Genomic DNA, 144,179 nt, shown 5'->3' with positions numbered 1-144,179 from the left:
CCTTTCCACCAACCCCCATTTTTCTCCAATTCCTGTGGAGACTCAGGTCGGAAGTTGCAGAGGTGATAGCCATACCTTACTGGCCCAACAGACCTTGGTTTCCCCTTCTAATGCTCCTCAGTGTCTGGGATCCGATCCCCTTGCCACCCAGACCAGATCTTCTATCTCAGGGCTCGAGACTACATCCCTGCCTGGCTCACTTGCGCCTAAGGGTCTGGTTTTTGAGAGGGGAAGGTTAGAGGCACACCACAGACGATGATAAATAAATCTTTGTTCAGCATGTTTGCCCAACCGGGTGTGTATGGTGAGTTATTTCTCACACGTTGCTGCCATGGAGTCTGTCAGGAAAATGGAAAATTCCTATCAAAATACCGTAATTTTTCTTTCCTGATGGATTCCATGGCAGCAGGAGTTCCCTCCCAAATGGCTGGAGTAGGCTAGTTATCGAACACGGCCACTGGCAGGGAGCAAAGATTTATGGGAGTAGTGTCCTATAGGGTAGTATAGGTCGGACTTAACCCACATGTTGCTGCCATGGAGTCCATCAGGAAAAGAAAATTACGGTAAGGATTTTGATAGGAATTTTCAGTTTTTTGTGAAAAGCATTATTATATTCTGTACTTTTTTTCTTTGAGGATAGCTGCAGCTACTCCCTATTCCGAGTAACCCCTTACCTCTACACCCACCACCTCCTTTGGTTCCACCTCCTACCCACCTCCCAGTACCGCCATTTGATGCTTAGTAATTTGTATATATATAGTATCTCACAAAAGTTAGTACACCCATCACATTTTTGTGACAACACTGAAGAAATTACACTTTGCTATAATGTAAAGTAGTAAGTGTACAGCTTGTATAACAGTGTAAATGTGCTGTCACCTCAAAACAACTCAACATACAGTCATTAATGTCTAAACCGCTGGTAACAAAAGTGAAATGTCCAAAATTGGGCCTAAAGTGTCAATATTTTCTGTGGCCACCAACATTTTCCACCACTGCCTTAACCCTCTTGGGTATATAACCCTCGGTTAGGATGCTCTGAAGAGGTCATTCCAACTCCCCTGAGTGCGAGAAGAAGTACCAATCGGGTATATGAAAGGATTTGGGTATAAATTCACAAGCCACATGTCCTCCAGGTCCAACTCTTGTAGTGATCTGGCAGTTCAGGACATCTTAAGTTTCCTGCAAACGGGACTAGATATTTTTTTGCCTGTTAGTTCTCTCCGTATTCAAGTGTCAGCAATTTCAGCTTTCTCTGGGGTTTCATGGGCCACACATCCTCTGGCTCCACAATTCTTCAAGGGGGCAGTCAGGCTCACACCACAGAGGAAACCTAGGTTCTCCAAATGGGATCTTCCACTTGTCCTTGATTTTTTTTATCACAACTTGACAAACCACTCTTGGTCAGAGAGATTAACCTCAAGACTTCTTTTATGATAGCCATAACTTCAGCCAAGAGAATTTCTGAAATTCAGTCTTTAGGTTCAAAGGAGCCCTTTCTCACTTTTTTCCAGACAGAGTGGTTTTAATTCCAATGCTAGGGGCAAATCCCAAAGTCACCTCAATCTTTCATGAGAACCAGGAAATATCGCTTCCTACCTTCAATTCCTTCGGAAGTCTGGAGCTACACCCCCTCGATATGGGAGTTACATTGAAGTGATAACTGGAGACTACAGCTTCTTTTCGACAATTTGATTATCTTTTTTCTGTTCCATGGAAAAAACAAGGACCTTAGGGCTTCCATCAGATCCATTGCTGAATGGGTTGTTTAAGATATCCAATGGGCTTATAAAGAGAAGGGCTTGGCTCCTCCTGAGGCGGTTACAGCACACTCAACCAGAAGTCTCTCAACTTCATGGGTGGCCTCACGTCATGTTGCACCTGAAGTGATCTGCAGAGCAGCTTCCTGGTCATCAGTTCATACTTTTATGTCACATTATTGTGTTGAGCCAGCTTCTTTATCTTCTGTTAATTTTGGTTTGAAAGTACTGTTGGTTGACAATGATAAATGATAATGATCTTTGTTCAGCATGTTTGCCCAACCGGGTGTGTATGGTGAGTTATTTCTCACACGTTGCTGCCATGGAGTCTGTCAGGAAAATGGAAAATTCCTATCAAAATACCGTAATTTTCCTTTCCTGATGGATTCAATGGCAGCAGGAGTTCCCTCCCAAATGGCTGGAGTAGGCTAGTTATCGAACACGGCCACTGGCAGGGAGCAAAGATTTATGGGAGTAGTGTCCTATAGGGTAGTAGAGGTCGGACTTAACCCACACGTTGCTGCCATGGAGTCCATCAGGAAAGGAAAATTACGGTAAGGATTTTGATAGGAATTTTCTGTTCTTTGTGAAAAGCATTATTATATTCTGTACTTTTTTTCTTTGAGGATAGCTGCAGCTACTCCCTATCCCGAGTAACCCCTTACCTCTACACCCACCACCTCCTTTGGTTCCACCTCCTACCCACCTCCCAGTACCGGCATTTGATGCTTAGTAAGTTGTATATATATATATATATATATATATATATATAGTATCTCACAAAAGTTAGTAAACCCCTCACATTTTTGTGACAACACTGAAGAAATTACACTTTGCTACAATGTAAAGTAGTGAGTGTACAGCTTGTATAACAGTGTAAATGTGCTGTCCACTCAAAACAACTCAACACACAGTCATTAATGTCTAAACCGCTGGTAACAAAAGTGAAATGTCCAAAATTGGGCCTAAAGTGTCAATATTTTCTGTGGCCACCAACATTTTCCACCACTGCCTTAACCCTCTTGGGTATATAACCCTCTTGGAATTCATGGATCCCTCAATGAACTGTAGCTCCTCAGTGCCGGCAGCACTCATGCAGCCCCGGACCATGACACCTCCACCACCATGCTTGACTGTAGGCAAGACACACTTGTGTCTGTACTCCTCACCTGGTTGCCACCACACACGCTTGACACCGTCTAAACCAAATAAGTTTATCTTGGTCTCATCAGACCAAAGGACATGGTTCCAGTAATCCGTGTCCTTAGTCTACTTGTCTTCAGCAAACTGTTTGCGGGCTTTCTTGTGCATCATCTTTAGAAGAGGCTTCCTTCTTGGACAACAGCCATGCAGACCAAATTGATGCAGTGTGTGGAGTATGGTCTGAGCACTGACAGGCTGACCCCCCACCCCTTCAACCTCTGCAGCAATGCTGGCAGCACTCATACGTCTATTTCCCAAAGACAACCTCTGGATATGGACCTGTGGAGCACGTGCACTCAACTTCTTTGGTCGCCCATGAGGAGGCCTGTTCAGAGTGGAACCTGTCCTGTTAAACCACTGTATGGTCTTAGCCACTGTGCTGCAGCTCAGTTTCAGGCTTTTGGCAATCTTCTTATAGCCTAGACCATCTTTATGTAGAGAAAAAAAATGTTTTAAATCCTCATAGAGTTCTTTGCCATGAGGTGCAATGTTGATCTTTCAGTGGCCAATATGAGAGAATGAGAGCGATAACACCAAATTTAACACACCTGCTCCTCATTCACACCTGATATCTTGTAACACTAGTGAGTTACATGACACTGGGAGGGAAAATGGCTAATTTGTCCAAATTTGGACATTTTCACTTAGGGGTGTATTCACTTATGTTGCCAGCGGTTTAGACATTAATGGCTGTGTGTTGAGTTACTTTTAGGGGGCAGCAAAATTAAACTGTTATACAAGCTGTACACTCACTAATTTACATTGTAGCAAAGTGTAATTTCTTCGGTGTTGTCACTTGAAAAGATTTAATAAAATATTTACAAAAATGTGAGGGTTGTACTCACTTTTGTGAGATACAGGGGGTTATTTATGAAAGGTAAATCCACTTTGCACTGCAAGTGCACTTGGAAGTGCAGTCACTCTAAATCTAAGGGGTAGATCTGAAATGAGTGCAAGCTCTGCTGATTTTATCATCCAATCATGTGCAAGATAAAATGCTGTTTTTTGTATTTCCTTTGCATATCCCCCTCGGATCTACAGTAACTTTACTTCCAAGTGCACTTGCAGTGCAAAGTGGATTTGCCTTTAGTAAATAAATCCCACTGTGTGTATGTATGTGTATATATATATATATATATATATATATATATACGCACACACACTTGTAAAATGTAGGGGTGTACTCACTTGTGTGTGTGTGTGTGTGTGTGTATATATATATATATATATATATATATATATATATATATATATATATATATATATATATATATACCGTATTTGCCGGCGTATAAGACGACCCGGCATATAAGACGACCCCCTAACTGTGCAGGTTTTTAAAATGTTTTGCCCGTACTCACCGTTTAAGATGACCCCCCATTCCGAGGCTTCCGGCGCTTCATATCCCTCTTCTTCGTTCTTGCTGGAGCCATTTCCTTCTTCCTTCTTGCTGGTGCTGGAGCCAATCACGGCGAGAAATGTATTCTATTAATGAATACAAAGCCTGCTGGGATTGGCGGAGGCTGTTACATCATCAGCCCGCGCCTCACTCTCAAAGCCAATCGGAGCAGGCTACTGTGTGTAGCCTGCTCGGATTGGCAGAGATTGCTACTCCAATCCGAGCAGGCTCTGTATTCATTTGAATACATCGCTCACTGGGATTGGTTCAGTGGTATATACTGTATGTAGCCGAAGCTACATACAGTATTACCGGACATCCAGAAGGCATCCCAGCAGCTGACCCGGCGTATAAGACGACCCCTCCTTTTTGCTCAGTTTTTTTAAGTGTAAAAGGTCTTCTTATACGCCGGAAAATACGGTATATATATATATATATATATATATATATATATATATATATATATATATATACACTTGTAAAATGTAGGGGTGTACTCACTTTTGTGAGATACTGTATTTATTTTTAATGTGCTTCAGTCAGGTCATGTGATCATGCAGTTTTGGCTTCCCATGTCAGTGGGCAGCTACTGTGGGGGAAACTGCAGGATGATGTGACCATACTAGAGTGTATTGAAAATGAATAAGTACTTTTTTTTGTTGTTATACAGGATAGGCAGGATAGGTAGGAGGAGGGGGAGAGAACATTTTTAAGAATGGATAGTTACACTTTTCTTTCACTTTAACAAAACGAATAAAGGGGTAAAGCCCACCAGCAGGGTCACAGGTAGCAATAAAACATAACAGGGAGTTTAATACTTCCCTACTCTATCCACAGCTAAAAAATGTTTTGTCCTTACATACACTTTAAATACAGCTTTACCTAAAAGTATATTTCATTTTTGTAGTCAAATTGGCATGACATACCTTTGCCATACCAATAAGTATTTAATGAGGGTTATTAGTGTTATTACAATATAGGAATGTGTAATACTTATAATGAGTTGAATGGTACGTTGCCATGGAATGAAAACATACAGCCATGTATCTTTACAAGCAAAACAACTCAATTGTATAAGCAGCATTAAGACATAAATACATAGTTTTTGCTACCAGTAGTTGAGTTTAACACACAGAGGCCTTCAGTCATGTAAGGAAACAGTAATTTACTCAAATATTAAAGTGGTTCTGCACCTAAAAAAAAAAAATATTAAAAGCCAGCAACTACTAATTTTGCAGCTGCTGACTTTTAATAAAATCACACTTACCTGTCCCAGGGTCCAGCGATGTCGGCGGCAGATGACGAGCGATCGCTCGTCTCGCTGCTGCCACCACCGCCCATCCTCTGTCAGGGAATCGGGAAGTGAAGCATGGCGGCTTCACTGCCCGGTTCCCTACTGTGCTCCTCTTCAGATCCCCCGCTGAGTCCTGGGAACTGTGTGTTTCCCAGAACACAACGGGGGGGGGCGTCTGCGGGGGTCTGCGGCGGTCTGCCCAGAAGTGGGTGCAGATACACTGCCTTGCGAAAGTATTCGGCCCCCTTGAACTTTTCAACCTTTTGCCACATTTCAGGCTTCAAACATGAAGATATAAAAATTTTATTTTTTGTGAAGAATCACCAACAAGTGGGACACAATTGTGAAGTGGAACGAAATCTATTGGATTTTTGAAACTTTTTTAACTAATAAAAAAATGAAAAGTGGGGTGTGCAAAATTATTCGGCCCCCTTGCGTTAATACTTTGTAGAGCCACCTTTTGCTGTGATTACAGCTGCAAGTCGCTTGGGGTATGTCTCTATCAGTTTTGCACATCGAGAGACTGAAATTCTTGCCCATTCTTCCTTGCAAAACAGCTCGAGCTCAGTGAGGTTGGATGGAGAGCGTTTGTGAACAGCAGTTTTCAGCTCTTTCCACAGATTCTCGATTGGATTCAGGTCTGGACTTTGACTTGGCCATTCTAACACCTGGATACGTTTATTTGTGAACCATTCCTTTGTAGATTTTGCTGTATGTTTGGGATCATTGTCTTGTTGGAAGATAAATCTCCGTCCCAGTTTCAGGTCTTTTGTAGACTCCAACAGGTTTTTATCCAGAATGGTCCTGTATTTGGCTGCATCCATCTTCCCCTTAATTTTAACCATCTTCCCTGTCCCTGCTGAAGAAAAGCAGGCCCAACCCATGATGCTGCCACCACCATGTTTGACAGTGGGGATGGTGTGTTGAGGGTGATGAGCTGTGTTGCTTTTACGCCAAACATATCGTTTTGCATTGTGGGCAAAAAGTTGGATTTTGGTTTCATCTGACCAGAGCACCTTCTTCCACATGTTTGGTGTGTCTCCCATGTGGCTTGTGGCAAACTTTAAACAAGACTTTTTATGGATATTTTTGAGAAATGGCTTTCTTCTTGCCACTCTTCCATAAAGGCCAGATTTGTGCAGTGTACGACTGATTGTTGTCCTATGGACAGACTCTCCCACCTCAGCTGTAGTTCTCTGCAGTTCATCCAGAGTGATCATGGGCCTCTTGGCTGCATCTCTGATCAGTCTGCTCCTTGTCTGAGCTGAAAGTTTAGAGGGACGGCCAGGTCTTGGTAGATTTGCAGTGGTCTGATATTCCTTCCATTTCAAAATGATCGCTTGCACAGTGCTCCTTGGGATGTTTAAAGCTTGGGAAATCTTTTTGTATCCAAATCCGGCTTTAAACTTCTCCACAACAGTATTACGGACCTGCCTGGTGTGTTCCTTGGTCTTCATGATGCTCTCTGCGCTTTCAACAGAACCCTGAGACTATCACAGAGCAGGTGCATTTATACAGAGACTTGATTACACACAGGTGGATTCTATTTATCACCATCAGTCATTTAGGACAACATTGGATCATTCAGAGATCCTCGCTGAACTTCTGGAGTGAGTTTGCTGCACTGAAAGTAAAGGGGCCGAATAATTTTGCACGCATCACTTTTCATTTTTTTATTTGCTAAAAAAAGTTTAAAATATCCAATAGATTTCGTTCCACTTCACAATTGTGTCCCACTTGTTGGTGATTCTTCCCAAAAAATAAAAATGTTATATCTTTATGTTTGAAGCCTGAAATGTGGCAAAAGGTTGAAAAGTTTAAGGGGGCTGAATACTTTCGCAAGGCACTGTACCTGGATTATCCAGGTAACTGCACCCCCCCTCCCCCCTGAAAGGTGCCGATTGTGGCACCGGAGGGGGGGAGGGATCAGATTAGTGGAACTTCCCCTTTAGGGTGAAGAACCGCTTTAAGTTGGGTTTGGTTCTGTTTAGTATCCTAGTGAACAGGAACAGAAAGAGGAGAAATTGTGAGTTTGTGCATTCTGATGGCTTCAAGTTCAACAATGCTTCGTTAGGTGATTTTTGTATACTCTTGCCCAGTATTGTGTATTATAACTGCTACACACTGATCGAGAATCTCTTGATCTTGGGGCATTCCGCCCATATGCATAAGAGGGTGCCTAGCGGCTGGCATCCCTGGAGGCACTTGTCATAAGCATTGAGTATGAATTTTGCTAGGTATTGTAGGACCATATACCATCGCATAACAATTTGCAATTGGATTCTATGGCCAATGCATTAATGGAGCAGTGGACAATGGTCTGCCATATTTGTTTCCAGTCCTCTAGGTGCATGCTGCCTCCTAGGTGTCTCTCCCATTTTGGCAGAATTTCTAAAATTGAGGCATAAATATTTGTAAAAATTCCCTTAGATCCCAGTAGGGCATCTTCTGCTAATGTCGTGTTTGGTGAGCATTGCTTCTGAGCATGCGTGTTTGTACTTTGGACTTTTGTGTAACAGACTTATGTACACATGAGAAGAAAATATGACAACAGACCGGAGTCCGGTGTTACTAGCCTGCCATCCAACATTTGTTGGCGGAAAGTTGGCCAACAGTTGTCTGATGGAGCGTTCTAACGGTCGAATTTTAGGCAGTCTGTCATCACACAATTCCCTGCCGAAAATCCAATTGTGTGTACGAGGCTTAAGTATCAAGTAATGATAAGTAATAGTTTCTAACATGGAGGCATTCGTTTGCCAGACAATTGTCCAAGATCTGTAGAGAATGGGATTCTTTTTTGTAGTTGTGGCGGGAACTATAGAAGTGTGTCCACTAATATGATGTCTGTTTCCAAAATGTATATAGAAACCCAAAGGGCAAGGTCAGAGGCATTGTGCTACGCTGTTCATTGGTCTATCTGGACTGCAGATTTGTAATGGGCCACATGTGGGGCAGAACGGCTTTGTTGAGGTCTTAGTTGAAAGAGTCCTGTTGTTTATACAAGGCTTGTCTTTGCTTCAAAGAAAGGATATAAACTGGTTTTGCACTATAGTATACAGAGTATATGAAAATGTATTTTATTGGAAGCACATTTAATAGATGAAGCAATTTTGAGAAGAAGGTCATTTGGACCTCTACTATGCTCTCTAGCCAGAATATCTGATATTTTTTCCATGACAAGACTGTTACAGTACGCAGGGATAGCTGGCTACAGAGGCAGCTCTTTAATTAGGCAAATTAGGTGGTCGCCTAAGGCCCCGCTCTCCCAGTGGCCTCGCAGCTTTCTAATTTGGCTGACGGAGGAAGGGGAGAGGAGAGCCCAGCATTGGGAAGAATGATGGCACTGCCTGCGGATGTGCGGGATCAAAATTCTCATGGCAGGACTCTGCACTAACACCAGCGGGACTGCCTCCCCCTCTCATCTTTATCCCGGCTGTAGGGAGGAAGAATGGTGAGTCACTGCTCCTCGGGCAGTCTGTAATGCCCGTATAAAGGTCCGCAGCAGCGATGACGGGAGGAAAACATCTCACTGCTTGGTCCAGAGGCCAATGAGTTGCAGACTGCCAGGTTGACTGGTCGATGAAGCCCCGCTCTGCACGTGTGTTGTGGTTTCACCCAGAGGCAATGTATAGCTGCTTGTAGCGACGGCGGTCTGATGAGCTTGAGGATTGGGGTGAGTCCAGTGACAGAATCTGTTTTATTGCACAGTGACACATAACTGCTCTGTCCACCACCCAGCCCCTGTATGCAAACAACTCCTCTTCCATGGGACCAGACCGCAGACATCACAGGTTATCCTGGATCTCACACAGGAGCACAGAACAAAACGCCTCCTTCTCCTCTCTCTCTCTCTCTCCCCCTCTACTTCTCCCCATCCCCAACTTCCCCTCTCTCTCCCCCCCATCCATACCCTGTCTCCCTCCCCTCTCTCTCTCCTCCCACCGTTCTCTCCCTCCCACCCCTTTCTCTCTTCCCCCCTTCTCTTCCTCCCACCCCTCTCTCTCCCTCCCACCCCTCTCTCCCCTCCCCCTTCTCTCCCTCCCACCCATCTCTCCCCTCCCCCTACTCTCTCTCCCCTCCCCCTCTCTCTCCTATCTCTCCCCTCCCTCTCTCCCCTCTCTCTCTCTCTCTCTCTCTCCCCCTCCCTCTCTCTCCCCCTCTCTCTCTCTCTCTCTCCCTCTCTCTCCCCCTCCCTCTCTCCCCTCCCCCTTTCTCCATCTCTCTCTCCCCCTCTTCTCTCTTACCCCTACTCTCTCTCACTCTCTCTCGCCCTCTCCCCTCTCGCTCCCTCTATCTCTCCCTCCCTCTTTCCCTCCCACCCCCTCTCTCTCTCGCTCTCTCCCTCCTACTCTTCTCTCTCCCCCCCCCCCTCTATGTCTCTCCTCATCTCTCCACCCAATTCTCTGGAGAGAAGGGGGGAAGAGAGAAAGGGGTGGGAGGAAGAGAAGGGTGGGAGGAGAGAGAGGGGAGGGAGACAGGGTACGGATGGGGGGGAGAGAGAGGGAGAGTGGGAGATGGGGAGAAGTAGAGGGGAGAGACAGAGAGACAACGACAAGCATTCTTTTTTTATCTGTGAAATTTTGACAATTCAGGAGCGCATGAAGGCCATGGAGGAGAGGCAAGGTCAGGGCAGGCTATGAAGGGGGTGCAGGAGATGATCAGTGCCACAGTCAGGGCAGCGCAGTCCTGTGCCAGTGTCCCAGTGTGTCAACCTGTGCTTGAGCCCCTCCCTCTGCCCGGCCCTTAGCCCCATCTATACTGCGGTGGTCCGGAGGTGCAAGTCCAGTGCTGATCCTCAGCCATGGTACTGGCACTGCCCGCTGATTGGCTTCTCCGCTGCTATCTCCCTCACTGTCTGAAACCAGCACCGCGATAGAGAGCACTGACACCAGCACCATGAAAGCACTGACACCAGCACCATGATAGAGAGCACTGAGACCACACACCAGCACCGAGATAGAGAGCACTGACACCAGCACCGAGATAGAGAGCACTGACACCAGCACCAAGATAGAGAGCACTGACACCAGCATCATGATAGAGAGCACTGACACCAGCATCATGATAGAGAGCACTGACACCAGCATCATGATAGAGAGCACTGACACCAGCACCGTGATAGAGAGCATTGAGACCACACCAGCACCGAGATAGAGAGCACTGACACCAGCACCGAGATAGAGAGCACTGACACCAGCACCGAGATAGAGAGCACTGACACCAACACTGACACCAGCAACTCGCTGCGGGACACAAAAATATGACACCGCTCAACCTCTTCAAACAGGAGGGTACGGGCATATAGTACGGTGTGCTTTTTTTGCACAAGGAAGTGAGCCAAAGGTAGAAAAAAGGTCTGTGTGCTAGATTAAATAGTTTATAGAGTTATGCATATACATGGTCTACTGGTCACATGTGTTGAATTCCTCCAAGATCCATGCCTCATTCATTTTTATAAATGTGAGGTAGTCCACACTGTCGTGAGCTAGGTGAGTGTGCTTATCGGTCACAATCCCCCCTGCTGCGCTGAACGTCCTTTCGGACAGGACACTGGACGAGGGGCAAGCCAACAGTTCCATTGCAAATTGGGCAAGCTCTGGCCAGAGGTCAAGCCTGCCCGCCCAGTAGTCCAGGGGTTCATCAGTCCTCAGAGTGTCCACATCAGGCGTTAGCCCGATGTAGTCGGAAACCTGTCTGTCTAGACGTTCCCTGATGCTGGATCCGGATGACACCTGTCGATGGGTCGGCTGAAAGAATGACCTCATATCAGAAGTCACCAACACATCTTCAATCCGTCCTCTACTTGCAGGCGCTGTTGGATTGGTACCTGCAACTCTTTCTCTGGGAGTGGGAATTCCTCCTCTGCCAGTGCATGCAAAAGCAGAATGCAGCATTTCTCGAAGCAAGGCCTGTAAGTGCTCCATTCTGACAGCCCCCTGTGACAGTGGTAACATTTCTGCCATTTTGTGTTTGTACCGGGGTCTAAGTACGTTGCCACCCAGTACTGGTCCTTGACCTTTATGCTTTTTATACGGGGGTCCCTGTTAAAACACTGGAGCATGAAGGCCCCCATTTGCACTAAACTGGAAGCAGTGTGGTGGCCTGGCTCCTGCTTATCATCCAGGATAATGTCATTCTCCTCGTTCTCCTCTCCCTATCCATGGACAACAACAGGGATCCTAGAAAGGTTTAAAGCATGCTCTTCTTGCTCCTCCTCATCCGCCCTGGCACCATCCTCCTCTGACTCCTCTTCAGACTCCTGTAGTTGACTTGTCTCAGATAGAGTAGCCCCCCCTGGGAATTCATCCAGCATTGCGACTTCCTCATCTTCCTGCTCCTCCACGGCTTGATCAATGACACGACGCAATGCATGCTCCATAAAGAAGGCATAAGGTACGATGTCACTGATGGCGCCTTGGCTGCGACTGACCAGTTTGGTGATCTCATCAAATGGCTGCAGAAGTCTGCCTGCGTCGCGCATGAGCAGCCACAGAACTTGTTCTGCCACAGAGTTCGTACAGGTAGTCGTTAACTGCACATTTCTGCTGGAGCAGCCTATCAAGCATATAGAAGGTTGAGTTCCATTGCGTCGGGCAATCGCAAATAAGACGTCTGACCGGCAGATTGTGTGGCCGCTGAATGTCAGCAAGGCGAGCCATGGCCGTGTAAGATCTTCTGAAATGGCTCGAGATTTTCCTTGCCTGCCGCAAGATGTCCTGGACCCCAGGGGATTTGACAACGAATCGCTGCACGACCAAGTTTAAGGTGTGTGCCATGCATGGCACGTGTGTAATTTTGCCCTGTTTCAATGCACTAAGCAGATTGGCACCATTGTCACACACCACTTTACCAACTGTGAAATTGAGCGGTGTTAGCCACTAATCTGCCTGTGAACGCAAAGCTGAAAGGAGTGCAGGGCCAGTGTGGCTCTTGGCTTCCAGGCACAACAGACGCAGCACAGCATGGCAACATCTCACCTGGCATGTCGAATAGGTTCTGGGGAGTCAGCTGAGGAGGAGAGGGAGGAGGATCGCGCAGGAGGAGGAGAAGAAGAGCCAGGCCTGCGTACAATCCGTGAAGGTAAAACCAAATCTACACAGGTGCCACGGGTTACATGCTTGACGGCCGTCAGAAGGTTCACCCAGTGGGCGTAAAAGTTATGTACCTTCCCTGCCCGTGTTTGCCAGACCCTGTGTCTGTGGTCAGATGTATCTTGGCACCGACACTGTGTGTCAGAGATATATTCACTTGCCATTGAACATGGCTATATAGCTCTGGGATGCCCTTCTTTGAGAAATACTTCCTTCCTGGGACCTTCCATTGTGGTGTTCCAATGGCCACAAATTTTCGAAAGGCCTCCGAGTCCATCAGTTTATATGGCAGTAGTTGGCGGGCTATCAGTTCTGACAAGCCAGCGTCAACCATTGGGCAAGAGGGTTATCCGGCGTCAGAATTTTTATACACTCGAACATTTGGGCCACGGAAGCCTGCCTTTTTCCAGAAAAACGTGAGGATGGCATGATGGAAGGTGGAGTAGAGGACAATTGTGAGGAGAAGGAGAAGTAAAAGACGAGGCTGGACAGTGAGAGCCTGGAGTGTGGCTTTGTGGGTTCCATTGCTCCCACTGGGCTCGGTGATGGCAGCTCATGTGCCTTCTTAAGGAGGTCGTCCCTAGATGAGTGTTGGGCTTACCGCGACTTATGCGTTGACTGCAAAGATTGCAGATGGCAACACTATTGTCAGCAGTGGACACGTTAAAAAAAGCCCACACTGTGGAGCCATGTGCCAGCATCCTGGGAGCTCCAGATGTGACCGTGCATGGTTGATGCCTCGCTCCTGATACATTAGCAGTTTGGTTTGTCCCTCCTGTGCAATCTAAATTCCGCCTGCTTCTCCTCCCTATCTGCTGGTCCAGATCTCCCTCTGAACTCCCCTCTTCTTCCTCTCTTGTGGGCACCCACGTGACATCACTAGACACGTCATCACCGATGTCACCTTCCCCACCGCTATAATTAGAGATCTCGGAGAAGGCAGCAACACTGGGGACCAACCTCCTCCTTGGGCTGATCTGGGTACTGTCGTCAGACTGCTGAGTGGTGGTTGTTGCTACCTCCTCTTCCTGATCCAATGCCAAGAGTGGCTGCGCATTGGCAATGTCTTGTGATGGATCAGAAAATAATTCCTGTGACTCAAGCGGAGGGTATATGGTGGTGGTGTTGGTGGTAGTGTCTTTGGGGGTTCACATAGCAGAGAGTGAAGAAGAGGGTGCAGATCGAGAGGATGAGGAAGATGCAGAAGAGCAAGGCTGAGTGAGCCACTCAACCAAGTCTGGTGCGTCCTTTGACGTAATTGAACGCACCTTCTGCAATTTCCCACTTTGGCTCAAGCCTGTTGCTCCTGCCCTACCCCTACCACCCCTGCGGAAGGGCCTGCCTCTTCCTCTGCCTGTCATTTTTTAAATGACCCTGTGACAAAAGTCTTTAGAGAAGTGCAGTATGTATGTGGAAGAAGGTATATAACACCCCGCTTCAATCGGTCGTTTTTGGGGGCCACTGGTCTCTCACACCAGTTATAATACTTTTTTTTTTATTGCGTTTGTCACGCTTTGTAGCATCGCTGCAGAACTGCTCAGCAGTCACAATGCTGCACAGCGGAAATGCACTATACTATGCTTTCTATATTTACAAGTATTTTATACGTGTATTACACCCCTATGTACTGCACACCAAATAGTACACCTATACCAGTCCTTAAAAGGACCTTTGTGGACCTAATAGTAGCTAGCTAGTAGCTAGTGAATTGCAGACTGTCCCTGCTCCAAACACCAAACTGTCCCTCCCTACACTGAGAAACGACAGCTGCAGAATCGGTCAGCAGCAGTGCAGTGCACTAGATTATGCTTTCTATATTTGAAAGAAAGTATATTATATGTGTACAACCCTATATAATGTACACCTATATCAGTCCTTAAAAGGACCTTTGTGGACCTAGTAGCTAGTGATTTTGTCAGGTCACCTTGAGGCGAGGTGACAGGTGCACACCGCAGGGATCAGAAGTGCACCGCAAGGTTGTGGACCCTACGGCTGACTGCTGCAGACAGGGGACAGATCCCACTGGGGTTAGAGCGTAAGATTCCCTGGGGCGCGGAGTCTAAGAGCCAGCAGGTGTTCACCAGCACCTCTAGTGGTGAGGATGGACTTGGCTGCAACTGGCTCCAGGTCGCGACCCCCAGCTCACACCCACAGTAGGCAACAGGAGGATAGGGATGATGAGGGACAAAGCCAAGGTCGGGGCCACAAGCAGACAAGAATAGTCGGGGACACGCCAAAAGGTCAGGATCACAGGCAAACAGGGATAGTCAAAGACACACCAAAGTCGGTAACGGAACAACAGAAGAGCACACGGCAGGTAACAGGAAGCCAAACACACAAAGGAATACACAATGGTTGATCAGCACTGATGGCCTGCAGTGCACAGGTTAATATAGGGCTCCCTGATAGGGCCTGGGGTGGAGCCATGCTTAGAGGAGAGGTTATAAAAACCACCAGGTGGAAGTGGCTGGCCTCTTAGTCTGAACACATGAGGGGAAGTAAGCAAACACAGGAAGATCACTGCATAACCATGACAGATTTGCAGACTGTCCCTGCTCCAAAACACCAAACTGTCCCTCAGTCCCTACACTGATAAAAGACAGCTGCAGAATCGGTCAGCATTCAGCAGCACAGCAGTCAGAAGTGCACCATAATATACTTTCTATATTTGAAAGAAAGTATATTATACATGTACAACCCTATATATTGTACACCTATTCCAGTCCTTAAAAGGACCTTTGTGGAACTAATAGTAATAGCTAGTGATTAAACTGACTGTCCCTGCTCCACACAGCGTCCTTTCCCTACACTGACAAAAGACAGCTGCAGAATCGGTCAGCAGTGCACTCAGCAGCACAGCAGTCAGCAACAGTGCACCAGAATATACTTTGTATCTTTGAAAGAAAGTATATTCTAAGTGTATTACAACCCTATATACTGTGCACCTATACCAGTCCTTTAAATAACTTTTGTGGACCTAATAGTAATAGCTAGTGATTAAACTGACTGTCCCTGCTCCACACAGCATCCTGTCCCTACACTGACAAAAGAAAGAATATAAAATGGCCGACAGATCCGGTATTCTTATAAGGTAGGGGGTATGTCCAATTGTCCATGTGCTAAAATGTCTCAATTGGCTGTCCTGTACCCCATGATGACTGTGTCATCATGGGTCAAAGTTCTTTCACAATGTAAACGCATATGTCCGCCAAGCGAACAGCACCAGAAGTCCGCCGGTTTGGCGAACCGCGAACGAGCAAAATTTGCCACAAACCGACCGCCGGGCGAACCGCAAGGCCATCTCTACTAAGTATAAGGTATCTTAGGAGGGATAATGAAGTTCCCCAAATATGACACATGATTAGATTACCAAGAAAAGAGAAAGGAATCTTTAACTTGGGACTCTTGGGGTCTCTTGGGAGATAGTAATGTTGTATTGCCTCATAGGACGTGTAGTTCTGCAACAGCTGAAGGGCCGTAGTTTGGAGATCCCTGGTTTAGAGACCTGGATCAACTGTGGAATCCTACAAACATTATTGCTCACTTGTCACTTCAGTATGAGCCCTACCTGGTCATTACACCCTAAGTTGGATATGGATATCATACAGATGAAAGCTACCAAATTGTCATCTTTTAAGTAGACCCTACAAAGATATTGTTATATTAAGGAACCAGCTGTGGGGCTAGTATTTCCATATACTATTTGTAATATAGAGGTGTCAACCCATCTGTGTCCAGTTGTCTTTGTAGCTTTGAGGATTTCATAGCCAATTTTACATCCTGGAAGGAGATGGGTGCTTTAAAAAGTTAAAGGAGGTCATCTGGGATGCGGGGTAGTGTTATGTCAGATAATAGTCTTTCTTCTTGGGCTAGATTTGTGGGGTTTGATATATTTTAGAATAACATCTATTATTTGTTACGTATTTCCATTAACATAGCATAACTTAAACAAAAAAAAATTGCTGCTAACCTTTTTACCGCAGCCCTGCAACTGAATGGACACGGAACTATGGGTTGGTTTGGGTGCCCCTATAGCAAGCTGCTTGCTGGGGGAGACACTGGCCAAGAGGGAGGGACCAGGAGCTCTGCGAGGGACCCAAGAAGAGGAGGATCTGGGCTGCTCTGTGCAAAACAATCACACAGAGCAGGTAAGTATAATGTATTATAAAGTATAATTTAAAGTGGTGTTTCCCCCCCCCCCCCCCAAAAAAATTCTAAAATAAGTAAAATTCCAATTTAAAAAAAAAAATGGGGAAAAAAAAGCATTTACCTCACCTCTAAATGCCTGTTGCTAGGGGGTCCCTCGTAGTCTGCCTCCTTCAGTGCCCGGGCACCTGACGTCACTTCCCCTAAGCGCAGTCAGTCATCTGGGACACGTGACAGGTCCCAGATGACTGCACAGCGTTTCACTGCTCACGGCGCTGCTCGCGCATGTGCAGTGGGTGCCCGGCTGATGAAGCCACAGCCGAGTGCCCACAGTAAGAATGCCGGCGTTGCCAAGCAGGGGGGGAGCAGAGCTTGGTTCCCCCGCATCACTGGACACTGGGACAGGTAAGTGTCCGATTATTAAAAGTCAGCAGCTGCAGTATTTGTAGCTGCTGACTTTTAATTTATTTTTTTAAGGGGCACCCCACTTTAAACAAAAAAAAAAAGACTTGAACAGTACATTGTATGTTAATGCACTTTAAAAAAAAAAAAAAAACGGTCCCTCAGTCTATCCCCCTAACTTTACTGTGGAAGCTATTCTGAACAATTTAAAGCTGCCTATGGTGTTCTATGTATAAACTGATTTCAAAGAAACAACCATAAAGGTTTTTTTTTTTTCTAGGTATGATGTATGAATGGGAACACATAACAAACATATAGTGCGGGTTTCTCAAATTTGACTGCAATAGTGGTTGTAAAGGATATTTTTTTCTGAAACATTAAACATGTCATACTTACCTGCTCTGTGCAATAGTACCTCCCCCTGCTGGTGCTGTTGGCTCCTCCTCTTCTGTGTGTGCCACCATAGCACGCTGCTTGCTATGGTGGCCCACCTGCAGGGATACGCCTGAGCCGAGGCTGGTTGCATCCATAGAGACATACAGCGTGACTCGATCCCGCTCCCTCCACCCAGTATTGAATTGAATCCCGCTGCAGTCTCTGTGTCCTGTGAGGAGAGAGACCAGCTTTGCTGCAGTCTGACACAGTGCTGAATTGAGAAAGGATGGCTGGGGGGTGATAAAAATACTTATGCCGCGTACACACGACCGGACTTTCCGGCAGACTCCGTTTCTGAGTGCATCCGAGCGGCCTCCGAGTATTTCTGAGTGTCTCCGGCGCCCCCCACCTCCGGCCACATGAGGTCAACGTGGAATGAATTATCTTTGTTTCCATTGACTTCTATGGGGAAACTCGTTTTGATATGCGAGTGTTTTGGATTACAAGCATTTTCCTGGAACGGATTATGCTTGTAATCCAAGGTTCCACTGTATTTTAAACTGAATGAGTTATTTTATAAGGCAAGGGTTCACATATACCTCCATGTGGAGATATTTCTATGCTAACAAGGTATCTGATGTGCATATGTCCTCTGGATATAGCAATGTTTGAAAGTTTTTTTTTTTATTGTATGTTATTGTAATATAATGTCTGATGGATTTATTTTATCTTTGATAGCGAGACCTGTTCCTTCCAACTACCCCCAAGTGTGTCCCAACGAAGCAAAACAGCAAAACGTGTTGACGCACAGGAGGCTCACTGCCATTTATTTGGTGTCAACTCTCTTGTTTACACTAGATACTCATTACTATCATATGCCTGTTGTATGTTTTTAATTCTTTGTTACTTGACCTGTTTGATATGACATATTGTTAATAAAATATATTTTTGTACTATATCATTGTCCTTCTTGCCTGTAAAGTCCGAATTAGTGTCTGTGGCCTTTTACCCTTTCTCTCTTCCAATCAAGTTTATATGGATGTGGCTTTAGGAGTGTTATTTAAATTTTTGCGGTTCGCATATACATTAGGCTATACAATCAGAAGATGCAGTATAGCTAATAAGACATTTTTTTTACAGAAATAAAATATAAGTACTTAAATCTCTTTAATTAAGACCCATGTAATCCTTGCACATTAGGACTGTCAGAAAGTTGTCCATCACTCACAATGGGGGTCTGCTTCTTTACAAAGGGCTTTCAGCCTAAGGCCGGTGTCTTGTTGAATACTGTCCCTCGTCGGATAGTGTCTGCCCCGTACTGTGCTTGCGCAGTACGGAGGACAATGGAGACACCGAGAGTCTCCGAAGATGAATGGCGCCTGCGCACTTATTAGTACCTGCTGCCCTGAGTCCAGGTTCAAGCCCCACCATCCAAGTGAACATAGAGATAGAACAAAAATTTGAAGAGCGTAGCGAGGCCGTGCCTGAAGAGTGGCGAGCGAAGCGAGCCCACGAGGGGCCCTGTTACTAAGTGCTGTTTTACATCTTCTATGTCCACTTGGATGGTGGGGCTTGAACCTGGCCTCAGGGCAGAAGGTACTATTAAGTGCGCAGGCGCCGTTCATCTTCGGAGACCTTCGTCGTCTCCTTGTCCTCCGTACTGTGCAAGTGCTGCGCCAGTATGGGGCGGACACTATCCGATGGGGGGACACTTCTCGGCAGAACACCAGCACGTTTCGAAATCTGCCTGACTCAGTAGTAACCGGCCGAGATTTGAACCGTTAATGGGTAGGCTGAAAGTACCAAGTTGATCGAACAATCAACTTGGGTACAACCAACCTGTCAGATTTGCTTGCGATTATCGCAAGCAGTGGCTATAGGCACTAGCAATAATCATGGTCTTATCCATGTGGAGGGGTTTGCAGGTAGGTCGGGAACCTTACCTTACGGTCTCAGGGGTGTCTCTGGATCACAAGACTGGCTAAACATTCAGACAGTATTTTGCTTGTCACTACCTGCACAGGTAATGTCAGCACATATTCCTATTGGATTAGATAATAGGCTAACTACAGTAGATACAAATAGTTGAGAGACCATCCATGCACCAGATAGCAGAATTCATATTTTCAGTACTTGTATTTATTTTTAATAAAATAACCATAAATAAGCACAATATCTTGCATACAGTCCATTCAGTAAAGAGTTAAATTTATCCATATTAAAAATGTTCTTTGTTCCTTCCTAAGAGTAATATATATATGGAGTCATATCTATTCTCACAGCTTCCCATTCTTGTCTGTCACTGCAATGTGTATGATTATCAATTCTGATTGATGTGCGGTTACACAGTGCATTCCCTGCAATAGCTGAAACCCTCTCCCTTCTCAGAGATGTATGACAATGTAGGCAGACTGTTATTAAAGATGCCTCAGCCCAATATTTATTTATTCTTATCAGTGTGTTTTTACATTGTCGCATTGGATAGTACCTGCATTGCTATTTCTTATTCAAGTGTCTAATATTATATTTATCGCATTTAAGTGTCAGTGCTTTCCTACTATACATAATAACAATTATGTTATATTTGGCATATTAGATTATACTTGGCATATTGGAGACATGTTGCTTCAACTGAGATTCATACATTGCTATTATTTATTTAACTTTTATTGAAGAGTGCAGTGATATTATTTAGCACCTTACAGTAGAGTATACAGTAAATATACATAGTTAAAGGAAAAAAATAATGACGTTAAACATGTGTTATATTTAAATCCATTACGGTCAGAACTTATTTTCTTTGTTCTTGCTTATTTTAGGTAAATATGAAATATTACATTTGAATATTTTGTATTCCTATATTCAGCCAGCAGGTGGAGCTTTAGGCTACTTTTCACAGGTCTCCCAATTTCTCTTACATGAACAAATTGTGCAGTGCACCAATCTAAAAAAAAAAGGAAATCAATACATTACAATAATGTAGATGTAATAATTATGATGTGGCGTTTTGCTTTAATGTGATTAATGCTTAATGGTAATGGATAAACTTATAATTGTATCCAGTTATGTGTTCCACCAAATCATCAATCTTAATACAATATATGTACAATGTGATTGTGTCCTTACGTTCCAATAGTCCATCAATTAGATTGTATAACCTATAACAAATGCGTGTGTTGAATATCTCTGGGTGAATGTGCAAAGCCTTAAAAATAATAATAAAAATCTCCAGTCAGTGGGTGAATTTTCCAAATTAACCTATTGGGTGAAAAATCCCACATTATTGTAGTCATAGACTGTAATTAGCATATACCAAATGTATAAATCATCAATTTCACAACATAAAATTTTAGGGGAACCCCTCTGGGTAGTAAATCCAAATCACCAGTGCTTCAAAAAATTTGGCAAATGTGCAAATAAGCAATTAAAAAAATGGAATAATTTCATAAAGCAATAAATTAGAAAACACCAATTCTAAGATAACTAATATATTACAATAGATATGCTCTTAACATATATAAGCACTTTTGTGATGGTACAGTGATTGCAGTTATGCCATAAGTGAATTTAGATATATCTTGCACGCAAAAAAAAAAAGTCCATATAATGTCAGAAAAAATTCCCCTTTTATGTATATAAAAATGTGTCTGTATATCTTCCACCAACCTGGAATCTATTACACCACGTGTTTCATCTGCCTTGACCTCTAAACACTCACTGACTTCTAAGCTGCAATAAAAGCAGCAAGCAGTGCATATTTTAAAGACGGTCACACTTACTGGAGGTCTACAGGGCACTTTCACCCCCTTCTTGCCCAAGCCATTTTTCAGCTTTCAGCATTGTCACACTTTGAATGACAATTGCGCGGTCGTGTTACACTCTACCCCAACACATTTTTTATAGTTTTCTTCACACAAATAGAGCTTTCTTATGGTGGTATTTAATCACTGCTGGGTTTTTTATTTTTTACAAAAAAAAAGTCCAAAAATGTTGAAAAAAACATTTTTTTTCACTTTTTTTCTGTCAGTAAATTTTTTAACTAAGTAATTTTTTGCCTTCACTGATGTGCGCTGATGAGGCGGCATGGATGGGCACTGATAGGCTGAACTGATGGGAATTGATGAGGTGGCACTTATGGGCACTGATGAGGCGGCACTTACTGGCACTGATTAGGTGGCACTGATCAGGAGTCACTAATATGCCGCACTTATGGGCATTGAGAGGTGGCACTGATATGTGGCACTGATGAGCACTGTTAGGCGGCACTGCTGGGCACTGTTAGGTGGTACAGGTGGGCACTAATAGGTGGCATTAGTGGGCACTAATAGGCAGGATTGATAAGCACTGATAGGCGGCACTGATGGGCACTGTTAGGCGCCACTGGTGGGCACTGTTAGGCAGCACTGGTGGGCACTAATAGGTGGCATTAGTGGACACTAATAGGCGGCACTGGTGGGCTCTGATAGGCAGAAAGGATAGGCGGTACTGATGGACATTGATGGGTGGCACTGATGGGCAACACTGATGGGCATTGATTGACTGCAGTAATGGGCACTGATGGGCAGCACTGATAGACGGCATTGATTGCCAGCATTGACTGTCATCGCTAATGGGCACTGATTGGTGGCACTTGTGGGCAGTGGTGGGCACTGAATGCAGCCACTGGTGGGCACTGATTGCTAGCATTGGTGGGCACTGCTTTTTACACTTTTTTTTATTACTATTGTAATCAGGGCACTGATGATCAGTGCCCTGATTGCATTCCTAAATGTTCCCCAGTGAGGAGATGCCGCTGATCGGCTCTTCTCGCCAAACACTCTGTCATTCACTCTGTCAGTCTCTGTCTAGACACAGGTCACTTGTTTGCATGTGACCGGCTGTGATTGGACATAGCCGATCACCTTTAGAGCTGAGGACTCAGCTCTTTCCACAGATCGGGGTCGCGCCCTGTCCTAGCAACACAGCGCGGCCGTTCTGGGCCGTCGCCATATGATGGTGGGCGGAAGGCAAGCAGTAAAGCGGATCTTCAGTAATTTTTTCAACTTTATATCTTATAAATCCTCTGCCCTTGATGTTTAACTTTGGATAGTATTTTTTTTTCTGCCAGTAAATACTACTTCCTGTTCCTTGTCTGGTAAAAAGCCTAGGCTTATGACATCATGCACAGCTCTCTCTATCTCACTCTCTTGAGAGTTTGCCAGGAAGGGAGGGGGGGATCAGTCATAAGATGGCCAATCAGAGTTGCAGGGCTGCAGAGCTGGAGGTGTGCCTCTGTGTGTCTGTGTAAATCCAGGAAGTAAACAGGCAGCAGCTTTACCCACAGTAAAAATGGATGCAGCCAGACTCAGTGGAGGGAGATTTCTGCAACATATTTGGCAAGTACAGAATCACAGTATATATAAAATAATATGCAAAGTGGTTGGAGGGAAGCTTCACAATGGCAAAAATGTTTTTATTACAAATTATGTGAACAGACTGCAGTTCCTCTTTAAATGCAAAATTGCATCTCATTGACTTCAATGTAAAAATGCTCCCTTTAGACTTCAATGCAAAATCATGTCCAATAGACTGCAAAAACGCCCCCTATTGACTTCAATGCAAAATGATTTTTTTTAGGACATTTTGGGTGTAAGATATATCATAATTCACTTCTGACATAATTGCTATAACTGTACCATCATAAAATGGTTTATATATATTAAAAGCATACATTATTGTAATTTATTGATTCCTTTTTTGTATACTGTGGTACTGAACAATTTGTTATTATTAAAAAGTTCTATAAATTAACTCTTGTTGCATAGCGGCCACTGTTCTTCTAGCACTGCACAAGGGATGCGTCCATTATAGTGGGTTCCCAGGCATTTTTTTCAGGGGGAACTTGGTGGAACTCAGTTCCACCACCTCTGGCTCAGACCCTTTAGTGCCTGCTCACCACAATCACTTGTAAACACAGAAGTCTGGTTTCTGTGTTTACAAGTGACAGCTCTGCACTCTGTATGTTATGCAATCCTGGTATTTAATGTCCTTTTAAGACCCCCCTACTGCTTTTGTGAAATTTGACTGAACACACCTACTATTTGATGGGATTTGGAGGGTGTGTGTGTAGGGGGTGGGGTTTTGTGGGGCCGTGGTTAAGTTCCAGTACTTATTGTTTGAGGAAAAAAAGCCCTGCGGGGGTCCCATTCTCTCTGTTGGAGTTGTAATTAATTTTATGAAAAGCAAAGCAGGAGGTTCTGGAACACACAAAAGTGGACATCAAATCTTCAAGGTGAGCAGAAATAGAACTATGGCAAGGGTATCTCACAGAAATACACCAGTGCTAAAGTGAAAAGTCACCAAGCCTAGTTTTTTTTTTTTTTAAACGGTCCATAATGGGCAAAACATCCAGTGACCCCATGGTATAATCACTTGATAGAATGTTTGGCAGTGTTCCAGGCTTTGCTGCCCTCTTTGGATTGGGAGAATCCTTATTGCTGTATAAAAAAAAGGACAAGAAAAAATAGAGGGCTTTTTCAAAACGTCAGACATGTAGAGCAGTCCAGTAAAAGTCCCACAACAATGCCCATCCAAGGGAACAGGAGCTCACACATTTCAAGGGCAGAACCCTCTTTCTCAGAGCTCTCTGCTATGAAGATAAGGATATTGCTCTGAAAACACAAAACATGTGAGCTCCTGTTCCTTTAGATGGATTTTGTGGGACTTCTGAAGTTTTTAACTTTTTGTGGGTATTTTAGTTTGTTTCGAGAATATATTTTAGGTAAGGTAATGCACAAGACTGGTTCCCCTATCTCACTATTACAAGTATAACACTTAATGCCGCGTACACACGAGCGGATTGTATGGCGTACTTAGTCCGTCATACAATCCGACGGACAATCCGTCGTAGTTTCCACTGAACGGACTTGACCACACACGGATACACAAACAGTCCATCGAAAGCTTGCGCGATGACGTGTACAGCACATACGACGGGACTAGAAATAGGAAGTCCAAGACACAGCAAAGCACCCTTCCACCGTGTAAATCCTTTCTGGGCATGCGCCATTCTTAGTCTGTCGAACTAGCATACTGACGACCGTATTGTCCGCTGAAACCAAAGTACGACGGACAGATTTTTGGAAAATCCAAAATTCTTAGCACTCCGGACTGCACGCTGAAAAAGTCAGCTGAAGCCCACACACGAGCGGATTGTCCGCTGAAATGTGTTTCAACGGACTAAGTACGTCAAACAGTTCGACCGTGTGTACGCGGCATAAAGTGCATTCGGAAGTATGCTCAGTGCTTCACCTTTTCCACATTTTGTTATGTTACAGCCTTATTTCAAAGTAGATTAAATTCATTTTTTTCCTCAAAATTTTACAAACAATATCCCATAATGACAATGTGAAAGAAGTGTGTTTGAAATCTTTGCAAATTTATTAAAAATAAAAAACGAAAAAAAATCACATGTATATAAGTATCACAGCCTTTGCTCAATACTTTGTTGAAGCAGCTTTGTCACCAATTACAGCCTCAATCTTTTTCAGTATGATGCTACAAGCTTGGCACACCTATTTTTGTGCAGTTTCTCCCAGTCTTCTTTGCAGGACCTCTCAAGCTCCATCAGGTTGGATGGGGAGTGGCCGTGCACAGCCTTTTTCAGATCTCTCCAGAGATGTTCAATCGAGTTCAAGTATGGGCTCTGGCTGTGCCACTCAAGGACATTCACAGAGCTGTCTCGTAGCCACTCCATTGTTATCTTGTCTGTGTGCTTAGGGTCATTGTCCTTTTGGAAGATGAATATTCGCCCCAGTCTGAGGTCCTAACGTGCTCTAGAGCAGGTTTTCTTCAAAGATGTCTCTGTACATTGCTGCATTCATCTTTCCATCAATCCTTACTAGTCTCCCAGTTCCTGCCGCTGAAATACATCCCCACAACATGATGCTGCTACCACCATGCTTCACTGTAGGGATGGTATTGGCAAGGTGATGAGCAGTGCTTTGTTTCCTTCAGACATGACGCTTGCCATTCAGGCCAAAGAGTTGAATATTTGTTTCATCAGACCAGAGAATTTTGTTTCTCAGAGTTTAAGGTGCCTTTTGGCAAACTCCAGTTGGGCTGTCATGTGCCTTTTACTGAGAAGTGTCTTCCGTCTGGCCACTCTACCATACAGGCCTGATGGGTGAGTGCTGCAGAGATAGTTGTTCTTTTGGAAGGTTCTCCTCTCTCCACAGAGAAATGCTGGAGCATCAAGTTCTTGGTCACCTCCCAGACTAAGGGCCTTCTCCCCCGATTGCTCAGTTTGGCTGGGCAGCCCCCTCTTGGAAGAGTTCTGATGGTTCCAAACGTCTTCCATTTGCAGATGATGGAGGCCACTGTTCTCATTTGGACCTTCAATGCTGCAGACATTTTTCTGTACCCTTCCCTAGATCTGTGCCTTGATGCAATCGACAGTCCATATTTCCATTGCACACATTCACACCATTTTGTGATGTGATCTTTCTTTAAAAAAGCCATTTGGATGAAATTGATGATCCTTGGTCGGCTGGCTAATATCTACATATCAATACAATGCTGTCTTGGAGGTCTACAGTCAATTTCTTGGACTTCAAAACTTGGTTTGTGCCCTGACATGCACTGTTAACTGTGGGACCTTATATAGACAGACTCCAGATGATAACAAGGGAGATATCAAGGGCCACTGCCAGCTGGTGTGTTTTGAAGGAGTACCTTCTTACTCAGAGCCTAAACGTTTAAGGATAATGCACAAGGCTGGTGCACCCTCTTTTTCTTCTTTTCTTTCTAACTACTCGGATATCCCTATCCTTGAAGGGCAGCAAGGCATCTTCCACCACAAACTATAGTCTACCTGATAACTCACTTGTGCGCAGGATTATTTGTTTTTGTGTGCCTTTACAAATCATGTCCAGTCAACTGAATTTACCACATGCGGACTCCAATTAAGTTGTAGACACATCTCAAGGTAGATCGGTGGAAACGGGATGCACCTGAGCTCAATTTTAAGTGTCATGGCAAAGGATGCGAATACTGTATTTTTTTTGTTTTTTTATTTTTAGTAAATTTGCAAAGATTTCAAACAAACTTCTGTCATGTTGTCGTCATTGGGTATTGTTTGTAGAATTCTGAGGAAAATAATAAAAATTGAATCCATTTTGGAATAAGGCTGTAACATAAGAAAATTAGGAAAATGTGAAGAGCTGTGAATACTTTCCAGATGCACTGTACATAGAATTGGAGAGGGTGGGGGTATACCATCCTACCAGTCTCTACCAATAAATAAAATATTTTTTTTTTAGGTGAACAGACCCTTTAGTGGAAGTGTCTAGTACTTATCATAGGGAATGTTTACAGGGGTCACGTGCAACAGATAAAAAAAAAACGTTACCTTTACAAGAGTATCAGGAGACTAAAAGCAGACAGGTACATAGAATTTTTGCATAGAACGTGTTATTGGATTTTTTTTTTTTTGTCTAACGTTTTAGCTTAAAACCATACAGCAAGTCAAAGATGCAAGATATTCTGACTAGGTTTGATGCATTGGTGGTCTTTCCCAAACACCTCTTTTGGCTTTTCTAAGCTGAAAGAAGAATGACAAAAGGACACTAGTGGATATTAGCAAACAGCCAGTCTATGTGCTAGACAGCTGTGATGAACAGTTCTATTTAATAGGCTCTCGGATCTATAAATCTACTGTGCCAGGCTGCACTTTGATGAAAATGTGATATATTTCTTTAAAAAAAACTCTCACCAAATGTCACCCTGAAAACTTGCCATATTGTTGAAAATGTCTTCCTCCACCGAGTGAACTACAAATCTATACTTTACTGTAGGAAAAAAGAACTTTCCTCTTATAGAATAGAGGCTAAATTATAAATGCATGGCATCACTATAATCAAGTGACTTAATTTAGACCACTTAGTATGCAAATGATGTTTTGTTCTTATCAGTGTCATAAAATGGCAGCAGAAGTCTTGATTAACCTTCATTTCTATGTTTAGCTCTGTGTTTGTATCAATGTATAATGGTCTGTGGTTCAGACTAATACCATTATGGTATGGAATGAGTCAATCAACCTCGGGGTGGTAGGTTGTGATCTACTGTAATAAAGGGAACTACTGTTTTGAGTCAATTGTTTTGTTCTTTAGTTATTCCGTTTTCCAATCAATATTTCATGTATGAAATATGTGTATATATTTTTAACTATTTATATAAAACCTTTACTTTGCAAAAAAATGTTTAAAGCCTCTGGGCTATTTTTTTTTTAATTGCTTTCTGACACAAGATGCCTTTTGGGGGCGAATGACTTTGGTAAACGGTGTGTAGACATCTTGAAAGAGTAAATAAAAATGAAAAAAAAAAAAGAATAAAATGTTTGAAGGGGCTTCTGAAGTCCTCTCAATGGGCAAACTGACCCAAAGCCCTTTTTATATAAAAGGTATGTGTGTGTATGTGTGTGTGTGTGTGTGTGTGTGTGTATATATATATATATATATATATATATATATACAGTGTATATATATATGTATATATATATATATATATATATATATATATATATATATAATATATATATATAGGCATGTACTGGCCATTGGGACTACAGGGAGTTTCCCAGTGGGCCGATGGCTCAGTGGGCCGGTTTCAGTGACAAAGTAATGGCTGCGTGGCTCGCCCTCAACTTCACACGGTGATTTGAGAAAAATACAAAGGAAATTAAAAAAATAAATAAAAAAGAAATAATAAAAGAGGTTAGTAAGGACTCCTTATGTTATACCACGTATGTTTTTTGCACACTTGCATATAGTTTTATAAACTGTTTTTGTGCTTGTTTGCAAAATTAAAGTGAGCTGGTCTGGGTGAAGTCCAGGGCCAAATTTTTTTCCCAGTCCAGCCCTGTATATATATATATATATATATATATATATATATATATATATATATATATATATCTCATACACATTTTTTTTTTTTTTTTACTGAACATAGTAATTGTATGAATATTAATACTGTATTACAACCAAAAATTTATTATATTGCATCTTACCAGCCATTGGATGTAATAGCATACATCAGTTTATTTTCTTTGGCTTTTTCTTTTGTCTGTTTTCATCTGTATCTGGACCAGTAACACACCTCCTGTAGTTGTAAGACACAACTCTGTAAGAACGGGCACAGGAGGCACAGCAGACAGCTGCATTGACAGTCTGTAGGAAGGATGGGTGCACAGTGGTGTAGTGGTTAGCACTCTCACCAAGCAGCAAGAAGGGTCACTGGTTCAAATCTCAACCATGACACCACCCGCCCGGAGCCCGCACGCCCCGCCCACACCCGCACGGGGCCCCCCCAGACACCCCAGCCCCCCCCCCACACACACACGCAGGCAGGCCAACCAGCCCCTGTCCAAAATTTTCCCTAGTATATGAATGGGGACCTTGGATCGTGGGCTCCCTGAAGGCAGGGACCGATGTGAGCGTGCAATGTACAGGGATAGGGACAACTGTAGACGCTCACTCAGGTTGAACTGGATGGACTGGTGTCTACATTCAACCTTACTAACTATGAAACTACAAAGTATATTAGCAGATTTAGATATACTAACAAATTGAAGCCAAACTCCAACTCACACCTAATATTCAGTTACAGCAAACTGTTTTGCTTTGCTCTCAGGATACAGTTTTTACATGAATAAATAAAAGCTGATTATTTTTACCACTTGCCGCCCATATGCTGTCATATGATTTCACAGAGTTTGAGTGATGATATGTAAATGATGCCTGAAGCCACTTGATCGTTCTTACAGGCGGCAGGAGGGGATGACCCCCACCCCCCCACCCCCGTGCCAAAGCTTGTTCGTGTGATTGACAAGCCAAAGAATGGACCGGCCAGTGGCAGAAGTTCACCATAGAGAATCCAGTAGAGATGGCCCCTGGAAATCTCTATGACCATGTTATGACGTCACGCCCGGCTTCTGCAAAAATACCGCCGCCTCTGTCACGCACTATTGCTATTGTATTCCTATTAAAAAGGGATGTTTACATTAAAAAAAAAAAAAAAAAAAGTGTCAAAATAGAAAAATAAAAGTAAAACAATAAAAAAAAAAAGTGAAGTCCCTCCGACCACACGTGCTTGCTCGCAGAAGCGAACCCATGCGTAGGTCGTGCCCACATATGTAAACAGCGTTCAAACCATGCATGTGAGGTATTGCCTCAAACGTTAGAGCAAGAGCAATAATACTAGTCCTAGACCTCCTCTGTAACTCTAAACAGGTAACCTGTAAAGAATTTTAAAGTGTCACCTATGGAGATTTTTAGGTACTGGAGTTTGGTGCCATTCCACGAGTGTGCGCAATGTTAAAGCATGACATGTTAGGTATCTATTGATTCGGCGTAACATCATCTTTCACATTATGCAAAAATAATGGGCTAACTTTACTGTTATTTAGTTTTTTTTTTTTTTTTGCAGGATCTGAGTGTTTGGGAGTTCTGAGTAATTTTTTATAAAAAAAATGATGATATTTACATGTAGGAGAGAAGTGTCAGAATTGGCCCTGTAGGCAAGCAGTTAATCACCCCTGCCAATGTTAAGAGCTTGCCTCATCCATGTAAACTCATACACTCTGCTGGAGAGTTTGTGCTGTGATAAAAAGACTTGGTGGAAAGTATATATTTTAATTACGGTAACTTTAGTACATTTTTAAGCCGACAGTCTTTTTTTTTTTCTTAATATTTATTTATTATATTTTCGGAAAATGTCAACTAGATGCAAGTATTACAAGGGTAAAGAGCCAAGTTGTACTGATCTTTTTAGTATGTATAACAATATCACATGCCATAATTTTTGTTGTCCTATATTATATTACTTTCATAGGGTGTTTACTAGAGCTCGGACTGTGTATATATCCTCTTAAACTACAATGCTGCATACTCTGATATGATGTAATTGATCAAAAAGCATTATTTTGTTTAAAAAAAAAAAACACACTCACACATACACATAGCCCAGTTCTGTTGTGTAATGCAAATCATTATTTCAACAAAAGGTATACTGGGGCTCTTTGCCAAAGATCTTGGAAAATAGAACTAAAACAACTTAAAACAATACTTTTCTTTTCATTTTGGATAGAGTAAAGCTAGCCATAGATGGATCGAATCACTGCTGCACCAGCTGAGATTTGATTAGCCTATATGCAGGCTAGTTGTACTGAAATTGGTCCATCCCACTGTTGCAACTGGATAGAAGAAATGCACTTCTTCTGTAACTCCATGCTTGTTATCCCTCCAGTCCTGGCTGGGGCCCTCTACATCTCTCTCTCCTATGAGCCCAGGCTCGGGCCCTAGGTAGTCTGTGCCATGGGGACAGTCCCAGAATGTAGGAAGCCTACCACTAGTGAAGGGGCCAAGCATGCCACCCCTTCATTACCAAAGTAGCCATCACCTTAGCCATGTTACCCAATTCCTGGCTGGTTGGTTGCTTTAGCAAGTAACACAAATATGGTAGTCCTTAGCAACAAAGTAAAGAGCATTCTGCTCTTTAGACTCTGTACTTTAACTTTTCTAACTTCAGTTCCCTGTTTTAAGGCTGTTCTTCAGATACACTGTGCATGCACAGAACTTTACCGAAGACATCTTTACACACATTCCTGTGCAGAGCTCTCTACCCATAATGTGACTGTACCTAAGGCAGATGACGAAGTCCATTTTGAAGACAGGAGTCCATTTAGGCAGTAAATCCACAAAAAGCAGTAAGTAATCTCTTAAAATCCATGATGTGGTGAAAAATCTATAAAAGGCAGTAAGTCCATAATTGGCAGCTATAAGTCTAGGTAAGTCCCCAGGTTCCAAACCCCATAGGGAACCCCGACTGGGCTCCCACCATCCCATGAAGGGGATGATCCACTCCGGTAGAGTAACAGCTACATTTTGCCAGTCTTTCCCTATCCAACTTTCCACAGGGTATGGTATGGCATGACCTGCAGGAGCTGGTGACCTAACTAACAAGAGTAAGAAAAGCATTATTCCTTCCTACCTGGACACCACCAGCATGAGGACACTAAAACATGGTATGATATTTCACTTTGTTGTCCTAATTAACTTGAGGGCATAAACACAGCAAGAGAAAAAAATGTTAACCCATTAGAACCTCTTGGAAACCCCTGCTGCCACACAACTTAACTACTTAAGGGCCAGGCCTATTTTTCAAACATGTTGTTTGCAAGTTAAAATATTTTATTTTTTTTTGCTAGAAAATTACTTAGAACCCCCAAATATTATATATTTTTTAAGACACCCTAGTGAATAAAATGGCCGTTGGTGCAATACACACTGTATTTGCACAGTGGTCTTACAAGCACACAAGCCCACACAATATCACCACGTCCATTCCACCACAGCATCTGCCCTCCTATAAATCCCACTCCCGCCTTACCAGCCTACTCCTAATGTCTGGGGACATCACACCAAACTCCGGCCTTCCCACACCCAATTCCCACCCCCAAAATTGGCTGTATACATCCTCCAACAGTCATAACTCCCACCTTCTCATCCCAAATCCCCTGATTCCACAAGTCGCCCCCCTCTTTCATGTGCCCTCTGGAATGCCTGGTCAGTCTTCAACAAACTAGCCTCTGTCAATGACCTTTTCCTCTCCAAATCCCTTAATCTATTTGTTATAACCGAAACCTGGCTCTAGGAATTCGACATTACCTCTCCAGCTGCCCTGTCCCACAGTGGCCTTCTTTGAACTCACTCCACCAGACCCAGAGGACGAAAAGGAGGTGGTGTCAGACTTCTCTCCCCACAATGCACCTTCCAGGTACTTCCCACACCTCCCTCTTTTTCCCCCTGCTGTTTCGAAATGCACTGCATTTGTCTTTACTCTCCAGTTTGTCTGAGGGTCGCAGTCATTTATTGGCCTCCCGGACCAGTGTCACGCTTTCTGGATGACTTCTCTGCATGTCTACCCTATTTTCTCTCATCTGAAGTGCCTGCCATCATCCTAGGTGACTTTAACATTCCAATCAATGTTAATACTGCTACCATTCTAAACTACTCAACCTAACCTCCTCTTTTAACCTAACCCAATGGACACAAACCACCACTCACTCTAACGGTAACACTCGACCTCGTATTCTCCCATCGCTGCACTCCCTGCAATCTCTCTAACACACCCTTTCCTCTCTCTGATCACAACCTTATCCGTTTCACTCTCTCCTTGTCTCCTACATCCCATGCTGCCAACCCACAAATCACTACCCGCAGAAACCTTCGCAACCTCAACCCTTCCCTTCTTCACTCTGCTACTTATGGCCTTTATGACAAAATCGCACTCCTGTCCTGCCCAGACCTACCCACTTCCATCTACAACAACACGCTGTCATCTACCCTAGACGTACTTGCTCCTCTTTCTACATGCAAAACCAGGCCCTATCTGCCACAACCCTGGCAAACAGACAACACCAGAAGTCTCAAGAGACACAGCCGTTCTCTTGAGCGAGCATTCCGCAAATCTAAGTCCCTGCAAGACTTTACCCTCTACAAATCTGCCCTTCTCAAATACAACTCCTGCCTCTACACTGCTAAACAAACCTATTACAGCACTCTCATCAAAACCCTCTGATCCAAACCTCGTCACCTCATTTCTACCCAGAATTCCTTACTTCAAACCCCACTGCCCCCACCCACCAACGTGCTTACCGTTCAACAGATTGCCAACCATTTCAATAGCAAAATCAACACAATTCGCAAGAAGATATCCAGCATTCAACTTCCTCCCCTACCCAACACAACAGGTCCAACACCACACTCAATACTCTCCTCTTTTTGCCCAGTTACCACAGATGAAGTTGATAAACTCCTCTCCATGGCCCACCTTCCCACTCTATCTTCAACTCCCTAACCCACATCTTCAACCTTTCCCTCTCCTCCGGGACATTTCCTTACCCGCTCAAACATGCACTGGTTACTCCCATACTCAAAAAACCCTCACTAGACCCCACCTGTTTGAATAACTTAAGACCCATCTCACTGCTCCTGTTTGCCTCCAAGCTCACCTTGTCCATGACCAAATGAGTCGCTACCTCATGGACAACAACCTTCTCGACCCCCTACAGTCTGGCTTCCGCCAACAACATTCTACTGAAACTGCCCTACTAAAACTCACCAATGACCTACTAACTGCTAAAACCAATGGCCACTACTCCATACTCATACTTTCAGACCTCTCTGCTGCCTTTGACACAGTTGACCACCTGCTCCTCCTCAGCAAATTACACTCCCTTGGCCTCCATGATTCTGCTTTATCCTGGTTCTCCTCCTACCTATCTCAGCGCATTTCAGTGTCACTTACAACTCCTGCGCTCCCCTTCCTCTTTCTGTTGGGGTACCCCAAGGTTCCGTCCTTGGGCCCCTCCTATTCTCGCTCTATACCTCTTCCCTGGGCCAGCTGATAACCTCCCATGGTTTCCAATACCACCTCTATGCCAACGACACCCAGATCTATCTCTCCACTCCTCAACTCACCCCCTAAATCTCCTCAAGGATCTTAAACTTACTGAATGACATATCAGTATGGATGCCACACCACTTCCTCAAACTCAATCTTTCTAAAATTGAACTTGTTATATTTCCTCCTTCACTATCCCCCCCCCCCCCCGTGATTTTACCATTGATATCAACAACACAACCATTGGACCCTCCACACATGCCAGGGTCCTGGGTGTAATCCTTGACTCTGACCTCTCCCTCAGCCCCCATATCCAATCACTGGCTAAATCCTGCCTCCTTCACCTCCACAATATCTCCTGAATTCGACCCTTCCTGACTAATGACACCACAAAGCAACTCATTCACTCCTTGATTATTTCCCACCTTGACTACTGCAACTCGCTCCTTAATGGCCTACCCTTAAGCAGACTATCCCCCCTTCAGTCTATTATGAATGCTGCTGCTAGACTAATACACCTCACTAATCGATCCATGACTGCCGCCCCTCTCTGCCAATCCCTTCACTGGCTTCCCCTACCCCACCATGTAAAATTCAAAATGCTAACCATAACATAAGCCATCCACAACATCACCCCCATCTACATCACCAACCTCATCTGCAGATATCGCCCAAAACGTCCCCTCCACTCCTCCCTGGACCTCCTGCTCTCTAGCTCCCTTGTTACCTCCTCCCATGCTCACCTTCAGGACTTCTCCAGAGCCTCTCCCATCCTCTGGAACTCCCTGCCCCAGTCTGTCTGGTCAGCCCCTACCCTGTCCACCTTTAAAAGATCCCTGAAAGCTCATTTATTCAGGGAAGCAAATCCCACAACCAACCTAACAACAACTGTCCCCGAGCCACCCCCATCAAATCATTCTCAGCAGCTATTCCCTTTTGTACCACCATCCCCTCCCTTTAAAATGTAAGCTCTTGCTGCCATAACAATGGTATTAAACATCAAACAGCCGACGTATAATGATGATGGGCGTCCGTAAGTAGTTAAAGGAGTTGTAAAGGCAGAAGGTTTTTTATCCTAATGTATTCTATACATTAGGATGAAAATCCTTCTGTGTGTAGCAGCCCCCCTAATACTTACCTGAGCCCCATCCCTATCTAGCGATGTCCAGGACCATCCGGTATCCATGGGCCATCTCTTGGTACTATTGGTAAGTACCATTCGTATATACTGAATATCTTCTTTTGTAATTTTTCTTTATTAGGGTTTGTATGTATATATATATATATATATATATATATATATATATATATATATACTATCTAAAGGGTCAATATCTGATTATTGACTTGGTTTATTTTTAGATATTGTACTGAACACGCTTATAGTGGGAATTTGTGACCACTTACCCCTGTGTGTGGAATTTATACTCGAATACCTATACATGACTGCTATATACCAGGTGAGAGCTAAGTCTAGTATAAATCGGTCTTTCAATTGTGAAACTTTTATAGTAGCACCTTAATCTATAACGCTTTTGTTTGTTGCTTCTTGTTTTATTTAGTGGTATCTACTGTAGACCCCATGATATATGTGAATCCCACTACCTTAGACACACATATGCAATCTGTTTTTTTCGGTTGTTTGTCAGTTTGGTCAAGTTCTCCCACACCTTGAGCCACAAGTTTACCAGGCAAGCTTACACGTTAAAAATTAAAGAAAAACAAAGAGGGCGCAAGGATGTGCATTATCCTTAGATTATATTTATTGGAAAGATAAGAAGAAAACTACTCACAAACAATAATGAAAGTGCTTGCCATATGAGTGGGCAAAAAGTAGCAGCATCCAGTCACAGATGAACGAGACCTCTCTGAAAGTGTCACAGAAAACCCACAAAGGTCACAGCTAGCTGACGCATTTTGAGGGACAACTCCCTCTTCCTCAGAGCACAGCAGTGAGCACCTCTTCAGGGACCCCAGTATTTAGTAGTCTTTGTTTTTCTTTCATTTTTGACTCTTAGGGTTCCTCCACTCTTGAGGGCAGCAAGACCTGTGCTAGTGTACTGATGGTCCGGCGGTTTGCTTGTGCGCAGGAGTGTATTGTTTCTGTGTGTGCAAAAAAGCTTACACGTTAAGTTTATATGTAATTAGTTTCTGTGTATATGTACTCCTCCTGGAGATATGTTACAACAAACCTAATTCATACTTATATAGGTAATATACTACATTGAATACTTATGTACACATGTACTTTCTTGTTTTTAAATATACCAGCATCTACCCAGTATCTGTCCTGAGGAAGCTAATATTTTAAAAGGCATCGACAAGCAAGTTTTTGAAGGCATTACTGGATTACCGTAGGTCCAGTCCTCTGTAACTGCATAATTGGGTAACTGGTAACTGTGTCCATACAGGGTGTTGTGTGTATTTTGTTTATATGATTTTTAACTATGTTGTAAAAAAATGTATACTTTTTTTCTGATTCTCTCTCTCTCATTATGTGCCCATTCATTTTTTGACTTGGTCAATCCTTGAATATGAAGGTTTAACCACTTGCTGACCAGCCGCCTTCACTGTATGTCGGCTCTGGAACTGTATTTTTCCCAGCGGGAGAGCCAGTCAGCAGGTGGGACAGACTTGATGTCTGCCGGCCACCCACGATCGTTCCCCACAGTGTCAGAATGGGGAACTGCCTGTGTAAACAAGGAAGATCTCCGTTCTGACAGGGAAGATCACACAGATCCTATCTTTCTGCTATGCCGGCAGCCCATACAGTTACAAAACACCTGCAGGGATCACATTTAACCCTTTGGTCGCCCCTGATGTTAACCTCTTCCCTGCCAGTGTCATTAGTACAATAACAGTGCATATTTTTAGCACTGATTACTGTAATAATGTCATTGGCTTTCAAAAAATGTCCGTTAGGTGCCCAATCTGTCCGCTGCAGTCCCACTATAAATCACAGATCACTACCAATACTAGTAAAAAAAAAAAATAATAAAAATGCCAGAAATCTATTCCCTATTTTGTAGATGCTATAACTTTTGCACAAACCAATCAATATCTGCTTATTGCAATTTTGTACCAAACATATGTAGAAGAACACATATCAGCCTAAACAGAGGAAGAACATTTTTTTTTATATTTTTTTTATATTTTTTTGGAGGATATTTATTATGCCAAAAAGTAAAAAATATTGTTTTTTTTTTCAAAATTGTCGCTCTTTTTTTATTTATAGTGCAAAAAATAAAAACCGCAGAGGTGATCAATAACCACCAAAAGAACGCTCTATTTATGGGGAAAAAAAGGCATACGGTTTATTTGGGTACAACGTCGCACAACCGCAAAATTGTTAGTTAAAGCAACGCAGTGCCATAACGCAAAAAATGGCCTGGTCATTAAGGGGTAAATCCTTCTGGTCCTTAAGTGGTTAATACCACTTTGAGAAAAAGAACTGTATACATTTCAAATAAGAAATACATGTTTAAATGATTAATTTTAGAATGCAAAAAGATTAAGCTGATAAAATGGTTATTTGGTCAAAGAACAAGTATGTGATCCTGCACATGATTGAATGATAAGAATGGAAACATTAATAAGTGATACATTGATTTTCATGTAATGAATTGTCGCCTGTTACATGGCAATGTATAAGTATACATATATTAAAGTGTTCTCTATAAACAAGGAGAGCTCGTAGAAAAAGAGAAGACAGCGCCACCTAGTGGAAACTTGTGAGCTTGTCACCATTCTTGACTTTCAGTTCTTCAGAGTTTCATGTAGAGTACAGCAATGTCTCAAGGACATCTAAAAGGTCGTTTAATGGTTTTGCTATGTGAAAACACGAGGGGTAATTACTAAGCTCAGATTGTAGCAGCGGGTTAACCGTAACAAGATGGTAAGCAGTGACTGTATAGGGCGCAATGAATGGGCCTGAGTAACAAAAGTGATTGATTTTGCTCTGTCCTCACTGCGGAGCGTAATTGCAAGTTGTATCTGTAAAATCAGTGACTGGCCTAAATCTTAATTCCTGCTTCAAGTAAGGATTGTTTCAAACAGTAATAAACACAACACATAAGGCCTTGTGCACACAGGATATTTTTTCCTCTTCTGGACACATTTGCTCCGGGGAGAAAAACACACATTAAAAAACACGCCTCAAGCAGCATTTCATGGACCTTAATGTACATTCATACATGTTTTATCTACGTTTGGCGTTAATGTATTCTATTGGCCAGAATATTCATTTATTCTGGCCATTAGAATGCATTAACAATCAAGCGCACCTAAACGTTTCTATGTGCGTTTGGATTTTTTCCTCCCAAACGCTCCTCTTCCGAAGTGATGTTTTTTTTTGCCTTTAACCACTTCAGTCCTGGAAGAATTTACCCCCTTCCTGACCAGAGGCCTTTTTGCTATACGGCACTGCTTCTCTTTAATTGACAATTGCATGGTCTTGCGACGTTGAACACAAACTAAATTGATGTCCTTTTTTCCCCACACATCGAGATTTCTTTTGATGGTATTTGATCACCTCTATGGTTTTTTATTTTTTGCGCTGTAAACAAAAAAAGAGCGATCATTTTTAAAAAAACACAATTTTTTTTACTTTTTGCTATAATAAATATCCCCAAAAAACATAAATAAATAAAAAAAATTCTTCATCCATTTGCAATAAGCGTATATTTATTGGTTTGCGCAAAAGTTATAGCATCTACAAAATAGGGGATAGATTTATAGCATTTTTTTATTTATTTTTTTTATTAGTGGCGGCGATCCGCGATTTTTATCGTGACTGCGACTTTGTGGCGGACACATCGGACACTATTTTGGGACATTTATACAGCAATCAGTGTTATAAAAATGCACTTATTACTGTGTAAATGACACTGGTAGGGAAGGGGTTAAACACTAGGGTCCGATCATGGGGTTAAGTGTGTCCTAGGGAGTGATTCTAACTGTGGGGGGATGAGCTACCACTGACATGACAGCGATCACTGCTCCCGATGACAGTAGATCCCTGTCATGTCACTGAGCAGAACAGGGAAATGCCTTGTTTTCAACTCCCCGTTCTGCCGCTCCGTGTCACGATCGTGGGCCCCCGGCGGACATTGAGTCCGTGGGACCCACGGGCACACTCATGGAGTACGAGGCGGACGTGCACGCATCCACTAAGCCTCGTCTTGAAGGGGACGTACAGGTACACCCATTTGCCCAGCCGTGCCATTGTGCCAACATACATCGTCGTGCACTGGTCAGCAAGAGGTTAAACACTACTCTGTCTAATTGCCTGTAAACGCCTATGTGTGCATGGACACATAGTCTAACATAGGGGGTGTTGAGGCAAGAAAAAAAACACATCAAAAGCCTGTAACAGATGCGTTTATGGCATCATGTGTGCATGACTTTTTATTGATGATCCAGTTACAATCAATTGCTTACAATGCCTCGTACACGCGGTCGGATTTTCCAACGGAAAATGTTCGATGGGAGCTTTTTGTCAGAAATTCCGACCATGTGTAGGCTCCATCAGTCATTTCCATCACACAAAATTCCGATCGCGTGTACACAATTCCGACGCACAAGGTTCCACGCATGCTCGGAATCAAGCAGAAGAGCCGCACCGGCTATTGAACTTCATTTGTCTTGGCTCATCATACGCGTTGTACGTCACTGCATTCTTGACTTTCGCAATTCCCGACCAACTTTGTGTGACCGTGTGTATGCAAGACAAGTTGGAGCCAACAACCGTTGAAAAAATCCATGGATTTTGTTGTCGGATTGTCCGATAAATTTCCGATCGTGTGTACGGGGCATTAGAATGTGCATGTATCAATAGCTGGATGAAATCGAATTTTAAACAAGGACATTCAGAGTGGGTGGAACTGCTTTCAAATTGACTATTAGTTTTAGGCCAAAAAGGAGGCAATGAGAGTGCAGAATTTTTGATTGCCTTAATCCCATATTTATGTATTTCTTTTTAGATCCTGTAGCTCAGGGTTTCTCAGCTTGGCACCTCGGTCCACTCAGTATTGGCTTCAGTATCCCCTTGCCGGCCTCCACTGCAGATTCATGACTAGGGTACTAAGGATGGCTTGTCGTCTCGTATTATCACTCCTTTTTTACCACTTGTAAATAACCACACACAACAACAAGCTGGAGTTAAATGGCCATAGTAGTCTTTTATTAACAAAATATAAATAACATGTTAAAACAGTATATACACTATATTACCAAAAGTATTGGGACACCTGCCTTTACACACACATGAACTTTAATGGCATCCCAGTCTTAGTCCATAGGGTTCAATATTGAGTTGGCCCACCCTTTGCAGCTATAACAGCTTCAACTCTTCTGGGCTGTCCACAAGGTTTAGGAGTGTGCCTATGGGAATGTTTGATCATTCTTCCAGAAGCGCATTTGCGAGGTTAGACACTGATGTGAATGAGAAGGTCTGGCTCACAGTCTCTGCTGTAATTTATCCCAAAGGTGTTCTATCAGGTTGAGGTCAGGACATCAAGTTCCTCCACCCCAAACTCGCTCATCCATGTCTTTATGAACCTTGCTTTGTGCTACAACCTTTAACTGAGTACCGCCAGACTGATCCCAGCCTGATACTCTTTTAGTTCAGGCACCTGATGTCACCATTGTGAGCCCGCAGTGAGCACCAAGAGGAGCAAAATCTCTTTCCTAGGTAAGTATGGGACAGTTGGGAGGTTATACAATGTATTTCTGATTGCTTCTAATCAATTCTTTAAACATCCATGCCACCATCAAAAGAAAACACTTGTAATTATCAAAAACATTCTAATTAAAGTTCTTACACATATATTGAGTATAAAAGCAATATGAATGGGAATAGAATACAGTAAAACCTTGAATTGAGAGTAACTTGGTCTGAGAGTGTTTTTGCAAGACCACCATTTTTTTTTTTGACTTGATATACAAGCAAATCCTTGATATACAAGTAGCATCATGTCACAACTGAGTATAAAACAGAACAGAGTCAATATGGTTACATTTAATGAAGGTACAACATTTAGCAACTCACATGGTTGATGATTAAAACAGGTACATCTATGTATGCAGGCATCCGGGGTAAAGTTGTCCACATAGACCATCCTCCGCACCACCATCGACGTCATCCCTTCCACACTGCGTTCCACGAGCGATTCAAGCCTCGCTTTCAGATTGCTCTACTACACGGTCACGATTGCAGACTGACATCAGTGAGAGACGGTGGTGCGGAGGATGGTCTATGTGGACAGCTTTATCCCAGATGCCTGCATAATTGGATGTGCCTCTTTTAATCATCAACCATGTGAGGTGCTAAATGTTGTACCTTCATTATGTAACCATATTGCTACACTTAGAGGCGCCTCTCTTCTCTTTTATTCTCTGCGGCTCCTTCTGGATTTTGCTCCTAATCCCCTTGTGGAGGCTTCCATTTGTGGATGGATATTTTATGGTTACACAACCTATCACATTGCTATAATCTTTTTATATGGACTATAAACTGAAGGATGTATAAATAAATGGTTGTGGAACGAATCATCTGATTGTTTCTTAAGGGGAAATTTGCTTTGGTATACAAGTGCTTTGTATTGCAAGCATGTTTCCGGAAGGAATTATGTTCACAATCCAAGGTTTTACTGTAGTTGGAACCTTTATCAGATTTTAAGGGCTGCCTGTGTCCCCCTCACTTCCTTTTCTGTGTAATATCACCATCATCTCTTAGACAGGAAGTGAGAAGTGAATCCCAGCAATAGTGATACAGAAAGAAAACCCTCAGAGGTTCTAACAGTTTCTTATCCACTCTGCAAAAAAAATACTTTATTGTTCTTTGTGTCCCCATTGGGGGAAATTTCCCTTCCTTCTCAATCGGACAAAAGATAAAACAAAGGATTTATTTTTCATTCCCCACTCCAGAATAAAAAAGGATAACCGTTTTGAATTGAGTTGGGCTTTGACCTTCGTGGCATTAACCCATATTAAATACATGTTACACCCTATATAGCACCGACACCGTCAAGTTACACAGAGCTTTGCACATCTATATTGTACATTCACATCAGTCCCTGTCCTCCAGGAGCTTACAATCTAAGGTCCCTAACTGGCATTCATTCTTTCTGTGTATATAGGCTATGATGAGTGTGATGGGAAATTTACATTTTATGCCGCGTATACACGACCGGACTTTCCGTCAGACAAGGTCCAACGGTCTTCCCGATGGACTTACGGCGGACTTCCGACAGGCTTTCCAAACGAACGGACTTGGCCACACAGAATCACACCAAAGTATGGTTTTGATTTGACCGTGATGACGGACTAGAATAAGGAAGTTCATAGCCAGTAGCCAATAGCTGCCCTAGCGTCGGTTTTCGTCCGTCGGACTAGCATACAGACAAACTGATTTTTCAACCGGACTCAAATCCGTCAGAAAGATTTGAAACATGTTCTAAATCTAAAGTCCGTCTGATTTTTCAACAGCAAAGGTCCGATGGAGCCCACACACGGTCGAATTGTCCGGCAGATTCATTCCGTCGGACCTTTGCTGTCGAAAAGTCCGGCCGTGTGTACACGGCATTAGAGTTGTTAGCATTGCTGAAAATAAATCTTCCAATGTGAACACTTTGGAGAGATTTCTTTTCACTTTTTGTTGTGTCGTCAGACATAAAGAGATGGAAAATCTCCACAGCGGCACACAGGGATTTTAACCATTCCTTAGAGCGCATACATATGCTGTGCCACCCTCCTTGTAAGGTGTCCAGTATGTGTGCTGTTCTCACCAATATTAGATTAATTCAGGGGCGGCCCATCCATTAAGGGCACACGGGCGCCGCAGCCCCTATCCATGCATCCGGCCCCTTCGAGAACGCCGGGCGCATGATTTCCAATGCGGGTGGGTGGTTTTTTGAAGCACCGATCAGAGCCAGATGCTCTAATAGGCTTCAAAATAGGGTGGGCTCAGGGTGCTGAGAATGTGCTCGGGGCCCACCCAGGTGTGTGAGAATAGAGAATGAATATTCCCTATTGTTAAGTCGCGTACACACGGGCGGACTGTCTGTCCAACTTAGTCCCCCGAAACACATTTCAGTGGACAGTCCGCTCGTGTGTAGGCTTCAGCGGACTTTTTCAGCGTGCAGTCTGGCGGACTAAGTATTTCAGAATTTCCGTAATATTGTCCGTGCAACTTTGGTTTCAGCGGACAGTCCACTCGTGAGTAGGCTAGTTGGACGGACTAAGTATGGCGCATGCTCAGAAAGGATTTACACGGCGGAAGGTTGCATTGCAGTGTATTGGACGTCCTATTTCTAGTCCCGTCGTACATGCTGTACACGTCATCACGCAAGCTTTCAACGGACTGTTTGTTTATCGTGTGTGGTCAAGTCCGTTCATTCGAAAGTAGGACAGACTGTCCGTCGGATTGTCTGACGGACTTAGTTGGCCAGACAGTCCGCCCGTGTGTACGCGGCTTTACACTGAATCGCCTCTCCGCCAATCAGGAAGCGTGATTTGCCGAAAGGAGAAGACTTCTGATTGGCCGCCGAGGAGGAGGGAGGAGACAAAAGCGGCTGAGCAGTGGAAGCAGAAGCTGTGATGCCCGTGGAGGAGAGCTGGGGAAGCTGGCTGTGATTCCCCGCCATAGATGGGGTAAGTGCACCAGCCGACTGACCAACCCAACAGGGGGATGACGGGTGCACTGTTTGCCCCCCCCCCCCCCAAAAAAAATGACCACCTGCTGCCACTGGATGAATTATTAAGTATCAATAAACAAATACAATTTATGAATGTGTGTATTAGATAGATAGATAGATAGATAGATAGATAGATATACACACACACACACACACACACACTATATCTTACAAAACTTAGTACACCCCTCACATTTTTGTAAATATAATATTTTGTAAATATATTGTATCTTCCATAGATAGGGTGGCTACATTTAAACCTCCACCTTAAAGCGGGGTTCCACCCTAAAGTGGAACTTCCGCTGATCGGAACCCTCCCCCCTCCGGTGTCACAATTGGCACCTTTCAGGGGGGAGGGGGGTGGAGATACCTGTCAAAGACAGGTATTTACACCCACTTCCGGGCATAGACTCCCGTGGGAGTCTACGCCATGTCCTGCCTGTCTCAGAGACAGAGTGGACAATTTCTATTGCGCTGCGCGACTCGTGTATGCGCAGTAGGGAACCGGGAAGTGAACCCGATTCGCTTCACATCCTGATTCCCTCACCTAGAATGGTGGCGGCAGCAGCCGAGAGCCGAGCGATCGATCGGCCTCGGCTGCCGGCATCGCTGGAACCCGGGACAGGTGAGTGTCCATTTATTAAAAGTCAGCAGCTGTAGTATTTATAGCTGCTGGCTTTTAATATTTTTTTTGTAGGTGGAATCCCTCTTTAAGACCGTAAGTGTGTTACTGATCAGATCAACAGGTGAAAAGAAAAAAAAGCTAAAAAATAAAACTAATGAAGCATCCACATCTAAGAATTGGTAAATTACAATACTGTATATTATTATGTATTTATTTTTTGATTTGGATATGTTCTAAACCAGTGTTTCTAAACTGCAGTCCTCAAGGCACACCAACAGGTCATGTTTTCAGGATTTCCCTCAGATGAAACGGCTGTGGTAATTGCTAAGGCAGTGAAACTGATCAAATCACCTTTGCAAAATAATGGCAAGCCATGATTAGGCCATGCAGGGAAAAGCTGCATGTTCACTTTCGAGGCACGGCCACCAACTGTTTATAATTGCTTTCCTTTTTGCTTCCCCACTACCCTGTTAAGCTACCATGAGCAAAGTGAGAAATCCCTATGGCAGTCACAAGTCACACAAGGGTTGAGGACTCTCTGCCCTTACCACCCCTGCATGAGCAATGCACAGGCTCACTGTAAGGCCAGGCCCCTTTTACATGGGGAGGGCTCCAAGTAGATCAGAAGAGGATCTGTCCACTGATCAGAGCAGAACAGGTGGATGACAGGTCCGTGTCTGCTCAGTTTATGCAGAGTGGATATGGACAGAGTGGACCAGGTGTAACAAACTCCACTGTCCATTTACACCCGACTGCCCTCCGATCCATCTAGATGGAGGAGAAAGGTTCCCCATACTTTCTTTAGTGAATCAGATTGGAGGTAGGTGAGTTTAAATGGACACAAGTTAGTTTACACCCACCGATCCATAGAGGTGAATGAAGGGTGTGATTAGGTCTGCCTGAAAAACTGTCAGACAGACCTGATCGGGCTCTTTGTGTGAAAAGAGCCTCAGGTACTGAATAAGGTTTTTTTTTTTCCATAAAAAAACTCTAAAAACAACAACAACAAAAAATATGCTGCTAGAAGTTACTTTTCAAATAGAATTGTTCTTTGTTCCTTTAGGTTACAGATAATCATTATTCTTTATATTTTTTCTATAGGTCACATACAGTATCTCACAAAAGTGAGTACACCCCTCACATTTTTTGAAATATTTTACTCTATCTTTTCATGTGACAACAAGTAGTGAGTGACCGATGCCTTTAATTTTTTCTGTATCCAACAAAATGTATATGATTGTTCTTCCCACAAATAGAGCTTTCTCTTGGTGATATTTGATCACTGCTCTGTTTTAAATTTTTTTGCACTATTAAAAAAAAAGACCAATATTTTTTTTTTTACAAAACTATATTTTTTACTTTCTGCTATAAAACATATCCAATAAAAAATGTAAAAAATTTAATTTCTTTATAAATTTAGGCCAAAATGTATTCTGCTACATAATTTTGGTAAAAAAGAAAATCCCAATAAGCGTACAGTATATTGATTGGTTTGTGCAAAAGTTAGTGTCTACAAACTATGGTATACAGTTTATACTGGAATTTGTATTCATTTATTTTTAATACTAGTAATGGCAGAGATCAGAAACTTATAACGGGGCTGCAAAAGTATGGTGGGCAGTCTGACACTAAGTGTCACTAACTGCCACTTTGTGGGAAGTGATCAGTGATAAAAATATGCACTGTCACTGAACTATTGACACTGGTTGGGAAGGGATTAAACATTTAGGGCAATCAAAGGGTTAAATGTGTTTCTAACCAGTGTTTCTGTGTTTACTTTTAGGTGCTTTCACTAAGGGATGTGCTGGTTTTTAATTCCCTTCTTTGCAAGGAAACAAAAACCAGTGCATCCCCGCTGACAGGACAGAGTTCTGTATTGTTTACATACACAGAGCACTGGCCTGTCTTCCTCCTCACCAATCAGCAGGTGCTTTTTGGTTATTCATTGGCCAGTACCCACTGAACATCTTATGCTGTGTCTAATCACAGCCGGTGTGCTCCCTATCGAAAGAGCAGAATCGCGCACACACACACACACATATATATATATATATATGTATATGTGTATATATGTATATGTGTATGTATATGTGTATATGTATATATATGTGTATATATGTATATATATATATATATATATATATATATATATATATATATATATATGTTTTTTTTTTTTACTTTCTGCTATAACTACTTGATGACAGTGCACTGTACTGCTACAGTGTGGGCTGGCTGCGCAGAATCGTGTATATATATATATATATATATATATATATATATATATATATATTTTTTTTTTTTTTTTTGCAAACTCTTTAATCTTTTTTCATTTCTATAACAAAAAAGAAACAAAAAAAAACAGTACCGATCAAATACCACCAAATACCACCAAAAGAAACCTCTATTTATGTGGAAAAAAATATCTAAATTTAATGTACATACAGTGTTGCATGAATGCGCAATTGCCAGTTAACCACTTAAGGATCGGAAGGATTTACCCCCTTAATAACCAGGCCATTTTTTGCGATACGGCACTGTGTCGCTTTAACTGACAATTGCGTGGCCGTGCGATGCTGTACCCAAACAAAATTGATGTCCTTTTTTTCCCCACAAATAGAGATTTCTTTTGGTGGTATTTGATCACCTCTATGGTTTTTATTGTTTGCGCTATAAACAAAAAAAGAGTAACCATTTTGGAAAAAAAATAATATTTTTAACTTTTTGCAATATTAAATATCCCTAAAAAATATTTAAGAAACAAAATTCTTCATCCATTTAGGCCAATATGTATTCTTCTACATATTTTTGTTAAAAAAAATTGCAATAAGCGTATATTGATTCATTTGCACAAAAGTTATAGTGTCTACATAATATGCAATAGATTTATGTCTTTTTTTTTTTATATACTAGTAGTGGCAGCAATCTTAGTAGGTTTGCGACATTGCAGCAGACAGATCGGACACCTTTGACACTTTTTTTGGACCAATGACTTTTATACAGTGCTAAAGAAATGCACTGGTGACTGTATAACTGTCACTGGCAGGGAACGGGTTAACACTAGGGGGTGATCAAATGGTTAAGTGTGTTCCCTGGGAGGTGTTTCTAACTGTATGGGGGCTGGGCTGACTGGAGGAGGAAAGAGATCGCTGTTCCTAATCACTATGAACAGATGATCACTCTCAGCTCCTCTGTCAGAATGGGGATCCGCCGTTCTGCCTCTGTGTGAAGCGATCGTGGGGTGCAGGCGGACATCGTCCTTGCTGGCCACGTGCACGGGCTACAGCTGCGCGCCTGCTATATCTCTTACACAAAGCGAAGTACAATGACAGGGATTCGCGTAATAGAGCCAACCTACCGCAGTACAACTGCAGCAGGTAGTCTTTAAGTGGTTAAAGTAGCGCAGTGCTGAATAGAAAAAATGCTCTGGTCATGAAGGGGTGTTCCGGCCGCAATTTTTTTCTTTTTCAAATCAGCAGCTACAAACACTGTAACTGCTGACTTTTAATGAAGACACTTACCTGTCCAGCGAGCCTGCGATGTCTGCCCCCCGAGGCCGATCCATCCATCGGATTGGCTGCCGGCACCGCCATCTTAACAAAGGGAAACAGGCAGTGGAGCCTTGCGGCTTCACTGCCGTTTCCTACTGCACATGCGCAACTCGTGAGGTGCTTTGTGAATGGCCCCATTGTTTTCTGGGACACACACATGTTCCAGAACACAACGGGGCAGCTCGCCGAAGAGGAAGAAGCGCCGCGGAATAGGAAGAGGCAGATTAGGAAGACTGCTTAGCAACAGGGGTTTCTGGTAAGTTAAAAAATAAATAAATAATTTTTCAAATGTTTTTTTTTTTTAATTTTCAGAATATTAATGCATTTTTTTTATTTTAGGGTGGCCCTCCACTTTAACTCAAGAAATTTCTCTTTCATTTAGATGTTTCATGTAAAAGTACAACAAAATTGATTCTGAATTACAATCTCTATGTACCGTACCCCCCCCCCCCCCCCCCCTAGTATTTATGCCCCGCTTACACCAGATGTGAATTCTCTGATATGAAAAATTAAGATTATTGTGTGATTAACTCATATTGCACAAGTGAAAGATTGTTCATTAAATCCGAGGTTATTTTAGTCTGTCTTCTCTGCATTTCTAATAAATTTCCCCCACACAAGCCTATACTACTCTGCTGATGTGATATAGCTTGTGTACAGGTTCTGTGAGGTTTGGTAATCTATTGTCTTGAAAGCAGCATAAAACACGGGTCACCAGTGGGACACTTTGCTTTAGATCACAGAGATACATGTCACTGAAAATACCACCTTCCGCTCTGATCTGACAGGCAATGAAGATATTGTGCCTTGGTGACAATAAAATTACTTTGATGAACAAAAAGTGCTTAAAAAAATAAAATAAAAAAAAAACTCGAAGTTACCTGTAGTATTTTATGGTTCATTTTTTTTTTCCCCTAAAGGAAAACTTTGAGCAAAACCAAAAGTTAAAGCTAAATTCCAGGGATAGATATTTTTGATAGATATCCAGCTTGTAATGTAGCACCCTCGTAGATAGGTTGCTAGAAAGGTCAAGTCAATTTAGTTTTCTTGGGCTCCCCTGTAGTCAGTGGAGGAGTGTGTAATTATTTTGGGCTGTTCTAGGCTTCACTGGCTGAGGGCTCAACTACTCATTTCTGCCTTCTGGTGGATTCTAGAATGCAGTGGGCTGGAAGAGGCAAAACCACAGCCTGAATATTTATGTGCAGATAAAGGAGAAAAAAGAGAGAGAGGGGCGCCTCTGGGTGCAGATTTTTCAAAAGGTTTTATTTTCAGTGTAAAAACATAAAATTTTGCACTCACATTTAGTAGGCAAAAGGTAGGCATTTAAACACAGAGGGTCATCAGGTGTATCTGATTATGGGACGTCAGCCAGTGATCCGGTCCACATCTGTCATCTAGTTGTTCCTGTTCCTCTCACATAAGGTCCACTACAGGTGTTTTTTAAGAAGCAGCCGGCTTATGGTGGACACGAGATGTGCGGTCTTCAGAAGGAGGCTTGGGAAGCAGAGATGACCAGGGCGCGGTGCTGTGACGTCAGAGGGTATGCGACGCGTTTCTTGAGCGTGCGGGTCGAGATTGTCGGACGACCGCGCTCTTTCATCAGGCAGAATCAGAATAAAGTTAAGGGGACTCAGGATTTAAATAGGGGCAGGCTGAGGACAGTAGGCGTGGCTGGAGGCGGACTGGGAACAGGTGAAGGGGCGTGGCTAATTAGGGGCAGGCTGAGGACAGTAGGCGTGGCTGGAAGCAGACTGGAAGCAGGTGAAGGGGCGTGGCTATGGCCGAGTATGGGGAAGGAAACGATGAGTAATGAGGGGGGGAGGGAAATGGGAGAGAAAGAGAGAGCAGCAGCGGCTTAGTATAAGGAGGAAGAAAACGTCTATGGGGAAATCTTATGTATATGTCGGTAAAATCGTCTATAGAATAAAATTCTATGGGAAAAACATCAAAAATAATTGTGAGAATAAGTAAAAAGGGTAAAAATTATATATATAAAAAGATAAAAAAGCTTAAAAAAAGCTAAAAGGAGAGGAGTAAAAAAGAAGGTAAAAAGAGGCAAGAAGCATACATGAAGTGTGTAGATATAATTGTATTGGGGATTGGACATGCAGGACATATGTGTATAAGGGGATAAAAATGGTGTATGTGTATATACACATATACAGATACACATATAAATACGTACGCTTACCCGTGTTAAATGAAAGAAACGGGATGTATAAAATGAAAATGAAAATAAAAACAGAAATAAAAAAGAAATAAAAACAAAAACGTACACCCGCACATATATGCCTACATGGACACATGTGTGTATACCCTCGACGCACTCTCCCCAGGGGGAATCAACGAGTGTATCGAAATTGCCACCATCCTCTGATGTACCACTACCTTATAACCCACCTGTTATCATCTGTCGCAGAGCTCGAACCGCCCCATACCAGACACCCCTCGTCCATGGTGCCGTCCTTATCACACAACATGACATCCTCTCACCTATATAGATATCCTCTCAATCTATCTGCTTGTTCTAGCTACCGATATTTATGGCAAATATATTATTATGCATACTGTTTTACCATTACTGCAATTCTCAAGCGATTATATTCTCTTTTCTCCTTGCAAAGAATCATGTATTGATATTGGCTTGTATATGTACCCATGCATATTTAGAAAATAATTCTTATCATTTTGTATTAGTGTAATACTTCCTATTCCTCTCCCCCCCCTCCCCCCTCCCTCCCCCCTTTTCCAGCTCCTTTCCCCCCCCCCCCCCCTTTTTTTCTTTTCCTCCCCCCCCCCACTCCCACGTACTCCTTTTTCCTCTCCCCGCGCCCCACACTCATGTATGTGCACACATACACACATGTGTCCATGTAGGCATATATGTGCGGGTATACGTTTTTGTTTTTATTTCTTTTTTATTTCTGTTTTTATTTTCATTTTCATTTTATACATCCCATTTTTTTCATTTAACACGGGTAAGCGTACGTATTTATATGTGTATCTGTATATGTGTATATACACATACACCATTTTTATCCCCTTATACACATATGTCCTGCATGTCCAATCCCCAATACAATTATATCTACACACTTCATGTATGCTTCTTGCCTCTTTTTACCTTCTTTTTTACTCCCCTCCTTTTAGCTTTTTTAAGCTTTTTTATCTTTTTATATATATAATTTTTACCCTTTTTACTTATTCTCACAATTATTTTTGATGTTTTTCCCATAGAATTTTATTCTATAGACGATTTTACCAACATATACATAAGATTTCCCCATAGACGTTTTCTTCCTCCTTATACTAAGCCGCTGCTGCTCTCTCTTTCTCTCCCATTTCCCTCCCCCCCTCATTACTCATCGTTTCCTTCCCCATACTCGGCCATAGCCACGCCCCTTCACCTGCTTCCAGTCTGCTTCCAGCCACGCCTACTGTCCTCAGCCTGCCCCTAATTAGCCACGCCCCTTCACCTGTTCCCAGTCTGCCTCCAGCCACGCCTACTGTCCTCAGCCTGCCCCTATTTAAATCCTGAGTCCCCTTCACTTTATTCTGACTCTGCCTGATGAAAGAGTGTGGTCGTCCGACAATCTCGACCCGCACGCTCAAGAAATGCGTCGCATACCCTCTGACGTCACAGCACCGCGCCCTGGTCATCTCTGCTTCCCAAGCCTCCTTCTGAAGACCGCACATCTCGTGTCCACCATAAGCCGGCTGCTTCTTAAAAAACACCTGTAGTGGACCTTATGTGAGAGGAACAGGAACAACTAGATGACAGATGTGGACCGGATCACTGGCTGACGTCCCATAATCAGATACACCTGATGACCCTCTGTGTTTAAATGCCTACCTTTTGCCTACTAAATGTGAGTGCAAAATTTTATGTTTTTACACTGAAAATAAAACCTTTTGAAAAATCTGCACCCAGAGGCGCCCCTCTCTCTCTTTTTTCTCCTTTATCTGCAGCAATCCAGGAGCTTAAGTTTCAGCTCTTTTAAGGTGGCAGCCCTGCATGCGGATCCATCCCCCCTCTCCATTCCTCTCCTCCCCCCCTCTCCTCACGAACTAAAGAACATTTTATTTTTCCTTTTTTGGACTTGACAAAGTAGTGCATTCCCTGCACTCACTACTATATGTAATTTTATAGACTCTTTTTCTAGTGGGAACCAAATATCTTTGATTTGCGCCAAATACTTGTCTTATGAATATTTATGTGGTCTTGGCCAATCTCTGGTGGAGGATGCCCAGTAGGTGGCTGGGGAGTACATATGTAGCGCCCACCACTTTTAGGTGGTTGCTAGTAGTTAAAGGGGTTGTAAAGGTAAAAGTTTTTTCACCTTAATGCATTCTATGCATTAAGGTGAAAAAACATCTGACAGTGCCTGCCCCCCTGCTTTACTTACCTGACCCCTTGAAAGTCCCGCGCACGCCCCCAACATCCTCTTCGCAGCTCAGCCTGGCCATTGATTGGCTGCAGTTGATGAGTTGAAAGCAGCGCAGCTATTGGCTCGTGGTGCTGTCAATCACATCCAATGACGCAGCGCGCCGGGGGCGGGGACAAGTGATACAGTGAGCAGCTATAGCCGCCGGCTGTATCACGTGAGCACGCTCGCAAGTGCTTCTCACCATGCGAGTGATGAACTTGAGAAGTGCTTTCGGGGAGAAGCAGAGACAGCTGCCGAGGGACCCCAGAGGAGCAGGTTCGGGGCCACTCTGTGCAAAATGAGCTGCACAGTGGAGGTAAGTATAACATGTTTGTTATTTAAAAAAATTAATTCTCTTTACAACCCCTTTAAGGATAGGAGAAATTACCAGTGCCTTACTGTTCTTTTTGTTTAGGCCTGGAGGTTTGGTTTGGGTTAGGGTGGAGTTGTAGAGGGGGGTGTGACCACAGGTTCATCACCCTAGAAAACCCTCCCTTGCTTCTCCAGAGTAATGTTCTGGAAAGGAGGTGGGTGCAGGGACTGAAGGGCAGACGGTGTGTATGGTCCTAATCCAATCGTTAATTTGTTTGGGCAGGGGTGGGTTCATACATATACACTGGGGTCACATGTTCCCTGGGCAGGGGTGAAACCAGTCGTACTGTAATGAACTACCCAGCAGCTCCCAAGGGAGTAGTGCACTACACATACATAGTTTGAAGCTTGGGCAGCCTAGGTTTTTGTCCAGGAGGAGAAGTTTCCAGCCTGAAGGGCTGCTGCTCTTCCAGGCAGCCCAGCTGAAATTCTGCATGTGCTCATCAAGAGATGCTAAAGCTGGGGGCCCGTTTGCTGAGAATTTCTAAAACGAAGCAAGGGATTTCACTGGGGATCTGGTCTGGAGAGTTTACTAGAAATGTCTGCCTGATACTGGAAGGAGGCATCCAAGTATCCAGGGACATTTTTAGTATAGACCTGAGTGCAGGATCCTGGCGACTGTTGTTGCTGCTATCCTTTGTGTGTCAGTACTATTCCTTGTCTGGCCTGAGATGTCCCTGACAGTGTCCCAGCACAGTCCAATATCTGGGCCATTAAAAAGGAGACTGTCCTAGGGAGTAGCACCAACATAAAGAGTGTCCTCTCATTGTTGTCCACAATTAATGGAGTATCCCACAGCTCTTTATGTCCTATCCATACGCTGTTCATTGAGCGACTGTTGCTGTGTGACTGGCTGCACTAATTTGGGAGAGGAACCTGTTGCAAATCAGCCACCTTGTAGGGGTGAGTGTACAGTAAGTGCACATATTCCATACCTGTAATATGCATACTCACTTTGGTCCAAGCTGGATTTGAAAAAAATATCCATACCTGGAATTCAGCTTAAGGCCAGGTTCACAACGGAGCGATGCGGGAACGCCGCAAATCCACGGCGTTTTTCTGCATCGCATGCCTCCCACCGGCAGTTCACACTGCCCTATGCGGACTGCTGGCAGTGTCAGTGAAACGTTAATGACACCCCCAGATCAGTTCGCATATCGCAGTGCGATCTGCAAACTCGGACAGGAATCGGATCGCATGGTGTGAACACCCATGCGATCCGATTCTGCTGCGGACCAAAAAAAGGGTCCCGTGCGAGTTTGCGGCGGGTGCGATGCGAATTCAGCCATACTATCTGTATGGCTGAACATCGCATCGCACAGAGATCGGATGTGATTTGCACTGCAGTGTGGTGCGAATCACATCCGGTTCTCACTGCCGCAGCGGTGTGAACCCAGCCTTAAGATATATAGAGACAAGTAGATCTGGTCTGATCAAACCAGGATATGAACAGTACCTGGCAAATTTGCACAACTTTTTTTCTCCGCAAGATCTGACAAAAGGGTACCTTTTTGGACTCCAAGATCTATGGCGCTGTTCTCACGTGTGCCAAGTAAGTATAGAGTTATGCTGCTATCGTTTTTTTTTTATCAGAAAACATATGCACGTTATAAAACATAGCAGGGTCTATGTATAAAATGTTTACTGTATGAATCCGCACAGTCAGAACCAAAATGTGCTGTATTTTTTCCAGCATGATTCGTTTCCTCATGATCAGCGCCATCTAGTGACCATGTTGCATTTTTTCTTTCAAGAAATAACCTCAATCAGGTGCTGATAATACAGGAACTAATCATATTAGAGAAAACATGGCACATTTTAATTCTGATCATGCAGATGTTTATCACATTCATACAGCCTTTTCACGTAATACAGAACAGCGAGCACAGAAAAACAAATGCTAAGAAGTCCATTGTAATCAGCAAAGAGAGACAGTTTGACATTGGATGTGGTTAAAATGTTAGCCATATCTAAAGAGATGAACACTGGACCAATTAGAAGTGACACCAGTGGGAACAAATAAGATACTGATATTTGAAAGGGTCTTAGAACAAAAAGGTTCATCTAAAACAAAAAATTGATTGGTTATCCAGTTCTATATACAAAGCCTTGAAAAAGTATTCACACCCCTTGAAAATTTCCACATTTTGTCATGTTACAACCAAAAACGTAATTGTATTTTATGTGTCCTTAACTGCACTGTGTTCAGACGCCAGACCCAGTGCACCTATGGGAAGCACCACGTCTATGCAATCACGAGATTGCAGACGTGGCGCTTCATTTGCAGGCGTTTTGTCCGGCATTTTGCCCGGCATTCATTATATATATCACAACGGCCAGGCTGTTTGATTGACATCTGAGTTTGATGTCACTTCCTGTTTTCTCTCTTCAGTTGCACGAAGGAGAGAGGAAACAGGAAGTATGAGAGGACAGACCTCTCCACATGAGACACCGCTGGAGAGGACAACACACAACAAGGTAAGTAACGGGGGAGGGGGGTTTGCTGTGACACAGGCAGGCTGCTGCAATTTGGTGGTGACACATGCTACTGCAATTTGGTGGTGACACATGCTACTGCAATTTGGTGGTGACACATGCTACTGCAATTTGGTGGTGACACATGCTGCTGCAATTGATGGTGACACATGCTGCTGCAATTTCTTGGTGACACATGCTGCTGCAATTTCTTGGTGACACATGCTGCTGCAATTGATGGTGACACATGCTGCTGCAATTTGGTGGTGACATATGCTGCTGCAATTGATGGTGACACATGCTGCTGCAATTGATGGTGACACATGCTACTGCAATTTGGTGGTTACATATGCTGCTGCAATTTGGTGGTGACACATGCTGCGGCAATTTAGTGGTGACACATGCTGCTGCAATTTGGTGGGACACATGCTGCTGCAATTTGGTGGGGACACATGCTACTGCAATTTGGTGGGGACACATGCTACTGCAATTTGGTGGGAACACATGCTACTGCAATTTGATGGTGACACATGCTACTGCAATTTGATGGTGACACATGCTACTGCAATTTGATGGTGACACATGCTACTGCAATTTGATGGTGACACATGCTACTGCAACTTGGTGGTGACACATGCTGCTGCAACTTGATGGTGACACATGCTGCTGCAACTTGATGGTGACACATGCTGCTGCAACTTGATGGTGACACATGCTACTGCAACTTGGTGGTGACACATGCTGCTGCAACTTGATGGTGACACATGCTGCTGCAATTTGGTTGTGACACATGCTGCTGCAATTTGGTTGGACACATGCTGCTGCAATTTGGTGGTGACACATGCTGCTGCAATTTGGTGGTGACACATGCTGCTGCAATTTGGTGGTGACACATGCTGCTGCAATTTGGTGGGGACACTTGATGGCATCTGGTGGCAGGCGACATAGCTAGTGACAAGCTGAGGGCTCCCACTGATTCTGCATTATGGCGAGTTGAATGATTTCATTTTATATTACAATGTTATAATAGAAATAATGTGCTTCAAACATCCTGACACCATAACAACCATGGTGCCGGGATGATTGAAGTGCTAACACCAGGTGTTTGGAATATCTTTATCTGCTTATTGTTAAACTTTCTAGAATACACATATTTATATTGTTGTGTAGGATGTCTACCTCTCCCTCCATCATCTCAGACACTAACCACACCACCTTAGAGCCACACCCACTATTTCACTGAAACCATGCCCATTTTGCCAAGTGGGAGCGGTCAAAAAGGAAGGGCGACGTCTGGCGCCCCCATCCTACAACTTCACCAGCCGCCACTGGAACACACCATCCCCACTGTGAAACATGGTGGTGGCAGCATCATGTTGTGGGGATTCTTTTCTTCAGCAGGGACAGGGAAGCTGGTCAGAGTTGATGGGAAGATGGAAGGAGCCAAATACAGGGCAAGCTTAGAAGAGTCTCCAAAACCTGGGGTGGAGGTTCATCTTCCAGCAGGACAACAACCTTAAACAAACAGCCAGAGCTATAATGGAATGGTTTAGATCAAAGCATATTCATGTGTTAGAAAGACCCAGTCAAAGTCCAGACCTAAATCCAATTGAGAATCTGTGGCAAGACTGGAAAATTGCTGTTCACAGACACTCTCCATCCAATCTGACAGAGCTTGAGCTATTTTACAAAAGAAGAATTTCACTCTAGATGTGCAAAGCTGGTAGAGACATCCCCAAAAAGACCTGCAGTGTAATTGCAGCGAAAGGTGGTTCTACAAAAGTATTGACTGAATACAAATGCACACCACACTTTTCAGAATCTGAGGTGTCTATTATTCAACCCTTTCCACAGGCAGACAAGAAATGGCATTCAACACAAAAGCAGTGTACATTCAGCATCACAAAACACTGTGCACATTTTACAACACTTTCAGTGCTTACCCATGAGGCCTATAAAGTAAAGTAGTATTAAATCCTTACAGGTTTTGCTTAAAGCTGGACTACAGGAATTCAGACACTTTCTAAAATGGGCTTACTATGGGCTAAGCCCAACAAGGTGTGTGCCACCTCATGGACTTATCTCTTATTTACTACTGACAGATTTACTGAGCACCGGTAATACAGTGATCACTATACTCCCAGCGCTCTGACAGGATTGAAGCTGTTTTCTCATGCAGCAGCCATTCTGACCGCCCTTCTGCTGTCCTTTCACAGAAGGCTTTGTATTTTGTGATCTCTGTGGGGGTATACATAAGGGTCATTAGGGGCACGGTGTGGTGTGAGAACAGGGGATTGGGGAGTGCTTTGTGTGTTGTACTGGTGGAAGGGGGGGGGATTGTGGACTTTTTCGTGTCACCACAACTGAGCTGGAGAACTACGTCACACAACCCTGCACTCTTAGCATTATGGACTCCATATGCATCTTCTGCTCTTTGTATTTTGCACATTTGCACTCGGTGTGCACAATTTTAAAGTGTGACATGTTAGGTATCCATTTACTTGGCGTAACATCATCTTTTATAATTTACCAAATAATTGGGTATTTTGTATTTGTGTGCACTAAAATGCATTAAAGTGTATTTTTTCCTGAAAATTTAAAATAAAAGAAAAACACTGCACAAATATTGTGTGACATAAAAAATTGAAACCACAACCATTTTATTTTTCAGGGCATCTGCTTTAAAACAAAAATGTATAATGTTTGGGGGTTCTCAGAAATTTTCTTTAAAAAAAGAAAATGCAGATTTTTACGTGCATGAGAGAAATGTCAGACTGTACAGCGTAAAAGCTGTAGATAAAAGAATTTTAAAAATAAACAATACCTTCTTGCCAGTGTTTCTCAAGTTTAATGATAAATCTTCCCGCATATGCAGTATTTTAAAATTGCATTGTACAATAGGTTAACAATACACTTCTTGCAGAACCATGCCCATTTTAAAATGAATGCCCTGCCCATAATAAAAAAAAAAAAGGATTTGTCCACAGTGATTTTGCTGGCTGCACCCGGGCCCCTAAGCTACATGCAGGGCGCCGGAAGCATGGATTCCAATGGCTTTTTTTCTTTTATTCCAAGCATAAGGGTGGGCTTGGGCGCAGAGCACCCAGTTGTGTGACATTAGCGGATTTGTTTTCAGATTTCTTCTCCCGAGACCCAATTGGCCAGGAGTCCTAACTCCTAATTGGCCAGGAGAAGGGCCGACCTGAATGGGGTAAGTGGATCGATGGGTAAGCCTGGCTGGCGATGGATCGAGGGGGAAGCAGCGATCAATTGAGTGAGCGCCGGGAGGGTTATGTGGGTGGGTTATGTGGTTGGTTGGCCAGCTGGCTGGGGGTGGTGGCTGGGGGGGGGGGGCGTGGCCTGCTCCCCCAAGAAAATTGATCACCAGCCACCCCTGCTCTTAATACTACAAAGCGTTTCTTTAACCGATGGTAAAGATTTATGGAATGCTCATTATCAAGCTTGGAAATATCCCAACTGATGACGCCATTTCTTTATACTGAATGGTATATTAAAGCAAATAGAAATAATTCTACAGGCAGACTAAGAATTCAACTGATTCCTAGTATCAACCACCAAGTTGCTGCAGTAATTCTAAGGACCTCCAACATAATGAACCACAATACTATCAACAGTTAATATTACTTTATATTATTATGACTATAAAGGTTTTTTTTTTTTTTGATTTGTTTTCTTTCTTTGTTCGTTTTTTTTTCTATATTTCATAGTTGATCTTCTATACAGATTAATTGGTTGTATTATCAGTTAAATGCAAATTACCCATACATGCTTCCACTATAAATTAATAATTTGGTAATAGTTACCTATTTACATAAATGTTAATGTGATTAAAACAGCATGATATTAGGTACAAAGACATCATAATGCAGTAAAAGGAAACATTGGTGGTGGGTTAGATATAAGCTTTGAAAATCTACCCCTTTCTGTTCCTGTTTGTGGCATGTAAATTGCAAAGTTTCAATAAAATTATTTAAAAAAAAAAAAAAAATGGCAAAACTATTGCCAACTATGCATTGGTCACAAAGAAAAAATCGCCCTAAAACTATTGGTTAATATTCTTACCCCAGCACTTGCAGTTTACAATTTTTAAAGCTTTCTCAGCGCTGCTTCCTGAACTTCCAGTCTTCAAAGGAAAGTGTTGGCCATGGACAATGAAGTCTATAGTCTGTTAGCTTGGAAAAGGGAGAGACAGGGAAGTGCTTTGCCATCCTAGGCTATGGGGCTGTGTGTTTCTATTGATGCACACAGTGCAGGGAGACGCGATCTAGTCTCTGCATGTAAGGGTGGCTCTATAGGATGCTGCATGAGAAAAGGAATCACCCTGAAATAGGAAGTCTGGGGCAATGGTAAAGGCATTTATTCCCTAGAATGCATAAAGGGTATCATAGATCTTTAGATAATTGTCTCATGGTAATGTGACAAATGGCGGAACTGTAATTTATGTACGTGTCAAAAAGTTGTATTTGAATATGTCATGAACTGTCACAGGCATGACTGGAGTTTTACAGGCAGTTATTTAGAGAAGTTGAGAGGGTAAGGGAAAACAGTAAATTGGTCTTTAAGAGGAACTTAAAGTGGTTATTGGCATATTCACTAACCGCCACCCTCTCTGTTTTATCATGAAAGTGCCGTGTGTCCGTTTGTTTTTTTTATTCTAATCCTAAATACCTTCTTCTCACAGCACCTCTGTGCGATTATATGTCCTCCTCCACTCTCCTTCCGTGATCTAAGGAATGAGGAGGAAGGGGCTGAGATACCCCTCTGATGTCAGCCGACCACACACCAGTGCTGTGAGAAAAGGTATTTAGGATCAGAATTTTTTAAAAATGGACACAGCACCTTATATCTTGATATATATTTCTTGGTGAAACAGAGCGGATGACAGGTATTTATAAATTGTATTTTCAAGCCATAGGGAAGAGTAGCAGGAGGGGTGGGGAGGAGAGGAGAAAACAGCTCTCCCACACAGGCTTCAGGACTGACAAGCAGGGAGGGAGGGAGAGACTCAGAGCAGGATGACAGAGACACATAAACTGATCAACAGCCATGATTACCGTGGTCAGCACAACTTGGGGACACAGGAACAGGCAGGATCAACCAGGTATTTTACAACATAGAAAGGGACAAATTACATGGCACAAGCAGTGTGCTATAGATCGTACTTTAAAGGAACAGAAGCTTTTTTTTTTTCCTTTTAGGGTTACAACTGATTTAACCACTAGAGGATCTGCCGCCGCAGTCATACTGTGGCAGGTTGGCTCCCCTGGGCAAATCACTGTAGCTACAAGTCGGCGCTTTAAGACCACTAGGGGGCACGTGCCCACAGTACAACGACAGAGCCGTGATGCCCACTGGGCACCCGCGATCGCTCCTGAGAGAGACAGAATGGAGATCTGTCAACATAAACAAACAGACATTATGTAAGGGGAGAGGAGACTGATCTGTTGTTCATACTAAGCATGAACAGCGATCCGTTTCCTCCTCCAGGCAGTCCCACCCCCCTCCAATTAGAAACACTCCCTAGGACACACATTTAACCTCTTGATTGTCCCCTAGTGTTAACCCCTCCTCTGCCAGTGACATTCATACAGTAATTAGTGGCTATTATTAGCTCTGATTGCTATATAAATTTCAATGGTCTTAAAAAAAAAAAAAAGTGTCAAAAGTGTTGCAGTCCTGATAACAAATTGCAGATCACCGCCATTACTACAAAAAAAAAAAAAAAGATAATAATGCCATAAATCTATCCCCTAGCTTAATTGAATAAGATAGAAATTGGAAAGCAGATTGGCTAACATGCACAGCCTCACCAGATTTTGCACTCATGAAATCATGTTAATGTCCACGTTTTGGTCAATCAGCTCCCCCTCTATTAGCCCCACTGTTAGTCAAGAAGGTAAGAGAAGATTTACCTTAGAGGTTGCAGCAATACACTAGAACTTCAGCCTGGCTTAATGCAGCTAGAGACTCCCAATTAGTGTCCGCTTAGTATGTTGCATTCAGAATTTGTTTCATTTATGATAATATTCATCAATTGTGAAACGGAACAGTGTTACACAAATCATAATACTGAAGAAGTACACTGCTCAAAAAAATGAAAGGCACAGTATAGCATCAAGTCAATTAAACTCCTGGGATATTGATCTGGTAAGTTGAGTAGCAGAGGAGGTTATTAATCAGTTTTAGCTGCTTTTGTGTTAATGAAATTAGCAAAAAGTGCACTAGATGGGCAACAATGAGACAACCTCCAAAACAGGAATGGTTTTACAGGTGGAGGCCACTGACTTTTTTCCCTACTCCTCTTTTCTGACTGTTTTTCACTAGTTTTGCATTTAGATAGGTCAGTGTGACTACTGGTAGCATGAGGTGATACCTGGACCCTATAGAGCAGGGATATGCAATTAGTGGACCTCCAGCTGTTGCAGAACTACAAGTCCCATGAGGCATAGCAAGACTGACAGCCACCAGCATGACACCCAGAGGCAGAGGCATGATGGGACTTGTAGTTTTGCAAAAGCTGGAGGTTCGCTAATTGCATATCCCTGCTATAGGAGGTTGCACAGGCAGTCCAACTCCTCCAGGATGGCACATCAATATGGGCCATTATCAGAAAGTTTGTGGTGTCTCCCAGCACAGTCTAAAGGAGCATGCAGGAGATTCCAGGAGACAGGCAGTTACTCTAAAAGAGCTGGACAGGGCCATAGAAGGTCCTTAACCCATTAACAGGACTGGTATCTGCTCCTTTGTGCAAGGAGGAACAGGATGAGCACTGCCAGAGCCCTACAAAATGACCTCCAGCAGGCCACTGGTGTGAATGCCTCTGACCAATCAGAAACAGACTTTATAAGGGTGGCCTGAGGGCTCTACGTCCTCTAGTGGGCCATGTGCTCACTGCCCAGCACCGTGGAGCTTTATTGGCATTTGCCATTGAACACCAGAATTGGCAGGTCCGCCACTGGCGCCCTGTGCTTTTCACTGATGAGAGCAGGTTTACCCTGAGCACTTGTGACAGACATGAACGGGTCTGGAGAAGTCGTGGAGAATGTTACGCTGCCTTTATCATCATCCAGCATGACTGGTTTGGTTGCGGGTCAGTAATGGTCTGGAGAGGCATATCCATGGAGAGACGTACAGACCTCTGCAGGCTAGACAATGGCACCCTGACTGCCATTAGGTATCAGGATGAAATCCTTGGACCTATTGTCAGACCCTGCGCTGGTGCAATAGATGCTGGGTTTCTCCTGGTGCACGACAATACCCTGCCTGATGTGGCAAGAGTATGCAGCAAGTTCCTGGAGGATGAAGCAACTGATAACATTGAATGGCCCAATAGAAGACCTCTGGGACATTATGTTTCGCACCATCCAATGCCCCCAGGTTGTACCTCAGTCTGTTCAGGAGCTCAGTGATGCCCTGGTTCAGATCTGGGAGGAAATACCCCAGGACACCATCCATCGTCTCATTAGGAGTATGCCCCGAGGTTGTCAGGCATGCATACAAGCACCTCGGGGCCATACAAACTACCGAGTACCATTTTGAGTTGCTGCAATGACATTTCAGCAAAATGGACTAGCCTTCTGCGTAATTTTTTCACTTAGATTTTCGGGGTGTCTTTGAATTCAGCCCTCTGTAGGTTGGTAATTTTCATTTCCAAACGATGTGCATCTTTTCATTCCTAACACATTGCCCAGTCCATATCAGTATAGCTATCCAGCATGATCTCCATCGATATCTGATGCGTTTTCAAAGTGTCCCTTTAAAAAAAAAATGTGAGCAGTGTATTTTGTCATATCAGAAATTTTCTAGTACTGCTGAACTCTCACAAAAATGCTAGTTGCTTGGCTGCTATACTGATGGTTTGGCTTCAATATTTTGAGTCACTGACTTCGGACACATGTACAGGAAATCTGCCTTTTCTCCTGCTTTGTTCCAAGTCTCACTCATTCGTATAAATGCCACACAGCCTGGCAGCTGGCCTTTTCTGAAGGAGATTAGCAATGACCGCCTTCTCATAAACACACTAAATGCTCTATTATTTGGATATTACAGTACCTCACAAAAGTCAGTACACCCCCTCACATTTTTGTAAATATTTTATTATATCTTTTCATGGGACAACACTGTTTGCTACAATGTAAAGTAGTGAGTGTACAGCTTGTATAACAGTGTAAATTTGCTGTCCCCTCAAAATAACGCAACACACATCCATTAATGTCTAAACCACTAGCAACAAAAAAGTGAGTACACCCTAAGTGAAAATTTCCAAATTGGGCTCAATTAGCCATTTTCCCTCCCCATTGTCACGTGACTTGTTAGTGTTACAAAGTCTCAGGTGTGAATGGGGAGCAGGTGTGTTAAATTTAGTGTTATCGCTCTCACTCTCTCATACTGGTTACTGGAAGTTCAACATGGCATCTCATGGCAAAGAACTCTCTGAGGATCTGAAAAAAAATAATTATTACTCTACATAAAGATGGCCTAGGCTATAAGAAGATTGCCAAGACCCTGAAACTGAGCTGCAGCACAGTGGCCAAGACCATACAGCGGTATAACAGGACAGGTTCCATTCAGAACAGGCCTCAAAATGGTTGACCAAAGAAGTTGAGTGCACATGCTGCCATCATTGCTGCAGAGTTTGAAGGGGTGGGGGGTCAGCCTGTCAGTGTTCAGACCATATGCCGCACACTGCATCAAATTGGTCTGCATGGCTATCATCCTAGAAAGAAGCCTCTTCTAAAGAAGATGCACAAGAAATCCCACAAAACAGTTTGCTGAAGACGAGCAGACTAAGGACATGGATTACTGTAACCAGGTCCTGTGGTCTGATGATGCCAAGATGAAATACATTTGGTTCAGCTGGTGTCAAGCGCAGTGGTGTAGTGGTTAGCACTCTCTCCTAGCAGTAAGAAGGGTTGCTGGTTCGTATCCCAACCACGACACTACCTGCCTGGAGTTTGCATGTTCTCCCTGTGACTGTGTGGGTTTCCTCCGGGTACTCCGGTTTCCTCCCACAATCCAAAGACATGCAGGTAGGTTAATTGGCTGCTGTCCAAAATTGGCCCTAGTATATGAATGGGGACCTTGGATTGTGGGCTCCTTGAGGGTAGGGACAGACATGAGTGTGCAATGTACAGGGATAGGGACAATTGTAGACACTCACTCAGGTTGTACTGGATGGACTGGTGCGTTATTCAACCTAACTATGAAACTATGAAGCGTGTGTGGGGGCAACCAGGTTTGTACAAAGACAAGTGTGTCTTTCCTACAGTCAAGCATGGTGGTGGGAGTGTCATGATCTGGGGCTTCATGAGCGCTGCCAGCACTGGGGAGCTACAGTTCATTGAGGGAACCATGAATAAAAACATGTACTGTGACATACTGAGGCAGAGCATGATCCCCTCTCTATGGAGACTGGGTCTCAGTGCAGTATTCCAACATAACGACCCTAAACACACCTCCAATACGCCACTGCCTTGCTAAAGAAGCTGAGAGTAAAGGTGATGGACTGGCCAAGCATGTCTCCAGACCTAAACCTTATTGAGCATATGTGGGGCATCCTCAAACGGAAGGTGGAGGAGCGCAAGGTCTCTAACATCCACCAGCTCCATGATGTCGTCATGGAGGAGTGGAAGAGGACTCCATTGGCAACCTGTGAAGCTCTGGTGACCTCCATGCCCAAGAGGGTTAAGGCAGTGCTGGAAAATAATGGTGGTCACACAAAATATTGACTCTTTGGGCCCAATTTGGACATTTTCACTTAGGGTGTACTTACTTTTGTTACACTCCTTCTGTTTAGACATGAATAGCTGTGTTTTAAGATATTTTGAGAGGACAGCAAATTTACACTGTTATACAAGCTGTACACTCACTGTATCACTGCATTGTAGCAAAGTGTAATTTCTTCAGTGTTGTCACATGATAAGATAAATATTTACAAAAATGTGAGGGGTGTATTCACTTTTGTGAGATACTGTAGGACTAAATTGTTCCAATTGTGACAATTCTTCAGACACAAAGAAAAAATATTCAGTAAACCTTTAGAAAGTAAACGCGATAATATTAAAATGTGCATAAATAATTTTAATAACTTGTATTTACAATACCAAAAAAATATATATCATCAAAAAATTCTGTATTACAAAAATACATTTAGTTGAGCAACATATTTTGATTTGGCTATTTACATGCATAAATTATATACATATTAACAAGTCTATTTTAGACGGCAGAATCCATTTCTTTCACTGATCTTCCTTCATTATACTGAAACCTGATTGGTTGCTATGCATTAAAGCCGAACTCCAGGCAGATTAAAAGAAAAAAAAAAAAAAAAAAACACACACAAATTAATGCAGGTAACTATTCAAAAATGTTTATAATGCATTGCATTATAAATGCATCTGGAGCCAATCACAGACCTCAAATCTCAGCTGGTTCAGTAAGGACCGGCCGAGGTTTAAAACACATATGAACAGGCAGAATGTAGCCAAGCTGATTGATCAATCAACTTGGGTACAGCCAGCCTGTCAGATTTTACATGCAATTATTGCTAGCAGCTACTATAGATGCTAGCAGTAATTACAGTGTTCTCTACCCTTAGATACTTACTGTTAAGCCAGCCACAGACTGAGTGATTTTCTTTCGTGCAATTAATGATTCCACAATTGAAAACGGTACCTGTTTTGAGATCGGAGGTTCAGCCCCCTCCTCCTGCCAGACCAATTAAGAAGCACAGTGGTGGTGCACCTGACAGCCGATCCGAAGTACATCTGGGGTGCCAACATTGCGGGCTCCCTGGACACGGAAGTGTCCTAATATATATATATATATTATATTATGACACTCTAACCGAGATGTACCCATATTTTTGTATCTAACACATTTTAATTGTGTGTGTGTATATATCAATAAATTCTTACATTTTATATCTTCTCTCATTTTTTAGTGTATGACACCTAAAAAATCCCGCATTGCTACAATAATTTTCCTTTTGACTACCAAGGGATGTGGTGCATCACCTAAAACATCTCTCTCTAGTTATCATGTTCATCATTGAAAGTCAAAGTTTAGGAAAATTCCAAATTTTGGGTTAAGAATAGAGGGAAAATCTTCCCATAGGGACACTAGTTCTGGTGACAACAATGGGTTTTCTCACATGAAGGAATTTCTTTCAGGCTACGGGACAAGGATGACAAAAAAAGAAAGAAAAAAAGAAACTGACAGGTCTTCTAGTTCTCCCTTACTCTATCCAACATATAATAAAAAAAGTTTTTCTTCTTTAATTCTACTTTAAATACAGGTAGAAACTGCCACTTAATCTACAGTTCTGATGTTTAAAGCCATTCACATTGATGCCATGTTCAAGCCAAGTAGGGCAAAAATCATATTCTAAGGGACACATTATCCTATTGGTTGTAAGATTGTTATATCAATCCATCTGGTTAGTTTAAATGAGCAGCCTGTACAGTATATTATGGAAAGGAAAGAAAATAGCTGACTGTGTTGATGGGGGAATCTCTTCTGCAGCCTTAGGCGTGTGCCAGGTTTTCCTGGGCACACCCTAATCGCTAAGTGCAGTGCCGATTCCCCCTACTGCCCAGGCTAACCCTGCCCAGCAGTGCTGCTGGCGTCCCTCCTCTCCTCTCCCCCCAGCTGCTACGGGGGATATTTCAGGATGGAGAATGGGAAAGGGGCTAGTAAATATTTATCAGCCTCTTCCTTTTCTAAATGAATACAGTGAACACACTCACTGTGTTCATTTATAACTGAAGCATAGTAAACTATTTACTATGTTTCAGTTTGTGAATGAACAGGACGCCTGTTAGATCAGGGCACTCTATTCATTCACTGCCCCATGCAGCTGAGGCATGTGTTCGAGATTTAGGGTGCACACCTATGTCCGTAGCATTATTCTGCTCTGCCGGCCGGGAAGGCTTCCCACTGGGAGAACACAATGATTACTGCTAGCGGCTATACTGTAGCTGCTGACAGTAATCACATGTAATTAAAAAAAAAGACAGGCTGGCTGTCCATAGATGGATAAATTCTCTGCCGGTCTCTACTGAACCGGTCGAAGTTTGATCCATCTGTGGCCGGCTTTAGCCCTTCAACACAAGTGCTGTTCACAGTGACACAATCCTATCCATTAAAGGCACAGTGCAAAGTGCGTCAGCCCACAGCAACCAATCAAAATTCATCTCTGAGGCACAGAACTCCAGCATTTGATGGTTTGCTATGGGTATCTTTATCTTCAGCTTGCTTATTGAACATTCCGTTATGTGAACATATTTAACAGCTGAACTACCACTGAGCGTTTCTTTGTCTTGGGCATTGCTGTGTGCCTTCACTGCAACACAAGGAAAAGAAGTTGGAGTTTTCACAAGGAACCGGCAAAAAATCCACCTCTGTGTTTTCTTGTAAGATAAAGTCGTATCGGCAGAATGACGTCCTGAAAAACAGAAAACACAAAGATATTACAGGTTTTCTGTTGAAGAACATTTGAGCACTTACATTGCCCAAACTTCGCCCCAAGCATGAAATCCCTCATTTCATTTGTAATCTCGCCTAGAGCCGAAGGGGATCAAAGCAAACTTGTTGGTTTGCTTCCAATGAGAAAACATCAGGTTGGCTTTAAAGAGGAAATAAAAACTGTATCTGAGCAACACAAACTGAAAACGCCATTTCATTCATTTTCAATATTCAAAGCAAATGACATGTCTCCATGTTTTATTTTGTTGAGAAATTATTATTATTATTATTATTATTATTATAATACAGGTTTATATAGCGCCAGCAGTTTGCGCAGTGCTTTACAACATGGGGGCAGACAGCATACTTACAATACAAATCAATACAGGAGGAATCAGAGGGCCCTGCTTGTTAGAGCTTACATTATTGAAGATCACCTTGAACTACACCACCCCCCCCCCCCCCCCACAGCATTTCTAGACACATCTTGAGTAAGGCATGATTCATGTAGCATTTACTTCCTGGAATCCACCTGCCCTTAGCTCAGGCATTCAGACAGGAGGGTCTGCTTAGAGGAGAATGCCCCTCCTCCAGTTAAAAGGAAAAAAAAAATGTCCATAAAGACTTATGAGATGTAGGATGTAATTATGGCCTGACCCAGAAACTATAGCCAAAAAATGTAAAAAAAAAAAAGAGCCCTCAAAGCAGATCTATATTCTCTCAATCAACATGAACTATTTTTAATCCTTGTGCTGCTAGCATTAGTAACTAGAGCAGGGGTAGGGAGCCTCGGCTCTCCAGCTGTTTTTAAACTACAAATCGCATGAGACATTGGAAGACCCTGACAATCACAGGCATGACTCCTAGAGGCAGAGGCATGATGGGATTTGTAGTTTCAAAACAGCTGGAGAGCCGAGGGGTCACTAGATGGTAAATATATTACATTTACCATCTAGTTACTAATGCTAGCAGCACAAGTATTAAAAATAGTTCATGTTGATTGAGAGATTATAGTTGTGCTTTAAGGCTCTTCTACACTTGTGGCAGTTTTGCTGTCCCTGACAATCTACCAGTGGTGGCTGGTGTTTTTTTAGGGGTTTTCCCCCCAGCCCCCTAGGTTTGTCAGTCGGTCCGGGCTCCCGGTACTAGCGGGCTGTGTGTGCTCCGATCCCCTCCCATCTACACACCCGGACTAACAGCCAGACTCCGGGAACTGCTGCTGGAGGAATGAGGGAGATGATTGCAGCCGATATAGGACATCTGACACCAGGACAGTGACACTGCACATCACACAGGGCAGCATGCAGCAGCTGGGGGCCAAGTCCTCTCCTCCATGGTGGCTTCCAGCTCCTCCTCATAGGCGTCCAATAGCATCTCCTGTCCTTTCAGCCAATTGGGTGACAGGTATCAGACCCGTTTCCCGATTGTCTGGGAGGAAGATCAGTGTTGCAACAGTGAATATTCATTCGCTGTTGAAACACACCTGAGTGGGCTTCGAACGCAGTGCTCTGCGCTCCGAGCCCACCTTATTTTGAAGCCTATTAGAGCCTCTGCCTCTAATCAGGTGCTTCAAAAAACACACCCCCGCCCAACCCCGCCATGGGAATTCATGCGCCCGGCTCCCTGAAAGGGGCCAGGCACATGGATAGGAGGTGGCAGGGATATGGGAGGCGGTGCCTGTGTACCAAAAATGGACGGGCCCCCGCCACCTACCTTTACCGCTTGCCAACCCACTGCAGTACATTTACTGTGGCAGGTCAGGTCGTAAAGGTACATTCACATAACTGTACATAGTGGCTTTTTTCCGGGCCTGCTCGCACGTGCGGACCCGGAACACTGTTCTGCAATTCGTTGCAGCACAAGCCATTCAGCAGGTCTCACCTAATGATTTATGACTGGCTCCCACTGATTGGCTGTAAGAATGACAGAAGAGAGCCCTGTGCAGGTAAACAACACAGGGTTCTCTTCATACAGCAATGTGCCGCTTTTCTTTTCTCTCCAAAGCAGGCAGTAAAAAAAAAAAACAGCATATTGCTTACCACACATTTTACCCCTTGATCACCCTAGATGTTAACCCCTTCGCAGCCAGTGTCATTAGTACAGCGACAGTGCTTATTTTTAGCACTGATAACTGTATTAATGTCACTCGAAATGTGAGTGGCAGTTAATCAGTTCCCTCTCAGTGTCAGTTAGTGTCAGATAGTCCGCTGCACAGTCCCATTATTAGTCACTGAGCATCGCTATTACTAGTATAAAAAATAAAATAAAAAAGTAAATAAAAATTCCAGTAAATATGTACACCATAGTTTGCAGATGCTAGAACCTTCACGCAAACCAATCAATACAGTATACACTTATTGGGATTTTTTGTTTTGCCAAAGACATGTAGAACACAATTTGGCCAAAATGTATAAAGAAAATGTTTTAGGTATTCTTTTATTAGATATGGTTTATGGCAGAAAGTAGAAAATAGTTTTTTTTCCCCCATTTTTTTTTGTTTAGACTGCAAAAGAATAAAAACCCTGTGGTGATCAAAATACATTATTGTTTGAAAAACAAATATAAAGTTAGTTTGCGTACAGCATGGTCGTGCAATCAGTTAAAGTAGCTTTGCAGTCTCCAGTGAAAAAATATTAATCAGTATGAGTGAATTATTTTTTGCAAGGGCTGGCATATGCTCTTAAAGTGGAGTTCCCGCCTGGGTAAAAAAAAAAATTTAAGTCAGCAGCTACAGTATTTGTATATTTAATATAGGGGACAGTATTTAATATATGGGACCATAGGTGTGTGCAGCCGATTGCATTACGGTGTGCACCACAAATGTATTAAAACATGGATGGTGTTAATAGGTAGTAGACTTTTCTGTAGGGCCGGGGTTGGTGTTCGTAGGGCAGTGGACAGTGCCAGTTTTTTATTGCTATTTTATTTTTTTACAGTTTTTTTTTTTTTTTTAGGAGCCCCATTGGGGGGTTTTTGGTGAAATATCAGCAAGGGCAATCTGCGCCGCAGTGGTAACACCTGGCACACCCCCTGCACACGCCTATGTATGGGACACTTACCTGTCCAGGGAGCCCACAATGTCGAGAAATGGATCGGCTCCGGGTGCAAGCGCCGGCATCCTTGCTAAGGGAAACAGGAAGTGAAGCCTTATGGCTTCACAGCCTGTTTTCTACTGCGCGTGCATGAGCCACGCTGCGCTTTCTGAATAGTGCCTGCTGTCTACTGGGACCTGTGCATCTCCCAGAAGGCAGCGGGGGGAGGGGGAAGGGGGAGGGGCCAGTCATGGCGTCGTTCTCTGCACAAGATTGTGGCGATCTTTCTCCGTAAGTGGGAGCAGATACTTTGGATTTGACAGGTGTCCGCTTCCCCCTCCCCCCCTTGAAAGGTGCCAAATGTGGCACCGGAGGGGGGGGGGGGGGAATCCAACCCACGGAAGTTCCATTTATGGGTGGAACTCCACTTTAAGGACAGCTAAAATAAAAAAAAATAATAATAATACTGCTATTGGATAGGACACTCAGCAAATTCTCTTGTGCCCATTTGTAACAGATTCATCTCATTGTGGTCCAATAAACGAATGTATTAATGTACAAATGCTTCACCTGTATGGATCTGTTGTGGATCGGAGCCTCATTTTTAGAACTTGCAGCTTGTACTTTGGTCCTACCACAGATCCCGTGGTAAATGTCACAAAGATTCTTGAAATCTGATCGAAATCCTGATCAAATTTGGCTAGCAGGGTAACCTCCTGATTTTTCTCAAACACAGCAGCATCCCTGGAAAACAACAATACATGCAGATAATGAACATATTAAATTGAACTGATCACAAACCCTAAGCCTGGTGCTGGTCTGAATTTTAGTTCCAAACCAATGGGGATGATCCTATTCAGCTTCACTTCCCATTTCACAGACATCTCCACAGAGCGAAATTCCTGCACAGTTTAAGAATCAAAGCAGCCAGGCGGAAACTTGTCGGCTTGTCACCAGCGCCCATACAGATGCAGGCACTTTTCAGGTATGTTGACAGCTGATGGCGTCGGTTTTCAGACATAAAATTTCCGCAGTAGGAGATTCGTCTGGCAACCATGCAGTTTCAGTGGGTGCAGCAATATGTTAGTTTTTTTTTTTTTTCTACAGCCTGTACTTTCTTCCATGTTTCTATGTGCTTAGTAAAGCCGGCCATAGACCATTCGGACCTCGGCCAGTTCAGGAAGGACTAACCAAGATTCGAACATGTATGGGCAGGCTGAATGGACCCAAGTTAATCAATTGATCAACTTGGGTGCAACTAGCTTGTCAGATTTTACATGCGATTATTGCTAGTGACTATAATAGCAGCAAGCAGTATTCACTGTGTTCTCCAGACGGGAACGATTCCCCTCGCCCCCTGCTGAGAGAACACAATGGTTCAGCTGGAGTGATTCCCTCCCATCAATGACTGTGTTGATGGGGGAATCAAGTGATATTCTCATTCCAGCCTGTTGTTCCATCTATGGCCAGCTTTAGCCTATGGGTTCAGGCATGCAACGTAACTGGCACTTGTCCTGGCACCAAGCACTTGCCCAAGACAAGCAGCGAGTGAATTGCAGAGGGGGGATGAGGATGGCAGCCTTCCGTACCTCAGCCTATCTCTTGCCACCGCTTGTCAAAGTCAAGTTTTTGTTAGCAGAGACAACCACCAGTTATGAACCAGTCCATCTCCTGCTAGCTGTCTCTCGGGGGGACATTACACTGAAAAAAAAAATTGAAAGAGTTCTTAAAATGTGTCAAAAGTAACAAAGTAGTATACGCAATCAACTGAAAAACTTACTGGTCCAACCTTGATTCAGTTATGTTTCCGGATGTAGTTTCAACTTTGATGGTAATATAACCCCTCCTTGTATTAGTGTTTGATATAATAAAATCCAAGTAATAATGAAACACTAAAAAAGGGAAGACACCAAAACATGATAATTACAATCAGATTCCTTTCCATTTATCAGCAAGCATCAGGAGTCTACTGCTACAAAATGAAGGCATGTACCTGTCCAGCCCAGTGGCAGCCCGGCCATTAGGGGTGCCCGGGCGCCGCCCCCTCTCTCCATGCCACCCCCCCCCCCCTATATGCATAGCATGAATCTATCCACGGCCATCACTACCAGCCCCTATTCATGCGTCCGGCCCCTTTCAGAGCACCGGGTGCATAAATTACATCAGCGGGGTTTTTGTTTGAAGCACCTTATTAGAGCCAGAGGGTTTATTAGGCTTCAAAATAGGGTGGGCTCGGGTCGCAGAGGATGCACTCTGATCCCAACCAGGTGTGTTGCAACAGCGAATGAATATTTGCTGTTGCAACACTGATCCTGCTCCCGGCCAATCGGGAAGCAGGTATGAAACCCATTTTCCAATTGGCCAAAACGTCAGGCAATCCTATTGGACGCCTAGCGCAGAGAGGAGATTCACCACGGAAACTGCTCCAGGAGAGGACATTGAAACAGCTTTCCCCGAGCCTGACACTGATCGGCAGACAGCCAGTGGGAGGGGGGCTTCTGGGGGTGTTAGTGCCACGCAGTGGGGGTAGGGGTGTAGGGGGGTCAGGGAAGCTGTGCTAGTGCAGCTCCACTGATGGCCCGGGGGAGGGGGTTGTTTGCCGCCCCCCCCCCCCCCCAAAAAAAAAAAACTCAACAGCTGCTGCTGCCAGACACATTTTGTAACAAGGTCTTGGATAGACTAGGGCAGTGATGGCGAACCTTGGCACTCCAGATGTTTTGGAACTACATTTCCCATGATGCTCAACTACACTGCAGAGTGCATGAGCATCATGGGAAATATAGTTTCAAAACATCTGGGGTGCCAAGGTTTGCCATCACTGGACTAGGGGAACATTAAAGAATAAGTTCACCAAAAAAAAAAAAGGAAAACAAATAAATGCACATTTTTTTTACCTGCAAAAAAGGTGTGCATTTATTTATTTGCTTTTTTTTTTTTTTTACTAAGAGCCTGCAAAGCATTGCACCCACATTCAGGAGATCACGGGTGCATCAGTGTAAGCACAGTGTAACAGAACACTGGTAGTTCATTAGGAACTACAAGCTGACATCCGCAAAGGCGGTTTCTACCTGCATACTTCCAAACTGTCCCTGATTTCGAGGGACTGTCTCTGATTTGGAACAAAGTCCCTCATTCCTCCTCATTTGTCCCTCATTTTGATATGATCTATATAGTTGTATATAAAATGCACTACTTATCTACCAAAAGTGTTTCCCAGTGCTAAACCTTTCATCCAATTTCAAAATGTTTGGATTTGTAAACTTCAAAAGCCAAAATAAAGGAATAGTAGTGGTAAAAAAAAAAAAAAAAAAAAACACTTGTGGGTTTAACTAATCAATTTTTTTGTATAATTTTATTTTAAGAATTATAGGATGCATGGCAGGGGGGTGTGTCCTATGCCTACATACAGTTGCTAACAGATGTTCCTCATTCCCATCTCAAAAGGTTGGGAGGTATAGTAATCTGTGAATGAATGAATGACACGGCTGGGTGGGTGGAGCCCCACACAGATGTGTTTTTTTTTTTTTTTTTTTTTTATTGTGACAGCGGGTGTGGGGAGAAGATCCCCCGCGGTGGGGGATCAGGGGCCTCTGCATCTGTAAAATGATATTAAACCCTGAATATGGGTGTAACATGTTACAAAATGTGAACTTATCTGTTAACATCTGTCAAAATTTTGGCCCATTAGGGAGATTTTCCCTTACTTCCTGTTTCCAGACACAACAGAAAATTAGAGGAAAGTTCTCGAATGGAAGGTAAATGCTCTTGTAGAAAATCAGCCCCTTCCTATTCCAGCTCAAAATTTTGACTTTTCTTTCAGTCTAATAACGAATAATAATGAACAATCGGTACCAGGACATATACTGTGCGTGAATTTATCCAGTGCCGAGGAACAAAACCTGATGGTGGTTCTAAGGCTACATTCACACCAGCGACTAGGAATCCGAGACGCCTGCTCTGGCTCTCAGTAGTTAGGTGTGGTCACCAGCTCAGTTCTCAAGTCACCATAAGCCACAGCTATTTGCAGCTCTCTGCACAGCCAGTGACTGCCTGCGGTGATCGCTGCTGGATGCACACAAAGTGCACAAATTTTTCCCAGAGCTTAGTGAAATCTGCCATTTTCCGTCATCCATTCATGTGCAAGCAAAAATGCATTCTTTTTTTACATTTTCCTTGAGCCTGATTGGGTATTTTTTTACAAAGTGAAGCTTCACCACATTTACTAATCTTTGGGCAAAAGGAGTGCAACCAGTGCTGGGTAAAGGTCATCTAGAGCCCAGGGTGAGCATGCGCACCCCCCAAGATGTATGAGCACCCTCCCCCCACAAAAACACTGAGCACTAATCTGCATGCTTACCCCCAAGCATAAATTCCTCCTCCCCCAGTAAAAATCCACCCCCTGCTGATATCCTCCCTATCAGCATAAATCTTTACCTCCCCATCCCCCAAATCCCCCCAACTCAAATGCCCCCCCTTCAAAAAAAAAAAAATTGGCACCCCTACTAGTACAAAGTCTCTACCCCTAAAATGTCCCTTCCTAATCCCATACCCCCCCTTCTCCACTTCAAACCCCCCCCCCAGCACAAATTACCCACAAATCTCCCGTCCTAGCACAAATATTCCCCCCTCCCCAACACAAATCCCCATAGATCACTTTTAGCCCTCCCCCTCTCCTAGAACAATACATACCCCTTGACGCCCCCAAATTCCCCCTTCCAACACAAATCCCCCTCCCCCTAATCTCCTTGTGGTGCCCCCCCCCCTTACTTCACATGATGCCACAGTGCCCAGGACAGCCGCCCCTCCTGTCCCAGCCCTGAGTGCAACTACACTTTCAAAGTGCATAGTATATTTGCCAAATAAATCAACCTCACTATATTCAATGTCATTTCTTTTTTTTTCTGCTTAATAATCTGCTTATACATCTCCGATCAGAAGGAGGTGATTGAAGCATGATCTAGCATGGCTTGGAAACAAAGGTTTTATTATCTATGCATGGGCTGATAAATCCCTGTATTTTCCTGTTTAATGTCTTCACCAGGATCCCGTCTTCTCTGCTGTAATTATATTTGTATGTTTACCGCATCTTTACTGCGTTTCCACAAAATCAAGGTCAAGTTGTGCACTTGTTCTCTTTGTTGTAAGAGAGACGAGGGCTTAGTCAATCCCTCGAGTGGCGGGGATAATTCTGTTTTGTACGCCCCTGCAGCACAGAAAAGATTAAAGATCACTGCGCAGCCGAGAGAACAAAGCAGCTGTGGGCCGCGACCACACAACAATATTTAAATAGGTCCCAGTGTGAAAAGAAGCCTGGGTGGATCGGCCCTAATTCGGCTACAACAAAGAAGTAGGCCAGAAGAAGACACCCCCCCCCCCCCCACACTGTACAGTCCTCTCCTCATCCTTATAATTCACAGTTCACATTATTCCGTCTGAAGCAATTAGCGTTCCAAGCAAATGTCGCCAACTTCCCCAAGCTACTATTATCTCCCTCTGACAGCTTTTTATTTTATGCAAATTCAATTTCACTCACTGCAAAACGGTTTCACCGACGCCGTATCAAAATAAGCCTTCGTCACTGGAGGATTCTTCGCCACCAGATAATCTCTCCACTTGTCAGCGTAAAAACCTGTAACGCACACGCGATGTCATTAGTGCCCATCCGCCACACAGGCTCATAATTTATAATCAGCACATTTTAGGCCTCGGCAATTATATAAAGTAATTAGGAGGGTCCTGGAGTGGGTTACACAATCACAATGAATTTTAGCCATCGCCTGCACACACAAAAAAAAAAAAGAAGAGCAATCTAGCATGAAATGATATTTATTGTGTTATATATCTTAAATGGCATTGTTTCACTCTATTGGGTGGGTGCAGGTGGTTGTAGAGATAGACGCATTTGCGGTAAAGATGACATTCACTGAACAAGGCAAATGGTAATATAGACCGACAATCACAATCAACATTTCAGCATAGCGTGTCGTGTGAGTGTTCACAACAAATCTATGGAATGTAGGGTTGCACCAATACCATTTTTTTAAGAATGAGTACCTATACTTTTTCTCAAGTACACTTTTTTTTTTTTTTTTTTTTTTTTTAGACACAATCTGAGGACTTGAGGCTCTGTTCACACTGATGTGGTGGGGAACGCTTAGCAATTCTATGCGTTTCCCACACCGCATCACAATGTGCTCAAACCGCAGCAGGTGTCAATGTTAAGTTAATGACACCCCAAAAACGTTTTGCAACAAACAGTGCGATTAGTTGAATTGGATCACATTGGTGTTTACATCCAATTCCAGTGTGAAAAAAAAGTGCCTGTACCTTTCCTGTGGCTGCATTGCGATTGGAGCCATAAAAATGAATGGTTCAAATCCCACCAGGGGAGGCCCGTCCATTAAGGGCACACGGGCGTCACACCCCCCCCCCCCATCCATCCATGTGTCCAGGGGGGTTTTGAAGCATGAAATTAGAGCCAGAGGCTCCAATAGGGGTGGCTTGGGTCGCAGCACACTGCAAACTGAGCCCCACCCAGTTGTGTGACAATAGCGAATATTCGCTTTTGTCACACTGATTCTCCTCCCAGACAATCAGGAAGCGGGTCTGAGACATGTTAGTTGGAGTTAGGTTTAAGCTTCTACTGACTTTAGTAAAGTCCATCTACATCTACTAATCAGATATCCCATTTATTACTACCCTCTCCATGTGTCAACAATGCTGCCCAAGGGTGGCTACATTGCTCTTCCATAGATAGGGTGGCTACACTTAAACCTCCACCTTAAGACCATAAGTGTGTTACTGATCAGATCAACAGGTGAAAAGAAAAAAAGAGCTAAAAATGAAACGAATGAAGCATCCACATCTAAGAATTGGTAAAACTGTATATTATTACACATTTCTTTTTTGATTTAGATATGTTCTAAACAAGCGTTTCTAAACTTTAGTCCTCAAGGCACACCGACAGGTCATGTTTTCAGGATTTCCCTCAGATGAAACGGCTGTGGTAATTGCTAAGGCAGTAAAACTGATCGACTCACCTTTGCAAAATAATGGCGGAAAACATGACCTGTTGGGGCACCTTGAGGACTGAAGTTGAGAAACACTGTTCTAAACTGTGATTAGGCCATGCAGGAAAAAGCTACATGTTGACTGTCGAGGCACGGCCACCAACTGTTTACTTTATAATTGCTTTTCATTTTGCTTCCCCACCACCCTGTTAACCACTTCGCATGTAAAATTCCAAATTTTTTTGCTAGAAAATTACATAGAACCCCCAAACATTATATATGTTTTTTTTTTAGCAAAGACCCTAGAGAATACAATGACGGTCGTTGCAATTTTTATCTCGCACGGTATTTGCGCAGCAATTTTTCGAGCACGTTTTTTTCAGAAAAAAAACGTTTCATACTTTAAAAAATAAAATAAAACAGTGAACTTAGCCCAATTTTTTTGCAAAATGTGAAAGATGAAGATACGCTGAGTAAATAGATACCCAACATGTCACGCTTCAAAATTGCACGCGCTCGTGGAATGGCGCCAAACTTTGGTATTTAAAAATCCCCATAGGCGACGCTTTAAATTTTTTTACCGGTTACATGTTTTGACTTACAGAGGAGGTCTAGGGCTAGAATTATTGCTCTCACTCTAAGGCCGCGTACACACGGGCGGACTGTTCGTCCAACTTTGTCCGCTGAACAGTGTTTCAGCGGACAGTCCGCTCGTGTGTGGGCTTCAGCGGACAGTTTCAGCGGACAGTCTGACGAACAAAGTTTTTCGGAATTTCCGTAAGACTGTCCGCTGAAACTTGGTTTGAGCGGACAGTCCGCTCGTGTGTAGGCTTGTTCGACAAACTAAGTGTCGCGCATGCTCAGAAAGGATTTACACGGCGAAGGTTGCATTGCAGTGTATCGGACGCCGAATTTCTCGTCCCGTCGTACGTGCCGTTCACGTCATCGCGCAAGTTTTCAGCGGACTGTTCGTTCGTCGTGTGTGGTCAAGTCCGTTCATGCTAATTTTGAACGGACTGTTTGTCAAACTGTTTGACGAACCTAGTTGGGCGGACAGCCCGCCCGTGTGTACGCGGCCTAACGTTCACGGCGATACCTCACATGTGTGGTTTGAACACCGTTTTCATATGTGGGCGGGACTTATGTATGTGTTCACTTCTGCGTACAAGCTCACGGGGACAGGGGCGCTTTAAGTTTATTTTTATTTTTATTTTTTATTGTTAATTTTACTTTTATTTTTTTAGTTTGACACTTACTTTTATTCCTATTACAAGGAATGTAAAAATCCCTTGTAATAGGAATATGGCATGATCGGACCTATTTACAGTGAGATATGGGGTCAATAAGACCCCATATCTCGCCTCTAGGCTAGGAAGCCTCAAATCCCCCAAAAAAAAACGATCACGGCTTCCCAGCCAAGGTGGCGCCGTTATTTTGAATGCAGAGGCCGGGCGTGACGTCATAACATAGCGGCCTCCGAACGATCATAGAGACTCCGGGGACCATGTGGTCCGCCGGAAATCTCTATGATACCATCCGGGGGCGGCGGATCCTGTGACCGACTCACCGATGGAAGCGGTGAGTCGGTAGAAGCACCGGAGGGCAGCGGGAGGGGGACACATCCCCGCCCGTCGCCCGTAAGAACGATCAATCGGCGAAACAGCTGATATGGTGCAGGAAATCGCCGGCTGAAAATGGCGATATCTGAATGATGTCTGTAGCCTCAGGCATCATTCAGATATAACACCACAAAGCCCACGATGTCATATGACGTAGTTTGGGTGCCAAGTGGTTAAGCTACCATGAGCAAAGTGAGAAAACCCTATGACAGTCACACAAGGGTTGAGGACTCTGCCCTTACCACCCCTGCATGAGCAATGCACAGGCTCACTGTAAGGCCAGGTCCCTTTCACATGGGGAGGGCTCCAAGTAGATGAGCAGATCTGTCCGCTGATCAGAGCAGAACAGGCGGATGACAGGTCCGTGTCTGCTCAGTTTATGCAGATCGGATATGGACAGAGTGGACCAGGTGTAACAAACTCCACTGTCCATTTACACCCGACTGCCCTCCGATCCATCTAGATGGAGAGGGAAGGATCCCAACACTTTTTTTTAGTGGATCAGATTGGAGGTAGGTGAGTTTAAACCCAACATAGAGGTGAATGAAGGGTCCAATTAGGTCTGCCTGAAAAATTGGCAGACGGACCTGATCGGACCCTTTGTGTGAAAAGAGCCTCAGGTACTGAATAAGGTTTTTTTTTCCATAAAAACACAAAAAAAAAAAAAATGCTGCTAGAAGTTACTTTTCAAATAGAATTGTTTTTTGTGCCTTTAGGCTACAGATAATCATTCTTCTTTCTTTTTTTCTATAGGTCACATACAGCTCTAACGAGCTGTATGTGTATATATAAGCTCTAAACGAGCTGTATGTGTATATATGATTTTGATATGATATTGATTTGTATTGTAAGTGTACTGTCTGCCCTCATGTTGTAAAGCACTGCGCAAACTGTTGGCATTATATAAATCCTGTATAATAATAATATACAGACTGATTGGACAGTTTAGTTAGGTCCACACATTACACAGTTTGGGTAAATCTGAAGTTGATTGTATGAAAGTTGTACAGTCAGACTATAACGTGTATGGTAACCCTTATATAGAACAAAGTGATCTGTGAGTTTATGAAAACTGCCTACTTTACCTAATACCGGACAGCCGAGGGATCCGTATACCCGGCAATCCACACATTTCCCAATACGGTAATCTTTGTAAGTTTCACAAGGAAATGTAACAACACTGCAAGACTCATTTAAAGATGCGATATACAGAAAAACTGAGCGCTGGTGATCACACTTGAAATATTCAGAGCCTGCAGGAAAGAACAAATGAAAAAATGACAAGCAAGTAATCAAAATATACATGAAACTTTTTCCTCATTTAGTGGAAAACCCAGTTTCTGATAGATACAATTAATGAACCCTCTGAGGCCAAATTGAGAAAAGTAGAGCTTTCATAATGTTTTCTAAACTGTCAAAACCCATCAACACATGTTCCCAGCTTTACAGCGATAACATTAAAACACCAGCCCACCTTAACAGATAGATTCAAGACAACTGGAAACCACCATCTGGTAAACTGGTAAAGCTGGTTCTTCCCCAATAGTACAGAGGCTTCCCACTACCATACACTCCAGCTTCAATAACTCAGTATAGGGATGTCTTTTTTATTGTTATTGCTTGCAGAATTTGACATAAAAAGAGGGGCTAGGGCCTACTCCAAAACACTGCACATTAAGAAGTGGACACTCTTCTCTAGGCCCACACTACAGGAATCTACTGAGAACAGGGGAAGTCCAGTATGCTGAGACCCTACAAAAGTTGTCTTAACTACCTCTGGCACTTGCATCCCAAAAGCACACAGTCATCAGGATTCACAAGTCCCCAGGACAGCTTCATAACTTCCTCCGGACACGGTCCAGTGAAGGAGATAGTCCTTCTTCAGACCCAAACCATTGTGGTGAAGTCCTACAGCCAGCTCCTTAGACTGATCAACTCAGGCCCTCAGCTTTGCCACAGCTGAGACCTACAAGAACAGCTATGCACTCCACGGGCTGCTTCAGGGTAGGGCTTTGGAACATTCCCTGCCGAGGAAAGAATAATATCTCCAGGGCTTCAGACCATTGGACTCTCCTATCCAAGGATTAGCCAGGCCATGATAAATAATCAGGCAACTCATTTGAATCTTTTTCCCTAATCTAGAAGCTTCTACCAAAGGCGGGAGGAAGCAAAATCAAACTCTCAGCCTGTGAAACCCTGAACAGACTAGATCACTGCTCTCTCGACCCCTGTAGATAGAACTCTCAGGTCCGCACATCTGCTGCTCCAATTATAAGGGAGGTGGGTCATTCATTACCTCTTTTGGTGAATGCAACAGGACCCCCAAAATTCCAAGGCAAGTGGGCACAAAACACTCCCAAAACTTCAAGTGGGTGGAAACAGGAAACTATTCTCTCCATGACCACACAATTAGAATTCTTACATGTCCATTTAGTGTAGAGAGCAGTTCTGTGTCTCTGCTTGAACTATAGTGTACAAAATGCCTTAAGACTATTTAGAGCTTCAGTTTCTTCAGAAAAAAAATACACATGGGAAATTTACCTGCTAATATAGTTTTTGGACATCCTGGTTGGTCTGTTCCTCCATTTGGGTAGAAGTCAATATTTCCTAAGCTCTCCTTATAGCCAAGACCTATTGACAAATTTGAATACGTAGTTACACTAAAGGCTGTGCTATTATGTAAAACACACAAATGAGCTAAATATGTAATGTTTGGTTTCAGCAAACTACCAAATCACGAGCAATAATGCCACGGCCATATCCAGGCTAAAAATAAGTAAATGTATATGTTTCTCACACATACACACTGACATTATTATTATTATTATACAGCCTATACATATTTTGCAACACTTTACAGTGTGTAGACCATTCAGGCCAGTCCCTTCCTTAGCACATCTTGGCATAATATCCCTACCACATTCACATTAAACATATGTCGACACAGGAACCTGAGGACAAAGAAGGAATCCATAAAAACAGGTACAACATACAAAATCGTAACAGAAAAAACATGTCCCTACTCAACTGACACTCAAGACCCTAGTGTTGTTTATTACGGGACCATCCTTCTAAAAAGGCCATTAAGACACTAAGCCAATTTTGTAAATTCTACTGCCATGCATGTGCTAATGCAGTGTTCCAAAACCCTTCCACAAATCCCACTAATTGTCCATGCTCTGTAGCTGTCCACACGTCTAGTTATATAGCATGGCTGAGACAAACTATTCCAACCTGTGCAGATCTGAAGTCACTTACAAAGTCAACATGACTTGATGATAGATCTAGTACAGGTTTTCATTCAGATAACCATTTGTGGATTCAGAAAGGAATTTGTTTCAACCATATAAGGTTAACAGAAGATGCTCAGGGGAACTGGTGGTCGGGTTGTTTTTCCCTCCTTTCTGTGGATTGTAATAGAATGAACTGGATATACATGTCATTGGTTTTTAAACTAGTCATTTATGGAACTAAAAGCACATCTGAAGATTTTTGGTAAGGGTCTGCATCGATTAGAGTCTTGTGATTAAATCCATAGGTGTCCAAAACGATTAGCACAGAAGTCTCCTTTTCAGCATTATATGATCTTTCAATAGTAGTTCAGGATACAATAGCAATGCCAGAAACGTGGAGGATAATCAGATTGTTGCTGGCTCTGCAATTCCGGGACTGGAACATTGCACTTTGATGTCCACTTGTAGGGTCTTCCAGCACCTAGCAGTGCCTAAAGTGGAACTTCAACCAAAAACAGAAGTCCCACTCCCCGCCACCCCACCATATTTGGAATTATGATCAGAGCAGAAGTTTGGCAACCCATTTACCCTGTCTCTGCCAGCAACCTCCTGGGACATGTCAAAAGTCCCAGGAGTTTGTGGGACCATTCTGATTGTGCAGTGCAGCTTATGCATGCACAGTGGAGAGGCGGCTGTGAAGCCACAAGGAGTTACAGCTGTCTTTGCAGTGTTTACATGGGGGCCGGGGAACCTGAAGAACAGGTAAGGACCGGCTGTGGTGAAGACAGTACTGGATCCCTGGACAGGCAAGTATCTGTTTATTAAAAGTCAGGGCATATACAGTTTTTGTAGCGGCTTCATTTTTGGAAACCCGACTAAAGCTCCTTTAGAGGCATTTTTCTTTCATTTTTGATAACCTCTGTCAGTTTTTTGTCATCTTTCTCCCTTAGCTTTCTGTCCCAGGATGAAAAAACATCCTGTTTGCTTTGTATTGCTTCCTTTGTGTGAAATCCCTGGTGTTCCTGCTAGTCACTTTGCTTTCCTATCAAAAACTGACCTCACTAAGCAGGAGAGCACCGGGTAGTCAGTTTTCCAACTGTGCTGGGAACTCAGCCTGTTTACCTCTCATTAGACTTGTCCTGACATGCCCCAATTCTGCACAGCCATTCACTGGGAAAATCAGTGTTCTGCTGTTTTTCCTCCCCCAGCTCTCTGAGCTCCTTATGCAGCTGAGAACAGAGGATTTGTGACGACTTCTATAGAATAAGAAAAATTAAAAAAGGGGGAAACAAATGGGCATTTACAATGTTTTATATACAAAATAATAATATATATATATATATATATATATATATATATATATATATATATATTGTGCCTTTAATTTCTATTTTAATGAATGGGTTGTTTTACATGGTGAGGGTTTACATACTAAATAATCAAAACAGTGACATATGGCACAACAAAAGTATGAATGCACAAATAGTCGCAGCTCCTATATGCTTTATATAGACTGTTTTAAACAATAAGAATACATTTAAAAAAATAAAAAAAGAGTTGCAGTTTCAACATTTTCCGGTCTCAAGCCTCAGTTCTATGCATAAGGATTTAATATGAGGAATTGCAGGTTGCCTGTCTTTTGGTCTTTCTTACACTGACTACAAGACCTGCTTACATTCTATTGTCTCAGTTTAGATTTGGAAAAATAATTTATTTGAACAGACATTATTGCGGCTCTTTTCCTGCCTCTAAGGCCGCGTACACACGGGCGGACTGTTCGCCCAACCTTGTCCGCTGAACAGTGTTTGGGCGGACAGTCCGCTCGTGTGTGGGGCTTCAGCGGACAGTTTCAGCGGACAGTTGGCCGAACAAGGTCTTACGGAAATTCCGAAAAACTGTCCGCTGAAACAAGGTTTCAGCGGACTGTTCGCTCGTGTGTAGGCTTGTTCGGCCAACTAAGTCTCGCGCATGCTCAGAAAGGATTTCCACGTCGGAAGGTTGCATTGCAGTGTATTGGACGTCGAAATTTTCGATCCGTCGTGCGTGCCGAAACGTCATCGCGCACGGTTTCAGCAAACTGTTCGTCCGTCGTGTGTGGCCATGTCCGTCCATGCTAAGTTTGAGCGGACTGTTTGCCGAAACTGTTGGACGGACAAAGTTGGGCGAACAGTCCGCGCGTGTGTACGCGGCCTTAGACATGATTCTTTCCATTGTTTTAAACATTTACAGAAATTTAAAAGAAGGATAAAAACCACTTATAAATAAGCAGTATATGCTATAAAATATTTAAACTGGAAGATCAAGGCTATGGATGAGCAAGGCAGGAGCAGATACGGCTCTGAATAGCATAAAACATTTTATGTGAACATCATCAATAAATTAAATTACAGCTGTCTCGTCGATTTCCATTCTCTGAAATTGTTAAAAGACTTTTCTCTCTTATCTTTCCTTTAGGAAATCACGGCTAATATATCTTTTCCTTCAGATAATCGAGAACAGAAAATAAAATCCTGATATACCGCCTGCAAAGCCATAACTAATTTTTCAATTACGGAGTCTGAAGCTTCAGAAACAGTCCAAAGATGCAAACCAACTTTTCAAAGATCATTCTATAAGGCTGCATTGTCTTCCTTCTCTGCTAACTAAATCGAGGAATAAATTGTCCATTTATTTGTAATTTATTTCACTGAGCAGATCAGCAGCAAGCACAAACAAAATATATTACAAAATAGCAAGTTAGCTAATAGAATAAATATTTTGGCAACATAAAAAAAAAAAAATATATAATAATAATAATAATAATAAGTGAAAATGCTTAAGCTTTAGTTAAAAATAAAATAAAAAATAAAATGAAACCTATTTTTAGGGACAGTTCACACCATAGAAACGCAGTCTGGATGGGTTCCAGGTGCTTTTCTGCATGCAAGTTTTTGATGCAGTCCAGTGCTTCCCCCCCCCCCCCCTCTTTTTTCTTAACCTTAAATAAGGACACGTGTGTTGCAGTGCATTTAGGTGCGTTCCGGTGCGTTTTCGATGCATTTTACAACGTTCCAGTACAGTCCAGTGCAGAAAAAATGCAGCACGTTTTACTTTTTTTTCTGCAACTGGAACACACTGGAACTGCAAGCACTGGTGTGAACTATGCCATTGAAAATCATATAACCTACTTTCGATGCTTTATTGAACGCACTGGACTGCATGTGGTGTGAACTGGCCCTTAAACAATCAGTTCACCCAAAATTCATTTTTAGGGCCAGTTCACACAACATGCAGTCCAGTGGGGGTTTTTTTCTACATCAAACACACATAGAAAGTAGGTTATATGGTTTTCAATGGCATAGTTCACATCAGTGCTTGCAGTTCCAGAAAAAAAAAAAAAAAAAAAAGTAAAACATGCTGCATTTTTTGTGCACTGGACTGTACTGTAAAAAGCATCAAAAAACTCACCGGAACGCACCTAAATGCACCAAAAAATGCACTGGAACACCCATGTACTTATTTAAGGTTAAGGGGAAAAAAAGAGGGGGGGAATGCACTGGACTGCAACAAAACGCATCAAAAACGCATCAAAAACTGGCCCTTAGTCATACATGGAGCCTATTGAGTTGATTAGCATCTGGCCCCTTATGTGTCTTGGATTCTCCAACAATGAGAGTTCTTTACAGTAATTCCGGTCTCTATTCCATCCAGACCTAGAACGTTTGGGTTTTCCTGCCCACCTTGTCATGCCTCAAGTCCTTCTGCTAGAACAAAATGAAAACTTACTATGTGGAATCCAAGCACAAATATCTTAATAGAGCTCCCAAGCGAAATAAGAAAATGTTGTTAATTTCTCCAGTATCTACTAAAAACCCTTTAAATTTGCTTGATATTTAATTCTATGTAAACAGCAAATGCTTAAAACACATACCATCAGTGTCTGAGTGAACAACATCCACAAATTGTGCATCAGTATGGTGTAATCTGTCCTCAGGGGGCTTCCCATTGAATAATGGACCAGCTGGATCCAGGCCTAGAGAATGATGCAAGAAAAAAAAAAAAAAATTATATACTGAATATAAGGACTCTTCACACCTACTTCTGATCCATATGAAGCAAGATTCTCTATAGATCACTCCAATATTTTACAAATAAACTATTACCAAACGTATTGGGACACCTGCCTTTAATGCCATCCCAGTCTTAAGCCTCATACACACGATAGGACTTTGTACGAACTTTCCCTTGGATTTTTGTACAAAGGGCGTCGGCCCTGAACTTGTATTGCATACACACAGCAGGACTTTTTCAGCCAACTTTCACCAAATTATGTGGTTTTTCTGCTCTTTACCGCCACCTTTGGTCAACTTCTGTATTGTTGTCTGATCTTTTGCATTGGTTCTGAGCATGCCTGTTTGTACTTTGTACAAAAGTCCTACGGTTTTCTGTACACACGATCAGACTTTGCTCCATCGGACTTTTGTTGCCAGAAAGTTTGTCCGTTCGCACAGCCAACAAAAGTCTGATGAAAATCAAAAAAGTTTGTCCGATGGAGCGTACACACAGTCGGATGTTGCTCCAAAACAGCTAATTTGCATGTTTGTTGTCAAAAAGTCTGATCGTGTGTATGGGCCTTTAGTCTGTAGGGATCAATATTGAGTTGGCCCACCCTTTTCAGCTATAACAGCTTCAACTCTTCTGGGGAGGCTGTCCACAAGGTTTAGGAGTATGTCTATGGGAATGTTTGACCATTCTTGCAGAAGCACATTTGTGAGGTCAGGCACTGATGTTAATGAGATGGGCTGGCTCGCAGTCCTCACACCAATTCAACCCAAAGGTGCTCTATTGGGTTGAGGTCAGGACTCTGTGCAGGCCAGTTAAGTTCCTCCACTCCAAACTCACTCATCCATCTCTTTATGGACCTTGTTTGTGCACTGTTGTGCAGTCATGTTGGAACAGGTAGGAGCCATCCTCTAACTGTTCCCACAAAGTTGGGAGCATGAAATTGTCCAAAATGTCTTGGTATGCTGATGCCTTAAGAGTTCCCTTCACTGGAACAAAGTGAGCCAAGCCCAACCCCTGAAAAACAGCTCCACACCATAAACCCCCCCCTCCACCAAATGATTTGGACCAGTGCACAAAGCTAGGTCCATAAAGACATGGCTGAGCGAGTTTGGGGTAGAGGAACCTGTCTGGCCTGCACAGACTCCTGACCTCAACCTTCTCGTCCACATCAGTGCCTGACCTCACAAATGTGCTTCTGCAAGAGCGGTCAAACATTCCCATAGACATACTCCTACCTTGTGGACAGCCTTTCCATAAGAGTTGAAGCTGTTATAGCTGCAAAGGGTGGGCCAACTCAATATTGAACCCTAGGGACTAAGACTGGGAAACCATTAGTACCTGTGCGTGTAACAGCAGGCCTCCCAGTACTTTTGGTAATATAGTGTATATGAAACAAATCAATTTCTTTATTTAGTCCGTTATCGAACCATCAATTTACACAGCGCTTTACATATATTGTACATTCACATCAGTCCCTAACCCTGTAAGGTGCTTACAATCTAAGGCTCCTAACTCACGTTCATACATACATGCACTAGGCCAATTTAGACAGGAGCCATTTAACCTACCAGCATATCTTTGTACAAGAGCAAACCAAAGTACTCGGGAGGAAAGCCACACGTGCACAGGGAGAACATGCAAACACCACGCAGGGAGTGCCATGGTTGAGATTTGAACCTGCAACCCTAGTGCTGCTAGGCAGAAGTGCTAACCACTTAGTTGCCCTTAGAAGGGCGTTGGCAGAATATAGCACTGGCTAGGGAATTGGAGGTTGGACAGACAGCATTCGTTCTGATGTCCAGCTATATGCATCTGTAACCACTACAAAAGAAAAAAATCCTGTATTTTCTATTAGAGCTGGGCAATTTTCTCCCAAAAAAAATCTGAGATTTAAAAAAAAAAAAAATCACATCGAGTTTTCGGCCCAGTCTGCGGCGTCCGGCCTTGCGGACTAGGCCGAAGCCGTGGCCTCACCTAAAAACTCCTGCCCGCAGCTCCTCAGGACCGGTGGGGTGTCCATCAAAAAAAAAAACTCGATGTGATTTTTTTTTGAAAAATCTTCAAATTGCTTCCCAAGCAACACAACAGAAGGTTTACTAAAGAAACCTGTATAATTAAACAGTGTGTAACCCCAAAGTACTTTACTAACAAGATCCTAAATTCTGCATGAATTTTTTCAACACTATTACATCTATCTCTTCACGAAAAACAAAAGTTGAAGAGTCAGGGGTGGATCGGGGGGGGGGGCGCAACGGGGCAATTGCTCCCCCCAAGAAAATAATGAGCGGGTGAATGAGCAGTCGGCAGGTGAGCAAGCGGACAGGCAGGCTGGTGAGTGAGCAATCATGCCGGCGGGCTGGCGTGTGACTGAGCAAGGTGAGCAGGCATATGTTATGTTATCGGGAAGCCGCTCCCCTTCTGAATATGTGACAGAAGGGACATTGTGTCGTGGCCATCTTGGTACTCCCGCACTAGTCCACAGTAAGCCTAGTGTTATAAGTCGGCAAGCGGACATCTTTATACACCCATCAGAGTTATGCTTTTCACTGTAATTTTTAACAGTAAACTCAACTTATATTTCACTAAATAAGCGGAGTTAAAAATAACTGTGAAAAGCAAGACTCCGGTGGGTGTATAAAGATGTCCACTTGCCGACTTCTAACTCTAGGCTCACTGCTGACAAGTGGGGGTGTACCAAGATGGCCGCAATGTAACATCACTTTGGTTGCATATTCTGATGAGTAGTGGCTTTCTGACATCATCTCTCACCCTGCATCACCACAGCTCAGCTTCTGACAGAACACCGCCATCACTGTGCAGTCGTGGGTAGCAGAGATTACATTATCTCTCACTGCCCCCCCCTGACTCTGGCACACAGCCACTGGCAAGTGACAATCCGCATCTTGTGGCAGGCAACATTGGCAGTGACAAATCTCATCTGGTGGCAGGGGATGTGGCAAGTGACATGGCATGTGACAATCTGCATTTGATGGCAGCTGACAGTGGCAAGTGATACGCTGCATCTGGTGGCAGCTGACGGTAGCTCAGAGATCCGACTGATTCTGCATTATGGGGAGTTGAACTATTTAATTTTATATTACAATGTAATAATAGAAATGCGCTTCAATCATCCTGACACCATATCAACCATGGCACCGTGGTGATTGAAGCGCCAACACCAGCCATTGCCCCAACCAATTGCCTGCAAAATTTTCTGGCAGTGCCCCTCCCGAGACTAGGCTCTGGATCCGCCCCTGTGAAGAGTACATTAAGACAAATAAATAAATGATTACCAGTGATACGGTTGATGGAACCATTGTACATTTTTCCAACATATCCAGAAATGTGTGCACCGAGACTGACACCTATCATATATATTAGGTCTAAAGAGCCTCCTTGATCCTGGAAAAAAAAATTATATTTATTAATAAGAATAATAGCAACAATTACAGCAACTAATTGCATTCAGTAAAAACACTGCCGCTTAACCATGTATTTTTTCCGAATGTATAAATTAGCTTCCCTTACAAAGTGCAGCTTGGTGGATAACATTTTACATACATACAGGACATGAAGGGGGACATTTATTAACAAAGTTGTGTTCTATTTCCAAATGTCACACCATGCAAAAATGTAATGAAAATCAATCACAGTTCATAGTCCACATTTTGCAACTCAACGATTGTGTGTGCCACGACACTTCCTGTTTAGCAAAATAAATGGCTTGGGGATGTTATAATTATATAGCTGATAGTGTGCACCCTCATCCCAATAAGTTGAGTTAAAAGGAGGTGTTGATATCTCTGGTCTCCTATCAGAGGTGTCAACAGAAGAAATGTGAGCATGGGGACTATTACAGGGCACATGTAAATTTTTACAAATAGATTGGGATCAAGACATTAGTTCATATTAAAAACAATTTATTCAAAGAAAATACAAAAATATAAAGATATATCTCAGTGTATAGATCACAAATGGTAGAGACGAATGAGGTAATTGCTCGACTAGTTTCGCTTCACAGCTTCATCAGGACATTACCTATGTCTGGAGATACATTAGTTTAGTATAACAAGTCATTAAACATTAACAATCACAGTATAGAAATATAGTCATTTTAGTATGGAGACAGTATGGTGAGGAACCTTCTCATATCCAGTTTCATTCACTTCCCTTGTGGTTTCTTCTATCCACACCTTTAAAAACCTATTTTCTCAAAAAACATACTTATATTCCGTATTCTTTTATGTTCAGTCAATGTTAATCATACTTGGATCCGAGTTGGTGTTTCGAAACATTCCTCTCCCAGTCGCCGGGAAAGATTCTCTCCTCCCTTTTTTACACCATTGACCTTGACCTGGAGCTGGAACAGGGCTGGAGAGGTAGGAACGTGCTCTCACGCCGAAATTTTTTAACTATGTCTCCATACTAAAATGACTATATTTCTATACTGTGATTGTTAATGTTTAATGACTTGTTATACTAAACTAATGTATCTCCAGACATAGGTAATGTCCTGATGAAGCTGTGAAGCAAAACTAGTCGAGCAATTACCTCATTCGTCTCTACCAATTGTGATCTATACGCTGAGATATATCTTTATATTTTTGTATTTTCTTTGAATAAATTGTTTTTAATATGAACTAATGTCTTGATCCCAATCTATTTGTAAAAATTTACATGTGCCCTGTAATAGTCCCCATGCTCACATTTCTTCTGTTGACACCTCTGATAGGAGACTAGAGATATCCACACCTCCTTTTAACACTTCCTGTTTAGCGAATGCCTGAAACCATTATGCTTATGTCTGCATTTCATCACACTTTTGTCGCAAGTGTTATGGACTAGATTGTGACAGAATCAACACAGCAATCCGTCACATAATTAAAGTAGTATTAAATCCAAAAGCAAACATATTGCAGCTAGACAATTCTTAGATGTGATGGCTGAATTTGTTTTCTTTTCAGGCTTTCTTTCTTCTATTTTCATATGTTGATCCAGCCAGTAAGTCTGTTTGTCAAAAGAACAAGCTCTCTTCCAGATGTATCAGTTTACAGGGATGAGACAAATCATTAAAAACGGACAGCGGTACTTAGAATGATCAGCTTTGATTCCATATGCCCATCCTCTCCAATGTGATCTCTATGGACTTAGGTATGTTTCATGCATGTTGAAATTTACTTTGGGCTCATCTATATATCATGAAGAACAATGGGTGGCCTTAATTGGGTTATGTTAACTGGGAAGTTTGAATTCTGAACCTTGAAGTTCCATCACAGCTCCACAGGCTCCGTGTGTCTATTAGGTGGCCTTCACGGGCATGCAAGGAAAAGTACCAAGAGCACTTTATTTGCCAAATATTTCTCAAGGAAAGATGATGGACTACCACTATTGAGAAAAGTGTGACTCTTGTACACTATATCCTCCTCTGGACCACGGTGCCTTACATGCATCTATTAAGCACCATCAATGTTCTGTTTGGAGCCCCAAAAGTTGGAACAATATGATTGTGGAACCTTAATACATCACTTACACTTCCTAAAGTTTTAAACACATCAATTGAAAGACTATGTGGACAATGGTTGTCCAATTTATGGGGATCACCTTAACACGGGAAATCATGAATATGTGGGATAGTAACATTATTAAAGTATAATATATAGATAGATAGATAGATAGATAGATAGAGTGGTGTGAAAAAGTGTTTGCCCCCTTCCTCATTTCCTGTTCCTTTGCATGTTTGTCACACTTAAGTGTTTCGGAACATCAAACCAATTTAAACAATAGTCAAGGACAACACAAGTAAACACAAAATGCAATTTGTAAATGAAGGTGTTTATTATTAAAGGTGAAAAAAAATCCAAACCATCATGGCCCTGTGTGAAAAAGTGATTGCCCCCCTTGTTAAAACATACTATAACTGTGGTTGTCCACACCTGAGTTCAATTTCTCTAGCCACACCCAGGCCTGATTATTGCCACACCTGTTCACAATCAAGGCATCACTTAAATAGGAGCTGCTTGACACAGTAAGGTCCACCAGAAGATCCTTAAAAGCTACACATCATGCCGAGACCCAAAGAAATTCAGGAACAATTGAGAAAGAAAGTAATTGAGATCAATCAGTCTGGAAAGGGTTATAAAGCCATTTCCAAAGCTTTGGGAATCCAGCGAACCACAGTGAGAGCCATTATCCACAAATGGCGAAGACATGGAACAGTGGTGAACCTTCCCAGGAGTGGCCGGCCGCCCAAAATTACCCCAAGAGCGCAGCGACGACTCATCCAAGAGGTCACAAAAGACCCCACAACAACGTCCAAGGAACTGCAGGCCTCACATGCCTCAGTTACGGTCAGCGTTCATGCCTCCACCATCAGGAAAAGACTGGGCAAAAATGGCCTGCATGGCAGAGTTCCAAGGAGAAAACCACTGCTGAGCAAAAAGAACATCAAAGCTCGTCTCAATTTCTCCACAACACATCTTGATGATCCCCAAGACTTTTGGGACAACATTCTGTGGACCGATGAGACAAAAGTGGAACTCTTTGGAAGGTGTGTGTCCAAGTATATCTGGCGTAGAAGGAACACTGCATTTCATAAAAAGAACATTATACCAACAGTAAAATATGGTGGTGGTAGTGTGATGGTCTGGGGCTGTTTTGCTGCTTCAGGACCTGGAAGACTTGCCGTGATAAAAGGAACTATGAATTCTGCTGTCTACCAAGAGATCCTGAAGGAGAATGTCCGACCATCTGTTCGTGTACTCAAGCTGAAACGAACTTGGGTTCTGCAGCAGGACAATGATCCTAAACACACCAGCAAGTCCACCACCGAATGGCTGAAGAAAAACAAAAAGAAGACTTTGGAGTGGCCTAGCCAAAGTCCTGACCTGAATCCTATTGAGATGTTGTGGTATGACCTTAAAAAGGCTGTTCATGCTCGAAAACCCTCTAATGTAACTGAATGAGGACAATTCTGCAAAGATGAGTGGGCCAAAATTCCTCCAGGACGCTGTAAAAGCCTCATTGCACGTTATCGCAAACGCTTGGTTGCAGTTGTTGCTGCTAAGGGTGGCCCAACCAGTTATTAGGTTTAGGGGGCAATCACTTTTTCACACAGGGCCATGATGGTTTGGATTTTTTTTCACCTTTAATAATAAACACCTTCATTTACAAATTGCATTTTGTGTTTACTTGTGTTGTCCTTGACTATTGTTTAAATTGGTTTGATGTTCCGAAACACTTAAGTGTGACAAACATGCAAAGGAACAGGAAATGAGGAAGGGGGCAAACACTTTTTCACACCACTGTAGATAGATAGATAGATAGATAGAGGGGCATTATTGTATTAAAGTGGTATAAACCCTTAAACCATTTTGACCTACAGGTAAGCCTACATTAAGGCTTACCTGTATGTCCAAGAAATATCTCCTAAACCTACAGGCACTGAGCGCGCCGCTGTCAACGGCGATATGCCGTGAGTGGCAGCTCCCGCGCGCATGCGCGGGAGTGACCTCATTGCGGCTTCGCTGAATGATAGTAGTAGTACAGTAGTATTTAAGAGCATCATACCAGTGACTCTCTCTTTCTTCCTAAGATTCAGAAATAGACGCTAATTAGCATTAAACAGGGTTCATTTCTTGGGGTTTTGACCTTGAGGCTGGGTTCACACTGCAGCGATGCTGGAACGCTGCAAATCCACTGTGGGTTCCCGCATCGCATGCCTCCCGGCGGCAGTTCACACTGCCCTATGCGAACTGCTGGGAGTGTCAGTGAAATGTTAATGACACCCCCAGATCAGTTTGCATATCGCAGTGCGAGCTGCAAAACTCAGACAGGAATCGGATCGCATGGTGTGAACACCCATGCGATCCGATTATGCTGCGGACCAAAAAAAGGGTCCTGTGCGAGTTTGGGCCGGATGCGATGCGAATTCAGCCATACTATCTGTATGGCTGAACTCGCATCGCACAGAGATCACATGTGATTTGCACTGCAGTGCGGTGTGAATCACATCCAATTCTCGTCACCGCAGCAGTGTGAACCCAGCCTTGGAGTCAAAAATAGTAATGTAATTTTATTTCTGTAAAACATTTATCCAAAAAAAAAGCAAAAAAAAAAAAAAAAAAACACATTTGCTGCAAACGGATTAGCAAACTGCTAATACATTATACATTCTCCTTCCCCTAGCCCGACAGTGCTGCTATCTGCTGTGCCCCCTATGCTCCTTCATTCAGAGTGGGCGGCTACTACAAGAGGTGTGCTACTGGTCAGATCACCAGATGGGGGAAAAAAAAAAAAAAAAGGATAAAAAAAAAAAAAAAAAAAAGGATAAAAAAAAAAAAAAAAAAGAAGAAGAAAAAAACGAATGCAGCCACCACGTCTAAGGATTGGTAAGCTGCAATATAACACATTGCATATATGGGTTTAATACCACTAAGGAGTGTAACTGATGCACAGTTGCACTTTATTTATGAACTATATTCATTTGAGATTGAGAAACACATTATAATTATATATATATATATATATATATATACACACATACATACATATATATATACATATATATATATATATATATACACACACACATATACATACACACATATACATATACACACACACACACACACACACACACATATATACATATACACACACACACACATATATATATATATATATATATATATATATATATATATACACACGCACACACTTTGATTTTTGAATATTTTTTTTTAACATATAAGATTTTTTGGATGTGAGCACTAGATTCGCGTTTAAAATATTTGTTTGCACAAGTGTATGTTTTCACATATTGTGTTGACACTTTACTTGTTTATATAATGGATATACACATTTGTCATATGTTAGGAGAACATTGCTAGTAATAGCATAACATTCACAGGGTGTATTGATTTGTTTCACAGGTGTTAATTGCAAGCTATTTATTATTACAAGATTGTAGGATTTTTAGATTTGCGCTGCTCATTTTCCCTTTTTATCTGCATCAACTCGTGTTTCATGAGCGCCTAGTTTTTGTTTTGACAACGTGAAAGAAGTTTGTTTGAAATCTTTGCAAATTTATATATATATAAAAAAAATATATATATATCTCAAATCACATGTACATAAGTATTCACAGCCTTTGCTCAATACCTTGTTGAAGCCGCTGTGGCACGAATTACAGCCTGAAGTCTATTTGAGTAAGATGCTACAAGCTTGGTACATTTATTTTTGGGCAGCTTCTTCCATTTTTCTTTGCAGGACCTCTTAAGCTTTGGTTGGATGGGGGCGTCGGTGTACAGCCATTTTCAGATCTCTCCAGAGATTTTCAATTGGGTTCAAGTCCGGGCTCTGTCTGGGCCACGCAAAGACATTTACAGAGTTGTCCCGTAGCCACTTGTCTGTTATCTTGGCTGTGTGCTTAGGGTCGTTGTCCTGTTGGAAGATGAACCTTCACCCCAGTCTGAGGTCCTGAGCGCTCTGGAGCAGGTTTTCATAAAGGATGTTTCTGTACATTGCTGCATTCATCTTTCCCTTGATCCTGACTAGTCTCCCAGTTTCTGACGCTGAAAAACATCCACACAGCATGATGCTGCCACCACCGTGTTTCACTATAGGTATTGGCCAGGTGATGAGTGGTGTCTGGTTTCCTCCAGACATGACTCTTGCCAATTAGACCAAAGAGTTCAAATTTTTGACAAACTCCAGGTGGGCGGTCATGTGCCTTTTATTGAGGAGTAGCTTCTGTCTGGCCACTCTACCATACAGGCATGATTGGTGGAGTGCTACAGAGATGGTTGTTCTTCTGGAAGGTTCTAGAGCTCTGTTAGTGTGACCATGTGGTTCTTGGTCACCTCCCTGACTAAGGACCTTTTCCCCCAAATGCAGAGTTTGGTAGATGCCAAATCTAGGAAGAGTCCCAGTGGTTGCAAACTTCTTACATTTACGGATGATGCAAGCCACTGTGCACATTGAGACCTTCAATGCTGCAGAATTTTTTCTGTACCTTCCCCAGATCTGTACTTTGATACAATCCTGTCTCAAAGGTTAACAGACACAGACAGATTGTGCTCCGACATGCACAGTTATCTGTGGGACCTTATATAGACAGGTGTGTGCCTTTTCAAATCATGTCCAATCAACTGAATTTACCACAGGTGGACTCCAATCAAGTTGTAGAAACAGGATGCACCTCAGCGCCATTTTGAGTGTCATGGCAAAGGCCGTGAATACTATGTACATGTGATTTTTCTCCCTGAAATCTTTGCAAATATATTAAAAATACAAATAAAAAAATTCTTTCACTTTGTCGTTATGGGGTATCGTTTGTAGAATTTAGGAAAATAATGAATTTTGAAATAAGGCTGTAACATAACAAAATGTGGAAAAAGTGAAGCCCTGAATACTTTCCAGATGTACTGTACTATCTCTTTGTTCAAGGCCAACAGAGTTTTAAGCATGGTTTTACATGTTTAGCTATCCATTGTTAGTGGTTTTGCAGAAATATAGATTGTGTACTGATCAAAATAGCTCAAGCTGATATTTACAGATGCCTAAATAAATATTATAATAGCTTTTGATCAAAGAGTATGAAAGAAAACAGTATCTTGCATCATGGGTGAATACTGCATATTAGATTTGTAAAATTGGGATATTATATAAATAATAAACAAAGCAAGTAAGCTATTATTTTTTTTATTTTTTTATGACAGAATATTACATTCTACCTTAACATTTTCTCAGTAACAGAATTCTGTTATCTAAAACTACCTGACTGGTTGGCAATATTGGCCCTGACACAGACCTTTTTCATGTGAACCTTTAGAAGATGGCGTCTGGTATATTATACAGACATGCTATGTGTATTCAATAGTGTTGACATTATGGCTGCCCTATGACTCAATATTTATCAAAGGCAGCACGGGAGAGGTCCTATTGTACAGTCACCAGGAGATATATAGTTTATTTCAAGATATATATTTTATGTGGTTGTGTTTTTTTTATCTTTACTAAACAGGACACACCGAGATTTCAAATTCTTGTGTGCTTGGCCTGTGAGGAATTTAGATTTAGTTCCAAATGGCTGATGTTACTCTCAGTGGCCTTTTGAAGTATAAGCTGACACATGCCTTTTCTATACACTGTGCTATATATAATAATAATGCGGAACTGAGATAACTTGTATGTGACGCATAACATTCCTTCTTAGTCGGTACTAAGAAAATGACTCACATCTACAATACTCATTTTAAAATCGAAAGTGGAGTCATTTCCGAGGTTATGAAATAAACACATAAATATATGACGCTTTGTTTACCACACCCTATAAGTATACCTTTCAACCTTCTAAAATGATAAAGTGACACCTTTTAGCACACAAGTACGAAGGGAAAAGAACACGTCCCTGCCATGGCCTTGGTTACACTGGCCACAAAGATCTAAAATGAGGAAAATAAAATTTAAGTGCTTCTTGTACCTTTTTTTTTTTTTCTCTTATCGCTCATAAAAACTACTTTCTTGCCTTCCATCAGACTGATGGTCTACAAGATGAACACGTCCATACTTGAAGTCCCACTACTCCGCCAGGAAAAATAAATGAAATGAAAATAAAGAAAAATAAAGAAAGCTCACACGTTAAAACAAATGGAAAATGTATACCTTAAAGTAAATAGTGGCGGTAGTGCCTAAATACGGTACAATGAACACCCAGTGACAAGTGTTAGTCACTATAACAATAGTGACTGCAATTACAGTACATGATTAAATTGTCCATAAAAAGGCCAAAATGGCTCCAAATGAAGTTAAATAAGAATTGTGGTCCTCCAAATCTTCCACCAACCCGCATGCATTTAGTGATTCCACTCCTTTAGAAACGCAATCACTAAATGGTAGATGTCTTGCACTCTCATGTTTGGCAAACATTAACCCACATAGGGTTAAATAATCCAACCATATCCGATCATGAATATGGTGTCATGTCCTCTCCATCTCTGTGTTAATCACAAATGGCCACATGTGTGCCTCAGCAGGAGGCAGTCTGAACTGTACTAGAGATACTTGTGGGCAGGTGCAGTCTATTGTCTCCACTCCAAGGTAGCGCTTGACCACGGCAGCATTGCAGTTGGAGGGGAAGTCAAGAGGAACATGATTCCAATGGTTTCCTGGGTCACTGGAGAAGCTACCCTATTGGATGCTGCTGCCCCATGTGACTTTCAGCCATCTTGGGTCAGGCAGAACCTAATTAAGGCCTTAAGTAGCTAGGTGGGTAGTGTATAGGCGGGTCACCCATCTGACATCTGATCTGAGTAATGGCAGGGAGAGGTTTCAGATGAGTAGGTAAAGGATAGGGACACACCATCCTTTCTGGACACCTCCCCTTTTGGACATAGACTGGCCAGGCCACATTCCATCTGTCAAGACAGATGCTGTTGGCATACCAAAGACCTGCTCTGCTACACACCTTTGTTGCATTCCGTGAGCATTTCTGGTCGGGCGCCTCCCCTCCAAGCTTGTTGTGTATAGCTGAACTTAAACATTAATAAAAGTTCTGTTCTCTTCAACTAAACTCTGAGTGTGCCCCACGCTGCACCTCCCTGCATACTTGGTTTTGGATACCTAGAGAAAAGGATAAGGAAATGTTGTCAGGTCTGCACCCCCTCTGTCCCCAGAACCTGTCACTGTTCCACCCATATCACCCTGATTTTCTGTCACTGCCCACCTCGTATCACCCGTCGTGGCACCCCCTCCCCTTGTTACCCAAAACATCTGTTACTGTACCCCCAATGTCACCAAGCAACCTGTCACTGCACCTGTCACTGCACCCCCAGTGTCACCCAACATCATGTCACTGCACTCTTTGTCCCTCAGCACCTCCGTAACTACACGCTCAGTGTCATCCTTCACCTCTGTCACTAAACTCCTAGTGTCACTTCACTCTTTGTCCCTCAGCACCTCTGTCAATGAACCCATAGTGTCACTAACACCTCTGTTACTCCAGCCCCCGTGTCATCCATCACCTCTGTGAACCCCCCAGTGTCATCCAATGCCTCCATCACTGCACCATAGTGTTAAAACACCTTTGACAACCTCATCCTTGACACCCAGCACCTCCGTCATTGCACTTGAACTATAACTTATAATTACCTCTGTCTCAGTCTATAAAATCGTTAGGGTTGAAAATATACAGATTAGCTTATTTCCTAAACCAGACACTTATTTGTAACTGAGGTTTTATTTTATTTTTTTTCCATTATAAAACCATATTTCTTTTACAAGTAAACATAATGTCAAAGAATTCCCAGAGCACTATGTGTAAACTATTTAGAGATTAAAGCACTTCCTCATTAGGAACCCCGTATATCATTGAAGCCTCCAACAGACACTACCCTGACTCTGCCACTGGTTTGTATAAAAATCAGCTTTAGTCATTTTATTTTCTACACAGCAGGAGGTACAAAGAAGCTGAAAAGCATGTTGAAAGAAGGCTAAAGCTCCACCTACTGCCTGGTCAGAAAAATATAACATTTCATTTTATTCTCCTGAAAAAGTTATACCTTTAGCATTAAATTTTTTTTTAGTTCTGACAATAATAAAAAAAGAAAATATGTACAAAGCCACAATAGATTCCCTCAAGAACTGCTAGCGATTTCTGTGCATGCCCCTACTATTGATAGCCGAGGAGGAGGAGGAGGGGTAGGCACATAACTTACTAAGCAGACCCTGTCACTACATGGTCACTTGTACTAAAAGAACACCCTGAACAGGTTCTGTAGCTTTCTTTCTGGTGTCCCATGTGTGGGAACACAGCTGCTTTGCTTCTATCCAGACCACAGCTTCTTTTCTACACTTCCAGATGTATAGATTACCTGCTCCCCCAAAGCACGCCAAGTTTCCTTCCACCTGCCCGTTTGCCACAATAGGACATTCAAACCAATGGAAGGAACCAGCGTTTGCGGCAGGGGTGATAGGTATTAGGCTCATAAAAAAGGTTGGATAAGGCTGTGACTAGGCCTCAAAGAAGAAGAAGACTTTTTTTTTTTAGCAATAACTTCAGCCCAAATATTTCTATAGTTATGTTTAGGACAGTGAAGGTTTAGAATTTCTGTAAGGTTTTCACTGCTGTCTGTATTCCAATTGGAAATCTAACCTCACTATTTGGCACCAGAACCACGATTATCGGGAGCAGAAGTTAGGAGAAATCCAGCATACTGGCCTTTACAGTTGTCACTAGAACAGGATAATGGAGGATGGGGTAAACAGTTAAATCTCTGTATTTGCAGACAATACTAAACTAAGCAGGGCAATAACTTCTCCGCAGGATGTGGAAACCTTGCAAGAAGATCTGAACAAATGAATGGGGTGGGCAACTACATGGCAAATGAGGTTTAATGTAGAAAACTAAAATAATGCATTTGGGTGGCAAAAATATGAATGCAATCTATACACTGGGGGGAGAACCTCTGGGGGGAATCTAGGATGGAAAAGAACCCGGGGGTCCTAGTAGATGATAGGCTCAGTAATGGCATGCAATGCCAAGCTGTTGCTAACAAAGCAAACAGAATATTGGCATGCATTAAAAAGGGGTTCAACTCCAGAGATAAAAGGATAATTCTCCCGCTCTACAAGACTCTGGTCCGACTGCACCTGGAGTATACTGTCCAGTTCTGGGCACCAGCCCTCAGGAAGGATGTGCTGGAAATGGAGTGAGTACAAAGAAGGGCAACAACGTTAATAAAGGGTCTGGAGTACATTAATTATGAGGAAAGGTTGTGAGCACTGAACTTATTCTCTCTGGAGAAGCGACGTTTGAGAGGTGATATGATTTCAATTTACAAATACCATACTGGTGACTCCACAATAGGAATAAAACCTTTTTGCCGAAGGAAGTTTAACAAGACACGTGGCCACTCATTAAAATTAGAAGACAAGAGGTTTAACCTTAAACTACGTAGAGGGTTCTTTACTGTAAGAGCAGCAAGGATGTGGAACACCCTTCCACAAGCAGTGGTCTCAGCGTGGAGCATCGATAGTTTTTTAAACTATTAGATAAGCACCTGAACGACCGCAACATACAGGGATATACAATGTAAATACAGACATAAAATCACACACATAGGTTGGACTTGATGGACTTGTGTCTTTTTTTAACCTCACCTACTACGCAACTATGCAAGGATTAGAAAGGATCTTTTCCAATGAGGATGGTTGTTCCTAATGCCTTTTTTTCCAGCGATAACACAATTCCGGCACCACCAGCAATGAATGCATGTAATTGGCAAGGAGTGCTGTGGTGTGCTGGAAGGTCTAGTGATGCTGGCTGTTGGGAAATCTATTGTCGCTGGTGGGGATCTATTTTTGTGTGGAGGTCTATTGTTGCTTGGAGGGATCTACTATTGAGGGAGAGGTCTATTGATGCTGGCTGCTGGGAGATCTGTTGTTGCTGCTGGGGATCTATTGTTGCTGGGGTGGCATTTTGTTGGGGGGGGCAGCGGAAATTGTTGGGGGATATATTGTTTCTGGTGTGCAGTCTATTTGTGTGTGTGCAGGGGGGCGAGGGTCTACTGTTGCTGGGGTTGGGTCTATTGTTGCTCACTGGAGAGAATCTATTTTCCTTTCTTTCTTCTCATTAACAAGTTCTGTGCGAATCGGCACAAAATGATACTTGGCTCTGTATTCTCTAAAATGGGTGGTACCTGGAGATGGATAGGAGGTGGAACCAAGGGATGGTGCTCAGAGGTGGGTAGGGAGCAGAAACAAAGCACGACTCAGGAGGGAGTTCCTGCACCTATTCGCTGAGAGAAAAAAAGCCCTGGCTATTCCAATGACAAGTGTCAGAGGTAGGAAACTCTCCTAAACTTTGAGATTTTTATTTACTTCCTATTGCGTCTCAACAGACAGGAATTGTGGGCGATTTTTCTCTGCAGACAGGAAGTACAGGGAAATCTCTTCAATAGTAAAAACAATGAAAATTTACAGTCTCCCTTTCTAACCAACATGGCAGCGTGCATGTGTTTAGTAGGCTGTCATGGATTGGTGCAATGAAAGAAAAATGGTCAGTATTTGTATCAATTTTCCATTTTCCTACCCTATATTATTATTATTATTATTATTGGATAGCTCTACAGTATCCATCTTTTTTTTTTTCCCCATAGGACATAGGGATTATAGCAGATGTTTGATTTATGAAGATGCACTATTGATTATATTTGGTACCCTTTTGCAATTTTTCAATAACCCAATTTCTATCCTGCATTGGAGCATGTACAATGGTTATCCTGGTTTGTGTGCAGAAGGTGCTATTGCGGCTTATCATACTTTATGGTTTATTTACGCAGCTGTGAAACTTTACTCATATCATTATAAGGCCTGTACTGTATTTCATCATCTCTTTTCACCTTTGTATTTTGGGTCATGTGGCCAGATCAGAGTTAACTTTTAGCCCTTGTACACACGGACCGTGTTGTCGGATAATCCGACTGTGTGTGGGCTCCATCGGACTGTTTGCGTCGGAATATCCGACCAACAAAGTTTTAGAGCAGGGCTATAAAATTTTCCAACAACATGATCCGATCGGACTTTGTGCCACGCATGCTCAGATCAAATTCCTAGACCAAAGCTATTGGCTACTAGCCTGAACGTAGTCCAATCGTAACGAAATAACGTCATCACGTTCTGAACGATCGGATTGTCCGACAACTTTCTCCGACCGTGTGCATGCAACAGTTTCGGACAAAATCCAACAGATTTGGTTGTCAGAATGTCCAATCGTGTGTACAAGGGCTTAGGCTTGATGCACATTGGGAAGAAAAAAAACGCCACTTTAATTAACCCCCCTGACGGTATTCCCGAGTCTGGCTCGGGGTGGAATTTTCAAGCGGTATCCCCGAGCCAGACTCGGGACTGCATCGCTGGATCCAGGAGGACATTTACTCACCTTCTCCGTCGGATCCAGCGTTGTCTCCCCGCTGTACGAGCGAGCCGTGTCTCGCTCGATGCATCACATCGCCGATCTCCGTGCCCTGCGAGCGTTGCGACGCACGGGGACGGAGATCGGCGCCAAATTCAAAAAGTAAAACAAACAGTAAACATACAGTATAATGTAATCTTACAGATTACATTGCTGTATGTAAATATTTCACATCCCCGTTGTCCTTAGTGGTCTGCCCAGTGTCCTGCATGCAGTTTTATGTAATAAAAACTGTTCTTTATGCCTGGAAACTGGAGATTGTCCATAGCAACCAAACTGTCCTTTTACATCAAAAATGGTTTTAGACCAGCTAGAAAACAGCGATAATAAATTGGAATCACTCGCAGAATTGAGCGATAGCGATTTGTGAGGAGATCCGCCATCAAATACTGAAAAGTAATGACAGTGACAATTCTGCAACTGAGCAAATTTCAGTGTTTTTGATTTGATTACATTATTGAATAATTTTTATTATTGTTATATTATTATTTGGTACAATTATTTATAATTATTTAGGCTCCATGCACACTGAAGCTCAAAAAAGCTATTTCTGGACGCCAGATTGCTGGCAGAAAACGCTGGTTGAAAAACCTGCTTTTAACAGCGTTTTATACTAGCGTTAATGAGCGTTAATGAGCGTTTTACAGCGTTAGCGTTAATGGGCGTTTTTTATAAAAATACACAGAGGACACTCCAAAAATCCCACAATGCATTGAAAAATAGAATGCCGAACACTAATGAACGAGCGTTAATGAGCGTTAATGAGCGTTAATGAGCGTTAATGAGCGTTAATGAGCGTTTGTCGTTTTTTGCCGCTGAAAAACGGCACTTTGAACGCGAATTTCTGGCGTTCAGAAAAAAGCCCATAAACTCCACTGCTCATTAAAGCTGAAAAACGTCCATGTGTGCATGGACACATAGGCTAACATAGAGTGGAGTTTATGGGCTTTTACAAAAAACGCCCAAACTCCAATAAACTGCAGTTTATCAGCTTCAGTGTGCATGGAGCCTTATTATATTATAATTTATGATTTCATTTTTCAAACTTTATCATACCCGGGATGTCTGCTAGACTCTGGTTTGGACAGATTTAAGTGAGTTATTCCTAAGAATTGCAGGACTACAATATAAAACGCCAAATTTTCATGCAAAATAATGGTACCGCTTTTAGCACCTAAAATCCGAAATAATCATACCGCCAGGGAGGTTAAAGGGAGTTTGGCTTTTTTTTCTGCTTCTACATGCCCCTCTATGTCTGCCTAGTTGGCCATGATTATATAGACATTTACAGGCATTTAGAGGCAGAAAGGAAAAGAACATCACTCGAGCATTAAGAAGAGGAGCGTTCCAGCAGAAAAAGAAAAAGCCAAACATGCCTAAATGTGCATAAAATGCATCTAAGCGCGCCTAAGCACTAGATGCATTAATCGCTTGAGCGTTCATTCATTTCAATGACCAAGATACATTTTTATTCTGACCAATGAAATGAATGAACACCAAATGCCTAACGCGTCCAAACGCATTTGCAAAACTCGGCTTTATGCCACGTACACACGATCGGAATTCTGGTCAGAAAAAGCTCTGATGGTTTTTCCAACAGAATTTCTGATGGGATTCCGCTCAAGCTGCATACACACAGTCACACAAAAGTTCTCGGGAATTTTCGACCGTCAAGAACGCGGTGACGTACAACACTACAACGAGCTGAGAAAATTAAGTTCAATGCTTCCGAGCATGCGTCGGAATTTGTACAGACGATCGGAGTTTCCAATCTGAACTTTTTCCGACCGAAAAAATTGAGAACCTGCTCTCAATCTTTTGCTGGCCAAAATTCCGCCAACAAAAGTCTGATGGAGCATACACACGATCGCATTTTCCAAACAAAAGCGCTCATCAGACTTTTGTTGGCGGAATTTTCCGATCGTGTGTACGGGGCTTTAGGCTCGTTTTTAACTCTGCCAGGAGAAAAGGAGTTCAGAAGAGCTGGATAAACACTCAGTGTGCATGAGGTCTTACATTTTGTATGTGTTTGTGAGACCCAAGTGTATGTTTTTTTTTTAAATTGTATTGATTTCAATTTAGTTTTAAGTTTGGATTTTTATGGGTGCAGCTTAGGATTGTTTTTGTTTATTGCATTGTTGAGCTTTATTTTTAAAACCTTCTTTTATGATTGATTATTTAACAATTTTGATTACAAGTTCTTCCTTAAAATGCATTTAAACTCCAACTTACTGATATTTGGTTTGTTGAAACACTAATGCCGCGTACACACAACCGAATTGTCCGGTGGACTTAGTCCGCCAGACTGCATTACACTGGACAATTCGATCGTGTGTGGGCTCCAGCGGACTTTCATTGTAAAGTCCAGCGGACTTAGAAAGTAGCTTTGCATCAAAATTTGTCCGCCAGACTTGGCTTTCAGCAGACAATACATTCGTCAGTATGCTAGTCCGGCGGACTAAGAATGACGTATGCTCAGAAGTGCGAGAAGGAAGCTATTGGCTACTGAACTTCCTTTTTACCCAAACAAAATTTTTATAATTTTGTTCTCACAAAATAGAGCTTTCTTTTGGTGGTATTTGATCAGCCCTGCGTTTTTTTTTATTTTTTGCTAAACAAATAAAAACGACCTAAAATTTAAAAAAAAAAAAAAAAAAAGTTTCTCTTGTTTCTGTTATTAAATTTTGTAAATAAGTAAGTTTTTTCCTTCACTGGTGGGCACCGATGAGGTGGCACTGGCTGATGGTCACTGGTAGGTGGCACAGATATGCAGAACTGATGAGCATTGATAGGCGGCACTGATAGGCTGCACTGATGGGTACTTATGGGTGGCACTGATAGGCGGCACTGCTGGACACTGATAGATGGCATTAATAGGCATCACTGATGGCACTGGCAGGCATTGAGGATGGGCACCGATTGGCAGCTGCCTGGGCACTGATTGGCATTTCCCCGGTGGTCTAGGGTGGCATTCCTGGCGGTCCATTGTGGTGGCAACCCCTGGTGGTCCTGGGTGGGCATCCAAGGGGGAGATGTGCTGATAAACTATCAGCACAGACCCCCCCCCCCCCATGAGGAGAGCAGCCACTCGGCTGTCCTCTACTCGCTTCGCTCAGCGGCTCCTTACAGAGAACGGTGTGTCAGAATACATCACCGATCGCCGCGATGTGTGCCCCCACAGCTGCGCGAGAGCAGTCGTTCTAGAGGGCCATCGTATGACGGTGGGCGGGCGGCAAGTGGTTAAATATAAACAAACATTTTTTTATCCTTTGTTCTGCCTTAGTGCTGCTGTTCTCCAACAGAATCTTTGAAGTTACTTCCTGTCTACATGCACGAACTCCAACTGCTGCATATAATTTCTCAGAGCGTTTGATGGTGACAACAGAGGACAATGCCTGTGCAATGCGCATTGACACAGCCACTTGTAGTCTCTTTAAGGTAAGTGTAGGTTGGGTGACCACACAGGGAATCAACTGGGAGAAAGCCAAAGGGGTAAATTTACTAAAATTGGAGCGTACAAAGTCTGGTACACCGGTGCATAGAAGCCAAACAAACATCCAACTTCAGCTTGCTCAATGAAGCTTTGACAAAAAAAATAAACATGGAAGCCGACTGGTCTCTATGCACCAGAATTTGCTCTCTCTAGTTTTATTAAACCAACTGTAAAAGTCTTGTCATCTTATACAAAGAGTATGTGCATAATCTTCATGACAGGATCACTAAGAATGGACGTGTAGATTTAAAAATATTAAAAAAGACTTCAAGTGTGCGCTAATCACAGGCAATGAGACATTTCCAGATCTCTGCAGCCGTGCATCGGGACAATGTATCACAGCCTGTGATTAGCACAGCGTAGTGCCGACTTCCTGGTGGGCTGCACACGTGGGCTGTGCGAACACGCCAGAGCTCATCCTTATTCCTGATATGTGCCTGCTGTACCATGTACTTGTATGAAAAAAGTATCCTGTTCTCTTTGTATTGCTTCCTTTGCATGAAACCTCTGGTGTTCCTGCCGCTCCCTCTGCTTTCCCATGAAAAAAACAGACCACGCTAAGCAGGAGAGCACATTGTGGTCAGTTCTGGGAACTCAGCCTAGTCTCCTCCAATGACCAGCCTTGTCCTGACATGCTTTCCCTGCACAGCCAGTCACTGGGAAGCTCAGTGTACTGTTGATGCCCCCCCCCCCCCCCAATCCCCAGCCCTTATGCAGCTGAGAACAGAGGGAATATGATCGCTTATTTAAAAAAAAAAAAAAAAAAAAAAAAAAAAAAAAGGGATAATGTTTTTTAATATCTATACACAAATGTTTTGCCTTTCATTTCTATTTTGAACTGAGTGGATTGTTTTACAAGATGATTGTTTACAATCACTTTAACACATTACAACATAGATGGGATTTGATTAGGTGAATGGTTTACATATACTATAGAGGAAATTATACTTCTCCCCTATGCCAAGCAAAAGGTATCCATATGTGCATTCAGTTCTGATACAATCATATGTACTTCTTTACCATGTATGAAATATAAATGGCTGCAGGATGATAGATGTTTATTTCTTCTGTTTTTTACTAATAAAGCAGATACGTTTTAAGGTGGCCTGTCCATATTCACCGATTAGTTTGCGGGTCAGATAATAAATAATAGACCAATTCCTTTTCTTCTAATACAAGTACCTTGAATGACACTGCATCATAATAACCCATTTCAGAGCAACCCGAAAGAAAAAGAGTTGCCTAAACTGCATAGATATCCATGAATCCTGCAGTACTTCCAAAAGCTACTGCTACCTTGTTAGATCAAAAGCTACTTCTGCTCATGGTTAGGGTCATAAGCAGACTCCTGTCTCCCCCTCCCCCCCGCCCCCAACAATGGTGCGACCCATGGCAGTAGCACTGTCTAAGTTCTTACCAACATCTTGTCAATGAAGTTTTTTAATATGTCAGCCACTTTCCTGCTTTTTGCAGCAGCATTGTGATAGATCACAGTCGTGGCTCCTCGGTTCCAGTCCACAATGATGACATTAAAGTCATCGATAGCAAGCAATTTCTGGGCAATTTCATCCAGCCACACAGGAGGAGATCCGGTAGGCCGATAGCCATGGGTGATGAATATGGTTTTTCTTGATATGTTCAGATACTGAAAAGCAGTTGTATTCTCCAGGTTCAGATCCCCGGCACAGTTTGGATTTTCTCTGGTGTAAATTAACAACTGGACCTTCAGTCCTGTTCCAACAACAGCGTCATGTATCCCAAGATCGGTGAATTCATGGCATGTTTCTTCTGTATCTGAAAAGGAAAATAATTCAGAATGCTTTACTATGTGTACATCTTACTGAGCAAGTATTTATCAGGCATCACATAAGACTAGCGTTCTGGATTGTGCCCATTGTCAGGCTTTAAACTGTTCCTTAACCGCTTGTCTACTAGCCACTTTCACCCTCTTCCTGCCCAGGCCAATTTTCAGCTTTCAGCACTTTGAATGTTAATTGTACGGTCATGCAACACTGTCCCAAATTAAATTTATATAATTTTTTCACACAAATTGTATTTAATCACCACAAACATTTTTCATAGTTTGTTATAAAATGCAGACAGGTAATTTTTTTCCTTCACTGTTGTGCACTGATGAGGCTGCACTGATGGGCACTGATGAGGCAACACTGGTGAGGCCGCACTAATGGTCTCTGATAGGCGGCACTGATGGGCAGCACTGGTGGGACTGCAATGATAATCAGTGTCGATTACCCTTTAAACACAAGCCAATTATCGTCTCTTTTCTTTCCTCATGCTGTCAGCGTGAGGAAAGAAAAGCCGATAACCAGCTTGTGCTGGCATCTGTGATCAGCTGTCCTTGGACACAGCTGACCACATGGTAAAGGGTCACTGCATGCAATTGGCCCTTTACCCCAATATGTGATCCGTCTGAAGGACTCTGCGATCACAGAGTGCCCTGCAGGGGGCGCGCAGGAAGCGCGATCACGAGAGTATGTCAATAGATGCCCTCCAAGCAAAGCAAGACCATGCTGTAGCCATCATATGGCTATAGGGTGGGCAAGAAGGAGTTAAAGAGGAACTTCAGTTTGTTTGTAAAAAATTATGAGTTAGCAGCAACAAATACTGTAGCTGCTGATTTTTAATAAAAGGACACTTACCTGTCCATGGAACCAGAGCTTTCTTAGCCCAAGTCAGCTCTACACCGTGTTTTGCATTCCCGGCACTTACTGTGGGAAGCCAACTGACGCCTTGTGGCTTCACAGCCAGCTCCCCACTGTACATGCACAAGACACGCTATCTGAATGGTCACACAACCTCTTGGGACTGGTGATGTGTCCCAAGTGGTTGTCGACATTTCATTAACAATTGTGGGAGGGCAGAGAAGTGGAACATCCCCTTTTTTGAAAATTCTGAAAATTTCAGTATAAAAAAAAACAAAAAAAAAAACAAACAACCACCACACCACACACACACACACCATTTAAAAGCAGTTATGAGTTATGCCTCATTAGAACATATGCCTCCCCTTGGCTCCCTAACACCATGTAATGTCACAGCTATAACTTAAAGCTAAACACCAACACAGAAACGTTAAATATATTCAATAAGCACAAGATAGTTTCAATTCCACATTGTATGCACCAGATTTTAAACCCTGGATATTACCTGAAGAAGTAGCAATGACATCAACACTGCCCTGTACATAGCCTGCACATACAGCAGAGCTGTGGGAGAGCCAGCAGCTCCACCCACTACAAGTTGCCTGCAGATAACAGAAGGGGGTGGAGACAAGACCAGTCACCCTGCACAAGGAAGGGAGAGCAGCAGTGAGCGGTCTTCATTACAGGAAGCTCATGAACAGAGTAAAGTTTCACACTGGATTACTGCACAGATCTGGAAGAAATACACAAAGCACACCAAGAATCAAGAATCCACATGACTCTTTAGACAACATGTGCTTATCCCTCAGTTTAGCTTTAGGGAAAGGTATGCCAAACTTGACAATATGTTTTTGGGAGTCTCAACTCTTTCTGCAGGCGTGACAGAACTTTACTTGACCTGGGTGTTCCATCTGATTCGCTGCCCCAAACAATGTCATACAAATAGGACACTAGCAGATAGCAGCAAATCTTCCAGCCTGATAAGATTTTGAGCCATCCAGCTTGGCTTCAACCTTATTTCCATAGGCAGTGCAGAGTTCCCTCTCTGGCAGCCTGAATTGAAAGATCAGCTGCTGTGGATGCGATGTTCTAATTGGTTTGGTGTTGTGAGACAACATTGTCTTATTTTAACTTTGGGTGTAGGGGTGCAATTTTGATACATAAAGTTTTTGTATTTTTATCATTTGAAGCCATGTGTGTTCTTAAAAGTAGCATCTGTTCTGGGACCAAGACTTTCTACGGTACTTATGTGTTTTTTCTCACGGGGAAAAGAACTGTATTGGAGTATCATTTGTGACATTTCAATAAAGTTCTGTGAAATAAAAGAAAATAAAAAGAACCAGCATAATGCACGCAATGGCGTTCATTAGGGGTGCCCAGGTTCTGCCCCCTCTCTCCACTCCACCACCCTATATGGTAATGGATAGATTCATGCATAACATGAATCTATCCACGGCCACCCCCATTCATGCATGCAGCCCCTTTCAGGGCACCGGGTGCATGAATTACAGCGGCGGTATTTTTTTATTTTTTTTTATAAGCACCTGATATTAGAGCCTCTGGCTCTAATAGGTTTCAAAATCCGGTGGGCACAGGACGCAGAGGATGCGCTCCGATCCCACCCAGGTGTGTTACAACAGTGAATGGATATTCGCTGTTGAAACACTGATCCTCAATCCGGCCAATCAGAAGCGGATGCGAGACCTGTTTTTTGATTGGCCAAAAAGAGAAGACTCCCTTATTGGCGGCCAAGGAGGAGAGAAGAAACGGAAGCTGTGTGTTGACCCGAAGAACGAGAGGCCGCAGGAGAACAGCAGGAGAACGGGAGGCCGCTGAGCAGGGGAAGGCACCGGTGATGGTATAACGTTTGCTGCCCCCCCCCCAAAAAAAAATTCCACCAGCCGCCCCTGGCATTGAGATTGGCACATTGATGCTGACTCACACCAAATGGGTGTCCAGTGTGGCTCGCTGCTGTGAATGGGTCAATGAGCAAAACAAAGTCAATGTAAGAATGTTAAGACCTTTTTGTTAAAAAAAAAAAAAAAAAAAAGTAAAATTTGTTTGAGAGTAACTTAATTTCGCCGATAATATTTTCAAGCCTCTTGGAGAAACTGGCTTAGCAACAAAACTGTTGGCAAGCTGCCATACATTCCAGAATAAATGTTGCTTTTACAATGTTACTCATACATTGCAAAGGGCACATAAAATACATTTATACAAAACGGATTTGTCATTCAAAGAATGCCTCTTTGTTTGTAACATATTTATGATTATTTTTTTTTTTTTTTAATAAAGACCGGTGTACACAGGGCTGTTAATTGTATGTCACAAGACTATAATGACCATAAATCTCCTTGGCATAAGACATACAAGCTCATGGAAATTTCATCTGAAGGTCTATTTTAGAAGCTCAGAGAGGGTACCACAAAACAGCTATATTTTTACCAATTGGCAAAATTCAACAATTGCATGATACTGCTAGGTGAGATAATTATCCTGAGACCAAAAGAAAAAAAAAAAAAAAAAAAAAACACAACAATTGTGACCATTTACTTAAATTAACCAGTGAAAAGCATCGGCACGTGATTGGGTGTTCAAAGTGAACAGCAATTTGCTTTTTGCAAGATTGTATAACTGAAGTGAATATTCAATGGCCTGGGTCCAGCATTGCTTCCACTCCGTATGTGCCACTCTGTAAGCAACCCTTATTTGCAATAAACTCATGGGGAATTCCACAACAAGCTGCCGAGACATTTGTCTAACACTGGCCATAAACAGTGGAATTTCTTTTGAATGTTTGTTCCGAAATTCTGAAAAATTATTTGTTAGAGCATTCGATCTAGCCATCATTGAGTCAACCAATTTAAATCGAAAGACCTTAAAAAATTTGCTGAGACTTGCTACTTGAATGGAATCCCAGATGTATTAAACAGGTCTTTATGGTGCATAGAGCATGTACATTACAATATATTAGACAAAATAAAAAGAGGTAGTAAATCATTTCTTATTCTTTGACACCATCCACCACCTAGACTCGGACCTTTGAAAGTACCACCACAACCACAGAACGGAGTGCTCACTTATCCGCTAGTATAGACCGCCTATTGCAGAAGGTCAGTGACACTTGTGGCTATAAACCCAGCATGGGCCTTTGGTATCAGAGGGTCCTCTCACAGCATCCGACCAACCGTCCATAGAGTGGTGTGACAAGTCAACCTCATATTATTCCAGGCATCGACTGCAGTTTGCCAACACTTATAAAGATCAGTTGGTATGTTCACACAACTTGCCATTGGGCTCCTTGATAGACTTCAGAGTCTAGGTGGCAGATGGTGTCAAGGATTAGGACATTTTTCATGACCTTTTATTTCTGGCCTTTTTTTAAATGTTACTGATGGTATAATCACTTAAATAGCGCAACTCTGCTATTGTTGACTGTGTTTGTATCCAACAGAAGAGTTGCTGCTTTAAAAATTTTGCATTTGTTTTAATTAGTGCAGTTTTACTTTACATTACAATATATACAATTCTTCCTAAACGAAAACCTCAAAGTAAAAATTCTGTTTGCTCAAAAAAAAAAAAATCCATCCTGCTCCTTCAAAATTTTCTCATTAGTACAGTCGAAAACAATTGTCAATTTGACCCCACTAACTGAAAATGGAACAAAAACTAAAATACAGCAATAGTATTTTGATAAAAAAAAAAAATATTGTATGGCCAGTTTAACGTCTTGGTGCCAGCCACAAGCAAAATATGCAGCCTTTTGCCAAGTGGGCCTTGGCACCAAGCAGCCACATATTTGCGCGCAACGTTGCAAAAACAGCTATGCCGAGTGCACTCGACCTGCACGCTCCCAGCGGCTAACAGAAAGCTCCCTATCACTGCTTGCGATAGGGAGCTTTCCGATCATGTGACCACTGACAGCCACTGTGACAGCCCTGCCTCTTGGCCTCCTACACCCCTTAAAGGCGCCAACTCTAAGGGGTTAACACTTAGCAGTGGTAGAAAAACAGATAATTAGCTCAGCCTTTGTACAGTATATATAATCAGGTACTTTAGGGGCACTTTACATGGCCTCAGACTATCTCAGATTTGCCCAGTTTTTAGGTCTCCATAGCTTCAGAACTCGATAAAGTAGCTATAATTTCATCTGACCAGCCGTTTTGATTATTATTCGACCTGCATGTCCCAAATTAGATAGGTGTAATCACGTGCTGCTTAAGGACCGTGCTATGTGAATTACTGTACTTTGCAGTCATTTGTAGTAGGTGGGGAATCACTGTCAGAAAACCTGCATTTCAGGTAATAAAAGGTCTGTGTTCTAGCACAGACTTTAAAATCGTGGAAAGGGTCTAATTTTGCAGACTGGAATGGGAGAAGCTGTAAAGCCAGCAGTTTTCCCAAGATGGCAATAAAGCAATAAGTGAGAGGATGTGTTTAGATGACATTTCTGCCCCAGCCATGAGAAGCATGCTGCTGGAGATGGTAGGGTGATTATAGGAGAAGTCTACAAAAGTTTAAGTCTTCACTTGACCCTCCTCAGCATGGCCTCATGACTCTCGTCTCCACTTGGCATACGTGGCATATCCTAAGCCACTGAAACTGCTTAGGAGACATGCTTGCCTGTCCCAAAGGGCCAGAGATGTTGCGGAAAATGCAGAAGAAGAATTTTGTGGTGGGGATGGATGCAAAGAATCAAGAGAGTGTAGACCATTTTGCTGCTGGCTTGTCTTATTAAGGTATTGCTCCCACCGAGCGCTGCAATGCAGAGTCATGTATCTCTGAATGCATGTAGTACCCAAATGGCTTGTACTTGACTGATATGCTGCAAACCACAACAGGGGACAGCAGTGCCCTGCACCTGTAGGCAGTGCCGCAATATTGGTTGTGATGGCTGCTCCTTCTAGTCCTCTGCAAACTCCCCCTACTTATAATCCTCCATCGATGCGGTTCTGCATCTCTCTCAGGACTTTCCTGCTCTCCAATTAGTGGCATCCATAAACAATTTGCCACCTCATGATCTACCCCCTGCTCATCACTGGAGCCCACTTCAGTAATGTCCAGCTGCTGGATCATCACTGCTTCCTAATGCCCTCAGTATCTGAAAGCAGAAATGCTTGTGCACAGGGCTGCGGTTAAAAAATCAAAAGGCCCCATACAGCTTACCTGACCAGACGCCCCCCCCCCCAGAGTGACTAAGGACATAGATATATCAGTCCCTTTCTCTGAAACCTCAACTGTATAGAAGAATAGGAAGCGCTCTGAGGCTTCCTGCTCATTCACAATCTAAAGCATAGTAAATTCAGTTTGCCATGCTTCAGTTATGAATGGACACATGAGTGATTGGTACAGATCACTTACGGTGTTCATTCAGGAAAGGAAAGCACCAGCAGCTGCCAGTGGGAGAGTAGAGGAGGGAAGCTGGAAGTGCTGTGAGGGAAAGAAGGACATAGGGGGGCCCGGGCAGCCAATGGAAGCAAGGCATGTACTTGAACCAATCCCACTGCAGTGCAGCTGGAGGGAGAAAGAGTAGGAGAGGCTGGCAGTACAGCAGGGGAGGCAGAAGACAATTGGTGTCTGCAATAAGACAGTAAAGCTGGTCCTCCAACTCAGCAGGTGCCCAGGCTCCTCTTTTGAACTGATGGGGTCCAGGCCTAGTACAGGGGGACTGGCTGTACTGGCTTATCAGCAGCCCTTCTTGTAGATGACCAAGACCACCCTCCTACAGTAAGTCAGTGATTGCATGACCACATTATTTCTATTTGCCTATTTGTGGGGCTAAGGATTACATAAAGTGTAGCTCTAAAAATCAAAATTAGTGGCCTGACTAAATCAATGCCAAAAAATACGTGTGCGAAAGATTATACAAATGAATATATAAGAATTAATATAATATGAAATATATATTGTGCTTAATTATTAATAACGTGGCCAATATAATAAAACATTAAACCCGTATAGACTGCATTTGTATGTGCCCAAACAAATTAACATCACACAAAATACCAAAAGAAAAAATAATAAAAAATAAAACTGTTTTTCATTATTATTTTATTTCTTCTTGTTATTTTGTGTGATGTTAATTTGTTTGGGCACATACAAATGCAGTGTATAGGGGTTTAATGTTTTGTTATTTTGGCCAAGTTATTAATTACGGTAACCACTTAAGGACCAGGCCTCTTTTTCAGATTTGGTGTTTACATGTTTAAAACAGTTTTTTTTTTGCTAGAAAATTACTTAGAACCCCCAAACTTTTTATATTGTTTTTTCTCTAACACCCTAGAGAATAAAATGGCGGTCATTGAAATACTTTTTTTCACACCGTATTTGCGCAGCGGTCTTACAAGCGCACTTTTTTTGGAAAAAATTCACTTTTTTTGAATAAAAAAAATAAGACAACAGTAAAATTAGCCCAATTTTTTTTTATATTGTGAAAGATAATGGTACGCCGAGTAAATTGATACCCAACATGTCACGCTTCAAAATTGCGCCCGCTCGTGGAACGGCGTCAAACTTTTAGCCTCAAAAATCTCCATAAGCGACATTTAAAAAATTCTACAGGTTGCATTTTTTGCGTTACAGAGAAGGTCTAGAGCTAGAATTATTGCTCTCGCTCTACCGATCGCGGCGATACCTCACATGTGTGGTTTGACCACAGTTTTCATATGCGGGCGCTACTCACGTATGCGCTCGCTTCTGTGCGCAAGCTCGTCGTGACAGGGTGTTTTTAATAAACCTTTTTTTTTTTTTCTTATTTATTTTAATTGATTTTATTTATTTTTACACTGTTTAAAAAAAAAAAAAAAATGGATCACTTTTATTCCTATTACAAGGAATGTAAACATCCCTTGTAATAGAAAAAAGCATGACAGGTCCTCTTAAATATGAGATCTGGGGTCAAAAAGTCCTCAGATCTCATATTTGGACTAAAATGCAACAAAAAAAAAAAAAAGCGAATCCACCGCGGAGACCACCGTTATCGTACAGCCGACCGGCGCCTGAAGAGATGGATATCTCGGTTGTGGCAGAGATATCCCTCTTCAAAAATAGGACATACATCGTCGTGCGCTGGTCGGTAAGTGGTTAAGCACAATATATATTTGATATTGTATTTATTATATATTCATTTGTATAATCTTTCTCACACACATGTATTTTTGCCATTGATTTAGTCAGGCCACTAATTTTGATTTTTAGAGCTACACTTTATGTAATCCTTTCACTTTTTGAACAAAAAAATATCTGTTTTGTTGTGTTAGCTACTATTGGATAGTCTGACAGCACAGTGTTTTGACTATCTTTGTACACATTTATTTGTGGGGCTAGAGCAGAAGTAGCACTAGATAAGGAAAAGGGCACATTTACAGCAAATGCAAACCACCAGGGCTGGTGCAAGGATTTTTGACACCCTAGGCTAAACCTAATTTTGCTGCCCCTGTTGGCTCTTCCACCTTTGCTCTGCCCATGTATACCCCACCTTTTTAATGAAGTGCTCATCAAATGTAGCCTCACCAGCGCCCATCAAATGCAGTCTCACCAGCTCCCACAAGTGAATGTTCTCTTGCTTCCATACACAGTCCTCCTCCGCCGCTGCGCCTCTGACACTATAGTTGAACGGAGCGGCAGCTGCCTGCTGATGCTGCAGACTTAGTTGCTTGCTGAAGAGAGAAGAGAGTAGGAACGCCAGTGGCTGGGCACCCTGGGCAGCAGTGCGCCTAGGCGGCTGCCTAGTTTGCCTAGTGGTAGCACTGGCCCTGCAAACCACTGGCTGTGGGATTAGCAAAAGAGATGGAAGAAGAGTGTGCATTAACAGCAGTTGCTGACAACTGCCTGCTGTGCACCTAGGAGGAGGAAGAAGAGGAAGGCTTTGCTAGCCACTCACTACCTTTTGCGTGTGCTATAGCTGTAAAATACAGCTACTCTCTGATAGAAAATGCAACCATACCTTTACTCTAGATCAGGGGTCTCAAACTGGCGGCCCTCCAGCTGTTGTGAAACTACAAGTCCCATCATGCCTCTGCTTGTGGGAGTAATGCTTGTAACTGTCAGCCTTGCAATGTCTCATGGGATTTGTAGTTTTGCAACAGCTGGAGGGCCGCCAGTTTGAGACCCCTGCTCTAGATGGTGCAGCCTGACCACTGCTTTATTCTGCAGAATCTGCTTGCTTCCTGCTATTTCCACATGCAGAACCCACTGCCTCTTACTTTAGGCCCGCCTGACTTTTTTATTATAAAAAAGGATTGACTCATTTTAAATGGTAGCTATTGGAACAGTGGGGACAAATATGTGGTGGTCTTGTGCCCCCTACTTTGCTGTATGAGTATACAAGGATGTGATTTGTACAGAGGGCAGCTTTGCCTGTGTCCGTTACCTAGCAGAAAATAAAAAAAGTGAGAAAGAAAAGAAAAACCACAAACAAGAAAATAGGGGGACAAAAAAAATAAAATAACAAACACACCAAAAGAAAATGTCAAGGAGTTGGTTCCGGGGTTGCAGCAGCTAAGATTTAGTCAAGCAAATTTCTACATAAATTCACTGAAGCTGAAACTGCAAAAATGAAAAACACTGCAGATGTGCCGCAAACCCATTGCCTGGGAAAAACTGACTTCTTACTTACTAGAAATCCAGTATCCTTGTAATTTTCTGTAGACTATAGAATACCTCCTGTCAATGTAGAGGTGTTTGTAGTCCAAGGCAGGAGAGCAGCCTAGAGTGACAATTCCGTTCCACCATAAAATGTCACTCTAGGAAAAGAATTGTGTTAGTGGTAGAAATTGCTACGTGAAAAAAATAAAATAAAAATAAAAAAAACACACACGGAGTGCGCATGCGCGGCGCCCTGTGATGGACGCCTGAACACAGGGCTCCGCAACGTCCCAGCCTTCCCGCTCGCCCAGCAGCTGAACGCCGGCGATTAACTCGGCGCCTTGTACGGCGGAGGTTCCCACCGACACAAGGGCACTAGCGGATGCCTAAAGGGAAAGCGAGGAGAGGGCTGAGCACCCGTCTCGCTGTCCTCCCCGGAGCGGCCGACATAGCCAAGATGGCGGCGGAGCAGCCGCCTCACGAGGCCCTCACTGGAGCGTCAGGCTCTTCTCCCTGGAGGGACAGACTCCATGCAGAGGTATGTGGAGGGGCCCTCCCCCATCAACTCCAGGGAGGTCCACAGTCCCCTGCTTCCACAATTTCACTCATTCAGCATACACTGGAGGACTTTCCTAACCTATCTCCTGAAGGGGAACACAGATCACCACATACAGAAGCTTTCATAAACGCAGCTCAGCTCATACCTCAGCCATCCCAGTCCCCTCAATCACAGGACATGTCTGCTATGTTCTCCAGATTTGCAGAGCTGCTTGATAAGGGGCTAGCGCAGACGGCATCTAGAATTACCTCAGATATTAAATCTGATCTCCATATGCTAGGCTCCCGCATTGAAAGTATTGAACTTAAAATGGATGCCACGATCGATCGAGTGAACCAGAATTCCGATCGTTTCCAGGAACTACACGATCAACTTGAGGGGGCTTACGCCAAAATCGACGATTTGGAAAATAGATCCCGCAGACTTAATTTCCGCATCAGGGGGCTCCCTGAATCGGTAACAGATATACATGACGCTGTTCATTCACTCATTAAGACCCTAATCCCTGATATCAGATCACACCGAATGGAGCTGGATCGCGCTCACAGAGCACTGGGCCCCCCACGTCAGGATGGGCTCCCGCGCGATATAGTGGTTAAACCGCACTACTACAGCGTCAAGGAAGAGGTGATGAAGAGAGCTCGTTCGTCACCCCAACTACAAATTCTGGGTCACCAAATTCAACTATATGCTGACATTTCTCCCTTTACTATCCAAAAAAGGCGATCACTCAAACCATTGCTGACAATCCTGTCCCAGAAGAACATTAAGTACTGGTGGTTATTCCCATTTGGCTTGAAGTTTGATTATAACGGAAAACCTCACCGCTTCACCTCATTCCATGAAGGAGAACTGCTGCTCCGCAAGCTAGGCATCCTCCCTGCGGATCCACCGTCCCCCATGCAGACTGCTTCTTCTGGGATGGCCAAACGTCCGCCACCATCCAGCCCTCTCACTTCACTCTGGATCTCCCCCAAACACAAGAAAGCTAAAGATGGTCTTCCTCCATGACAAGGACATAGTCCTATTTTTGGCACAAAAAATTTCTTTTTCTAAGGGACTCCTTGTGGTTTTTGTTTTTTTTTATCTTTTTATGGAGTCTGAACCTTTTTAGGTTCTTTGGTTTCAGGACCTTCGGTTTATTGTTTCATATCGTTTGTACCCCTTTACAACGCCTAAGTGGTGTCCAAGTCATATATCACATTCATTAGTTATGGCTTGCTACAGGTGTTCAGTTTTCTCTGCTAATTCTATATTGCTTGCTTTTAGATTGGTGTTGTGGGGGCTGGGACGTTCCTACTGAGCACTCTTTCCTTTCTGGGTGGGACAGTTCCTGAGGGGCCTGTTGCATCTAGACTGGACGTTTCCTCCGTTGTGAGGACAGAAATGTCGTCTTCCTTCGGTGGGAAGAGCCGATATTATCCCCCACCAGGGAAATTTGTGTATGTTTTATTTTTGTTTTTCTTTATTGTCTGCTTCATTTTCTTCTTTTTCCTCCTTTCTCTCTATGCTATAGCTCAGGAAGCGGTCTCTCTCTCCCTTATGGCTCCTAGGGAAGCATGGTGGTTGTCCCCGGCGTTTCGCAGTCTGCAACTGGTAACAAGCGAGAAGGTAGGTCATAAGGATATCCCTACCTTCGGTACCTTTCTGCTCCATGGCTAACATTCCCCACCACAAACCAATATTGCGACTAGCCTCCCATAATGTGCAGGGCCTTAACTCACCAATCAAACGTAAAAAGATTTTCCAGCATTGTCACTCCCTAAAAATTGATATCCTCCTTCTTCAAGAAACACATTTCCCGAAATCTTATCAACCCTCTTTCATTCACGCAAAATTCCCTAAATTTTACTTAGCTAATTCTGACAACAAAACCAAGGGGGTGGGTATTTGCTTTTCCGGAAGGGTGCAATTTTCTCTAGTTTCCGAATTTAAAGACCCAGAGGGGAGATTTCTTCTTCTTAAAATTATTATTGATGAACAAATTTACTCTCTTATCTCATACTATGCTCCCAACAAGGGGCAAGCAAAGTTTTTCCAATCCATGCTTAGCACCTTGTCTCCACTGACGGAAGGAATAGTTATTTACGGCGGTGATTCTAATTTAGCTTTTGATTATGGGGTTGACAAATCACGACCCCTTGGAAGGGATAGGGTTCGTCCGACTAAGCAGAGCCTTAAGGTAGCCAGACAATTATATCACTATGGTCTGATCGATGCCTGGAGGGAACTTAATCCCAAGGTTCGGGATTATACTCACTACTCTAGTCCTCACCAAACGTTTGCAAGAATTGATCATTTCTTTATCCTCCAACAACATATCCCACTAGTGTGTCGGTCTTTCATTAGGGACTCTGCTTACTCGGACCATTCCATGGTCCTGCTATCCATTCAGGGAGGTTTGATCCCTCGTTCAGAGTTTCATTGGCGTTTAAATGCCTCCATTCTCAGCAACCCGGTACATGTTACGGAAATAGAACAACATATCCAAGATTACTTCCGCATCAATGATGTGGAAGACATTTCCCCCTCAATGCTTTGGGCAGCTCATAAGGCCACCATTAGGGGAGTCCTCATCCAAATATCTTCTAGGTTACGCAAGGCTCGTAAGGCAGAAATTCGCAATCTTGAAAGGGAATTTTCTTCCCTTAGCAGAAGTCATAAAGCTAACCCAACACAACTCTCGTTAGATAGGTTGGATGTAGCTCGCAACGCTTTAAATCTTGCACTTACTGCAGTGGCTGAAAAAGAACTCAGATGGGAGGGAGGATGCCATTACCAACATAATAATAGTCTTGGAACCCGTCTGGCTAGACGTCTTACCCCTAAAACCAAAATGTTTTCACTTCCCAAAATCCGAATGAAGGATGGTTCTCTAACCCAGAATCCCCCTAAAATTTTGGATGCATTTCATGACTTCTATCTCTCCCTCTATGGCAAGGCAGATAGTAGCTCGCATTCCGACGCCATTAATTCTTTCTTACAGTCAATCCAAATCCCCACATTGAAGGATCACCACAGGGACGATTTGGAAGCCCCAATTTCTGCAGAAGAAATAGAAGGGGTCATTAAGGACCTTAAGTCAAATTCGGCACCGGGGCCAGATGGTTTCTCGGTGCCTTACTATAAACATTTCTCGCAAACTCTTGCCCCTTATCTAGCATGCTTCTTTAATCACCTCAGATCTGGCTCTCCCTTGGATAAAGCCCTAAATTCAGCTTTTGTCACGGTTATTCCCAAACCTGGGAAGGACCCCAGCTGCGTGTCTAATTATAGACCCATATCTTTGATCAACAACGATCTTAAAATCTTAACTAAGCTCTTGGCGAATCGTCTCTCTAAATTCATTAGCTTTTACGTACATGCTGACCAAGTGGGCTTTATCCCGGGGAGACAAGGCCCAGATCAAATAAGGAGGGCCGTGGACATAATCTCACTGATGCAGTCCAAGTGGGATGGGGGTCCTTCTCAACAGGGGTGTCTCCTATCACTGGATCTAATGAAGGCGTTTGACTCAGTTTCCTGGTCGTTCCTGTTCCCTACTCTTGAAAAGTGGGGATTTGGACAATATTTCATGAACATCATCCACGCACTTTACTCGACTCCAGAGGCTCGAATAAAGATGCAGGGATATTTCTCGAACCCCTTCTCGATCCTCAGGGGCACAAGGCAGGGATGCCCCTTGTCTCCATTGATTTTCGCCATGGTCATTGAAACACTAGCCATATCAATTAGAGCAAACCCTGATATTAAGGGGATAAGCTGTGGACCGAAAACTCACAAGTGTGCTTTATTTGCTGATGATGTTCTACTTTTCATTTCCTCTCCGTCCACCTCGCTCCCAGTAATATGCAAACTCCTTAATGATTTTGGCGATATCTCTGGGTTAAGGGTCAACTATGCCAAGTCCTTAGTGCTTAATATCAACCTTACACCTATTCTAGTTTCACACCTTAAACATACTTTCCGTTTTGATTGGGCGGAATCGAACCTCCCTTATTTAGGGATATTCCTTACGGCTTCAATTGACAAATTGTACTCAGCTAATTTCCCCCAGACATTCCGAAAGTTAGAGGAAGATCTGGCCTTCTGGGATACCCTTAAGTTATCCTGGCTGGGAAGAGTTAATTCAGTTAAAATGACGCTTCTGCCAAGGATATTATATCTCTTTCGGTCGTTACCTATCCCTGTCCCTAAGGACCGCATTCGTAGTTTTCAGTCTAGAATCCTGAAATTTATTTGGGGATCTAAGGGTCACAGAATCTCGAAAAATACGCTTTTCCGCAATAAAAATCAAGGGGGTTTAGGGGTCCCAAACATCCTTACATATTATCAGGCGGCGCAGCTTTCACAATTATCTACTATTTACTTTAAAACTTCTCTGCCAGATTGGGTTCACATGGAGAGACAGGCGGTACCTAACCATACTTTAGATTACCTCCTCTGGAGTACACCTAAGTCCAGACCAGCCGTGATGGCTCCTACCCTTTCCCATTCCATAGCTCTTTGGGACTCTTTGAAAAATAATCATAATATCACTTCACACTGGAAACCACTCTCCCACATTTTTAGGAATCCACTATTCCCGCCGGGGCAGGATATTATGGCCTTCCGTTGGTGGCTAGATAAAGGTTTATACAGGATTGGTCACTTTATCTCGCCCTCTGGTCCTTTCTCTCTGGAACACTATATTAAAAAGCATCATCTGCCCGATACTGAAAGATTCCGATTCAATCAAATTTACCACTTTCTAAAGTCGCTTCGGTCTTCAACTGACCCCCCTCTTTCTATCACTGAATACGAACTTTGGTGTGGACAAGCCATGGAGCAGAAGGGAGGGATATCGGTGATCTATCGCGCTCTTGCCAGGGCGGAAGGTAAAACACTTTTTATGCGGGCATGGGAAACAGATCTACAACAACAATGGTCCTTAGAGGAGTGGCATACGGCGTCTCTTATGGCCTCCAAAGGCTTTCTGAATGTGACTCTCATGGAAGCTAACTTGAAGATTCTTATGAGATGGTACATGGTGCCCATGAGACTAGCTACAATCTACCCGAATGCCTCTCCCCTTTGTTTCAGAAATTGTGGCCATATAGGTTCTATGTTACATATCTGGTGGGATTGTCCGAAAATTAGGCATATATGGAACAAGGTTTTCCACATCATTCGGAAGATCACAACCTTCCCCATTCATAAAACACCTCAAATAGCTTTACTCAATTTCCCCTTGCATGGGGTCCCGAAATCAACTCAACAACTCATTAGATTTATTCTGGTCGGAACTAAAATCTCTATTGCTAGGGCTTGGAAAAAAACGACAGTCTCCCTGAGAATGGTCAAAAGGAAAATTTCTTGGATCATGGTACAAGAAAAAACAGTAAGCATATTTCTTGATACGGTAGACAAACATACAGCGATATGGGATCCTTGGATAAATTATACCGCTAAGTGCTTATCTTGATCGGGGAATCCAGGCTGCTGTAGGGTGAGAGAGACCTGCTTCCTTTTTAGCTATCATTTTTCTGTCTCCTTTTCTTTTCCTTTCTTCTTTTCTTCTCTTTCTCTCTTCTTTATTTTGGTTATATTTTACCTATGATTTAGTGCTTCTTATCGGGCCTAGTATAGGTACATCGTGAGCCTTACACACTCATTAAGATCATAAACCTCTGGCTTCAGATCTGTATCTAGATTTTCATTATCCTATCTGGTTCACTTGGATTAGTTATCTTTAGTTTAATTTTATTCATTGTCCTTCATTTTGATGCATTTATTTACCGATATTGATTTTTCAGTAGGAGGTTTCATGGAACCCTAAGCCTGGGTTAGTTGGGGTCTCGGGGGTCCCGACACAGCAATGTTCCCATATGGGGTGTCGGATCCACGAGGCTCGTCCTCGAAGTTCATTTATGGGTTCTCTGAAATCATTGGTTCTAATGCTATGAAGATGTTGTTATGAAAAAAGTGTTTATTTCAAGTTTTGCCCGATTCTCACCAGATACCTTATACTGCTCTGCCTTGCTCAATAACTATCAGGGTTTATTTTCTGTAGATTCGGTATTCTATTGACTTTTATAATACAAGTGTGCACTGTATTTAAATATACTTTGTTATTGTATTTAAGCTTTCAATAAAAATCTATTGAAATTAAAAAAACACACACACACACACACACACACACACACACACTTTAAATGACTAGTGCTATATATTATAGTTCTGCTACCCACCAGCCAAATTCCCTACTGCTGAAAGTCTGGCAATGCGTCTTACCTATGTGGTAGTTTGAAATTCCAGGGAGTTCTATATCTTTTGGCATTTATTACTGTTCCCATAAATGCATTTCAATTGAAATATGGCTCAACTTAAAATCCTGATGCTAGGAATCTGAGCTACATTTCTGAATTCTATAGAATTCAGTAAACATACGGCTCTGCAAATTACACAACCATCGCCTAGTACAGTAAACATTGGTAACATGAGAGAGTATACTGTATTGAATTTCACTAGTGAAACAACTGTGCAAACACACAGCCGCTTATGTCAGCTAACATGGTTTCTTCAAGTGCCAGAGGTCAACTGTTCTGTTTTTCACATGGCACAATGCCACATATGTCAGAAAGGAAAGGGTCTGACACAGCAACCCACCAAGTTACAACTGTTCATCTCCAAGACAAGCTAGAGATCAGAGAACTGAGAAAAACGCCCATGATCCAACCCAATCAGTAGCCATATACGACATATGAGGTACAAGAGGAACATGCACACAACACCCATCAACCTTAATTAACCCTCTAAAAACTGTTAAATAGAGATGGTCTGAACACCCCAGAACTCTCGTTCGGAAACGTCAAACCCCATTAAAATCTATGGGACCCAATCTTGAAAAATCAAAAGCCCCCATTTTGATGACTTATATACAAGTTATTGAACATAAGAAGGGTATGGGGGGCCAGCCACTGCCTTGGGTGACATGTATCAATGCAACAAAAAAAAAAAAAAAAAAAAAAAAAAAAAAAAAAAAAACTTAACAAAAATCGTTTTTTAAAGGAACAGTAATTTTAATGATGCTTAAAGTAAAAATTTCCTTTACATATAGTGCCTGGGAGGTCCCCTTAGTCTGCCTGTAAAATGGCACATGTGTACAGTGTATAGAACCGGCTGAAGCAAAACAAACATTTATAAAAGAGAAAAAAAATGACATTTAAATTGATTTTCCTGTCGCATCATGGCAGCATACACTCTGGGTTGTGACTCCGCCCCCACAACCTGATAGGACCACATAGCTATAAGATGAAGATACGCCCCCCGCCCCGGTATTCTCTTATTTTTCCTCACCTGTTGGGACCGCACGGATCATCACCCTCTTACCGCTTCGCCCCAGCCAGGTTCTAGCCTCTCCTGGGTGCAAGTCCTTACCGGTACAGCCTCTAAAGGAAGCTAAATGGAAGGAACCCCACTCTGGTGATCTCAGGGGTATGAATACTTTTTCTCTGCAAACAGAGCATTGCCTCTATAGCCGTTGGAAGTAAGCCTTAAATAGGCTGAAGGCATATAATAAAAAGATTGGTCTTTAAGCCTTAAACAGGCTTAGTACCTGCGGTGGTCTCCGGTTTCCTCTTCCTCCCTGGTGTCACTCTGTCTGCAACCTGACAGCATACTCTCTGCCTTCAGTATCTCTTGTCACCTTAGGTTGTCTGGTGCCTTTATCCCAGCGTTGCCTTTCTGCCATATTTTACTTCCTTTTCCTTAGCTCTCTTCCTGGTCACTCTGCCGCTTTGCACATGCTCACTGTGCACTTTGGGCAGCCTGTGTATGTCTATCTATGTCTTTTCCCTTTTCCAAGATGGCGCCGGCGGCCGCATGGCACTACTGAGCATGTGCGGGCGGGACATGACCCCGGCTCCAATTTTAAAAGGGGAAGATGCCTTTTTTAAACGCAGATGTCTTTTTTTGCCTGTTTTTTGTGCCCAGCTGAATTTCATGACTGCTGCATTTCTGTTTTTTTCTACCCCAGTGTTGCCTCTCTGTTTGGTAAGTATCTTCCCTGTATTTTTCTTCTCTCTATTCCCCTCTTGGTTCTGTTATGGCTTTATCTTCCTTACCTTTTTGTGTTACCTGTGTCTTCAGGCTTCCTCTGTTTCCCTATCCATGGAGACCACTGCTACAGCAGATCACCACCAGCATAATAGGTAAGAGGGGAGGAGTTTGGTAAGTAGAGAAGATCGAAAAAGAGAGCAGGACGCACTAGCGCTACCTAAATGGTTAGCCCCATCAGGTCCGCAAGATCATCTCGCAGAGATTCCTCGCATAGAAGAAGCCGCTCTGGCCATAGGCGGAGCCATTCGGGTGGAGGAAGTCGCTCAGGGAAAGGGAGTCGCAGAAGGAGTCGCTCCAGGTCTTGTTCAAGGCGCAGCCATTCCCGCTGAAGAAGATCCCCTGACCGGAGGCGCCATTCACCAGCACGTCACTCCCATCCTTATGAAAATGCCTGCTGGGTATGCGGGGCCATAGCCCTTCCAGATATGTTGGCATGCCGCCGGTGCTTTGAAGAAGCCACCAGAGAGAAAGGGCAAGAACACAGAGAGCTCACAGAGTCTTCTGCCCCACGTGTCGCTCCCGACACTGAGTTATCTCCACGGGGTGCTTCGCTGGCTCCCCCAAGTACTTCCAGAGAGAATGTTTCTCCTTCAGATGAGGAAGAACTAGAGGCTTCAGCGGGCTTTGACTTCTCCCTAATAGAGCCTTTTGTGAGGTCAGTGAAGGGGGCCATTAGCTGGGAGGAACCACAGGAGGCCCAACCCAAAAGGAGAAAATATTTCCCGAACCTGATGAGAGAACCCGAAGCCTTCCCCTTCATTGATGAGTTGGAGGAACTTATCAGAGACGAGTGGCAGAGACCCGAGAAGAAAGCAAGTCTTAACAATCGGCTTGCCAAACTATATCCTCTAAAAGGAGGCTAAAATTAAATCTCTCCTGTCCCCGCCAGTGGTGGATGCATCCCTCATGCGTGTGGCCAGACACGTTACGCTCCCCATCGAGGACGCTGTGTCATTCAAGGATGTCCTTGATAGGAAGATCGATACTGATCTCAGCAGGAGGCGTATGCAGGCGAGCAATGGTTCTTGCAGCTGTGGGTAAGGCTATTGCCAGTTGGTCAGCAAGCACAGAAAAGCTTGTATCCAAGGCGCTGATCAGGACCAGATAGTAAGGGCCCTGCAAGAACTAAGCCTTGCAGGGGATTTTGTGGCAGAGGCATCTGTGGATGCTATTAAGTCCGCATCCAGGGCTATATTGTCCTCGGTAATGGCCAGACGGGCTCTCTGGCTCAAACCCTGGGCAGCAGATCCTGCTTCCAAGTTCAATTGGTGCTGCATCCCGTATGATGGTGAGAACCTTTTCGGCGCAAAATTGGACTCTGCTATTTCTAAGGTCACTGCCGGAAAATCAGGGCTTATCCCCTCGGATAGAAAGCCAAAGCTTCAGAGGCCTCCTCCCTTTAAGCGTAACCTCCCGGACAGGTACAGGGATGGCAAGTCCTACAGGCCTGGTAGGGAGTACAGAAGGAACTGGAAGGCCCCTCAAACGTCCTTCCTGACGTCCCAGAAGCCCAGGACCCCAGCATCTACTGACCAGAAGTCCTGTTGAAGGTGCGTCCGCCCAGCCAGCAGTGCTGGGGGCCAGACTCTCAAAGTTCACGCTGGTCTGGGGGAAAACAATAAGCGTTAACCACCGTTCGCGTCGGGCACAGATGGTCATTCAGGTGACTTCCCCCGGGGGACCATTTTTGCCCAACAAACCTCCCGTCATCCCGGCAAAAGAGGTTAGCCTTTACCCGATACGTTCAGGATCTGCTCCAAAAGGAAGCAATTACCGAGGTGCCCCTATCCCAAAGAGGTCGGGGGTTCTATTCCCCTCTATTTCTAGTAAAAAAGAAATCAGGGGACCTACGTCCGGTCCTGGATCTAAACGTAAACCGCTCTATCCAGGTAGAAGCATTCAAAATGGAGAGCCTACAGTCTATCCTCCAGGCCATAAATCTGGGGGACTGGATGCTCTCCATAGATCTACAGGGCGCCTACCTCCATATCCCTATCCATTCAGAACTCCAAAAGTTCCTCAGTTTTTCACTAAACCACAGACACTTTCAGTTCTGAAGTATTCCGTTTGGAATTTCTGCGGCTCCCAGGACCTTTACAAAGGTCCTTCTTCCCGTTATCGCGCATCTGAGGCAGAGGGGGCTGCGAGTCCACCATTATCTGGACGATATTCTCCTCCTCTCAGACAGCCGGGAGTCGCTGTTACAGCATCAAAAGATCCTCGTCTCCACTCTGCAGAATCTGGGATGGCTCATAAACTGGGGGAAGAGCCAGACTCGGCCCACCCAGAGAATGATCTTCTTAGGAGCCCAGTTGAATACAGTGCAGCTGCCTCTGGAGAAGTCTTCCCTGTTGGTCCGGAAGGTGAAGAAGGCCATTCTAGCAAGATCCCTGTCGGCCAGAGTATGCCTCAGCCTTCTAGACTTCTATCAGCGACAATTCCTATGGTCCGTTGGGCTCAGTGGCACACCAGACCTCTGCAGAACTCCTTCCTACATCAGTGGGATGGTTCATCCATGACCCAGACGATCCGGATCTCGGAGACAGTCAGGCGCTCATTGCGTTGTGGTCCCCACAACTTAAACAATTGCAAACACATAGTCATCCCTCCTCAGGAGGTAGTGACCACGGATTCCAGTCTAGAAGGTTTGGGAGCCCACTACCAGTCCCATGCAGCGCAGGGCCGTTGGCCTTTCGAAGTACGGGACTCGGTATCGAATGTGCTGGAGATGAGGGCGGCTCTACAGGCTTTCCTGGCCTTCAGCTCCCTTTTAAGGGGGAAGCAGGTCCTCTTAAGGATGGACAACAAGGTTGCTGTTGCCTACATAAACAGACAGGGGGGACCAGGAGTCCCTCCATGATGCGGGAAGTTCTCCCTGTGATTGAATGGGCACAGTTGAACCTGTCAGACCTGAGGGCGACTTACATCCACGGGTTCGAGAACATCTTAGCTGACACGCTCAGCAGGGAGTTCGCCTTCAATAAAGAGTGGTCCCTGAGCCCTCAGGCCTTCTCCCTCATCTGCCAGACCTGGGGTCAACCAGACATAGACCTTGCTGCGACTCCGGCAAACTCCAAATGCCGAAGGTTCCTGTCGAGGTTTCCCTTTCACTTAGCGGAGGGGACAGACTGCCTCCAGCATCCCTGGAACTTCCATCTCGGGTATATCTGCCCTCTGACTCCCCTGATGCGAGATTTCTCTTAAGGCTCAAGAGATCAACGGCATTGGTGATAGCGGTGATTCCTTTTTGGCCCAGGAGGCCATGGTTCACCACCCTCCTACAACTGAGCACGGCAGACCCTCTTGCTCTTCCCTGTCAGCCGACTTGCTCTCCCAGGGCCAGCTACTACATCCAGATTCGGGGAAGCTGTACTTGATGGCTTGGGGGCTGAGAGGGCTAGGTATCTATGTCAGGGCTGCTCCCAGAAGGTAGCTGATACCCTGCTCCAGGCCAGAAAACCTACCACCAACTGCACCTACCGCAGGGTCTGGGAGAAGTTTGTTGTCTTCTCTCAGGACCTTGGCCGGGATCTGTCCTCCCTTTCGGCTCCTCTGATCCTAGAGTTCCTGCAATCAGGCTTAGACAAAGGTCTTAGCTCTGGTACTCTGAAAGTTCAGGTGTCAGCTCTATCCGCCCTGACAGGGGTTAAATGGGCTCACGATCCCCTTGTTATGCAATTTCAGAAGGCCTGTCTTAAACTAAGACCACCTAGGAAGCCTTCCTTTCCAACATGGGACCCATCAGTCATCTTAGAGGTACTATCCAAAGAACCCTGTTTTCCGCTGGAAAACATCTCCCTCTGGCACCTGACACTAAAAGTCACCTTTCCTGGTCGCAATCACATCAGCGAAGAGAGTTTCAGAGATGCAAGCATTACTGATTAAGGAGCCGTATCTGATCATTCATCCGGACAGGGTAGTTCTAAGGCCCTTGGATCACTTTATCCCAAAGGTGGCATCCTCTTTTCACTTCAACCAGGAAATCAACTTGCCAGCTCTTAACACAGACCAGGGTGACCCTCATCCTCTGGATGTAAGGTGCAAAATCATAAAATATCTTTCCCTGTCCAAATCCTTTAAAAGATCGGAGAACCTCTTCATCATTCCCTATGGCCTTAGGAGAGGTCAAGCAGCTTCGGCCCGAACCATTGCCTCCTGGTTGGTGAAGGCCTACTTGCTGAGTGAGTCGCAAATTCCTGAAGACCTTAGGGCTCATTCCACCAGAGCAGTGGCCACCTCCTGGGCAGCGTATTGTAGGGTCTCAGTGGAAACCATCTGCAGAGCGGCCACTTGGTCCTCCAGGAACACCTTTATCTCTCACTACAAGGTGGACTCAGCTCAGCTATCAACAGTAGAATTGGGAAAGTCCATTATTCAAGCCAACTCTTCTATTCCTTGCTAATAAACGTTTACCTTTGCATCTCCCACCCAGTCTGCGAGTTAATCCCCAGAGTGTATGCTGCCATGATGCGACAGGAAAATGGAAAATTGTATACTTACCTTTCCGTAATTTTCCTTTCCTGTCGCATCTTCATGGCAGCATACAATATCCCACCCACAAAGGTGATTCATATATACAGAGAATACCGGGGCGGGGGGCGTATCTTCATCTTATAGCTATGTGGTCCTATCAGGTTGTGGGGGCGGAGTCACAACCCAGAGTGTATGCTGCCATGAAGATGCGACAGGAAAGGAAAATTACGGAAAGGTAAGTATACAATTTTCCATTTTCTCTGCAAGCTTTCTTTATTTTGTAAACAACTGCTTGAGAAGCCAGTCTGTATTTGATGCCACAATTTAGTGCACTTGAAACAAGATTTGAGATTTTTTTGGATAAATTCTGGTGTCTCTTTGGCAGACTTTGGATGGAAACACATTTTTGCACCACATTGAGCAACTCATAAAAAGTCAACTTATAGTACACTCAGGCCAAGATTAACAATTTTTTTTTTTTTTTTTTTAGACAAAGTCTGATGTCTTTCGCAAACTTTGTATAGCAATAACAGGTGCGGAAAATTGGGTTTTGGTGGTGCCTTCACCCATAACCTTCTAGAGGTACTCTTGATAGCAAGAATTGGCCTTGCTGTCAAAAATGTAAAAAAATTTACACACCTGTCACACAGTTGTGGAAAAATTGATCCTTGGGTGTTAGTTGTGCCCATGAAACCTATACCAAAAATGTATCCAAGATACAATCAATGCCCACAAAGCTAGTTTATCAGTGTTCTCCCTTCTCTGTAGGCTCATGTTACTCCGTTCCTCTACCTCAGAATCAAGTAATGTCTGTGCATCCTCAAGAAGCAAGTGGCTTCCCCAGTGTTCAAATAATTCAGCTGCTACTCCATGCATGATACTGGGGCTATAGCAGGAGTATCTGTGGAAAAAGATGCAGAATAAGCCACTCTGGTAGCTGTGGTGGATTGTGCACTAGTGTCAGCTTGGGTAAGAGGATGAGGATGATGGTTTAGTAAGCCAGTTGCCCATGCTATCCAGCTACAGTATGCAGAGGAGGTGGTGGACTGTGCACTAGTGTCAGCTTGGGTAAGAGGATGAGGATGAGGGTTTAGTAAGCCAGTTGCCCATGCTATCCAGCTACAGTATGCAGAGGAGGTGGTGGACTGTGCACTAGTGTCAGCTTGGGTCAGAGGACGAGGATGATGGCTTAGTAAGCTAGTCCACCACCTCCTCTGCATGCTGTAGCTGGATAGCAAGGGAAACATCACTAAACAGAGACAGAGGTGCTCTGAATACAGATGCTTCTGACCCCCTCATAGTGGCTTGGGAACGTCTGCCTCTCCTTGTTGGCTTTCCAGACATGTTTGGGGGGGGGTTATAGAAACTGGGAAATGTGTGACTGGATTCACTTTTTTGAATGAAAAGTGGTGTTTGGTGAACTTTTAAATTGAGGACTGACCCCTGATAGAAATGTAAAATCTATAAAAAAAATAAAAAAAATAAAAAAATTCAAAAAAAGGGGGAACACCAGCGTTGCAGTCAGAAAAACTGTGGCTAACAATTTAAAAAAATGGGGACAGGCACGGGACAAAAAAAAAAGAAAAAGAAAACAGAAAAGGAAAGGGTATACAGCTCTAAATGTTATTTAAAGTACTACACTCACATTCTACAGTCACAAGACCCCTTTTACACTCGGGTGCTTAGTGCTAAACAATAGCGCCTGAAACACGCCTCTCAAACCACCCCTGTGTGAAAACCCGAATGCTTTCACACTGGGGCGGTGTGCTTGCAGGACAGGGAAAAAAAGTCCTGCAAGCAGCATCTTTGGAGCGGGGTGGGAGTGGTGTATACACTGTTCCACCACCACCCCCAACCCATTGAAATTAATGGGCAGTGCTTACGAAGCACCTTCAAAGTGCTTGGGCAGCACCGCAAAACAGGCACTATTAACCCTTTCCTCGGCCGCTAGCAGGGGTTAAAAAGGGGTTTTTAAAGCACCTCGCTAGTGGCCAAAAAGCACCACTATAACAGCGGCAAAGCGATGCAAGTTTTTACTTTACTGCTAACGGACCCACCACCCCAGTGTGAAAGGGGTCCAAGTTAACACACTAACTAGCTAGTAGCAAACTGAGCCTTGCTCTCTCTCTACTCCAACACACTGCAAAAGCTTTCTATGGGAAGTTACCTTTTATAGTTTGGGGTTGGACTATGAGCACTGAGCCATAATTGGAGAAAGGCATTATCGCTTTGTCCAATCAGAGCTCTGACAGTATTTCAGCCAATTAGGGTCCTAGAATGCACTGTGAAGCGCGCAGTGCATTGTGGGACGTTTGCCGAACCGGACAACAGGCTATATTCAAACTTTTGCTCAGCTCAAACTGTTTGGCCAACACTACATGCTTAAAGTGGTTATAAACCCACATAAAAAAATAAAATAAAAAAACCTGCAATATAAAAAAGGCATAATGAGCGAGTATGCTAACTCATTATGAAATACTTATCTTAGATCGAAGCCCCCGCAGTGGTCCTCGTACCATGCTCTGGCCAGTGACACATTTTTCCCGCAGTTACTTCTGTGATCGGCCAGAGCAGCGATGATGTCCCTCCCACGCATGTGCGCGGGAGCCACCGCTAATGGCACACTAACTGAAGCAGCGGCACGTACGTGCCATTGCTTCAGTGCGCATGTGCCGATGATGTTGGCACATGCAGATACAGGGGATATCTCCTAAACCGAGCAGGTTTAGGCGATATCCGGGATAGCTACACATAAGCCTTATTATAGGCTTACCCGTAGCAAAAAGTGGTTGTAAAGGGTTTACAACCACTTTAAAGACAACTATTGCATAAAAACAAAGACTTGTGGTTTGAATATTTTGTGCAATATGTTCAAGCTGACCATCTTTATCAAAAAGTGATCCCATCTTTGCTAGCAACTCCTGTACCAGCAAAATGCCAAATACCTGCATGCATATACACAGTGGTGGAAATACCAGGGTCGCAAAAGTCGCACTTGTGATCGGGCCCTACCAATCAATCACCATGGGTTGCCAAGATGGCAGGACGGGGGCCCGCTGCAGAACACAGGAAAGGGTCCCACTTTGGGACTATAATAAAGGGCCCCATGACAGGAGGAAAAGGGCTCTGGCTCGGAGGGAAGGAGTCCTGGACAGATGGAAAGGGGGGCCCTTTATGGTTTCCTGCACTGGGGCCCTAGTTAGCCCTCTGGCTGTGCATATACTGTATTTAAGCTGACTTTTATTGCCAAAGTGTGGTAAACCAACACAAGTGTACCTGTATCCTGTATCCTTCGTAGGGTGGGTGCTTCACAGCCCTGCCTTCTAACTCTGACAGACTCTCGGAGGCTGCAGAAATTTTCCTAGAGAATCCCATCCACCGCTCCTCTATTGCAGGAACTACTCCATGTGCCTGTCTTAATTACAAGCCATACTTCATTCACTGATGCGTGCATTGTCGCTGTTCACCATCCTTGTGGCCTCCTCAAATGGTGACAGGACAGTGCATGCATCCTTGATCAGTAGCCACTGGCATGGCAAAAAGAAGCCAAGCTTCCCTGACCCTGGTGCCATACTCGCAAAGGTACTCATTGATTGTCCTCTGCTGTGTGTGTGCAGCCACTGCAGCATTGCCAATGCTGCTCTATGCCCACCCACCTGCTGGGCAGGTTGCATTCGCTTTGAATGTCAGCCAGCCAAGCACTGGCATTGTATGACCGGTGGAAATGACCACAGACTTTTCTGGCCTGCCTCAGGAGATCCTGTAAGCCTGGGTACCTGCTCAAGAACCACTGCACCACCAAATTCAGGATGTGTACCAAACATGGACTATGGGTCAAGTGTCCCTGTCGCAGAGAGAAGGTTGGGGGCCATTGTCGCATACAACCATAGCTGGCTGAAGCTGGCGTGGCGTCAACCACCTCTGAGCCTCCCCCTGCAGAGCTGACAGAATCTCTGCCCCAGTGTGGTTCCTGTCCCCCAAGCAGACCAACTCAAGCACCGCATGGCATCTTTTTGCCTGACTGCTTGCATATCCCCTTGAACACTTACGGAGCACTGCTGGTTCAGAGGACAAATCTGCAGAAGAAGCCATAGAGGAAGAAGAGGAGGGGGTGGAGGAGAGCTGTGGCAGAATCACCACTAGCATTTTGGAGGCGTGGTGGCGGAACAAGCTCCAACAATATGGAATCCTGTCCTGCATCCTTCCCAGCTGCCAGCAGTTACCCAGGGCGCCGTGAAGGAAAGGTAACGTCCTTGCCCATGCCTGCTGGACCACGAGTCAGTGGTAATATGTACCTTACTGCTGACCGCCCTGTCCAACAAGACCAAAACATTGCCTTCCACGTGCCGGTAGACAGCCGGAATCGCTTCCGTGAAAATAAATGGCGTTTTGGGATCTGCCACTGAGGAACAGCACATTCCACAAATTCACAAAAGGTGGCAGAGTCTACCAGCTGAAAAAAGCAGTAGTTGCAGTGCTAGCAATTTGGTCAAGCTAGCATTTAGACGCTGAGCATGTGGATGGCTGGGACTGAATTTCTTTTTATGGTTCAGCAACTGGGGTATGTAAATTTGCCTGTTAAAATGTTCTTGCCACGCTTGATCCGCTTCAGACTTTGGTTGCAAACGGCAATGACGCAATCTGCTGCACACGTGTCGAAAAAGGCTCACACCAAGGAACTTTTAAAAGTCAGCTGTGAGTCAGCAGCACCCTGCACCTGCAGAGCTCTGCTGTGTGATGGAATAGGGTGGCTGCCCTTAAGCTGCCCCCTGGAGGACATCCTGCCTCATTGGAGTTGTGCCTCCTCCTCTCTTCTCTCAGGCACCCAAGTACAGTCAGTGACCTCATCATCCCCCTCCCCCTTCATCACTGGAGCAAACTTGGCAGTATGCTTCAGCTGGGGGAAAATGACTGCCAGTTTCTTGTCCTTCATGTGCACCACCTCTCTAGGCTCACGTTACTCCGTTCCTCAACCTGGGAACCAACATCAGAGCCTTCAAATTGCTGCGCATCCTCCAGCAGCATGTACCCGACCCTGTGGAGCAGGCTCTCTCTCTGGGGGCAACGTGAACAAGGCCCTCTCTTGGGGGGGGGGGGTCAATGTGGAGCAAACTCTCTCTCTGGGGGCAATGTGGAGCAAGCCCTCTCTTTCTGGGAGCAATGTGGAGCAAGCTCTCCCTCTCTCACTTTCTCCCTCTGGGGGCAATGTGGAGGATGTCCTTTTCTTTGGCTCCATCCCATGTGGGTGACAGAAGGTAGCATTCAGATTTTGATCAGCAAAGATAGTGACCTCCTGGGAAAGGTTGCTGACGATATGATGTGGGTGAGTACAGGGAGTCTGAGAGTGTCCATACCAAGCAGTAATTATTCAGTACATTTAACACACTATAAAGCAGGAAACTACCACTGTACAGTATGGGGATATACCACTACACACCTTCTACAGGAGGATTATATGATTTTATTACAATACACATACATAGGTGCATGCCTACTTCAGACTATACCACTATACAGGGGATCCCCTGGAAATATACCACCCCACACACAATCTGGGGGGATTGTTACCGGAGAATATACAGTACAACTACATACTATATGGGGGGATTACAATTTTAACAAAAAATGGTTTGCGTTTTTATTTTATTTATTGCCATAAAATGACCCATCAAAATTCTCAGCACCAGACCCATGCTCTTAATCTGGCCCTGCCCATACACTATACCCTTTAAAGCTGACGTCAATGTAAAACAACTAAATACACTGATGAAATCCATGCTAATTATTACTGCCCGTTGTAGAGACTGGAAGTAATATAGTTTATAGAATGGAAAATAGGAGTTTGGGACTTTATATGAGACTCATACATGTGCCTCCATCCCTAGTGCTATGGAATGGGAGAAAAAAAGAAGAGGCTGGGACTTTAAATGAGGCATATTGTTGAACAATGAATAATTAAACATATATTTGTTCCTTCTACAATGGTGATTTTCCAAGGATATGGCAGTAGGTACACAGATGCACCATGGTCTACCATACTTTTATTGCGATATTTTAGACCCAACATGCTATATAGTTCTGTAGGGAATCATGTCATGGAGGATAATCTTCCACACCATGTTATGTGTCATGTCATTTGTGTTACAATCACGTTTTATTGCAAAATTTGTAATTATGCATGTACCTACTGTCATATACTTGGAAAATCACCATTGTAAAAGGAACAAATAAATATATGTTTAATAGATATTCATTGTTGAACAATATACATCATTCAAAGACCCAACCTCTTTTTCCATTCCGTAATATAGGTTTGTTACCATAGCAGACATGAAAGTAAAATGAAGGGTCATATTACTTGCAGCTTATCTGTCTTTTTGCCACAGATCATGCACTGTAACCCAATAGACTGTTAGTAAATGATTAATCCACACAGTGCCATATTTAATTATCGGAATGAATACTGCTCAGGTCTGACATCTTTTGTGTCACTCCCTTTTTATGGTATGTGAGCAAGGAAATCACCTGTAAAGAAGTATGATGGCTGACATTGCATTCACTTGCAGTCTTCTATTTTTAACTGCCAACGTTTGTAGTCTAGTGAACATCATTTAGGAGTGAAAAAAATATAAACTTCTAAATAGCACAACACAGAACTAAAAACAATTCATTACAGCTCTCATGCAGGTTTTAGTGTTGGGGGGGAGACAGGGGACGGCCCACCACCCCAGTTGTCAGCAGCACATCGCTTGTGTTAGCATAAAAACAGCCTCAGCTTTCTCGCCTGGCCAGGGCTTTGTGCAAACTCAAAAAGAGCAGGCGCAACTTTGCTACACTAATGCCGCGTACACACGACCGGAATCAGTCCGGACAATCCGATCGTGTGTGAGCTAATCTGATCATTTTTCATTTTAAAAATCTGACAGACCTAGAAATAGAACATGTTTTAAATCTGTCCAGCGGACTCAATTCCTATCGGGGGAAAACGTTCGTCTGTATGCTGGTCCAATGGACCAAATACGACGCAAGGGAAGCTATTGGCTACTGGCTATTGAACTTCCTTTTTTAGTCCCGTCTTACGTCATCACGTTCAAAAAGAAAAGGACTTTCGAACAGAAAGTTCGTTCGGAAGTCCGTTGGAACTCTGCCGAAAGTCCATCGGGAAGACCGTCGGAACTAGTCTGCTGGAAAGTCTGGTCATGTGTACGCGGCATAAGGCAGCCCACACATTGATGATTTTTTTTTGTTCAACTAGCGAGTGGAATGGAAAAAAAAAAAAGGATCCAATTTCCCCCATCCACACTCAATGTGGATAGGGTAATCCTTCCCGCTGTGGTATTGTTTTCTGACAGCAGGGAGATTACCCTACTGTTATGCTCTGTACACATGCTCGGACATTCCGACAGCAAAATCCATCAGATTTTTTCAGATGGATTTTGTCCTAAACTAGTGTTGCATACACACGCTTGCAAAGTTGTCGGAAAATCCGATTGTTCGGAATGTGATGACGTTCGTTCGTTACGACGGGACTACGCACACTCGTTCAGGATGGACTGGTGTCTTTATTCAACCTAACTATGTAACAGATCGACCTGTGTATAACCATCATGCTAATACTGTACATGGATCAAATTTCAGCCGGTCCCTGTTCATGCTCTCAAATGACACTGTGCAAGCAATACAAGTTTTCACATTTCAGTGTGGCACGTAGGCCAAATAATACCAACATGTTCATTAACCTCATGCCGACCAGCCACCGCAGTTATATGGTGGCAACATGGCTTGGCTGCGTGAATCACCGTTATGGTACCATAGACAGTCACTAGGGGGCTCCCGCGATCGCTCGGGGCACACGAGAACCGGGATCTATGTGTGTAAACACAGTTTCCTGTTCTCTGGGGGGAGAACAAACAGGTCGTCTGTTCATGCAGAATATGAACAGACGATCTGCCATCTCCCCTGCACAGTCCCCCCCCCCCCCTTTCAGTTAGAACATGTACTAGGACACACTTAATCCCTTTACTGCCAGTGACATTTTCACAGTAATCAATGCAATTTTATAGCATTGATTGCTGTATAAATGGCAATGGTCCCAAATATGTGTCAAAATTGTCCGACGTGTCCGCCATAATCTCACAGTTCCGATAAAAATCGCAGATCGCCACCATTACTAGTTAAAAAAAAAAAAAAAAAAATTATAATATCATATATTATAAGATTTTTTTTACCATAAATATGTATTAGAATACGTATCGGACTAAACTGAGGAACAAAAATTTTTTTTTTTGGGGGGGGATATTTATTATAGCAAAAATTTTCAAAATTGCCACTATTTTTGTTTATAGGGCAAAAAATAAAAGCCACAGAGGCGATCAAATGCCAACAAAAGAAAGCTTTATTTGTGGGGGGGGGGGGGGGGGGGGGGGGAGGACATCAATTTTGTTTGGATACAATGTCGCAATTGTCAGTTAAAGAGACGCAGTGCTGAATCGCAAAGAGTGCTCTGGTCAGGAAGGGGGTAAAATCTTCTGGGGCTGAAGTGGTTAAAATGCAATGCCCACTAAAAACTGGCGTGGAAAATGTTCAGAAGGATTACAACCCATGACAGGTCTTTAATGGTTTCCAGTTCTCACTCTGGGGGGTGGGGGGGTCACCAAGACAGAAAAGGAAAGTCTCCTCTATATGTACACAATGGGCAATAAAACCCTGACCCAAGCCCACTCCAAAATTAGGGGAAAAAATAAAAAAATAAATGTTGCTAGGAGTTAAACTTTAAAGCGGATTTCCACCCCCCAGATCATCTAAAGCTCTGTGCATGGGCAGTACCCTCTGCAATATGAATCAGCGCTTTTTAGTTGTTTTTTTTTGTAACACTACCCCTGATGGAGCCACTTGGTAATTTTGGCTCTCGCCTCAACTCCAAGAACAATCTCAGCCTCTCTGACACAGCTGATTGAATGAAAAATTGCTGCCAGAACATATAAGAATAGCAGTACGGATACCTTAACGTAACTAGGAGTCAGTATCAGGAAATAGACACAGGACCAGTTAGTGCCAAATTAACCCACATCAATACATTGAGTTTGAGGAAATGGTGGTTTGAGCATATATGAGCATACAGAAGGTAAGTTTAGACACAGTCTATTAGACCGTATAATCACTATGCCAATGTACCTTAGATCTGTACCACTGGACTGGAATCCATGAATCAGAATCCGTAATAAACTGTGCGTATAAGCATTAACTGCAATGGTGAATAAAAATACTATAAACTAGTCTAGAGTGCATTCTAGACACCACTGGAAAATATATCTCTTTTCCCTCTGCTCAGCAATCTCCTCTCTGGTGAATGCAGCTCAAAAGCTCTTGATTACACAGTAGAGCTGCTTCTTAGGACTACAGTTCCCACAGTATATTGCTCCTTGACTCAGTCTATTAAACATTTCATGCTCAGCAGCTCCCTCCTCTTGCTGATATAGCAGATAACCAGTTCAGCACCACAGGGCAGCAGCTACGAAGAGCAGCTGAAGCCAGTCTCTCTCACCCCCATTCTTAGCCAAGCACCTACATTATTTAACACTTTAGGTCTGGCCCTGCCCACCTGCTGCCATTCTTGCTTAAGCAAGCATGATGTGCCCCTGCTGCCTCAGCTTCCTGGAATTCCAAGTAACATATCCCAGGAGTACAGCAGGAGTAGGAAAACAACTGCAGTTTAATGGAAGGGGTTATCCTTTCCTCCCACTGACCACTATTGGAAAGGGGGTATCTTTTCCTTCCACTTGCCACCAATGTAAAAAGGCATCACTTTCTCCCATTGACCACCATTGGAAGAAGGAATCTTCACCTTCTAATTACCACCAATGGAAAGGAGCATATTTTTTCTCCCACCGACCATAAATAAAGGGGAACATCTTTTCCTTCCACTGACCACCAATAGTAGGGAGAATCGTTTCCTCCCAATGGCCACCAATGCAAGGTAAATTCCCTACTTCTCACTTACCTCCAATGCAAGATGATATCTTTAACTCCCACTGACCACTAATAGAAGGGGGCATTCTTTTCCTCCCATAGATCATCAATGGGAGACTCTTTCCCTTCCCATGACCACTGTTGGAAGTGGGTATCTTTTCTTACCATAAATGGAAAGGTGCATCTCATCTTCCCACTGCTCATCAATGGAGTGGGACATATTTTCCTCCCACTTACTGTATCAATGAAAAGGCAATATGCAACACATTCCTCCTGACCACTGCACACTATATGCTTTGCTCTACATTCTATACTACTGACCTTGACTCTCTACACTGTGCATATGTAATAAACACTTGACTACTGCACTTTATAGGCTAAAAGTTACATTCAATACTCCTGAGATTTACAATTTTAGCAACACCACTGGATAAAAGTATGCTCATAAAAATGATTGGTAACCTTTCATTCGCATAAAATGGCTAGTAACATAGGGATTAATGGGACATGTAACCAACAAGGATGCAAACAGTATATAAATAATTGTGTTAGTAGAGAAAACAGTGAGAACTGACTGAAGTAAAAATGTTGCCTATTTAAATCTTCATTTAATGAATTTACACCAAATCCTTTATTATTTGAACTAATTTTTTTTTACCTTCTATATCTTAAATGGTTCATATCAATATACTTCCCTATTATTAATATTCATATTAATATACTTTGATTACTAAATGTTAATTTGGCATTAAATTAATATAACGGTGCTGTTTATGTTCAATCCAATGTCTACATGTTGTAAAACGTTTGCAATTGTATGTGAAATATTAAACCTCATGTATTTTTAATACATAAAAAAAATTTTTTTTATAAAAATGAATTGTACAATAAAACGTATTTGTTTTGAACCAGGTGAAATTTGCTTAGTGGGTGGCCCTGTCACCCCCCTTCCGTTGGATATTCTTCATCTGAATAATTGAAGAAGCAGGGCAGAAATTGTCCAATCAGATGCAGCCACTGTTTAGGTATTCTGACAGCCGCTACCACATCTGTCAGAATACAATAGCCCAGCAGGGGAATTCTTTATAGCCTCAATGGTGGAATCTGTTAGATTTTTTTTCCCCCCATTCAGCCCATAGACTGAACAAGAAAGAAAAAAAAAAACTCAAATCCCTGCATCCACACAAGCAATGTTAATGAAATGGTTAATGAAACATAAGAGCTGCAGCCATTGGCTGCAAGAGCTGATCGCATGCTGGTTTTCCCAGCGTGGCAAATGGTTATTCATAACCTCTTCCTGCTCACCCCCTGCATCCCTTTAATGGGATCTTAGGGAAGGACCAGCCGGTCACGCCACTACCATGTTTGGCTGTCACAGTGACCAGGAGCCGGGCCTGCTGGCTTCCAATCAGTAGAGAGCGAGAGCTGTCTTTGACAGCTCGGTCACTGGGCTGGCAGTGCACACTGAGCATGCTCTAAGCACAGAAAGCTGTGCAGCCCATGGATGCATATGTGCAGCCATTAAAACCTACATTCCGTTTCCACGCACGCGTTACGTGATCAGCAAGGGATTAACATTTGCTTTGCTAGTTTGAACAACCTCTGTGCCATTAACGGTGTACCAACATCCTCTTACAAACTTTGTGTACATAGGAGGAGAGTTTACTTATCGCATAGGAATAGAGATCAGTGACGAAAATTCAAACAAACTATATACCCAATGAACCGTACACACACGATCAGAAGATCATGTGAAAAATACCACTTTAAAATCGATCGTACAATAATCTGATCGTTAGTACAGAGCTTTTGAGAGTAGATCATGACAGTTCATCCGATATTATCCGATGGGACATGCACAAAACCTTTTTTTTTTGTACGATACCAGATCATACAATTTTCGTTTCATCAGTACAGGTTTCATCCGAAGATACAGTACAAATACAATACAACAAATGACATCACTTTCGAATTTGCATTCTGCGGTTTGGGGAGTTTTAGTAAATGCTTTAGTTTCAATATGAGATTAGCATGCAAAAAAAAAAAAAAAGGGGATGGACGATCATTCATCCGATCTGATAATCCCATCGTGTTTATAGTACCAGGCATAAGGATGACAGATTTTGGCTGCCTACTACTACCCACTGGTGTAATGATTGCCAGCTAATCCAACAGGGGCAGTCCAGGTAAGACAATGATCACCCAAGGTTTTTAGTGTCCCTTAGCAGATCTATATGAATATATTCAGCAAAAGTTGGAAAAGTCACACAACAGTAACACTCACCAGCCCTGACGGAGGAGATCCAACAGAAGGGAAGGACATAGAATCCCAGGCACAGCGTCAGCAGCATAGGGACAGATTGTTGTCCTCCCAGTGGATATGGAAGACTGGTACTCAGTGGAGGAGATTCTATGCACAGAGTTTGCAAAGAATGACAACCAGGAAGTGTTCCGAAATGACACCTTCGCCTCTGCAGGCCACCTGGACTCCTCCCTGTTAGGGATAGGCAGTTTTCACAGCTGATTTCATTCCTTCTATAATTAACCACAAACTTGCTGAAATCAGAGTAACCAGCATTTCCACCTTGCAGGAGGAGGTTTTCATATGGAAATCAGTCACAGATGACACACGATGTACTGGAAGGAATGACCAGTCTTCTACACACCTTCACACATAAA

The 144,179-nt window shown here is 43.2% G+C and overlaps 1 protein-coding gene across 1 annotated transcript; it reads right to left on the bottom strand.

The window, feature by feature from the left end:
- Nucleotides 1–65,338: 65,338 nt before the first annotated feature.
- LIPI (lipase I) lies at nt 65,339–143,956 on the bottom strand. Its single transcript, XM_077480075.1, has 10 exons — nt 143,785–143,956; nt 108,568–108,944; nt 89,979–90,087; nt 86,552–86,653; nt 81,950–82,039; nt 80,494–80,661; nt 76,313–76,408; nt 72,560–72,671; nt 71,350–71,523; nt 65,339–67,727 (listed from the first exon to the last, which is right to left on the bottom strand). Exons 1-10 carry the CDS (start codon nt 143,849–143,851, stop codon nt 67,580–67,582), a joined length of 1,443 nt encoding a protein of 480 aa, XP_077336201.1. The 5' UTR covers nt 143,852–143,956; the 3' UTR covers nt 65,339–67,579.
- Nucleotides 143,957–144,179: the final 223 nt, after the last annotated feature.

This window comes from Lithobates pipiens, unplaced genomic scaffold (assembly GCF_037356315.1).
Source record: "Lithobates pipiens isolate NorthernLeopardFrog02 unplaced genomic scaffold, aLitPip1_a1.2 Scaffold_16, whole genome shotgun sequence".
Classification (NCBI taxonomy): Eukaryota; Metazoa; Chordata; class Amphibia; order Anura; family Ranidae; genus Lithobates; species Lithobates pipiens.
The sequence above is the reverse complement of the archived record's forward strand: the minus strand, read 5'-3'. Positions and strand labels throughout refer to the sequence as shown.

What these genes read in the sequence shown, in the direction of transcription:
- LIPI (XM_077480075.1), bottom strand. Translation starts at nt 143,851, where the DNA reads ATGCTGCTGACGCTGTGCCTGGGATTCTATGTCCTTCCCTTCTGTTGG. An exon ending in TGTTCACTCAGACACTGATG is followed by an intron (nt 82,040 to 86,551) that starts GTATGTGTTTTA and finishes ATTTGTCAATAG; the next exon opens with GTCTTGGCTATAAGGAGAGC. An exon ending in TCCAAAAACTATATTAGCAG is followed by an intron (nt 80,662 to 81,949) that starts GTAAATTTCCCA and finishes TCTTTCCTGCAG; the next exon opens with GCTCTGAATATTTCAAGTGT.